Below are 144,179 nucleotides of genomic sequence, written 5' to 3'. Positions count from 1 at the left end.
CTTTTCTCTTGTTGATTTTTCATGTGAATTTTACCTTTTCAGATATTAATCTCTATATTTCTTTTGCTTCTATTTGCCTGATATACGTTTATCTACCCTTTATTGTGTTATCTCTTTCTTTTAGGTACACATCTTGTGTAAAACACACAGAAGGAATTTTTTTGCAAGCCATCCTAAAACTACCTGTCTTTTGAAGAGGAATAATCTTATTTACATTTAATTGTGTAATGTATATGTTTGGTATCATAATTGTTATCATTTTATTTTAAATATATTTTTGTTGCAGCTTTCACAGTTCGGCAAGTGGGAGACAATGATGCCCAGAGGCTTTTTCTCCCCTGTTGCTCGGCAAGTGGGAATGAGGATTACAGAGTTACAGGATTCCTTCAATGCTGCTTCACCAGCCAGAAATCTCTGCAGCCACTGTGACCTCCCCCCAAGGCCTTGCTGGGGCCCACGCAGCTTGCTTCACCCACTCAGCCTAGCAGGCTGAGCTTGGCTTATGCTGTCAGCATGGATCCCGCACCCACCACGGCTCTGCACTCAGCCCACAGCTGGACTGGCAATGCTGCAAGTGACTTCTGTATTGGGCACCAGTGTCTAGACAAGACAAGGGGAGTGTGGTGGTGCCTAAAAACTCAGAGATGCCAGAGACTGTGGAGTCCTAAGTGGTGTTACAGCTTATGCATGGGAAGTTCCAAGGCCTGAGCCCCCAGGAAATGTTACAGCTCTCTCTCTTTCCAACTGCCCACAGCTCAGCAAACAGGGGCATGTTACAGCTTGCCCCTGCTTATTCTTGCTGCCCACAGGTCAGCAAGTTCCATGTTCTTGTCTTGGGACCAAGAGGAATAAGGTACGCACACACCAAAGAATGAGTAGGGCAGAGAAGAATTTTACTGAGTGACAGAAGGAAAGCTGTCAGAAGAGAGGGGACCCAAGAGTGAGTAGCCCTCTGTGTGGCTGAGTCCAGTGTTTTTATGGGCTCTGAATGGGCAAGTGCATGCTGATTCATCTATGAGTGGTCTTGGAAAAAGTACCATTTAATTGGTTAAATGGCATTGAGGAAGTTTTCACTCCAGTCGTGGACTCTATCCAGAACTGGCAGTTCGGTTTTCAGGCTTCAGGCTGTCTTTGGCTTGAAGGTCAGGTTTCACCAGGGACCCATCCTTGTCTGCTTAGGAAGTTGTCTGTCTCCTTTCACTATCATTTTGTGTTATATTTACTCAGCATTTTTCACACAGTTGTCTTTTTTTTTTAATTTTTCAGATTTTGCCCTTTTTTGTATTTTGGAAGATTTATAATTCTTCTCTATTAGTTACTCTTCTGCTAACTGTTGAGAAGCAATCCTCCATGGCGTTTCCAGATGTCTTCTATCAGCTACAGTTCGAAACTGTAAGTTTGGGACATTTATATACAAACAGCCTTGAAAGATTGAGATTGTGGCTTCCTCCAGGGCAGAGTGCATGTTTGTTTCCAGACTAGGATATTAAAGATAATGTCTTCATCCATGTGAAAATTTGGGCAAGTTTTCTACCAGCCCACATTAAAAGATGGAAATTTTCTAAACTCAAGGGTTTTCAGCTGTGACATGAACCAACTATATAAATGTGCTGAATCCACTTGTGTACTGCTCAACATTACCCCCTTGGGACCTGGGAAAGGGAAGTGACAGGAACAAGAAGCTCACCTTGCCTGCTGTGCCATAATAATGCCTACTGTCTCTCACTCAGGAGTCTCGTGCCAGTGTGTATGAAACTGGCAGCCTATTGTCTCAGCTTGCAAGTAAGATAAGATTTCATGTTTTATAGTAAGTTCTTAACATTAATGCTCTTTAAAATTTCCTTTTGTCCACCTTTACATTACGCAGGCTACCTGTTCAGTTTGTCACCTCACAAATATTTTTTTCCTCCCACCTAATTCTTATAGGAAATTGATGACCTTGTTATTTTTTGTCAGTGCATATTTCATTTTATGACAATCTTCTATCATTACCCCATCTTTGTGTTAGTCTAAGATCTATGATTAAATATGCTAAATTTTCACTAGCTCTACTTTTGCCCAAATATGACTAGGTAGGCCTACGTGACACTGGTGAAGAACAAACGGGGGATGCACCTGAAGCCACAAATAGCATGAGGATGATTGTGGGGAGTTACAAAATGTGGCTGTTGGAAAATGTACTACTGAATTCTTTAAGTTAATGAAACAGAAGGAGTGAGTGGAGAGTAGATTATAAACCAATATTCTTTATTTATCCCAGTAAGTACTGGAATATTCTTCCTCCTACTTACTTATATTCCTGAATGACAGCCTCACTCAAGTCATGGAAGTGATATAATACACTTAAGTAGTCAAATGTTTGAAAATTGCATCTTTTCATGTATTTGGATCCAAAATATATTCAAGAATCTAGAGCAATGAATAAGGATAAGATCATAAAGAGAGCTTTTAAATCCTTTATGGTATCAGCTCCATTTATTCCCAATTACTGACATTTTTATCTGAATCTAATAAGATGGAGTCCTTATAATGTTCAACATAAACTAAAAGTTTGGTACCCTGTGATAGCTTTATATTTAAAGAAGCAAAGTCTAAATAAATAAATAAATTGATTTTATTTTTTGAGAAAAATAAAACGTTTCAATTACTAATCCCGACAATACCTGCTTAATATTTTTTCCACTTCTCTCCAATTGTTCTGCATCTTCTTTCAACAAATTAGAGGTAACCATGATATAAGAGAAAGGAAATTGCTTCTTGATGGAATAAGTATGGTTACTGAGAAAGTTAATTGTAGTCACATATAGTCCTTTATAGTAAAACCAATGAAAATTAACAAGAAGACTTGTACATTTGGCCATTCTACACTTTAGCAGAAATAATAAAATATAGACTATGCCCCACGGAAAACAGAAATTGTATTTTCTTTCTACAACCAATAATAAGCACTACAGAATTAGAATGTTTAAAATTCAACCATATTTGCTTCCATTTGAATTATTTTAAGTATGCAAAGAAATCAGTTACTGTGTTTTATATAACTAATTTGTTATTTTCAATATCAAAAAAGTGGGAAACCTTATATTTGTTATTGTCAATATAAAAAAGTGGGAAACCTTAGATTCATTGTTTCTATTTGTTCGTCTGCATGGACTGAAACACTATGACTTGTAGTCACATCTCAGAGTGCCTGCTCTGGGCCCAAGCTTGCTGTTTCCCTCTATTAGAGAAAGAGACATCATTCATCATTATGTGTGGTGGAGCTGAAGTCAAAAGATTTCCAAATAAATCCCGAATGGCAGTCAATTAGTCATTACTTTCACAATTTGTCCATACATCTGCTGTTAAGTGAATGTTTATACACTTACCCTCCCTAAAGGGCTACCAGTAACTTCATGAAACATGGTGACATAGAGCCATGACACAGCCCTGTTCCAAAATATGTCTCCAATGGTAGTTAATCAAAGGATGCCATGAGCTCAACAAAGCTTCTACTACTAATACAATACAGTTGAACGTTTACTGCTATCATTTCTGCTATAAAGCTTGTGAACGTCTTTTATTTAGTAAGAAAAAAAAAAAAAAAGATTAGCAAATTCAACTTGCAGTTAAAAAAAAACCCCCACAGAGCAGCATATTTCATAGTGGCTTTGAGTAGTGTGTCAAATCAGACCCTGAAGCAATAATTTTATTTAAAAATATTGTATTTGTTAATGGAATATTATGTTTACCAAATACTTGATGAAAAGCAGAGTGTTACATAAATATCAGCTATTTGATACCAGAAAGAATTATAATTTGAACCCCAAAAGCACCAGTAAGAGAGTAAAATGTACGTAAATGACTTCATTTAGCTAAAATTGCAATTACTTGCATTCCTCTGGTATGGAATGAGAATGAATACTTGTTTGTGGCCAACGAACACAGCCAATTAATATTATTTCTTTTTTTTTTGGATGTTAATTGTATGAAACCTTATTATATTGTAATATATGTATGCAGTTTTATAAATAATAATTTTTTGCATTGTAGAAACTATTTTAAGCTATTTTATATTACCCTCATAATGTTAAAATAATATACTTCATTACATTAAAAGTGTGACCTCCTATTTTAAAAATATGAAATATAAAATCATATTGATTCAGGTATTTATGAGAATTCTACAGGGGAATAATTACATTAGTACTTTTAAATGCTGAATTCATGATCTTACTTCAAAAGTTGTTATAACTGCTATAATAACCTATACACCACTTCCTATGAAGACGTATTAGTCTGTTCTCATGCTGTTAATAAAGACATACCCATGACGGGGAAATTTATAAGGACAGAGGTTTAATTGACTCACATTTCCACATGGGTGGGGAGGCCTCACAATCATGGTAGAAGGTGAAGGAGGAACAAAGTCATATCTTACATGGCAGCAGGCAAGAGAGCATGTACAGGGGAACTCCCCTTTATAAAACCATCAGATCTCATGAGACTTACTCACTATCACAAGAACAGCATGGGAAAGACCCATCTTCATGATTCAATTACCTTACACCAGGTCCCTCCCATGACATGTGAGAATTATGGGAGCTACAGTTCAAGATGAGATTTCGGTGGGGACACAGCCAAACCGTATCAATGTGTTTGTAGTTGGCAGAAACAACTATGATAGAATAATCATGACATAAGTAACTAATATTTCAGGCAAATTGATTTGCTAGTTTTCATTCTCTTTTTTTTTTTTTTTTTTTTGAGACAGAGTCTCGCTGTCGCCCAGGCTGGAGTGCAGTGGCGCGATCTCGGCTCACTGCAGGCTCCGCCCCCCGGGGTTCACGCCATTCTCCTGCCTCAGCCTCCCGAGTAGCTGGGACTACAGGCGCCCGCCATCTCGCCCGGCTAATTTTTTTCTATTTTTAGTAGAGACGGGGTTTCACTGTGTTAGCCAGGATGGTCTCGATCTCCTGACCTCGTGATCCACCCGCCTCGGCCTCCCAAAGTGCTGGGATTACAGGCATGAGCCACCGCGCCCGGCCGTTTTCATTCTCTTTCTCCTGTTCCTTTACTATTTTTCAGAACTATGTGGAAACATATTAGTTTTTATTTAGATATATGGATTATTTGAATCTTCTATACATTTGCTGAGTTTGAAGCCTTCTTTTCAATAGTTTACAACTATATAGAATCTAATGAAGAATTCACAACATGAAACAAATTAGTGGTTTTATGGCATATGTTATTTGGTACTGACAAGCTTTGGTTTTGTCTGTCATGCTAAACTAAATATTCACACAGTACTTATCATTCTTCTCTCTCCTGAACTCTTAAATTTATAAAAATATGTGAGAATTATTACTTATTAATTTGATCCTGAAATAAAAGGACTTACATCAAAGCAAAGTAGCCTCTGCATAGGGTTGACTTTGTATATGCCTTTAAAATAATCGCATTTTATGAAAAAATGCACATCACAAATCATCAGAGAAATTCAAAGCAAAACCATAAGGTACCATCTCACACCAATCAGAATGGCTGTTATTAAAAAGTCAAATAATAACAGATGCTGGCAAGGGTTTGGAGAAAAGAAAATGCTTATATACTGTTGGTGGGAATGTAAATTAGTTCAGCCACTGCGGAAAGCAGATTGAAGATTCCTCAAATAACTAAAAATAGAGTGACCATTCACTCCAGCACTCCCATTGTCACAGGATCTTTGAGGTGTCTCTTCACCAGCCGGAAACCTCTGTGGCCAGCAGCACCTTTTGACTGAGTATTGCTCGCGCCGCTATGCTCATTTCACCCACTCGGCCCAGCAGCTTATGCTCAGCTTGCGCTATCAGCCTGGATTCCACACCCACCAAGTGCAAGCCAAGTGTGGAGTGGCAAGGAGTGTGTGGGCAAGACAGCGCAGGGTCCAGCCACTGTGCCCAGCCAGACACGCTGGCTGCTGCAGCAGGGCAGGAAGCTCCAGGTGCCTGCAAAGGTGCCGGCTCCTTGCAAGGCTGCAGCTGGAGGGGGCCGAAGCGGTAGCGGGCTGGAATGTCGGCGCTGCCCGGAGTGCGCACACACTCACCCGGGTCACGACAGTGCCTGGGCTCAGCCTCAACTTTGTACTGAAATGGAAGCAGGTGCCTGGAGCTGGGAAAGGCCAGGCAGTGGGAGCAGACACTTCTGAGCCTGCGGTGGACTTCCTGGGTCCCTGAGAGTGCAGGGATGCCCGGGACTGCAGCCACGGCTGGGAGACTGCAGCTGCACCTGGGAGGGCGGGACTCCAGCACCTCCTTGGAAGGGGGCGGGGCTGCCTCCTGTTCCAAACTCCCACTGGCTTGGTTGAGCTCACAGTCCCGGCCATGCCTCTCCCACTGCAGCCAGCGTCATGGCAGCAGCCACTTCAGACAGGCCACCACTGCCATCACCATTCCTGGGTATATACACAAAGGCAAATAAATTGTTCTACCAAAAAGGACACATGAACTCATACGTTCACTGCAGCACCATTCACAATAGCAAAGACGCGGAATCAACCTAGATGTCTATCAACAGTGGATTGGATACAGAAAATATGGTATATATGCACTATGGAATAATCTGCAGCCACAAAAAAGAACAAAATAATGTCCTTTGCAGCCACATGAATGCGGCTGTAGGCCATTATTCTAAGCAAATTAACCCAGAAACAGAAAACCAAATACCACATGTTCTCACTTATAAGTGGGAGCTGAACATTGGGTGAAAATGGACATAAAAGTGGGAACAATAGACACTGAGGACTATAAAGGGTGGGAAGGAAAAGCGGGGGACAAGTGTTAGAAATCTACCTACTGGATATTATGTTCATTACCTGGGTGACAAGTTTCAACGATACCCCAAACCTCAGCATCACACAATGTGCAGGTTTGTTATATACGTAAACTGAAGCACAGAGTTTGTTGTACAGATTATTTCATCACCCAGGTACTAAGCCTAGTAGCCAATAGTTATTTTATCTGATCCTCTCCCTGCTTTCACCCTCTACCCTCAAGTATGCCCCAGTGTCTGTTGTTCTCCTCTTTATGTTCATGAGTTCTCATCATTTAGCTCCAACTAATAAGTGAGAGCATGCAGTATTTGTTTTTCTCTTCCAGCATTAGTTTGCTGAGGATAAAGAACTCCAGCTTCAACTATGTTCCTGAACAAGACATGATCTTATTCTTTTTGTGACTGCATAGTATTCCATGGTGTATATGTATGTACCACATTTTCCTTCTGTCATTGATGGGCATTTAGGTTGATTCCATGTCTTTGCTATCACACAATATACTGTTGTAACAAATCTGCATATGTACCTGCTGAGATCAAAATAAAAGTGAAAAATAAAATAAAATAATCATATGTAATGACCTCAAAATAGATCAATTTATATATACATAATTGTCAGTAGATATAATTTTGGTGAAAACGTTATTTTATGTAATTTATTTCAAATATATTGGAATCAAACCCAGTATAATGTAGTAGTTTAGTAAATATATAGAAATAGTAGAAAAAAATTTTCTGTACTAGTTGTACTTATGTTGTCAAAGAAAGAAATATTCAAATAACATATCTGGAAATAATCACTGTAGAAATTCTTCATATAATGTACTACAGGTTATTATTTTAGTGAAATAATCCTAGAATAATTTCCATGTGTTTATGAGCTTATGAAAAAGATCATATGTTTTCAAAGTTAATATTTTCAATCCCTTTATTTTATTCTTTCTTGTATTTTCATTTTGATCACACAAAAATTCATATGGGTATGTGTATAATTCATAGTATTTCCCAGGTAAGATAGGAATAAATACTGTAAATAGTTTTTTTCTTTTTTGGTGGAAAATGTAAGATATGGAAATCCTAAACATTGTATATAGGTAAAAATCGAAGGGTAAATTAGATATCACATGATTCACATCCCAATATCTCCTTTATATTTCCAGGCTTCCCTTACTTAAAAATGCAGATGAAGAAGCTATAACTATGTGGAAATTTATATTCTTGCTACCTTTTTGTTGTTGTAGTTGAAGTAATACATAGTAAAGTTATTTTCTTGGGAGACTATTCTGGGGTAATATATCTTAATGAATTCTTCCTTAAAACACAGATTATTTTAAAACATTCTTTGCATATATTTTCATCCTTAATAGCTCTCCATGTATTGTGTCATGATATGAGAAATCAGAAAGTTAAAAATATTTTGCAGAATGAGGTACCTTAATACTCATTACTGAAGTTATTTATGTTCCAAGATGAGTATGTTATGAGCAAATTATATAAATTTATTAGTTATGGCTGGGCGCGGTGGCTCACGCTTGTAATCCCAGCACTTTGGGAGTCCGAGGCGGGCGGATCACCAGGTCAGGAGATCGAGACCACGGTGAAACCCCGTCTCTACTAAAAACACAAAAAATTAGCCAGGCATGGGGCGGGCGTCTGTAGTCCCAGCTACTCGGAGAGGCTGAGGCAGGAGAATGGCGTGAACCTGGGAGGCGGAGCTTGCAGTGAGCCGAGATCGTGCCACTGCACTCCAGCCTGGGTGACAGAGCGAGACTCCATCTCAAAAAAAAAAAAAAAAATTTATTAGTTATACTTGTGGTATATAGATATTTCTCAGAAAAATCTAGTTTTGGTAGAAGCTTTTTTAATAGACTAGCAAATATTTCTTTAGATAATTTAGTGAAAATATTAAAATATATTGCTATCTGAATAAAACTTTAAAAATATTAATAATATTTCTGCATCTGTTATGCTTTGTCATGGGAATAAATGTTAATATACAATAATTGGACTTCCATATTTAAATAAAAGAAGAATTATGGCAGGAACTTGCAGATATCCTCTAAAACCTGTTCTCCACTTCTATCATAGAAATTGAAAATCCACCTAGGAAAATTGCCACCTATTAATAGTATAAAGGGAGCAGGTTGATGAACTTTCCTTGCAGCTAGATTTGCCCACATGAATAAGTTCAGCCTAAAAGAATATGAACCTAAGTTCTCACAGAAGCTTTCTTCAATATTTCTTTATATAGACTTGATGCTGCCACTTTTCTATCTTGTTTCTCCTTCACCCAACCTGAAGCATAAACTTTAACTAGAATCAAGAGAATAGAGAGTGAGCTTCTAATCCTGAAAGAGCCTGAATCCTTAAGGAATTTGTGGGTCAGACTCGAATTTTGTCGCTCTATAAAATTACCTACAGGAAATAAATTTCTATCTTAGTTATGCCACTTTTATTTCAGTTTTTATAATAATATTATTTAGTTTTTTCTATTGTTTCTATAGCCAAACAAAAGGTTACTTTCTATAGGAATGAATAAACAGATCATTATACTTTAAAGGATGAGGACAGGTATCTTGTCATTGTGTATCTGTTAGGGAATTATCCAATTACATAAGAACTTAAAACTGAATCCAGCAGCACATCAAAAAGCTTATCCACCATGATCAAGTGGGCTTCATCCCTGGAATGCAAGGCTGGTTCAACACACGCAAATCAATAAATGTAATCCAGCATATAAACAGAACCAAAGACAAAAACCACATGATTATCTCAATAGATGCAGAAAAGGCCTTTGACAAAATTCAACAACCCTTCATGCTAAAAACTCTCAATAAATTAGGTATTGATGGGATGTATCTCAAAATAATAAGAGCTATCTATGACAAACCCACAGCCAATATCATACTGAATGGACAAAAACTGGAAGCATTCCCTTTGAAAGCTGGCACAAGACAGGGATGCCCTCTCTCACCACTCCTATTCAATATAGTGCTGGAAGTTCTGGCCAGGGCAATCAGGCAGGAGAAGGAAATAAAGGGTATTCAATTAGGAAAAGAGGAAGTCAAATTGTCCCTGTTTGCAGATGACATGATTGTATATCTAGAAAACCCCATTGTCTCAGCCCAAAATCTCCTTAAGGTGATTAGCAACTTCAGCAAAGTCTCAGGATACAAAATCAATGTACAAAAATCACAAGCATTCTTGTACACCAATCACAGACAAACATAGAGCAAAATCATGAGTGAATTCCCATTCACAATTGCTTCAAAGAGAATAAAATACCTAGGAATCCAACTTACAAGGGATGTGAAGGACCTCTTCAAGGAGAACTACAAACCACTGCTCAATGAAATAAAAGAGGATACAAACAAATGGAAGAACATTCCATGCTCATGGGTGGAAGAATCAATATTGTGAAAATGGCCATACTGCCCAAGGTAATTTATAGATTCAATGCCATCCCCATCAAGCTACCAATGACTTTCTTCACAGAATTGGAAAAAACTACTTTAAAGTTCATATGGAACCAAAAGAGAGCCCACCTCACCAAGTCAATCCTAAGCCAAAAGAACAAAGCTGGAGGCATCATGCTACCTGACTTCAAACTGTCCTACAAGGCTACAGTAACCAAAACAGCATGGTACTGGTACCACAACAGAGACATAGATCAATGGAACAGAACAGAGCCCTCAGAAAGAATGCCACATATCTACAACTATCTAATCTTTGACAAACCTGACAAAAACAAGAAATGGGGAAAGGATTCCCTATTTAATAAATGATGCTGGGAAAACTGGCTAGCCATATGTAGAAAGCTGAAACTGGATCCCTTCCTTACACCTTATACAAAAATTAATTCAAGATGGATTAAAGACTTAAATGTTAGACCTAAAACCATAAAAACTCTAGAAGAAAACCTAGGCAATACCATTCAGGACATAGGCGTAGGCAAGGACTTCATGTCTAAAACACCAAAAGCAATGGCAACAAAAGCCAAAATTGACAAATGGGATCTAATTAAGCTAAAGAGCTTCTGCACAGCAAAAGAAACTACCGTCAGAGTGAACAGGCAACCTACAGAATGGGAGAAAATTTTTGCAACCTACTCATCTGACAAAGGGCTAATATCCAGAATCTACAATGAACTCAAACAAATTTACAAGAAAAAAACAAACAACCGCATCAAAAAGTGGGCGAAGGACATGAACAGACACTTCTCAAAAGAAGACATTTATGCAGCCAAAAAACATGAAAAAATGCTCATCATCACTGGCCATCAGAGAAATGCAAATCAAAACCACAGCAAGATACCATCTCACACCAGTTAGAATGGCCATCATTAAAAAGTCAGGAAACAACAGGTGCTGGAGAGGATGTGGAGATATAGGAACACTTTTACACTGTTGGTGGGACTGTAAACTAGTTCAACCATTGTGGAAGTCAGTGTGGCAATTCCTCAGGGATCTAGAACTAGAAATACCATTTGACCCAGCCATCCCATTACTGGGTATATACCCAAAGGATTATAAATCATGCTGCTATAAAGACACATGCACACTTATGTTTATTGCGGCACTATTCACAATAGCAAAGACTTGGGACCAACCCAAATGTCCAACAACGATAGACTGGATTAAGAAAATGTGGCACATATACACCATGGAATACTATGCAGCCATAAAAAAGGATGAGTTCATGTCCTTTGTAGGGACATGGATGAAACTGGAAAACATCATTCTCAGTAAACTATCGCAAGGACAAAAAACCAAACACCGCATGTTCTCACTCATAGGTGGGAATTGAACAATGAGAACTCATGGACACAGGAAGGGGAACATCATACTCCGGGACTGTTGTGGGGTGGGGGGAGGAGGGAGGGACAGCATTAGGAGATACACCTAATGCTCAATGACAAGTTAATGGGTACAGCAAACCAACATGGCACATGGATACATATGTAACAAACCTGCACATTGTGCACATGTACCCTAAAACCTAAAGTATAATAATAAAATAAAAAAAAAGAACTTCATGTTAAAGATAAATCTAGCAGAGGCCTATTTTTGCATGGTCCATGAGCTAAGAATAGTGTTTATATTTTAAAGTGTTGTAGAAAACAAAAAAGAAAGAGAATTCATGGCAAAGACTCTATGTAGCTTGTCAAGCCTTGTTTAGTATATGGCCCTTTATAGTAGAACTACACAGAACCCAAATCTATAAAATACTCTGTGGTGACATTCTCTGACAAGAGTTTCCTTTTAAAAAAAACTATCATTATTTTGTCTTCAATGTTCTGATCTTCATAATGACAGAAAGAAACTAATATTGAATATGCAGATGTTAATCATGTAAAGCAAGAAACAAATGAATCACTGGACTCTGAGGTTTAGCTAAAACAGTCACCTGTGATGAGTGAGGTCAGCTATTGACACAGCACTTCATTCAAGGTAGTAACTTTAAAAAGTATGATCAGAGAATTCCAAAGTTCTGTTTAGGAGATCACCATTAACCATAAAGTCTAGATTATTTTCCATGTCTAAATACATCAATCACAACTAATCTAAACTTATGTATATTAGGGCTCTCCAGACAACAGAATCAATAGGATATATATGTGTATATATATATATATATATATATATATATATATATATATATATAGAGAGAGAGAGAGAGAGAGAGAAGATGTAATAGAGGAACTGGCTTACATGGTTATGGAGGACCAGAAGTTCCACAGCACAGAGATCTGCCAGTTGGAAAATCAGGAAAGCCAGTGGTATAGTTCAGTTTAAGCTCCAAAGGCCTGAGACTCTGGGCCAGTAGTATAAGTCCCCTCAGGTCTGAGTCAAAAAGCCAAGAAACCAGGAGCACTGAATGAAGTCAGAAGGTGATATCTCAGCTCAAGTGGACAGAATGAATTACCCCTTCTCTGACTTTTTATTCTATTTGGGCACTCAATAGATTCACTGATGTTTGCCCACATTCATAAGGGCCCATCTTTTCCACTTTGGAACTAGTAAGTTCCAAAGCTAACCTCTTCTAGAAGCACCCTCGCAGGCATACCCAGAAATGTTTTACCAGCTATCTGTATATCCCTTAGCCAAGTCAAATTGACACATAAAATTAGCCATCGCACTAAGAAATGTATAGACAAACATTCAAAATATAAAGAAGGAATTGTTCTTCTAAAGTCAAATAATAAATATAGCATATGTAAAGATTTGGAAAATAGAAAATACATTAGTTCAATATTATCTAACAAAAGGAAATCACAAATATAAAGTGAGAGTGATAGAGCATTAGGGAAAAGCCACTATGATGGGTGGAATTTTAGACTTTCTCAGTATTTTGATGAGATATTTTATTTTTTTATTTAACATTTATTTATAGCATGATATTATTACCTGACTAATGTTACAGGGAAGAAATGAGTAAAAAAATCTAGGTTTTTTAAGAAGTTTGTTGGCTAGTGAGAGAAGAAAAAAACTAAAATAAAATTACAAGCAATAGAAAATGAGAGATTATGTGTTCTATTGGTTTTTCTGGAGAACACTGACAATACATCATAACAGGAAATATGAGAAAAATTATAGGGAACAAATGCATTGATTGTACAAAGGTAAGTGGAGGATGGAGCTATAAGAAAATACTAGGTTCCAAAACATCTTTTACATCAAATGGAGGAGCTTGGACATCATCCTTTAGGCAAAAGGGATTCATGGATGGATTTTAAATAAGTGGATTTGCATGTAACCAGATAAGTCTAGTTCTTCCATGAAGAGCAAAAGATAAGTCTAGTTCTTCTACAAAGATAAGACTTTGAAAAAGGCAACTATTTAAAATACTTTTGAAAGCAGTGCTAACAAGGGGTGGTGAGCACCTGTGGTAAAGCAGTGACAATACAGATAAAAAGGAGGACATTTAAATGAGACATACTTAATAAAAAAAAATTGACAGAATTGGTAAGTTAGAGATACAGCATGTGAAACAGAAAGAATACTTATTCCATTCTAGCACTGGTGAAATGGGAGAGTTCCCCGATTCCCCTCAGGGTGTGTGAAAGGGCTGTGGCTCACCTGTTTGCTCACCTGGCAGCTCAAACCCCTTACAGGAGGAGGAGCTCACAGAGGGGCAGGTGCGGGAACTGGGGCAAGCTCTTTTAGGCTCTGGCTCCACCTCAGCGTCTAATGGGTGAGTGTCTGTGACTCCTGAAGCCCAACTGGGCACGTGTTACAGTGTGCTCCTTTAGCTTTGCTGTCTGCAGACCGCTTGTGTGTTAATCAGCTCAATGAACCATGTGCCTTATCACAAGGGCAAGGGGCGAGTGTGACAGCATTCTGTATCCCGAGCACTTGCCTAGTGTCCTGAAAGAATTGGACCACACACGGGCTCAAAGGATGAGTGCAAGGTTTTACTGAGTGGTGGAAGTGGCTCAGCAAGATGGATGGGAAGCTGGAAGAGGGGATGGAGTGGGAAGGTGGTCTTCCCCTCAAGTCGGTCTGTGCAGCAGCCTGACTCTTCTCCGACTGCCCCTTCTCCGACTGCCCCTGGTCAAACTACACTGGGGGTCTAGACGTCCCTCCTCTTCTCTCCTTCTCTGCCATGCCATTCTGTCCTCGCTAGTCTGCTGGTCTCTTCTAGAACTTGGGATTCAGGGTTTATATGGGTGCCAGAGAGCAGGCGTTGCATGCCCAAAGGCAACTTTCTGGGCACAAGAACAGAAATACCTGTTCTCATTTAGGTCTGTGGGTATCCAAGCTTGAGGGTGGGGCGTTTGCCAGGGAACATTACTCTTCTACTCGGTATTTCCCTGTCTCCTGTCTGTGTCACTGGCACTGGATTGGACAATGTGTTTCCAAATACAAGAAAGGAAAATTTTAAAAAAGAAAATCAGAACTTAATTTCAGATTGTGTGTTTAAAGTGCCATTTGGAAGACAGAGAATAAAACACAAAGAGGGTAAATATTTAAAAGATTATAGAACCAAGATTCAGCAAGTAACTGACTTACACGATTAGAGAGAGGCAAGTTAGAGCTATCCAAGATTGCTTGGGTAGCCACTGGTGCTATCAAGTTAGATAAGGAATACAAATGAAGGAATGGATTTTACAGGAGGTGATAAGTTCAAATGTGAATATTTTTAATTTGAAGTTTCTTTGGAACATTTGTCAAGAAGATAGATATATGTCAGAAAGAAATTTGGACTAGAGAATATGAGTCTTCCAGTCTTATCAGTCATTCTTGGGACCATGAAATTGAACGAAACTTCCTGAGAACAAGAATAGTGGCCTGAAAATGGAATCCTAGAAGCACCACACACACAAAAAAGAGGGTTCAGGAGTAGAAAAGAAGAGAGGGGAGTAACGAGAGTGATTCCTGCTGGCAAGAAAAAGAGTGTGGCACAGAGAATGTGTGGCAACAGGAAGAGACCTCAGAGAAAAAAGTCAAAGTAGGATCTTTACAATAGAAAACCTAGCCCATGTATTTAAGAAGTGATTTTAGACAACTCTTTTGTGAAATTTAGTAGAGATGGAAGAGAAGATAGAAGAGTAGGTAGAAGAGAAGATAGAAGAAAGTTGTAGAGATAATGTAATTAAATAAGTCTTTTTATTTTGTTAACCAAAAAAAATCCTAATGCCCCCCAACCATCTGAATGGACTTCTTCCTTGGCCAGTGCACACTACAATTTAACCTGAAAGACTGGCTCAGGCCATGATGGGAAGTGGGGTGTCAGACATGCCTCATTATACCCTTCAGCATTAACAGCAACACAGACCTTAAATCTGATAAGAAACATTTATAATCTATTCTCTCTGAAGCACGATACCTGGAGGCTTCATCTGCATGATAAAACTTTGGTCTCCATAACACTTATCGTAACTCAGACATTCCTTTCTATTGATAATAACTCTTTCAACCAATTGCCAATCAGAAAAAATTTTAAATCTACATGTAACCTGGAAGCCCTGCTTCGAGTTGTCCAGCCTTTCTGGACCAAACCAATGTATATCTTAAATGTATTTGATTAAAGTCTCATGTCTCCCCAATATGTATAAAACCAAGCTGCAGCCTGAACATCTTGAGCACATATTCTCAGAGTCTACCGAGGGCTGTATCATGGGGCATGGTCACTGATAATTGACTTAGAATAAATCTCATCAAATATTTTAGAGTTTGACTCTTTTCATAGACAATTTATTTTGATTGTTCAGGGTGAAGGCATATGTAAGAGAATATAACTGAAACAGAAAGAAGATTATGGCACAGATGGACTCATTGACCTTGAGAAAAAGAAAGATTATCTTATTTAAAAATGGAGAAAAGACCAGAAAGATGAGTGATAATGTAAAGAAATCTGAAATTAGGTAGAAATTTTTGAGAACCAATGTACTGAATAACTTCAAATTTCTCAATGAATTATTTGTGTTGGCTATTTGTTATAGGTTTTTGGACATTTAATAGTGCTATGAAGAGTGATTAAGATTTGGGATAATTTTCTCATAGATAAATTTGTAAAGCTTATAACATAAAAGTAGATGATATTAACTGGGTCATTCTTGTCATCCAACCAAAACAGAGTGACAGCCAAGGGCAAAATGCACTCAGGGAACAAAACATTGTTCCAGGAATCCAATTCTCTGCAAATGTGACTGCTGAAATTGCCTGCTATAACCTGAAACCAGTATTATCTAACAGTAAATGAAATAACCTGCTACAACTCTAAGACTAGTTTTAACCTGCTTACCAATTAGCACTTCCCAATTAGCACTTACCAGTGTAGTAGCAGTTATTAAGACATTATTTTAGGCAGATAGAGAGGAAAAGGGGTCCTCGGAAAGTTTTCATTGCTTTTAAAGTAGCTCCAGAAATGTTTCTTGTCTAGCAGGAAAGCCCAGGCACTTAGAGCAGGCCGGCAACCTTTGATATGCAAATGTAAGCCATGAGAAACTGGGTCCACTGGCCAGCACGGTGGCTCATGCCTCTAATCCCAACACTTTGGGAGGCTGAGGCAGGAGGATCATGAGGTCATGAGTTTGAGACCAGCCTGACCAACATGGTGAAACCTCTGCTTTATGAAAAATACAAAAATTAGCGATGTGTGGTGGTTCGTGCCTGTAATCCCAGCTACTAGGGAGGCTGGGGCAGGAGAATGGCTTGAACTGGGAGGTGGAGTTTGCAGTGAGCTGAGATGGTGCCACTGCACTCCAGCCTGGGTGACAGAGCAAGACTCTATCTCAAAACAAAAGAAAAAAAGAAACTGGGTCCACCTAAACATGGCAATTCCCACCATTGTCCTCTTGCCCTTGCCCTGACATGTGGCTGGCAACATGGCCACCTTCACATAGCCCCACGTGTGTAGAACATCATGGCACCCTGCATTTGCATATTAAAGGACTAGGGTGGGAGAGCTAGTGTTTTGGGGGCTACATGAATGACATCCCTGGTCAAACCAATCCCCTGAGCCTTATACAAGTCAGACGCCACTTCCTCCAGCCTATTCATATAAGCAGCAACTTTTCCATGGCACACGGGGCCTCCTCTCTTGGCTTTGGAGCCCCCATCCCACTGTCCCTGTACAGGGAGCTTCTTTCTTCTCCCTTCTTTCTTGCCTATTAAACTCTCCGCTTCTTAAAATCACTCCACGTGTGTCCATGTTGTTTTACCCAACTCGCTGGAGACAAGAGCAGTGCTGTTCCCCCACTCATTGGAGCCATATCACCAGCTTCCAAAAACTTTATGGGTGCCAATGAATTTTCTTGCAAAATACTATGTAATACTCCCCCTTTTTATAAAACTTCCAACCTTCTCTTTGTTCTTTGGACATACCAGAGGCCACCTGATCTGTGCACATGCCCTGGATTGCAACTCTTGCTTCCCAAATGAAATGTTTGAAATTTAGAGATTTGTCTCTATATTTTATTTGATTTTGACAATAACTTATTTCAGACAGCCATTAGTCATCAATATTTAGCAACATAATAGGTACATTGTTGCAGCATTGCTGGTTGAGAATTTTCTTTGTGTGCTGTAGTGAAAGAGAGGGCCCTGTGGAAAAGGGAAGCATGAAATTTGAGTATTGGTTCAGAAATAGTTCACCTCTTCTAACATGGTTTTTTTAATTGAAATTCATCTAGGAAATCTTTGGGAAAATAAATTTTCCCTGAACCTTAACACTAGGTCAAGAAATTCGTATGGGACATTCATAATTTTTTTGATATTTTATTTTATTTTTATTTATTTATTTTTGAGACCGTATTTCTCACCTGTCACCCAGGCTGGAGTGCAGTGGTTCACTCTAAGCTCACTACAACCTCCACCTCCGGAGCTCAAGCAATCCCACTGCTCAGCCTCCGGAGTAGCTGAGACTACAGGCATGCAGGATCACGCCCAAGTAATTTTCATTTTTTTTTTTTTTTTTTTTTTTTAGTAGAGATGGGGTTTCACCATGTTGGCCAGGCTGGTCTCGAACTCCTGACCGCAGCTGATACACCCGCCTCGGCCTCCCAAAGTGCTGGGATTACAGACATGAGCCACCACGCCCTGCTGGGACTTTTATAATCTAAATGTGATTGTGGCATATACAGCCGTCTTTTTAGTTTTAGAGTGTTTCTATTACTGAGATAGGGTAGGCCGAGGTATCTTCTAAAACATACTGGGAAACTTGAAGGCTCTGGATCAGACCCAGTTGAAGATAACTCAAATCTCAGAAGTTCTTGCCTGTGACAATGGACATGCATGGATAAGACATAGCTACATTAGTTCTCAGAATGAAGGATGAAGATCAATGCAGGAGTAATAAATATTGTTATGTGGTTGGCATTCTAACAACTTTGCATATTATTGGATACCAACAGAAGTGACTGCCATATGTATAAGGATTTGCATATTTGGAGCAACATTTGAAAAATCACTTACCTGTAAATATCAAAGAATCAGTCATTATCCTGAGTAAATATGTATCTCCCCTAGGAACTTTTAGGTTCACCCCTCCCTTCACCCTCTATAACCTGCATGACCTAAACTTTCTCACTGAAGAGGCCATAGTAATGAACTTCAAGTTATATTGAATTGACTGTGGCAGCCTTGTAGGTGCAAAAGATAACCTTGCAAGAAAAAACATGCTATGATTATAGCAGTCAGTTGATAGTCACTAGTTACAACACCTTTAGAATTGGCCACAGTATTCTAGTCAAAAATATATTCTTCCTGGGCTGCTCTGGCTAATGACAGCTAGGAAATGTGCTAGGTTATTTCTTCCCAAAATGGGGTATCTCTAACAGGTAGTCTTTGCTCTAGGACTCCCTACTGGCATGGATGGGATTTTCTCACAACTGCATCAGAGACTGAAGCTCTTCCTATCTAATGTTTTTTCTTTATCCCTGTCTTTTCACAGGTGTCAAACTTGCATCACATGTTTAAAAACCCTCCCTACGACTACTCCCACTCTCCTTTAACAGATTTTTATTCCCCCAAATCTGTTTTGCTTCCAACTTAGATTGAGTATCTGCTTCCCAGTAAAACATGGATTCTCATTGTATATATAACAAATGTCAACGGTATTCAAAATATAGTCTTTTCTATTTATAAATTATTAAAGAAAAATATAAAGAACATGAGTGAAGTGAAAAAGAAATGTATTAGATTTGTATTGCTGCTATAACAAATTACAAAAGAACTTAATTGCTTAAAAAATACAAATTTATTCTCCTAAAATTCTAAAAATCAAAAGTCCAGAATAAGTTTTATGAGGCTAAAATTGAGGTGTTGACAGGAGTGTTTCCTTCTGGAGGCTCCAGGGAAGAATCCATTTCCTTTTCTTGTTCAGCTTCTAGTGGGCACCTGCATTCTTTGGCTTATAGACCCTGCTTCCATCTTCAACGTACATCACTCCAATTTCTGCTTCTGCCATCACATTGCCTTTTTCTCTTAACTCAATTTTGAAGGCCATTTGTGATTACTGTTAGAGCCAACTTAGATAATCAAGCATAATATACTCATCTAAAGATCCTTTACTTAATCACAACTGCAAAGTTCCTTATGCCATATAAGGTGTATGGGATTAGGATGTAAACATGTTGAGGAAAAGGTGGGGAAGTATTATTCTGCTTACCCCACCAGACATATTATTTTACTAAGAATATCTAGTTTGGGAAACTTCAAGGATCTGGATCAAACCCAAATTGAAGATAATTCAAACCTCAGAGGTTCTTGCCTGTGACAGTGGGCATCCATGGATGAGGTGACAAACTGAAGCACAGTGGCAGTGCTAAGTCTCAAAATGGAGGAAGAAAAGCAATACAGAGGCAGTAGATGTTAATGTTAATATAATGTAACAACTATACATTTGAAAAAGATTGGCTACTGGTATAAGTGACTGTTACTTTTTTTCTGATTATTTTGAAAACATAATGTTTAACTAAAAATTATGTAAATTTCTTTAGAAAGTGAATATAAGGTTCTTTGCCACCTGCCTAATGCCATATGAGCATATGTACAAATAAGTATATTTAAGCTGAAATTCTATGTAAGATCAGCTTATTAGTGGAAATGCCTACAAAATAAAAATAAAGCAAATAGAAGTTCATGATATTGAGAATTCCGGTAACAAGCACTTAAGAAAAAGATGATTTTAGGAACAAACAATTTGAAATTTTTCTTTTTCATCAGATTATATATATATCTCTCTAATAAATTGCTTTTATGTATAGAAAATTATTGAAAGCAGATGGCATTTGGAGTAATAAATATAACCTCATCCTTCCCACCTCACATTCCCATGATGTTACTTTTTTTCCCCCAGACTTGGATTGAAAATATGCTAAAATAGTTAAATATTAGTATCTGGTCTGATTAAACCACCTTCAGAAGAGATTAGAGAGTTATGGGGATCATACGCAGTTGAAGTAAATGATTCTATTTTGTCTCTGTGAAAAAAAAAACTAAAAACAAAAAAAAAACAAGTAAACAAAACTTTAATCTTTCATTTCTAGTGTCTGGGTTTTGAATAGGTCCCCAAACCGAGTTTTTCAAATAAGCTTAGTCAGATGCTTCAAGGATTGGAGCAGATTATTTTTTAATTTTGTTTTGTTTTATTGGTTGACATTTACTAACATATAATGACTATTGAGTTAACAAGTATGTGAACATTGTGTGGAGGCATGAAATCAGCTTGTTCTTTCACAGACTAATCCCTTTTCTCCTGTGCTCAGTAACATAATAGGCCATAGTTCATAGGCATGCAATACGAGCAAGCATTGTGTAGATGGAATCGATAGCATAATCCTATTAAATTCTGCAAAACAGTTTACTTTATGATATAAAGTGGAATTGTGATTGATTTTTAAAGTAAATAGTAGTTCTATATTCAACTCAGACTAGAATAACTTTTAAAGCAGCAACTTACTTTGTGTGGGACCACAGTTTTTCTTCCATTTTTCTTGATTTTATAAATAAATGTTGCCTATGTGGCCTAATTAAAAGACATTGAATTCTGGCTTGAATTTTTACTTAAAATTGTCTTAGCTTTGGCCCAATGTCTAAATACAGAACTGAATGCTTGTTTTTAAGTTTAGCCACTTGTTCTGGAACACTTTGTAAAAAAACAACAGTTTTTAGACAATGGCGATTCTTTTTCATAAAATTTTTATTCCTTAAGTCCAGAATTATTATAAATATTTAAGTAAGTAGTCAGTATTCCACCAGTATACTCCGTTTCAGTATTACTAGTTATTTATACTCACTTTCTTTTCTGATTAATCAATTTCTTATTTTGAATAGTTGGATCCAGCATATTAAGTCCTAAATATTTGTATTATCCCCATACAAATGTATTTACTGCTGATGCTGAGTTTCTAACACTCACTGAATCTTCCCTATATGATTAAAATCTCAAATTGATTTTAAGGCATTAGTTTTAAGGATACAATAATATTCTTAAACATCCTTTATATATTGTGAAAGTCTTTGAAAACACAAAACACAATTTGCTCTGAGCAGAATTGCATGCAGTAAAATAAATTCATTTGTATTAAAACAAATCTAATTGTGTCCATAGAAAAGGAGGCAAAATAGTTTATAATCTTAACATGATCTCTACTGCCTAGCAAGCCATGGAAGATTTTTCAAAGTATACTTCCAACTTAAAGTTGACATCCTCATACTGAAAGAAAAAGTTTATTGAATTCAATTTTCTCAAAGACAGCTCAAATGCCTGTAAAGAAAGAAATAAAAATCTGCACTGGCTCAAAATGATGGGCATATGCTTGCTCTCTTTTGAGAAATAAGAGGGATGATTTAACAGTGCATTAAAAAAAAGTGCTGAAAATAAGAAGGGGGTTTGTGGTTGACCAGGAATTATAAGGAAACATTTGAAAGACAGAGGAAAATGGATTCAAAACCAGAGAGGTTCCCAACCCAAAGCATGTACAGAAATGCCATGTGCAAAAGATGAAAACAGCTCTTAAACTACCCTAAACAAAGAAAGGGATAAGTAGAACCTTAGGACTAAAAGTTCAACCCAACTCCATGTTATATACAAGGCACAACTCTAAAATAAAATGATGTAAGAAGGTGAATGGTCATGGGATCAGCAAATACATAATAATATAAATAACTTTACCAATGAAATTCCATAACATTAAAATATGCAAAACTTTTTCTAATTAAAAAAGAGGAAAAAACTGAAGAAATAACAGTCATAGGATATGAGCATAGTTTTAAGTCCTTACAGAGCAAACATTAACAACAATATAAAGTTTTTGCAAACATAAAGAATAGAATAGAAATTATTTGGGAAATTTAATGATCAGAGTGGATCTACACCGTTTTTATTGGTTGTGATATACTAATAACACCAGAAAAAAAATTAAAATGTTTTTTAGGGAAGATATAATAGCAACCATATTTGTATCACAATAGAATAAAAGTCAAAATAAAATAATTTTCTAAACTACTTAAGAAATAAGTCAAAATCCTTATTCACAAAATTATACATAAGCTTAAACCTTAACACAATTTAAAACTTTAAACATCACTGATATCAAATTAGAAGAAAAATAATTTTTTTAAAGTCAAGAAATTAGAATAAATAAAACAAGTATATTCTATGTTTCAAATTTATTTATTTAATATTTATATATAATTTACAAAATAAATAATGAGGAAAATATATGATAAAATGTAGCCACTTCCAAATTTAATGGAAAAATATGAGTTACATGATAATGTAACAAAATGAATATAAAAATTATTAGTACATTTTTATTTATATAAAAAGAAGTGAGTATTTTGAGAAAATTCAAATAAAAGATAAATAGATGTTTTATAATTTGATACTATAACTAGAACTATTTGACTAGAAGACAAAAGTTATAGATTGTCTATGTTGAAGGCATGGCCTATGTGGTTTACCCTTCCAGGGAGCACATTTATAATGTAACCTATGTGAATGACTGTGCTTTGCCCAACTCTTGAATTCCTTGAGACTCAAGGTGAACACACTTTAGATGAGTGTCATGCGGCTACCCTGGATGCCACAGTGAAAATAACCAGCAGCCAAGTATCCAGCCAGGTTGTATTAAGGAAAGATCACTGTGGACAAACCTAGAGTACATGTCCACTCTTAATGAATTCTGTAAACTAATTCCCCATTTCTATGTTACTGTTGTAGTGGATTTACTACTACAAAATCCAACACATCAAAAACATAGACATGCCTATTAGTGCAAAGATCTTCAAAATTCAGTCCTAAAGTCCAACACTTTCTCCAAAACTATGAAGGAATTGATGAAGGATATTTTTTCTTATTTTAAAAATTTTGAGGCTGGGCACGGTGGCTCAATCCTGTAATCCCAGCACTTTGGGAGGCCTAGGTGGGCAGATCTCGAGGTCAGGAGATATAAACTACCCTGGCTAACACGGTGAAAACCCCGTCTCTACTAAAAATACAAAAAAATTAGCCGGGCATGGTGGTGGGCGCCTGTAGTCCCAGCCACTTGAGAGGCTAAGGCAGGAAAATGGGTGTGAATCCAGGAGGCGGAGTGTGCAGTGAGCCAAGATAGCACCACTGCACTCCAGCCTGGGCGACAGAGAGAGACTCTATCTCAAAAAAAAAAAAAAAAATTTGAGAAAACTTCAGCATCTATATTTTATTTACATTAGATAAACTTTATTTATATCAGATAAACTTTATTTATATCAGATAAGCAGTAAGACTTTTTTTTTTTTCTAGCAAGGAACACCTCAGAACAGCCTCAAGTACCTACTATGGAAGGGTCTTTTGGAAAGTCATGCCATGAAATTTATTCCATATCTGCCAAATGAGGGCATTTGAGTTTTCTATTCAGATGTATGTGTTTACATAGGGCAGCATATAAGAAGCCAACCAGATAGCTGGGGAAGCTAACCTTTTGCCTCTTCCCTTGATTACTTCTCCTCTTTCTCAGCTGCCGTGGTCTCCACCGCACAAGCCCCATGCTGCTCACAGAAGCCAGTAGACAAGGTGACTACACTCTCCAAATATTTTGATAATACACTTGTATCCATGAAGATTTTGATATATTTCTTAAATATACATTTATTTCTGATATATTTACTTACTTGATTACTTGTTCATATTTAGTTTTTAAAATGAACCAGGGCACTGTCCTCTTTTGTAACTGCAAAACATAGTTTTAATAACATGTAATAATATAACTTTTAAAGTTAAAATATCAGTGAAGCCATTTAGTCCTAATCTAATACTTAATGTGACATTTTAAATTGCTTTATATGATTATTCTAAGGCATTAAATCTATTCAAATTTTCACCTTGTTCCTTATGCATATATAAAACACACTGAAAATTAAGGTATTTCAGAAATGCAAGGGTGGATTTATACCAGAAAGTCTATTAACAGATGCCAGCACATTTTAAGGGTTATTCAATAATGGTTGTTGACTTTATCAAATTTGGCAAATATAATTCTTTATAAAACTTTTTTATTTAACAAAATTCTACAGCAAATACTTTATTAAATGTAAAAAGATTAAAATGAATTTCATTAACATCAGGAAGTAAACACAGATTCCTAGCTTCGACCATGATTTTTACTTTAAAAAAAAAAAAAAAACAGGTTCAGGAGTACATGTGCCAACTTTGTTGATACAGGAAAACTCAGGTCATGGGGGTTTGGTATACAGACCATTTTATCACCCAGGTACTAAGCATAATACCTCATAGTTATTTTTCCTGATCTTCTCCCTCTTCCCCCACTTCTCCCTGAAGTAGGCACCAGTGTCTGTTGTTCCCCTCTTTGTGCCCATTGGTTCTTATTATTTAGCTTTACTTATAAGTGAGAACATGCAGTATGTGGTTTTCTGTTCTTGTGTTAGTTTTCTAAGAATATTGACCTCCAGTTCTATGTTCCTGTAAACAACATGATCGCATTCATTTTTTATAGCTGCCTAGTATTCCAGTGTATATGTACCACATTTTCTTTATCCAGTCTTTCACTGATGGGCATTTAGATTGATTCTATGTCTTTACTATTGTGAACAACGCTGCAATTAACCTATGTGTGCATGTGGATTTTTACCTTTTTATTTTAAAAATAATTTCATACTTACATAAAAATAGCAAGATTATTAAAAAGAACTTAATAATGCTTATCTAAATTCACCAATTGTTAACATTTTGCTACATTTGCTTTATTACTTTCTATGTATTCATGTATTTATTACTATTGATTGGTAAATTTAGGAGTAAGTTACCAAATCTCTGAACTAGAAGGATATTCTACTACATGACCGTAGAACAACTAGCAAATTCAGGGAGTTAAATACAGGAAAGTTAATAGAATTTATTATATAATACATAGCCCATTGATTCAATTCAGGATAATGCATTCATTATTTTAATCTGTATGAATTACCCAGCCTTTTTTTGTCGTTTATGATATTGACATTTAACATGGTATTGGAGATCAAAGTTGCTATTCTGTATGATCCACAGTTCGGGTTCAACATTATTATTTAATATAGAAGATACTTAATGCAGTGAGAAAATTAAATCAAACAATATGTATAGATATTTAAAAATAAGATAATTTTGCTCATGATTTAATTATATACTTTAAAATTTTAAAAAAAACACTACTCAAAGTAATAGGAAAATTTGGTGGGATTATTAGATACAAAAGAGTCTTTAAAATCAAAACTTTATAAGAAACATTTAAATTGAAAATAAAAAAATTGAATTCTAAAGTCCAACAAAAATATAAAATGCTTGGGAATAAATTTAACAAAATAGAGAAATAAAAGTATGTATTTCAAATTAAATATATAAAATAATATTTAAATAAATGTAGAAAGCATGCTATTCTTGCATGAGAAGACAATATTATTAATAAATTCAATTGTAATTGCAACAGAATTACTTTAAAATTGATTAAAATAATACTAATGTTAAATGGAAGATTATATATTTAAATATATTAAGGACTATATATTTAAATATATTAAAAAAATGAAGGAGAGAAGAATGGTTTAGGGAAGTTTGTTTTAATAGAATTCAAATTTATAAAAGATTATTATAAATTCAACACATTTCAAAGAATAGTTATGTCGCAGAACCTTCTCCTTGATTCAGCTATAACTGGGCTCTTGTCACACAACCAGGAAAGATTAGGCTTACGGACACATAGAACGGTGAGGAAAACGGAATTTATTGGTTGAAAGGGAAAAGGAAAAATAACTCTCAGCAAAGCAAGAGAGGGTCCTGCTTCCAAGTTTCCCTCCTCATGGATTGAATCCCAGGTCACCATACAGGAACAGGAGAGGCCAGGCTCCTCCTCTCTGCAAATGGCAGGAACTTCCCGAGGCTCCACCCTTTCCTCCCAGTGTGCAGGTGGGCATTATTCAGAAAGAATCAGTTGGGAAAGAGTGGGCTTCATATGAGATCAGCAGTCCGGTTTTTCAGCCTTCAGGCTGTTTTAGGCTTGTAGGCGGGGTTTCTTCCAGGACCCTTGGCTGCCTCCTGTCTCTATCAGTTATATAGATGTTGATATAGAAAATAATGTATTTTTAATGGTGTCAAAATAACTGACTACTACCTAAAAGTTATATCTCTCTTACATCATACTCAAAATATGTTCTGTATGGATTAAAAACTTAAAATGGCAAAAGCACTTTAAAAAATCTAAAAACCTACAAAAATAAGTAAACAAAATAGCTTCTTAATCAAGAATGGAAATGTATACATAATATTCTTTAATAAACGATCATTTGACTTAGAAACAGTGTTGTCAAAAGAGATCTTGAGCCAATAGATAAATGGTAGATACAGGAAATTTCCAGTACACATGGCTAATAATTAAAATACATGTCACACAAAGAACTCTTCCAAGTTAACAAGAAAATAGTATGTAATTCAAATGAAAATGAGTAGAAGATATGAAAATCTAGTTCAGAAATAAACAAATCCAAATGGCCAAAATCAATAACTAAAGAAGCACCTGTCTGGATCTTTATAGAAAGCATCATTCTACGACCGGGTGCAGTGGCTCACACCTGTAATCCCAGCACTTTAGGAGGCCGAGGCAAGCGGATCACGAAGTCAGGAGATCGAGACCATCCTGGCTAACATGGTGAAACCCTGTCTCTACTAAAAATACAAAAAATTAGCCAGGCGTGGTGGCGGGCACCTGTAGTCCCAGCTACTCGGGAGGCTGAGGCAGGAGAATGGCGTGAACCTGGGAGGCAGAACTTGCAGTGAGCCGAGATTGCGCCACTGCACTCCAGCCTGGGCGACAGAGCGAGACTCCATCTCAAAAAAAAAAAAAAAAAAGAAAAGAAAAGAAAAAAGAAAGCATCATTCTAAGTTTCCAGAACTGTATTTCTGTTTTCATACTTGTGCATAGCATTTTTCTTTTGTTCAATTTATGCTGTTTCAGGTTTTTTATTCTTAAAACTGATTTAATTCTAATTTGTTCAAATTTCAGTAATAAATCTAGCATCAGACTCTCTTTGATTCACTGTTAATCAAGTCTGCCTTTTTTCAAGTGTTTGGCCTATGGCTAAGTTAATATTTGTTCAAAATACCACTGAAAAAAGAAACAGCCACAAAAACTGCAGCCAAGATGCATGCCAATGGCAAAAATTGCCAGGAATTGAAAGCATGGTGCAAAAAATAATATCTCACAAATGAATACCTTTCTATCATCTGTGATTTTTACGCTGTTTATATTTACATGTGACCAGCCACCACGCCAAATATTGTATGAATTATCTGTAAAAATATAACTCAATAATAGAATACTCTGCCTGCAACTTACTGTCAAATTATTCATAAAGCAAAATAGTATGATAGTAAGTTTTAAATTTATGTATATGTGTGTATACATAACTCCCCCAGACATATGCATGTGAGAGGAAGAAGGGACAGAGAACAGACATATGTATGGGAGAAGGTGTTAACAATGGGTGAGGCTGACTGAAATATATATAGGAGTTTTTAAGTTCTGTACATTTGAAATTATTTAAAATAAGAATTAAGAAGGAATGTTACTTGCAATATTTTCATTCACATTTCTGTATCTATGGATTATATATATAGATAATTATTGCACATATTCAACAATGTTTGGTAATCCCAAAATTAAAAATAAGGCTACAGTAAAGTTACTGTAAAACATATTGCATTGTATGATCCATAGCAAAATTTAGATCAGTTTCTTTTTTATGACTATTAAATAATCTACATTTTCATTCTTACTACCACATCCAAATGTATCAATGAAAGCACTTTATACCAATGAAACCATTTTTTAACAAGAAATTAAAGCAGAAGCAAAGGCAAATTATAGAGAACAAACACTGGCGACTTAATTCAAGACCTAATAGTTGATTTGTCCTTTACAGTCTTGATCTCCATTTTCCTCTTAGAGGAAAGAGAGTAAAACGAACCACATTTCACAGGCATAGGCATGATGAAGAAGTCTCTGAATATTTGCTTTCAGTAATACATTTCCAAAATTATTATCATAAGTATTTTGCATAGTTATTCCACCTAACAGATCTCTCAGGTATTTATCTGAATGTTTTCCATTGCTGTTTCCTCTGATTCTTTCAAATACATCATCTAAAGAAACACTTTTTTGCAAAGGTGAACTATCACTTCATATTCACTGCCTATTTAGCCTTGATGGAACATTAAAGTTATTTGATATGCTGCAGCTGTAGAAAGATAAACCAGACCACATAGCTTTATTTGGATAAAAATCCTAAATAGTTTTATTATCACTAGATCTTCATAAAGTCACTATAGATATTGAAATAAGGAGCAGATTTTGCTATAAGGTTCTATTTCAGAAGTTACTGGGAAAAAAATGCCATTTCCTTGCCTTCAGAATATGCAGTTTGGTATGATGAAATATTTTAGAGTACTTCAAACTCTTTGTAAATATATTTAAATAACTATTTTTAATTATATTATTTAGTTTTATTAAGTTATTGTTTAGCAATAATTTTACATATGTATGGATAACATTTTGTGTTATTCAAACGCATGTATATTTAGTATTTCAAATGATTTTTACAATGTATTTGCAACATTAGCAAAACAAGTCTTTCTTGCAATACCTAGTAACTTATAATCCAAAGTAAAATTTCAAGAGCAATTATTTCAGAGCAATATTCTGACATATCTGAATAGTACAACTAAGTAGCATATTTGACATAGCAAATTTTTAAATTAAATATTTCACATTAAGTTCCATATTATTTTGAATAATATGAGCAAAATTAAAAATCAAAATATCCCTCATTCTAAGATTTTCACTTCTGTCCAATTTTTCTGAAAATATATAGCACTTTTGAATAGTACTCCACCTTCAATTTATTCATTTTGCATTGTTTGTAAGAGAAAATTAATGAAATAAGATAAATAACCATCAGTGAAAGTCTATTTAAATAAATAATGACATATCTATGCCATGGGATATTTTTTCAAATTTAATAAAATAAGGAAAATTAAAGAAAACTAATAAGAAGTAATTTCCATCATATGTTATTAGGTAAGGCACAGAACTGAGTCTGTAGCATATTATCATTTTGATATTTATGTAAAACAAGAGAAGAGATAAAAATATTTCTTCTCACTACTATTGTTTGTATGCATATAAATATAAATATCAAGTAACAAATATGTAATATATTTACAGTATGTATTGCCTTGTATATTATTACAATATCAATGGAAAAATCATAAACAATTTTAATGTGTTATCTATAAGAACTACAGAAGTAGGAGAAAAGCCCTTTATACTATACTACTTTTTACCTGTTATATCTCAAATAATATATATTACTTATTCAATAAAGACATATATAAACATATGAATTAAAATAAATAACATTTAAAACTGTTGTCTCTATCATGTATTCATATCTGTTTAAATAGAAATAGATTAAGATAATGTTTGATATAGAAATATAGACACATCACAAAATTAATTACTCATACATTAAATTGCCAAATATTACCTATTCAACAGCATAAAAAGTGTTCTCTGCTGTCTACTGAACCCACATTTTTAAAACTCACATATTCAAAGCTAATAGTGAATATACAAATAATGTGATTAAATTTAATTGCAATAATGAATATGTAAATATGAATAGATAAATAAATAATAGGCACAATGTAATTTTTGTTTTAATATTTAACATAAGCACATTTTCAAAGCTGAAACTTAATAAACAGTTATTTAAAATATTTCACTGCATAAAGTTTTATGGTATTATCAGGCACTAATTTTAATAAATTGGGCAAGAGAAATGAAAGCAAATTACTGGTTTATGCTCTCTAAATCCCATGTGAACTTGCAGAAATAAAGAAATACCTCAGAGACATTGCAGGTTCACTTTCAGACCAGTGCAATGAAGTAAGTATTGCAACAAAGCTAGTCACATTAATATTTTGGTTTCCAAATGCATATAAAAGTTGTGTTTACACTATACTGTAATTCATTAAGTGTACAATAGCATATGTCTAAAAATACAATGTACAATGTTTATACCTTAATTTAAAAATACTTTATCACTAAAATACTTTATCTAAAAATCTAAAGCTCAAGGAACTAAATGAGATAAAATATATATTGGCTGGCACTAAGCTAAGCACAAATCATATTTGTTTATCTACATATTTGTATATGCATACTGTAGTAATCTGTTCTCACACTGCTAATAAAGACACACCCAAGACTAGGTAATTTGAAAAGGAAAGAGGTTTAATTGACTCACAATTCCACATGCCTGGAGAGGCCTCACAATCATGGTGGAATGCAAATTAGGAGCAAAATCACATCTTACATAGTGACAGGCAAGAGGGCACGTGCAGGGGATCTCCCCTACATAAAACCATCAGATCTTGTGAGACTTATTCACTATCACGAAACCAGCACGAGAAAAACCCACCCCCATGATTCAGTTACTTCCCACTGAGTCACTCCCACGACACGTGGGGATTATTACAATTTAAGGTGAGATTTGGGTGGGGATGTGTGTTTCTGTGTGTATAGTCATATATGTGACACTTTAAAATGATTAAATGGTGTTAGCGTTAAAATAATTTTGGGAAAATTATATCTTTCCCACTGAAACAGCAGTTCCACAGTCAATTATAATTTCTTCATAAATATAGTACTAAAAAAGAATACTCTTGCAAATATAATACACATGTCATGGAAAAAAGATTAAGAAATTGTACTAATATGAGCAAAACAGCATGAAAGAAAGGCACATTATATTAAAAATCATTTATATAAACTGATGCATTTTGAATGTGAGGAACAATTTTAGTGAATACTAAAAGGGACAAAATATTCTGCAAAAATTAAAGCAAAAGCATCTTTGGAGCAATTCAGATTTGAATATTTAGGAACAGTGAAATGCTATGTTCAGCTGACCTATTAATTCTATTTTCAAATAACTTTCATTTGAAATACCCATGTTCACTTATTTGTACTTAAAAATTATTATCACAGGCATGCACTGACACTAACAGATGCAACGGGCTTCTTATTTCTTATTTTTAGAAGATCTAATTACAACATTGGCTGACAGTTAGCCTCTGCTAATCACAAGTTCATATAATTGAACAAAGCTAATTGAAGGTACCAAACCATGTCAGCATGCTGGCTAATAAAAAGAGGTTGAGACCCCCTTGAAAATTAAGTCAATGGAATTCAAAATGGCACTACGTTATTAATTAAATTCCAGATTATTTTCTTACTAACAAGTATAAAATGAAGCTACATTTGCTTCTCTTTTTTAATCCCATAAAAATGTGTCTCACAATAATGTTTGGGTAGTGGTAGATTTAACTTTTAGACTTCTTATTTACATTTTTTAATAAATAAATTATTTTGATTGTTGTTGATATTCTACCATAAACTGTTTATGATTGATGTATAAAAAACAAGGCAGTGCACATGTTTAAAACCTAAAATTATACCGTATTGACATGTTTTTCCCCATTACATGCAAATATGTTACTTTCTCCATGTATTTCTCAACAAAATATTTTTGAAACTGTTTTGAAGTTGCTATTATACACATCTACTATTTTAAAAATTATTTTGTAATGCATGTTTAACATACTTATGCATAATAATTGGTGAGAGCTATTTTGACTGAATTTAGGCATCTGTATCCAGTATCCTTTCATTTCCAGTTAATAAAGTTTACTGAGGATGACATGTGGATATAATCTCAGAAGAAAGAAATAGGGATGGCTTTGCACTCTATTGTAATGGAAAATCATTTTCCAGTAAGACGCTTATTTTTCCATAGGTTTGTTTAACATGGTCATCATGTATTAGTTAAAAATAGAATCTCTCTCAAATAATAAATCTAATGCATTTTATACTGCCTTACCAATTATCTTGCAAATGTTTTAATCTGTCAGGAAAAAACAATCCCTATAAAGATGGAGTTTAATTTATTTCATGCTTTCTAAAGAGTGAACTGAAAATCATTCACAGTACATATATATATATATATATATACACACAGATATAATGTCAGAAAAATTTTGAACTGTATTTTTCCATTTTGAAGATTTTTATTAAAGATTTTAATTGACTTTTGAGTAAGAATAACAAGATTTTAATAATAATAATTGTGAAAGCCATAGGTCATTTGAAGGTAAAGTCTAGAGTTAGAAATGAGGTGTTTGAGGCTAATTACTCAGGAAGTAAGTCAGAGGGGGTAACATTCCCCACACCTATTGCCATCAGATAAATGAAGCTGTCTTCAGTTTCCCATCTTTCTCTGAGGTAGTCAATCAATGTTAATTGTTTCATTTTATCACCTGCTAAAGAAGTTGTTTTAGGAAAATGTTTCTCAGTTTCTCCAAAAGATTGTCTTTTTAAATTTTTACATACAGCATTTGAAAGGACAGAGAAGGTAGTTTATCCCGTAGAAATCACTGAACTGGAAAAAGTTTTCAAAGCCATCTTCTGCAAACTAGGTTAGAGTTTGAGGCAGATCTCTACCGCATCAAGAAAAATGTGTTGCTGTTAAAGAACTAAGATAGAAACCTAGTTTAAAAGTCACATACAGCTGTGAAGAGATTAAAAGAAATATCAAACACGGTTGGCACAACAATAAATGTAGTATACCTATACACAGTTGGGTGCTAAATCTATTTTATATAACTATAAATTGTTAAGTATGGGAAGTAAATTATAAGTGAGTATGTCAAAGGAAATCACAAGTACTATAATTCTAGTTCACGGAAACTAAGTAAAAAGAATGCTTATTATTTGCTTAAAATATTAAAATAAAAGAGAAAAATGAGTGGCATCAATGATTACTAACTCTAGAATTCTGAATAATTCCAATTAACTTGATGTTATAAGGGTCAAACTTCTTGCTTAAAAAATAAATTTGTGTTTCTTGAGCAAGCTTACAACAAACTCCAAATAACCTCTCATAAGCGTTTTTAAACATCTATAATGCTCCTGGGAAATATGCAAAAACAAATGAATAAAAAAATAAAAACCTGCCCTAGAGTTTCTAACAGAGCTCCTAATGCAGCTCACTGACTAATGTAGAGTGTCACAGGTTAAACTGTGTCCCCACAAAATTCATATGGTGAAGTCTCAACCCCCATGAACTCAAAAAGTGACCTTATTTGTAGATAAGGTCTTTACAGAGATAATCAAGTTTAAGTGAGGTTGTTAGGATGAACCCTAATCCAATATGACTTGTCCTTATTAGATAGGGGAAATTTAGACAGCAACATGCACATACAAGGAAAACACCGTGTGAATGTGAAGGTGGCCATCTACAAGCCAACAAGAGAGTCTTGGAATAAATTCTTCCCTCACAACCTTCAAAAACTCCAAACCTGCCAACTCCTTGATTTCAGACTTGTAGCTTCCAGAACTGTGAGACAATGTATTTCTATTGTGTACGTTACCCAGTTTATGTTTGTTATTGAAGCCCTAGAAAACTAATACAGAGAAAGCATATTAAAATACAAAATAGTAAGATATTTAGTATATCAGATGGTGAAAATTTAATTATAAATTGTATCACATGGCATATTTTGAGCCTCATCTTGTAAATTTCTCTCCATCTTTTGAAGGACAGATCAAATATCAGAGCTCCCATCAAATTCTCCTAAATTTTTTTCCATTCTTTTCCCTCCATTGTTTGTGCTTTTCTAATGGAACTCATTGTTATTGACATTAGTCATTCTTCCATGTCTTTTCTCCCCAGAAATATGTGAATAGCTGAGGGCATATACTATGTGTAATTACATCTTTATATCTTTTATTGACCTTAGTAGAATGTATTACCATAATACGTGTATAATTTATTTATATAATAAATTTGCTCCAATCATACCAGATATCCCTTTTCAGTTAAAACTCAATTTCATCATGGAAAATTGTGCCACTATTTATATAAAGTTGTTTATTACTGTCCTTTTAAAATATATACTTGTTTAAAATGTTGTCTAGTATGCTTTAAAATGCTAATTCGAGATTTTAGTAAAATGCACAAGTCTCAGACTTTCATTTATGGGAGCTATAAATTATGCTCTAAACATATTAATTTACTTCTAATTACTGTGATCACCATGATTTCCATATGGTTAATTTTAAAAGTGGATAACGCAAAATAACTCTTCAAGTATTTTAATCACTATATGCCTGGAAGATACTGTTAGCTATTTAAATGTACCCAGTCCTGTTACTTTTCTTTTCCCTGGAAAAAAAGATCCAAGTTTAGGTTCGGAATCATGCAATACCTCTACAGTCTATAATAGTGAGTATTTATCGGAGCTAACCATTTTCCATTATTTTTTACAGAGATATGCAGATTGATTTAGCAATTCATTAAACAAATATTTATTATACACTTGACTATGTGCTTGGCTTGGGATACAGCAAACATCCCTGGCCTCACTCTGTCCTTGTCCTTACTACATTCTAGTTAGGAAAGAAAGCAATAAACAGAACAAACAAGTATCTTAGTAATTACCATTCATAAATAGGGATATTATCTATTTAAAAAGTTAAGTAGAGAAGTAGGATAGGAAACGTAGGTGAGACCAGCTGTTTTGAAACTGTAGATAGGATGTGAATGGCCAAGAAAGGCCTCTGTGAAGTATAGGAAACGTAGGTGAGACCAGCTGTTTTGAAACTAGATAGGATGTGAATGGCCAAGAAAGGCCTCTGTGAAAGAACTATTTGGGTAAGATCTGAAGAAGTGAGGCAGCAAGCAGTGTGACTATTTAGGAGGCAATGGCTTTAGGAAGAAGGCATTCCTAGACAGTAGGATTTCTTGGCATGTTGGAGGATTAACAAGGAGGCAGAATGAATGAGGGACAGAATGGTAGAAAATGAGGCTCTTTAGGTAATGTTGGGCAGAAGAAAAAGTAATGTTTGTATAATGCTTTATTAGCTGTTTTAAGACTTTTTGTTTTGCTTTGTTTTAATGAATCAAGAATCCTTGGTAGGGCATGGAACAGTGGGCTGATATGGTCTGATTTAGGTTTTTCCCAGGACCACCCTGGCTGCTTTGTTAAAAATAGACTAAAGAGGGCAGGATTGGAAGCAGAGAGAACAGAGATATTGGTGGTTTGAATAGGAATAATAAAAGTAGAGGTAAAGAGAAATGTTAAATTTTGCATATATTTTTAAGTCAATTGCAATGTGATGTGGGAAAGGACAGAATATGAAAAAGAAATCATTGATAACTCTGAATTTTATGCCTGTACAACTGGAAAAATAAAGTTGCAATTTATTGAAATGGGAATATTGTGAAGGTAGATGGCATTGCAGTGAATATCAAATCAAATGAAACATATGAAACGACACAATTATTAGCCATACAAAATGGGATGTCTAACAGAAAACTGGATATGTAAATTTAGATTAACTGGGGAGTTACAATTTAAAGTTACTGGTGTGTGGAAGGATATTTTAAACCATGACGTTAGATAAGATCACCTACTGAATTTGTTCATGGAGAAAATGTAAAAGATGCAAGAGCTGAGTCCTGGATACTCTGAATGCTTAACAATCAGAGAGATGAGGAAGAACCAACATAGGCAAATAAGAAGGTGGTATGATTTGGCTGTGTCCCCATCCAAATCTCAACTTGATAGACCGCTAGCAAGACTAATAAAGAAGAAAAGAGAGAAGAATCAAATAGACGCAATAAAATATGATAAAGGAGATATCACCACCAATCCCAAAGAAATACAAACTACCATCAGAGAATACTACAAACACCTCTATACAAATAAACTAGAAAATCTAGAAGAAATGGATAAATTCCTTGACACATACCCCCTCCCAAGACTAAACCAGGAAAAAGTTGAATCTCCGAATAGACCAATAACAGGCTCTGAAATTGAGGCAATAATCAATAGCTTACCAACCAAAAAAAGTCCAGGACCAGATGGATTCACAGCTGAATCCTACCAGAGGTACAAAGAGGAGGTGGTACCATTCCTTCTGAAACTATTCCAATCGATAGAAAAAGAGGGAATCCTCCCTAACTGATTTTATGAGGCCAGCATCATCCTGATATCAAAGCCTGACACAGACACAGCCAAAAAAGAGAATTTTAGACCAATATCCTTGATGAACATCATGCAAAAATCCTCAATAAAATACTGGCAAACCGAATCCAGCAGCACATCAAAAAGCTTATCCACCATGATCAAGTGGGCTTCATCCCTGGGATGCAAGTCTGGTTCAACATACTCAAATCAATAAATGTAATCCAACATATAAACAGAATCAAAGACAAAAACCACATGATTATCTCAATAGATGCCGAAACAGCCTTTGGCAAAATTCAACAACCCTTCATGCTAAAAACTCTCAATAAATTAGGTATTGATGGGATGTATCTCAGAATAATAAGAGCTATCTATGACAAACCCACAGCCAATATCATACTGAATGGACAAAAACTGGAAGGATTCCCTTTGAAAACTGGCACAAGACAGGGATGCCCTCTCTCACCACTCCTATTCAACATAGTGTTGGAAGTTCTTGCCAGGGCAATAAGGCAGGAGAAATAAATAAAGGGTATTCAATTAGGAAAAGAGGAAGTCAAATTGTCCCTGTTTGCAGATGACATGATTGTATATCTAGAAAACCCCATCATCTCAGCCCAAAATCTCCTCAAGCTGATAAGCAACTTCAGCAAATTCTCAGGATACAAAATCAATGTACAAAAATCACAAGCATTCTTATACACCAATAACAGACAAACAGAGAGCCAAATCATGAGTGAACTCCCATTCACAATTGCTTCAAAGAGAATAAAATACCTAGGAATCCAACTTACAAGGGATGTGAAGGACCTCTTCAAGGAGAACTACAAACCACTGCTCAATGAAATAAAAGAGGATACAAACAAATGGAAGAACATTCCAAGCTCAGCTTGAATTGTATCTCCCAGAATTCCCATGTGTTGTGGGAGAGATCCAGGAGGAGGTAATTGAATCATGGGGCTGGTCTTTCCTGTGCTACTCTTGTGATAGTGAATAAGTCTCATAAGATCTGAGGGATTTATGAGGGGTTTCCACTTTTGTTTCTTCCTCATTTTTCTCTTGCCGCCACCATGTAAGAAGTGCCTTTCACCTCCCACCATGATTCTGTGGCCTCCCAGCCAAGTGGAACTGTAAGTCCAGTTAAACCTCTTTGTCTTCCCAGTCTTGCGTATGTCTTTATCAGCAGCATGAAAGCTGATTAATACAGAAGGAATAGCCTCAATGATAGAAGATAAAGCAAGAGAGTGTGGTGTATTAGAACCCAGAGGAAGAAAATGTTTTCTATGTGAAAGAGTCATCACTACTTTTAAATATTGTTAATACATCCATTAAAGGGAAAAGATCCAAAATCATTGGATTTGTTGTTGTGAAGATCATTGATGTCAGAACAAAAACAGTTCTGGCATCATGGTGGAGTGAAAGCCTGAGTGGAGTGGCTTCAAGAGGAAATGACAGGAGTGAAAATAGAGGCAGTGAATATAAATGAAGACTTCAGGAGATTTACTCAAGGAGACAAATGGAACTGTTAGTGGTGTAAGTGGGTTTACAAAAGAAAAAAATAAGCATTTTTATAAGCTTGAATTTTTTTTATTTGGATTTGTTTTTGTTTTTCTAGATGGGTAAAGTAACTTTTTGTTATTGGGGAAAATCTTGGGGAGAACATATATGGATGACGCAAAAAACAACAGTACCCTCCTGAGGTCATGCCCTGCTGAGTAGGTGAGAAAGTTGAGACTATAAATGGAGGATCTGGCTTTAGCTAGGAGAAGAGATGGCTCATACACAACAAAACATTGAAGATATACTATATTGGCACAGTGGGTGGAAAATACGGTGGAGAAAGCTGTGTTCTTTGTGTTTGGCTTTCCCATTAAGTAAGAAGAGAGATCATCAGCCCAGAGGGAAGATGGAGAGGAGTCGAGTGAAGTTAGAATAAAGATAGGAAGTTATGAACTGGTCATTGATAATAGTGGAGTAATAAGAGCATAGGGAAATACAGTAAAATTTCTGGGCAATTTTAGTTATTTAGATTTTAGTAAGATAATATTTATTTTAAATAAATATTAAAGTGACATTTTTACTGTTGCTTTGAGCTTTATCTAGCCACCTCCCTCTACTAGGTACTGAGAAGAAGTAGCATGAAGCAGGTTCACTGTGCACTGGTTACCAACATGTCTTTGAACATTCAGACAAAATGTAGTCATATACAACAAATTACATGAAACTGATTTATAATATCACTTACATGTAGGCAGCATGAGACAACAGAAGCCTAAGATTCAGGGAAAACTTGTCTCCCAAAGATGTGGAAAATGCTCTGCACAGATGGGGTTTCAAATGAGCATGCCCCACTTGTCACACAGCAGAGAGATTCCAGAGAGCAGCCTGCCCTGGGTCACGCAATTCTCTGAACTACAGGGTTGAAGGACATTGTGTTTCTGGAAGGGATCGGGGAAGGGACTGGAACACAACCTAGGCTGTTCTGGCCAGTTCCTCTTATCTCGGGATGTTGAACTCCCAACACAGTCATTGTTATTTTTGAGAACCACAAGCCAGGAAGCAAGGGAGAACTGGATGGGCCAAAGCCACTTGGAGAACTGTCTTGCGAGTAGGTGAAGAGTCCCTTCGAACAATGGATATGATGGATTCAAGGAAATAAAAAGTATAGAAAGTCAAGAAAGATGATGGTAAATTCAAGGGAGGGCTAATGGCTTTCCTAGAAATTTAAGATGGGTAAATAGAAAAGTGAGAACATACAGGGAGTAATAAACAACGATCCGCTGCCAGATCAGCAGATTGAAGGTGCTGGTGAGATTGAAGTATTATTTTAATCTTTAGCAATCTTTCAAATCTTTTGCTATTAGAATACTACAGCCAAGGAGCTGAAATGATTGGTGGTAATGGCGAGAGTTTGAGATGTTTGACACTGAAATGATGGAAAGGTTGTTGCTGAAAATGACGAATTTGAGTTTAAGATGATGGCAGTGAGTGGACAAATTGAGTATCAAAGAAGACATGATGGGTTTGCTAAAACTCCTTTTATTAGGGAGCAGTTAAAAATAGCCTAACCTAGAAGCACAGTGGCCTCTGAAAATATGATAAATTTTTAAAATTTTGTCATAAAGTTGTTCTTAAATCTCCCTTAGTTATATGTAGAAGCCTTTCTGTTGTCTGCTGTTTTATCTCAGATATAGAAAATTTGTGCTCCTTTTCTATTCTTTCCTAGCTCAATTCAATAATGGATATATCAATTTCACTTGGTTTTTGAAAGACTTAATAATTGATTAGTTCTCTATTTTATATTATTTACTCACTATGTAATTTTCTACTTTATTTTCTTCTAATTATGAAAATTTTGATGAACTGTTTCTAATTTCTTGAGAAGAATATCTGATTTTCAATAAATTTTCACAAGAATTATCTATGTAGGCTTTTAAGATTTCCTGTTTGAAATAAATTTATAGATGTAAGCTATTTTGTCAAAAGGTATGCCTTTGTACATTTTGACATATTGTAAATATATTCTTAAATTGCCCTGCAGAAGTGACGTTGCTTTTTCTATATCTCAAAAATACTGTGTAAATCATTATTGAAAAAATAAAAATATTTGCCAATATGATAAATGTCAATGAAGTTATATTTTTTATTTATTTGTCTCTGAGGTGCAATATTTATTATGTTATGGCAATTTTATATAATTTTATAAATTATTTATTTTTCTTTTTCACTGTTATCCTTTGAGTTGTTCATTAATTTCATTGTTTTGGAAGGCATTTTTATTGATAAAGAATATTCTTCTTCATATACATCACATGTATGTTCTTCCAGTTAGCCATTTACATTTTAATATTATTTATGGTATTTTAATACATCAAATTAAAAAAATTAAGTAATCTAATATTTCAATATTATTCATCTTTTCTGTTTTATACCTTTAAACTTATAGTTAAGAGATTATTTTCCACCTCCCAAAATATATACTAGATAAATAGTAACCTACATATTTGTGATAAAATAGATTTTAGAACATTTGAAGTTTTAATTCATTTATTATGTCAGTTACATAGTTGTATAATCACAATAAATATCCCATATTTTCCTAATGTATGTTCCTTTCACGGTCCATGAATTGAGAGAAAAGTTGAAAAATGTTCATTAATTTAGAAAGAGAGGAGATGAATAAAAACTACCTTTCTAAAAGTAAATATTTATGTGAGTCTTCTTACTTGTTCAGATCTAGCATCAGTACTATATCTAGATGTATAATATATGGATGTAATTTCTTAGTAATCACTATTATTACTAGTATCACTTGTACTAGAAGCACAATGGCCTTTGAAAATATGTTAAATTTTAAAATTTCATCATAAAGTTGTTTTTAAAGTTCTCTTGTTATGTAGTTATTTGTAGAATCCATTCTGTTGTCTGCTTTTTTATCTGTTATTATTATTACTCTCTGAGAATAATAAAAATACATGTAAAACCTAAACACAATCATACATATTATTTATAAGTAGAGAACTATAGATATTTAGTTCAATTTAAGACAGAGAAGTCCAGAAACTAACGAATGCTAAACTAGTTTAGTCAATATTCACTATAAAAAGTATAAAGTCTATGTGATTTTGAGAAAATATTTTCTGGTTTGCTTTTTGCTTTTAATACGTTTAAACAAATTCATTTTTAAAATATTAAAATATGCTTAGATTATTATAGATGTGCTTACTAGCTAAATTATTATGTGTCCTTCACATTGTCTGCTAAATCATTATTAAATTACCCTATGTTTATGAGAAACTTACTATTAAATTATATAAAGAGGAAAAAAACTAAGTATAAAACAAGCAGCTGAGATAACCTCATTTTAAAAGAAAACCTTATTTATTCAGGGCACACTAGACTTGTAAAACTCTGAGTTTTATCAATTGCCTTGTCTTCAATTTGGGGAAATCATATTATAAGAAAATCAGCAACAATTCTTTTCATACAATATTGTACATTGGAAACTATTTCATGAAACTAAAGACCAGTTGTTACACTCAAAATTAAGGAGATACTTTTTTTATAAATTTAGAATTATATCTAGTTGTGCAAATTATTTTGCTGTATTACAAATGCACAAAATTGCAAATAACTTTTGCATAAATTAGCATAATCTTGACATGAAAGAAATGCAGTCATTGGGCCTAAATCTAACAAAAACAAATGTTAAGGCATAGTTGCAAGTGAAAATTAAAAATTACAAGATGAAGGACTTAAAAAGAAAATCTTACCCATATATTCACCAAATTCAAAATTTTATCAGCAATTCATTAGGAAATTCTTCTATAAAATGACTTTTTATCTCTACCACTCCACTGAACATATTCTTATATCATCAATGATACCCTAATTTTCAAATAAAATTAACTGTTACTGGACTTATTTATAACATATCTCAATATTGGTTATGGGAATTTTTTTAAAAAGTTTCCCTTTGCTTCTGGGATATCATTATCCCTAGTTCTTCTCCTATCCTTCTAACAATTATTTTGAGTTGCTTCACAATTTTCTTTCCATTGTCACCTGGAATCACATGGTTAATAAATGAAAGAAGGAGGCTACAACTTAATATTATAAATTCCAAACCCATAATTTTCCTCCTGGTCTAAATTGGCATGATAAACAGCTATTGTTTCTATTTCTCTGTGTCGTAGTTGTCATCACATTAATGCAGGCCATTTATTCATTTATTTAAATAGTGCTCACTGAAGACCTATTATGCAACTGATACTGTTCTAAGTATTACGGATGTATCAGCGAACTATGCAAACAAAAATCCTTGGACTCCTGGAATTTATATTCTAGCAGTTAGAAAGACAATGAATAATAGACATAGTAATAGATAATGTATGTTGCATGGAAGAGATGGTTTCTGTTGTGGGAAAAACACAAACTGGCAAGAAGAGTGATTGGCGAAGGAGTTACAATTCTTAATGATCAGGGGGAGGCCCCCTTGAGATGATTGACTCCTGAAAAAAGACTTACAGGATAAGAGAAAGTTAATGAACATATCTAATGAAAAAAACTTTCCAGGCATTAGAAAGAGCTGATCAAAAGCACTAAGACCAAGAATCCCTGATGCATTTAAGAAATAACATGGAGGTCAGTGTGTCTGAAACAGAATGAGCAAGAATAATTCACAGTTTGGGGGCTAATTATGTAGGATATAGGAGGCCATTGCAAAACTTACAATTTTATTCTAAGTGAAAGAAAAGGTCTTAGAATGATTTTGAGGATGTATAATTAACATTTTAAATGAATCATTCTGGCTACTGTGTTGAGAATACAATCTAGAGGGGCAAGGATGGAGGCAGAGGGACAACAAAGGGGCTCTTCAAGTAATCAAAATGAGATGTTGCTGCTCAGAAGAGGCTGGTAGCAGTGGCATGTGAGCTGTCATCAGATTCTGGGTATACTTTGATTAAAGAATCAAAGTATATGTAAATGTAAGAACTATTATAGGACAATTCCAAATTAATGTTTTTCTGAGAAACAATGAGGGATTTAGAATCAGCTGAGACAGAAAACTGCATCTGGAGGAGGTATTTTAGCTAGAGTATGTGGAGAAGACGCAGAGTTCAGTTTTTGACATGGTATGAGATAGCTACTATATAACCATGAGGAAGCACAGATGAGGCAATTACACATAGGAGTATGAAGTTCAGCATAAATGTCTGGATACATGTGATATCATTCTTTAAGGTCAGATGAAGTCATGTTCTGAGTGTAAACAGAAAAGATAGAGAAGAGAATCAAACTTAAGACTGGGACATGCCCTCTTATTTCTCATTCAAACTATAGAACATCTCCTAACTCTTCATGACTTTAATCCCTATCACAACTAATCTAATCTCTCTACAATTATTATAATTATTTTTATACAACATAAATGTTATTGTACACCCCCAAGAGAGAATAAGAAAAAACAAGTACAAAATCGAACCTTGATGCATAAGATGCTTACGATTCCACGCCATGTTAATCTAATGTCTCACCTTCTTATCCTTCTCTTCCCATACCATTCACCTGTACTTCAGTCATATCACACATATCAGAAATATCTCATATTCCTATTTCTACACATGCTATTCTATCTTAGAATGTCCTTGCTAAGAGTTGATTCAATAATAAACTCTTCATTCATGATTCAAGTGTCACCACTTTTTGGTAGATTTCCCTGACATCAGTAAATAAATTTGTTCTTAAGTTCTCCTATTTTAATAATAATTACATGTAGTATCTTAGTGAATACATGCATGTCTGTGTTCCCCTTGTCCTAATAATTTAAGATAAATTCTATATTGATTCAAATCTGTATCTTGAGCATCCAAAATAGCACACATAATATACTAGACAGACTGAATAAAATAATAGTTAATAAGAAAACATTACATTATTGGAGTATGTATTAGTAATCAAATTAAAATTGCACAGAACCTGGTTATAAATATATTTGCTTATTTTTTGTCACATGATGTAACAGCAAATATCATTAATATCTATGACTAGGAATGTGTACATTTTATTGAATCTATATACAAAGATTTTATTATCTCTTTGGGTAGTGAACCAGCAAAAGTAATCTGGGACTATGCTCATGCTGGAAGAACTACCTTATAACAGATGTAATATATCAGGAATGATTGATATAGTGAACTACATTTTTCTAAATATCAAGAATTAGAAGGAACATAGAGAGACTCAAATGAATAGACTGATTCAATATAAGACAAAAAAAATCAGTCTATGTCAAAGAAAGTCTTTACTACAAAGCTATTTTCATCAGGTCATTTTTAAATGACAAAATAAAATTTATCATTTGAAAAATAATGGCATAAACAATAACTTTATTCTAACTGAGGATATTGTTTTCAAATTGTTCCTGATTAACCATGGTGGGGACTATTTGAAGAGACCAAAACAATCAATTTATTTGACAAGAGCTATGAGTACTATAAAGTATTTGACAATACGTTTTGATATATTCAAAACTGTAGACGGATATAATAGCATTGCAAGGACCTGAGATGAGTTATTTCCTTTTAAAACATTTTTATATGCCATGTTCTAAAAACACATAAAATAATTTACCAAGAAAAAGTGTCAGTGATTTATTAGACCCAGTGACCACCAATGCTTTCAAATATTACTTTTTATTTTTTGGGAAAAGTACTTGAGTTGTTGTTATTGCATCAACTTTACTATATTGCATAAAATCATTGTTAGATGACTTTCAATGAGTGGCAGAATATCAACTAATTGTTTTTTAAAAGTCTCATGAAGGTCTTATCCATTCCTTCCTTTCTTCCCTGCCTTCCTTCCATCATTCATTTCATCACATACATACTGAACATACAATTTAGAATGCTCTTGGGTATGTAAACAAAATAGATGGCACAGTCCCACTTTGGTGAGGTAATAGCATACTTAAATATAAGGAAAAATATAAAAACACATTATAAGACAAAAGTCCTATAGTTAGGTACATAACAAGGATCATAGGACAAACATATTCAATGAGCTACCAATTTCAGTAAATGTGGAGATCAATGTAGGATTAAATAGCAGTAAAGTCTTAATGGAAAATAAGAAATATATATGCTCTTGAATAATTGGTAAGATTTCTATATGAAGAAAGAGTATACCACACTAGGCAAAAGAAATTTGGAAGGTACATGTTTAAGTATAGTCATGCACCACATAACACTTCAGTCAAGAGTGGACTGTATATACCATGGTGGTTTCATCAGATAATAATAATGTTGAAAAATTCCCCTCGCCTAGTGACATAGCTATTATAACATCAAAGCACAACATGCTATCTTTTCTATATTCAGATATGCTTAGATTACAGAAATACCATTGTGTTAAAACTGCCTATGGTATGCCACATACAGTAGCAAATTTGAAACATTTTAGCATATAGGTGAAGGTAAAAAATGCACAGTAAAAGATTTTTTTTTAAAGGGGAAATCAATTAAGGTTTGAAGAAAGGAGAGATAATCATCATCTTTAATTTGAGAATAAAAGATGTTAGACAAGAACAAAGTAAAGGAGCAAGTTTTTTGAGGTATGCATATTTTGAAAAATTGTTCAGGTGTGTATAGTGTTGAAAACAACATTCAAAAATTATCTGTCTTTGAATCTTATGTTGTATGAAAAAAAGGTCTTTCCAAAGAGGTAATTAAAGAAATATTAGGTCAGAAATATCCTTTTTTGGTATAAAGCAGTTTTCCTTTTCTATGCAACTTAATATTTTTATTTAATAGTAATAATAATTATTATTATTATTTGAGATGAGATTTCACTCTATCACTCAGTCTGGAGTGCAGTGGTGTGATCTTGGCCTCCCAGGCTCAAGCAATCCTCCCATCTTAGCCTCCCGGATGGCTGAGACTACAGGTGCACATCGCCACGCCTAGCTATTAATAATTTTTGTATGTTTTCTTTGTAGAGACAGGGTTTTGCCACGTTGCCCAGGCTGGTCTCGAACTCCTGGACTCAAGCGATCCACCCACCTAAGCTTCCCAAAGTGCTGAGATTACAGGCATGAGCCGCCATGTCCAGTCTTATTTTAATTATATCTAAGTCTTTGAAATTGGGTTTTCTAATTTAGCTTATGTCTTTATTTATTTTGAATCTATTTACTTTGTTTGTTCTACTGCCTAAAGTGTCTAGCATTTAAGTTAACCTAAATTTACTGTCCCTAAGATATGCTAAATTGAGTTTCAATCTCTATTATTGCTTTGGTATTACTGCCTTCAGTTGATAAAAATCAATTAGATTCACTTCAAAATGAAGGAAAATTTTATCTTGCAGTATCACATCAGGAAACCAATTTTTGATAAATAGTATTCACCTCACAAGGTTGATCAAGGCAGAATATCTAACTGCTGAGAACAGAATAATATTTGTCAGGAAATTGATGTTCTCAGTAGAAAGCAAACAAACAAGACCCAAGAATTTGTGTACAATAATAAGGTATAACCATATACCTTTGCAATTATTTTAATCTTCTCTGTAGATATCAACTTGGGGTATTATCAATATTCTTGACTTTTTTTACTCTACCCATTGATGATTTGTGCTTATACGTGAGGTATAAATCCCAAAACACATGGTGTTAGGTTCTACTCCTCATCTTTTTCCTCCTACTCTTTCTTTTACAATTTTGTTAGATGATCATTTTAAAACATTCTTGTACTTTCTACTTTTTAACTGTTACTTTCCTTTTTGGGTATTCACTATATTTTATTTTTTAATCTTTGTATTTTAAAATCAATTTTATTACATTTTTAATTTCCAAAGGCATTTCTTGTATTCATTTAATGTTCCTTTTCTGTAGCATGGGTTGTACCTTCTCTTTTTTAAATCACTCTGAAAATAATAATTATTGTTTAATTTTAATATTGTTTTGTTGTCTCCCCTTTATTGCTCTCTTTCTTTAAAATCACTTTCATAGCTTTCTTCAGTTCCATTCAGCTGATCCTCTCACATGTCTGTGGAATCTTTATTTACTATTTGCATTTAAGAATGATGCCTTAAAAAGCAGTTGGAAGTTCTTCCATGTAACAGAGATGCTCAATGACAGATACACAGTTAGAGACTGCATTAGTCAGCTTGGGCTGTCATAACAAAAAACATAGACTGAGAGGATTCAACAATAGAAATTTATTTCCTGACAGTTCTGAAAGCCACAAGTCCAAGATCAAGGTTTCCAGTGAGAGCTCTCTTCCTGGCATGCAGGCAGGCAGCCACCTTCTAACTATGTCCTCAAATGGCCTTTTCTTGGTACATGTACAGTGTGAGAGAGAGTGCTCTTGTGTCCTTACAAGAACACTAATCCTATTGGATCAAGGGTCCACCACTGTGATGTCATTGAACATTAATTACTTCTTTAGAGGCCCCATTTCAAAAACAGCCACATTAGAAAGGGCTTCAATATCTAAATTTTGACAGAACACAATGCATTCTAAAAAAGAAGATCAAGCATAAAGTGAAATTACATTTGGAGATTCCCAAAAGACATGTGTTTTCCACATTTAAAAGTATTTTTAAAATAATAAAATAACAGAAAAAAGCATGATGATAATATTTAAGACAAAGAGAGCAGGATTTGTGAACATCCAGAAGGATGAGAACAAACCAAACCAAACCAAAACAACTTGGTGCTTTCCCAAAACTACAAAACTAGAGTTTAAGAGCTTCAATCATGAAAGATCATCTCACGTCTTGCAGGCCATTATTAAGAATTGTACTGTCACTCAAGGAAAAATAAGAAAGCATTGAAAAGTTCTGGATCAATCAACCCCTTGGGAAGGTGCCATTTGTTTCTTAGCCAAACCCTGACGAATATACGAACTCATGATAGAAATAAAAAATAGTCTCTCTTTCCTTTAAACATCCAATATTAAATGTCAAGAGTGATACTGCAGAAAATATGTCATGGCTTTAATGAAAGAAAAGATCTCCATTGGCTATATTTATAGGACTAATAGGGTCATTATACAGAACTAGGGGACAAAAAAATAACTCACCACCACCACCATCTCTCACCCTGTACCCTTGAAGGTAAAGTCAGTTTCCTATCCTAACCAAAATTTCCAGCAGATTCTGCCTGTTAGGAATGTGGGAACAAAGATATTCATAAAGATGAATAGGATTTTGGAATAAGGAAGGGGCGGTAATGGATAGGGTTACAGGAGGGAACGGCGAAGAGAGAATGGCGAAGAGAGAATGATGTTATATAGCAACAAGTCAGGAGTCAGAATCTGCAAGGAAATTTGGTTAGGATAGGAAATTGACTTTGAAAGAAAACATGTTTTTTTTTTTATTTTATTTTTACTTTGCATTGCTACTTGGTAAATGCTCTCCAGTTTCATAACACTTCGTTAATTTTCCACATGTATAAATGTCTCATGTAAGTATTTTCCACATGTATAAATGTCTCATGTAAGTATTTTAGAAAATAAAAAAATAAAAATCAAGGATTTAGTTGAGTTCCTTGTCTGGGTCGATTCAGTACTAAGAACATTTAATAGCCAGGTGAATGAGATAGGTTTGGGAAAAAGAGTGCATCAGACCCTGAGACTTTGGACCCTGGAGAATGAAATCCCTAAGGAAGTTATGGAACATTTAGGAAAGGCACTGGATTACCCACATGACCTAGGTGAACCAGCCTAAATCTTGAAAGACAGCATGCGCTAGGATGAGATCTGAATTTAAAACAAATGAGTAAAAATTAAGTCCTTCTGTATTCTTGAGTACTTCCTGAACTTCTATTCTTGCATTGTCTCATGGACCTCATGAAAGCACATATATTTAGTTCACCAGTGTATACTCATGAAATGTACTCAGTAAATATTTGTTCAATGCATAATTGAATACCAGTACCAGATTTATTACCCAATAATGTCACTTTCTCCATGGTCTTCTACACAGAGAACAATTTCTTAACAAAATTTGACCTGCCCGCAATCTCCCCCTTTTCAAAATCCAGAGAAGGAGAGGAGAAGCTGCTTATTATTCTCAAGCATTTGCACACCTTCAATACTCTTCACCTCGAATGTTGTTCAAGTGTCCTATCCTAATTCATCCAGATTTATCACCTCCTCCTTTATTCAGACTTCTGTTTCATAAGTAAACAGCTGTCCCGAATCATCTTCTAATCTCTCCTTCTTGTTGTGCTTTCCATTTTCTTATGAAAAATAAGAACATGTCGCCGGACGTGGTGGCTCACACCTGTAATCCCAGCACTTTGGGAGCCCGAGGCAGGTGGATCACCTGAGGTCAGGAGTTTGTGACTAGCCTGGACAACATGGTGAAATCCTGTCTCTGCTAAAAATATAAAATTAGCTTGGCATGGTGGCGGGTGCCTGTAATCCCAGCTACTTGGGGAGGCTGAGTTGCTTGAACCCAGGAGATGGAGGTTGCAGTTAGTCAAGGTCGCGCCACTGCACTCCAGGCGACAAGAGCAAAACGCTGTCTCAAAAAAAGAAAAAGAAAAGAAAAGAAGAACATGCTTGATAGCTTACAAGCTTACAAGCCTCAGTTAAATAAACAATAAACAAAATATCTCTGGATTTTGTTAATCTTTTCAGCTATATCCCTGCTCTGGCTCGTTATGATAAAATATTATGATAGAAAGAAAAAAAACTATATGAAATCAGCTTCTCAATATTTTAGATAGTGCTTATGTTTTATATGTTACTAGCCAATTATGAGTATTAAAACTCAACATATAGTCATTTAACAAAGGGCTTCTATCAGCCTAGTAATAGAAAGCTCAAGAGCATTGCAAATGTTCTAATGAGAGAGATCATGTACTTTGAAAACTTGACTAAATATATATACACTTAGAAGAGGTTTCATGAGAATCTGTTACATAAGCGTGTATGTGTATGACACTGCTGGTCCTTATTTCAGTCCAACTGGCCCATCTTTAACAAAAGACATCTTCACTTAATATTTACAACACTTGTCCAAGATTAGGCATGATATGCACTTCCGTTTTCTCATCTAAATCATGGAAATAACATCTAATTTGTAAAGTTTTCAATAAAGTGATGTATGTAAATCATCTACAGCACTGACATCAATACAAATTATTGTTAATTGGTTGATTCTATTTGTCTGTATTTCTCAATTATATAATTTAAGCCTCTAAGTATGGGATTTTTCTTTTCATAAATTAGATTTTAAAAAAAAACATGTTTTAGATGTACAGACAAGTAAGGAAGTCTGAAACCTAGGGATAGATGATAATTTTCTGGACACTAAAATTTGGGAGGATATATAAGGGCATTTAAATATCTAGCTTTCAAACTGCAGTTAGAGAAGCTCTAATATGTTAATACTGAATTACAATATTAAAGTAAGCATTTTAAGAATACTTAATTGTGTAGAAGAGGTTCATTCTAAGGATACTGATGATTTATAGTTTGAAGGCAATAAGACACTGAGATAGAAATCATTGCATGCCAGGGCCTCATCTGGAATAAAACGTCTCTGGGTATCTCAGCTGTAGCACTTTGTCACTCTTCCCTCTAGTGGCTGTAATGACAATTACATAATTGGTGTAGCTGCAACAACAGTTTAGATGAAGAGGTATTGTTACATGCTAGTTTCCTGGGGCTAAGGTTGTGATATAAACTTATAAGTTTATACGTTATAAGCAGAGCATTGATGCATTTGGACACAAACAACTGCTACAACCAATGTAGAACATTAAGGAGGAAGGTTAGAATTATTTCAAATTAATTGTGATATATATCTCACACACAAAAAAAGAGAGGCTTAAAAACAGAGATGTATTTGTTAGTTACACATCACTTCATTATCCATCTCCCTATCATCTTACCTGGGGTATTTTTTATTGTTTCTTAAAACTAATCTCAAATGAGCCAAGCTAAAAATTATTGCTAATATGCATATTAGGTAAAAATGAGATATGATTCCTTGCTTTCTAGACATTCACATTTTAAAAAAATTATTTTGTTTTCATCAACTATGTATTTTATAATCATAGTAAAACGTATTTACAGGATAATTTATATATAAAAGATCAGGAAATATTTCAATGTAAAAATTAAAAATCTTGTCCTATATTAAACCTAATAATATTGGAAATAATCATATACAAAAATGGGTAAATCGTGTCTGTTCTACATTTTTAAGTGATTCTAACGTACTTCCTTTTAACCTACAGAGAGCTATCGAAAAGTGTCAAAAATTATGAAGTTTAAAATAATTGTAATGACAAGATTTATTCCATATTCAGATAAAATTTAAAGTATTGATTTCTTGAAGTACAAATATGGATTAATGAAATATTCATTTTCTCCAAAAGTAATCATTTTTTACTGATTTTAACAAATACATTTTTGGTAAACAAAAGAGAAAATTCAGAAAAAATATTTGTTATTCTCTCAATACTTTTTCACACATAAATACTACAGACATGTACACACCTACATATGCAACTAGATGACTTCTTCTACATTTCAATTAATATGTAAGTATTTTGTGTTTTTAATATTCTTTGAAATTGTGGTTTATAATTAGCTGCATAAAATCTTACCATATGCAACTACTATGTTTTAACCAGTGTCTTTCTTTTGGACTTTGGATTTTTTCTAATCATTCACAAAAATTCTCCAATAGATTTTGTTATAAGAAATTTGTAAATGGTACCAAAATATGGTCTATTAAAATGATAAATTGAACTTCCAGTTGAAAATCGTTTGGGGAAAGACACAGCTAACAAAATAAAAGGGGCAAGCTAAAGATTGGGAAAAATATTTTCTAATAACATATTTGAGTGTCTAGGATATACAAAGTACTCTTGAAATCTACAGTAAGGCCAGGAATAGTCTACACTCACTCCTGTAATCCCATCACTTTGGGAGGCTGAAGCGAGAATATCCCTTGAGCTCAAGAGTTTGAGACCAGCCTGGGCAGCATAGCCAGAGCGCATCCCTACAAAAAATTTTAAAAATTAGCCAGCTGTGTTGACATGCACCTTTAGTCCTACCTACTCAGGAGACTGAGGCAAAGGACTGCTTGAGCCCAGGAGGTCAAGGCTACAGTGAGCCATATTGTGTGATTGCACTGGCACCTGGGCAACAGAGCCTGACCTTGTCTCAAAAAAGAAAAAAAAATAAAACAATAAGACAACAAGTAACACTACAAAACAAAGAGTAAAAGATGTGAGCAGATATATCACTAAAAGAGATACGAATGTCAAATAAGACTGTGAAAGTATGTCCAACAGCATTAACCACTGGGCAAATGAAAATTAAAACTATGATGAGCGACTTACATACCTATTAGAATGGCTAAAAAAAACAAACAAAAAAACCCAAAAACATAAACAAAAGTATTCCAACAGTTCCAACTGCCAATAAAGACCTGAGGAGTCCGGACACCGTGACTCACACCTGTAATCCCAGCACTTTGGGACACTGAGGCAGGCAGATCACCTTAGGCCCAGTATTGGAGACCATCCTGGCCAACATGGTGAAACTGTCTCTCTCTCTCACAAAAACCCAAAACACAAAAAACAAAAACGTGAGGAACCATATCTTCTATATATTACTGGAGCGACTACAATATGGTGCAGCCGTACTAGAAAACAGTTTGGCAGTTTCTTAAAAATTAATCCTGCCCTTAATTTATGACCTAGCAGTTATGGTCTAGGGCATCAACTGTACAGATGTGAAAATTTACACCTACACAAAAAATGTATATAGCAGCTACGTTCATAGCTGCCAAAAGCTGGAAATGGCTCAAATGTCCTTCAGCGGCTAGTGTTCTATGATAATTTTTTTTTAATTTTTTTAAAATTATAACATATTCACTGCTTCAAAACAGCATCATTCTCAAGTTTTGACAATTATGAATAAAGCTGCCTTAAACATTCATTTGCAGGTTGTTGTGTGGACATAAAGTTTCAACATTTTTTGGTAAATACCAAGCAGCTTGATTACTGGATTATACAGTAAGATTTCCTTCAGCCAGAGAATGGATAAATAAGCTACAATATGTCCAGACAATGCAATATTATTATGTGCTAAAAAGAAAGGAGCTATCAAGCCATGAAAAGATATGGAGGACATTTAAATGCATATTACTAAGTGAAAGAATTCACTCTGAAATTCTGGAAAAGGCAAAAACGTGGAGACAGTGGAAAGAACAGTGGTTGACTGGAGTTAAGAGAGAAAGAGAGATTAACAGGCAGAGCACAGAGGATTTTTCAGGGCAGTGAAAATCATATTTCACATATCATTATTCAAACTCATGGAATGTACACTGAGAATGAACCTTGTAGACCACGGACTTGGAGTGATGATGTGTCCATATAAATTCATCAATTGTAACAAACGTATCACTCTTGTAGGGAATATTGATTATGGGAGAAGCTATGCATATGTGGCAGATGGGGGTATATGAAATACCTCTGTACCTTCCCCTAGATTTTTAAGTGAATCTAAAACTGCTTAAAAAATATTTAATAAAAACTAAAATTTCTAGTAAAGTGCAACTTAAGCTAAAAACAAAACAAACAAAAAACTTCGCATAACATTGTGTTAAAAAAATATGTGCATCTCTCATTGTTATCTACTGCCTTTGGATAATTGCAGTCAGTGTGTCAAAAGGCATTATAATTTTTTAAATAAAAATATATTTGTTGGGAAAAGTATACTTAATCAAAAGTACATGAGATTGCCCGATTCCTATACTTTAGCCAATTCCAAATCTTAAAGTGTTTATTTTTTGCCAAAACCTAGGCAAAAATCAAACCATATTTACTTCTGTCTAAATTTTCATTCATTTGCTTACAACTGAAGGTGATATCTGTTTTTATATTCTGGTTCATTTGTATTATAATTGTCATTTTCTTTCCCTCTGTAACATTTTATTAAGAACATTTCCACCCTACAAGAATTTGATATAATTGATTTGCTTGGCATTGCTTTTGCCTCCAGTGGTCAGGAAATTTTAATTTATTTTCAGCCATTCACTAAATGAAGATGTACAATTAGACTGCAACTTTGAAGACATAACTTCCAGCATGTTATTAGTCGGTTATGTCTCTCTCATCTGCTTAGCTTTGAATAACAACAGTGCTGTGAGTTGTGACTACTGCACAAACTGTGAAATTACACTGTGAAGCAAATTTGATTGTACTGAAAAGACTCTCCACAGGACAAAAGCATAGATCTCTCTTCACACAATTTTGGACTCGTGCTAACGACTCATAGGGTTACAGAGCAGCCGCCAAGAAACGGTGTAAGAAGCCTAACGAATAAAAGGCACATACTGCCTTACCGAGTTATGCTCCAGAGCATTTTAGCACCTCGATCATAGAGTGGCACGTAAAATCAAAATTCTGATTAAATTGGTGTACTTTTTTACTCCTGAGACCTAGGACTAACTTTATTCTGTAAGATGCACAAGTTACTAGAAATTTTCCTTCTGTTCATTAAAGTAGGTTACATATTTGTTTAGGAAAGAACTGAAGTTTTCCTTAAATATCATTTTGAAAATTCTGTATTACCCCCAAACATATCTATAATTTTTATTTTAATAGAACTCTTATTGCATATATGTGTGTGTGGTTGTGTGTGTGTGTGTGTGTGTGTACTCTGAGAGTAAATTACATAAAACATTAAAACTGAAGACAGATACCTTTCTAAAGTCCTCGAGTTTTGATTCTTGGAATGACTATACATCTGATTGGAATGCTAATTTATTAACATATAAGATATAGATAATATGATATAATATCATACAACATATTGCATTTAGATATGCTAGAATTATTGAATTTTTTGAGGTTTTTGAGAAAAGCAGAGGAGCTATTTTAGGGTTTGTGGTAACAATTTAAAATTAAAAATTGTTTTCCAGGAATCACTACTATGAAAATGGGTTTTCATAGTTTCAGGCTTTAGTTTCAGCAAAAGTTCGCATATTTTCCATACTACTGTTTGCAACATTTGATATTTTTGTTTATTAAGGCAATAGGTATTGTTATCATAAATAAAGCCAAGCTGGGCACGGAGGTGCACACCTGTAGTCTCAGCTACTCATGAGGCCTGAAAGTGGCTTGAGCCTAGGGGTTCAAGTCCAGCCTGGGTGACATAATGAGACCCTCTTTTTCGCTCTCTTATTTTTTAAGGTAGGACAAAAATTATATATGTGAACTCTCCTGTGACTGGTGTTTCTTTTAAGAAAAATACAACCTTATAGAGGTAATTTAAAAGAGTGATTTATAAGTATGCCCATCATTAATTAGTTATAACTCTCTTAAAATAATTTTTGGAAGATTAATAATTTGTTCCCCAGATGACAGAGATAAACTAATACCAAAAGTTTTCCTAATTGTTTGAGTTTGGTAATTACATCCTCTGGAATAAAATGAACTGTAGAAAGAGATGAAGTTTGCCTGCCCTTTGCCAGGGTCTTCCCATGTCTACCCTCTCCTCAATCATGTTCAAGACTTCCACCTCAGATTTTATGCTGAGCAGATCCCCAAGTCTATGGTTCTCCTGGTGCTTTCTCTAACACCAGCACAGTCAAAAACCTATTCAGTCCTTATCACCATGCTTTCACCCTGCAGTGGAGATTTTTAGCCTTCTGATATACCCACAAATTGTGTTAATAGTGGATTCAAGGGCAAATTCATGAAACATCCAATATTTTAAATTTGCTTTTGTGAAGTCAACAATTCTACCTCTGTTGCTGTAAAAGTTGATATTCTCTCTATAAGTATCTATAAAGCAAGTTCCATGCCACAGGTTGGACGCCAATTTCCAATGTGAGTGACCCTTCATAGTACATGAAGCTCTACAATAACACACAAGTGATTGCTTATGCTTGATAAAATTATCAACAGTAACTTAAAATAGCGTTATTATTGAATTTCGAGGACTTAAAAGTTCAGTAAAGAAAATTATTAAACCTAAGTTTTTAGTTAATATACAAAATAGAGAAAGGAAAAAGTTAATAAATTATATAAATGTTAAAATGGATAAGCTCATTAAAAACCCATTACTTCTATTGCAATATCAGTAGAAGCTTAATAGGTTGTGATTATGGGCCAATTTTCCAGCTGAGGCTTCTTGTTCTTGCAAAATGTAAACAGGAAGAGAAAGCAGTTTGACATCAAAATTGTGGTACAACCAGATTTCATTCCGATTAAAAAATAAGCTAAGTCTAAGCACATTTTTTATTAACCTGTAGTATTTTATATTAAAATATATGTAAGATTTTATGTGTACAATTTGTGTGTGTGCACATATGTGGCCACATATTTTTATAAAAGATGTTTTGCTACTTTGATTATGATCTCCATGTAGAAGAAATTCTTAAAATATGGATTCTTTCTCCCACTATTTTTCAACCATTGCTACTTTATCAGATTTTGGAAGTGCTTATTAAATTGCTTCCTGGACACAAATTCTCCATTAAGCATTGCTTAGAACAACAAAACAAAAAAAAACAAAAAACAAAACATTTTCATTGCTTATAACTGTATGGCACACTCAGCTGCGGTCATTTTTTAGACATTTATAATTGAACCAAATTTATGGAATCTGATTCACTGAGCTCTTAAAACACTCTGTCTCCCTAGCTTTTGATTCTTTTTTAAACACAATATAGCAACTCAAGAGGATCACTTTTTAAATATTCCCCCAATATGGTATCATCACTCAACATCCTTACTTTTAAAAAGAGTAGCACTTTAATGATAACAGATTGTCAGTGCCCTATTATTTTTATCAGCCATCTTGACTCACCACTTAAAATTTAATAAAATCCACGGATGATATTGAATATATTTTAAGTGCACCAAATATAACATTTATGTCAAAGCTTCACCATTTTAAATATCTTCCTTTTGTCTGATAAATGATATCAAAACTGATTGTCACTTTCTAAGTCTTTTGGATTTTTTTTTTTGTAACCTTGAATAAAATGTCACAATATGTTTAAACTGCTCCTATCATCACTATTATCAAAACAACGGATTATGGAGAGGATGTGATAACTTGGTACATCTCTATTGTTTAGAAAATTCTTATGAATATATTTGCAGAATTTTTGAAGTCCAGCATAAAATCAGACTTTTATTTGGTAAAGAGTACATGGCATTTTCTGAGCATCAGTTAATACAGAAGATGAAACAAGCCAAGCAAGAGATTAATACAATTTAAATACTTTAAATGCATTAACAATCATTAACAGAAAAGAACTCTTCTAAGCCGATCTGCGTATCCTCAAGATTTGAAAATATTCTAAGGCTGAACAAAGTCTGTTGTATAAGAGTAGAAAATACTACAGATATTCCACTGTCGTAATATTGTTTATCCAGTTTATATAGACATGTGTTACAAAAGTACACATAAAATGGGCAAGTAAAAATATATAATTTTGAGAAGTCAGCCTGACATTACATACGCTAAAAATAAGCCAAAGGAGAAAAATACTGATATGTACCTCTCATTCTGACCCTGAACATAGCATATGCTACTCCAAAGAAACAAGAAATTAATGGTTACTATGGCTGTATTATTTATTTATTTATGAAACATACTGCCAGTCAATATAATAGGTAAAATTGCTCAAGATGTTTTATCTTGAATTGCAAATCCTGGGGTATTTTATGGTCGATGTTAGAAAATAGAGCTGCACTTGTTTACCTAGAGATTTCTGGAATCTATGGAAAAATGAGATTCTTATTAAAATGAACAACTTTCATATTTTTAAAAAGGATTTAACTATATTCTACAACTAAATACATAGCTAAGGCAAAACAACATAAAATATTTAAAATATTAAATGGAAAACAGTATGTTTACCATGAATATATTTACAAATAGAAATCAGGTTTTGGTCATTTTGCTGTGGCAAAATAGCATTCAAGGAAAAGCTCTACAGAAATCGAAAGGGGATTTTATATTAATAAAAGATACAGCCAACCATTATTTCAACCAAGATGACATAATAATCAGCTATGCATTTTAAAATAAAGTATTAAAGTATTTTAACATTTTTAGAAATAAAAGATTTTTTATTTTTTAAATTTTAAATTAAAAAATGTTAAATATTAAAAATGTGTAATTGTATTTAAGAAATTAACAGTCTTTTGTATGGACCAATCAAGTAAACCGAAAATAAGGACATATAAGGTATGAATTAGCTCATTAGGATTATTTTGTTTTTCTATGTATAATAAAAACAAGCATAACTTTGTATACATATGAATTATATATATTTATATATATAAAATGTTTAATCACCTACAGAATATTCACATCATTAGACAAAAAAATTGTGTATTTTAAGAGGTAGAAATCATTCCAGTTATACTATATTACAAATATTAATATTTTCAACCTATCAAAAGAAATGATGAAAATAAATCCATAAACTAGGAAATTATTTATAATGTCTTCCAAAACAAATTATTAAATTAAATAGAAATCAAAACTGATGGCTACAGGAGACATTTTTCAGAGTGTAGGAAGCAACATGGTGTTTATTCCTTGTGTTTGAACTTTACATATATTCTTACTCAGTGTATAAACATGGGTAATTTACTTAACATTATATAAAGTAGTTCACTGAAAGTAATTATCATAATGTTTGTATGAAAAAAACCTTAGAAATATACAATTATTAACACATTTATCAGAGAAAAACATATAACCTTAAGAATATTAATTTAAAAATAAGGAAGACTGGAAATAAACATTCAACTCAAGTACATTTAAAAAATATGTTAAAAAATTGAATTATTAATGAATATATAAACCAAATTAATGAAAAAACATGACCAAATAACCCACTGATTTGAAGAATGACATTCACATCTCTTTTTGTGGAAACATTAATAAAATTAACAACTAAGAAACTCTTAAATCTAAGAACAAAATTCACTAAGAATATGTTAGATGTGAATATACAAAAATGCTTTATCTTTTTTATATGTCAACAGCAACACAACCAAGAGTATGATGGGGAATAAAAGAATACATTCACGAAAGCAATGACTGCTATAAAATATTTAGAATTAATTCCAACATGTAACTTGTGAAATCACATCTAAGAATGTGAAACTTTATAAAGAATACATATCAAGAACTGATGATATGGAGATGCACACTAAATTCCAGAACATGAATTATAAATACTTTAAATATTTAATTCTAGACTAAATTTATTTATACACTCAAAGCAAACTCAAAAGAATTTTTAATAGAGATGGTTAAAATGAGTTTAAATATCATAAAAAATGAATACTTTCAACAGCATCCTTCCAAAATTAAACATAAACTTGAAGAGAAAGATAACTTGTTCTGCTTAATGTGAAACAGGGAATTATTCTATATAGTAATAAGAATTACAACAAAAATATTTGTCTTGGAATAGTCATATAAATCATAGCAAAACTGAGCAATTTTTTAGATATTTAACTTCAGGGGATATTTTAGATCAGTGGAAAATAAACTTCTGTTCAATAAATGACTGTTCTATTTAATTTGGAGAAACAAATTTAAACTCACAAAGTGCACGAAAGTAAATATCAGAATTTTTATTTTATATAAATAAAACAAAAATTATACAGAATTTAAGAGTAATTATATGAGAAATTTTATAATCTTTGTGTGAAAAAGATTTTTTTCTAATTAAAACACTATATCAGGCTGGGTGGGATGGCTCACGCCTGTAATCCCAGCACTTTGGGAGGCCAAGGTGGGCGGAACACAAGGTCAGGAGATCGAGACCATCCTGGCTAACAAGGTGAAACCCCATCTCTACTAAAAATAAAAAAGTATCCGGGCATGGTGACAGGCGCCTGTGGTCCCAGCTACTCGAGAGGCTGAGGCAGGAGAATGGCGTGAACCCAGGAGGTGGAGCTTGCATGAGCAGAGATGGGGCCACTGCTCTGCAGCCTGGGTGACAGAGCAAGACTTGGCCTCAAAAAAAAAAAAAAAAAAAAAACACTATATCAAAATTCACAAATGGAAACAAATTAATGTATTTGATTAAATTAACAATTCAAATCTTTATCAAAAGACAGATCAAGTTAAATAAAAAATAAGTTAAAAGTGAAATAAAAATTTAAGGTTTGAAAAAATATTTAAAACATGAATAACAGCAAAAAAAACTAAGAAGTATCCCATATAAATTCTTTAGCACATCAATAATGTAAACATCTATACACACACATGCTCATAAAGCAGCAGAAAAAATCTGGAAGTATAAATATCAAAATGTTAACTAATAACTTCTGTAAGAGAAGTGATTTATAAAAGATAATAAAATTAAGGGCTTTTAATTATTAGCTTTCTGGTCTTTACGTTTTTTTTTTTTTTAACTTAGAAGACTGTGACTATATTAATTTATTTTGTACAAAATTTAGAAGAAAATTAATATTTACCATTAGAAATTGGAATGTGTAATATGTGCATTGACCTGGAAGAAAAACATAAAACAGGAAGCCACTCTTTAGCATATCAAAGTAAAATAACCAAACACCTAAGATAAAGCCAATGCCTGGAAAAAAGTTATGAAAACAGACAAATTACAGTGATGTCAGAAATATGGCAGAGCAGGAGATTCTGTTCTTAGTTTCACTCCCTGCCCTCCCTCACCACACACACAGAAAAAGACAAAAGAAAAAAAAACTATGATTAGATAGCCATCCATAAACAAAAATAGCTCTGAGAGAACTCAGGAGTCTAGTTACACAGTAGAGAAGAGAAGAAGCATGACCACACGGAAAGGGCATATAATATATATAATGGTATATATTATATAATGGTATATATATACACACACTATATATATATGATCTATCAAGGAATGTTATTCAACCTTAAAAAGAAGGAGATGCTGTTATTTGTAACAACAAAGAAGAATCGGGGCAATTTATACTAAGTGAAATAAACGTGACACAGAAAGACAAATACTGCATGATCTCATATGTGGAACCTAAAATAGTTTAACTCATAGATGCAAAGAGTAGAAGGATAACTTGCCAGGGGCTGTGGGAGAGGATAGGGTGGGTAAGAGGGAAATGAGGAAATATTGGTCAAAGGATACAAACTTGCAGTATAAGTTGAATAAATTCTGGAGATCTGATGGCTAGGGTTAATAATGATGTGATGTATACAGTTGCCCCTCCATATTCATAGGTCCCACATTTACAGATTCAACCAACTGCGGATCCAAAACATTTGAAACAAGAATAAAAATAACAATGCAACAAAAATTAGTACAAATAAAAATACAATGTAATAATTATATTTACATAGCATTAACATTTCATTAGGTATTATAAGTATTCTAGAGATGTTTAAAGTATACAAGCAGCTATGCGTATGTAATATGCAAATACTACACCTTTTTATATAAGGGTATTGAACATATGTGCATTTTGGTATCTGTCAAGGGTCCTGGAACAAATCCCAATGTTCAATACCAAGGGAGGATTGTATTTGAAATTTGCTAAGAGAGTAAATCTTATATATTGTCACCACACATGTATACACAAAAAGGTAACTATGTGTGGTGATGGGTATGTTAATTACCCTATTGTTCTAATTATTTCACATTGTATATCAAAACATCACATTGTACATCATATATATATATATATACACACACACACATATATATAAAACTTTTATTTTTCAATTATACCTTAATAGAGCTGGAAAAAAAATCTATATCACTTTCCCATTGTCGGATGAATACCTATTACTTCATCTTTTTCTATTTAAACATTCTATTTTCAAAGATAAAATCAAAAGCAGAGCTGCATCGAAGCACTCTCTGTGCCAAGTTTCTTTGGGGTTATAGTTGGACATCTTCCTAGCTAATGGCCATCTAGAGAGCCCTAAGGAAAGCTTCAGAAATACATAAGGAAATGTATTGTGGTGGAGAGGACTAAAAAGAATAGAAAGAGATCATATAAAATATTTCCTAGCAATTTATTTCTTGAAGTTATATTTAATCAGTGACATTATGTTATACATACACTAAAAGTATTTGTTAAAACATTAAATGCACATATGTATTTTCAAATTTCTACTTAAATGTGGAGATATAAAAATAATGCTTTGATATATGACCTCTTTTTAATATTTGCTAAAAACTCTTTGCAAGAAGTATCAGGTGTGTAGATCAGAGAAGTGATAATTAGCAAGGTTTCTACTCTACTTAATCTTACACTTCAGCTGCATAAAATGAGGCATTAGCTTTCTAAATTTATCCAAATGAACATCAGACTAAGTTATAAAATGCAGAAAGAAAATGCCATGAGAAAGTTGGTGAATTATGTCAAATTTCACTGCTGAAATACACATAAAGATTATATGCTATTTCAATTTTATTTTATTAATCTCTTTCGTTTAATGGTTAGTTTGGAAGGAGGAGCATCTGGATGTAATGAATTTACATGTATTGATTTCTCTTCTTCCAAATATATTGTTCATATAACACAAAATGAATCTTTTTTTTTTTTTTTTTTTTTTTTTTGAGACGGAGTCTCGCTATGTCGCCCAGGCTGGAGTGCAGTGGCGCAATCTCGGCTCACTGCAAGCTCCGCCTCCCGGGTTCACGCCATTCTCCTGCCTCAGCCTCTCCGAGTAGCTGGGACTACAGGCGCTCGCCACCACGCCCGGCTAATTTTTTTGTATTTGTAGTAGAGACGGGGTTTCACCGTGGTCTCGATCTCCTGACCTCGTGATCCGCCCGCCTCGGCCTCCCAAAGTGCTGGGATTACAAGCGTGAGCCACCGCGCCCGGCCCAATGAATCATTTTTTATTTCTTGGAAAGAGTGCTGCTGAATATGCAAACAATGACACATCTTTGAAGTAACAGATTACAGGAGATTACTGAATTTTAAAAGCAAGGCTAATATAGACCCTATACTATGTACAACAAAGGGCCAAAGACGATTGAGTCAATTTCATCCTGTGGAAGGTATCCTCTTATCTGTAGAATTTCAACCTTACAAATTCTTGCTACAAAGAAAGATCCCAGTAAAGAGATGATACATTTCTAGAGTTCTAACCTAGAGATAACAGCTCTGGGTTGGAAATTTGGCTTAAATTTTATACATAATATTACACAGCTTTCTCCCTTATGATATGTTCTAAAATAAATTCCATCTACCTATACATTTATTTGTTTATTCACCACATATTTTAAGCAGCTATTAAAGGATATGGATGAAACAGGTATGGTACTTGTCATCAAATATCTTGGTTTAAAGGGCAGAATCATCATAGAATTGTTAACAAATATAAATCAAATCATTAATAAAAATAACTGTTGTTATTTAGAATTAACATATACTGGTATTTTGCCAAGCATTTTGCACACACAATTTAAATATGTGTACTACTCTCTTAGATGTGAGTGAAGAAAAACCAGCACAAAATCATAGCTGAGATCACCAAACATGTAACAAACATAAGAACTCAAATTTCTGCTTACTCCAACGCCTGTGCTTAACCATCATGTTAAGTTCCTGTGCCAAAATAAGATAGCCCTCACCTAAAAGACATAATGGCAACATTTTTCTTACCTTCTCTCTGAACTGAGAGCAGTTATGACCTGCACTATTCATCAAGATCAGCATTCTTGCCTGGGATCCCTCGCAGCACTGGTGACCTTTAGTAAGTCAAGTACATTTCAGTCACCTCATTTTTCTCAAAATGAAGTTATGTCTCTCTTCATTTCCCTCTTTGCATGATTAGAATTTATAAAGTAAATAATTTTTAAATGCCACGTATCTGTTGCCAGTTATAATAATAAATTGCTTGCAGACTACATCCCCTACATCCCCCTACCATCCCTATTTTATTATTTTTATTATTATTATTATTATTTTATTTTTGAGATGGAGTCTCACTCTGTCACCCAGGCTGGAGTGCAGTGGTGTGATCTCTGCTAACTGCAACCTCCTCTTCCCAGGTTCAAGCAATTCTCATGCCTCAGCCTCTCAAGTAGCTGGGATTATAGGCGAATGCCACCATGCCTGGCTAATTTTTGTATTTTTGGTAGAGACGGGGTTTTGCCATGTTAGCCAGGCTGGTTTCGAACTCCTGACCTCAGGTGATCAATCCACCCACCTCAGCCTCCCAAATTGCTGTGATTACAGGCATGAGCCACCGCACCGGCCCCTTATGTTAACTATTTTATTATTTAATTATAAAGCAATAGTCAGCCTTCCCATTGCTTTCCAAGGTGTTATTAAACACCATTTTTCCACACAATGCATCTGTAATATACACTTTACTCAAGAAAGTATTCATATATTGCTCTATTTTACTATATAATTGGTGCATTATACTGTATTGACTCTTTCTGCCCTTAAATCATTATTGATCAGCATTAGTGTGTCTGTTCTACTTCCATATGATACTATATATGACATTTAAATAACGTTTTGTTAATATATAATGAAGTAGAAGGTGGTAAAAATCAGTTATCATATTTTTTTCTTTTTATTTTCTTGGATATGAATTGCATTTTATTTCAGCGTCTCACTTTCTTCCTCTACTGCAGACATTATGCCGACTTTTAAGTTCATCCTGTATATAAAAATTTATTTTTTGAATGGGGGCAGAAGTAAAAGAAGGAGAGAAGAGACTAAATGGGATTTTTTTTTTTTTTTTTACCATTTCAGAAAAGGCACAAATGCTTCATATTTCACTCCTAGTTTTCATATCATAATAGCTATGCTTTCTTACATGTACGTAATACAAAAATTATTCTGATCTGCAGAGAGAAATCTTGTGTACATGACAGAAATGATCCTCTTTTTTTTTTTCAGGGAAAAAATTTGAGTTTCAAGGAGATTCTGGTATCGACTAGAGCTCACATCTTATATGATCTTGGACTCATGTCTTTTAAGGGCAAATTGACCAAATGTCTACTCTTAACTCTCCCCAATTCTACATTTCTGCATCCTTTTTAAAAAAAGTTTTAGTTTTATTTCCAAATTTTACATAAGCTTCTCCTATTTTTAATCAAAGTAAAAACAAAACAAAAATGATTGCTTAGTTTTTGGAATCAGAAAATCTTAGATTCATATCCAAACTTTTTACCTAACATAATTTGGCAAATTCTAGACGTTTATGCAACTCAGTTTTTTCAGTTGTTATAATAATGAAACAAAATAATGTATATAGACCAATCTCACACATTCTCAAAGATATTACTAAAAATTATATTTTAATACAATAATCAATCTTGGTTTTGTTTAGTTAGATTTTTGCTAACTTTAGACTTGGATAATATAAGTTACTTTTCATTACATTTGTTTATGTTTTTTGTTCTTTGTTTTTTTTTTTTTGAGATGGAGTTTCACTTTTGTTGCCCAGGCTGGAGTGCAATGGCACGATTTCGGCTCACTGCCACGTCTGCCTCCCGTGTTCAAGTGATTCTCTTGCCTCAGCCTCCCAAGTAGTTGGGATTACAGGCATGCACCACCATACCCAGCTAATGTGTGTGTGTGTGTGTGTGTGTGTTGTAGAGACGGGGTTTCAACATGTTGGTCAGGCTGGTCTCAAACTCCTGACTTCAGGTGTTCCACCCACCTCAGCCTCCCAAAGTGCTGGGGTTACAGGCGTGAGCCACCATGCCTAGCCTTCATTACATTTTAAATAAAGAGACTAAAAGGAACATTCTCTGTTATTCCTATCAAATATAGGAATCTACCTTACTATATTTAGCACCTTTATTAAAGTCAGTTGGCCACTTTTAAGGCTACCAATTACATTTAATAGCTATCAAACGTTTATACAAAACTCCCGATCAATCATTATAATATCAGTCACATATATTTAATCCAGCACTCTAGATTTCATACTTGAGAATATTGCTCACTAGGAAAAAGTGACTCTAAGCTTTCAATTTTTGAAATTATGTTAGTTTTCTCCAGAATATTTATGCTGTGAATAAACCTTGGCTCTTTATAGACATTTAGGTTTTTTTTTGATGAAAATAATAAAAGGAAAAGAACACAGTTTAGTTATATATTTGCCAAAACATACAACAATGTAAGTAAAAGTTCTAGCTAATTCAAATGAACTTGATGATCTTTATTTGTAAATATTCTCCTACTTTATTAGAGTACTACTCTAATAAATCGGTTTTTCCAGCTCCAAGCAGAACCATCACTTTTGAATACGTATATATGTCAACATGCTACAAAAACTCAATGTGCCTACTTCAAAAAGTTGATTCTTTATCCCAAAGAGAAGTGAAGAAGTTATTTTCATGTAAACTGTACACTCATGGATTTTAATAAATACAAAAGTACTTAGGATAATTGCTTGAAAATTTAGTCTTACAATAGTAAATTAAAATCAAAACAAAATTATTCTCAATTGATCTTCTTCTATCATTCAAAGTAAGAAATATGTAAATAACATTAAAATTTAGCATTTCTAATCCAAGACTAAAAGAAAACAAGTAGGAAATAGGAAGGAAGATATATTTATTATGTGCAATTATTTACAGTGTATGCACCTGGAAAAACTACATTTATCTGTGTTAATTTTAGGAGAGGTTTATGTCAACTCCCCTGGGATAGAGTTACACATCAAGTGCAATATCAAGCTAAGGCCAAGTATTTCAATCACTATAGCCGAAGTAAGTACTATTTCCTAAACTAATATATGCTCCACAATGCCTCATAACACAATAACTTTTAGCTATAAAAGTTTGTAGTTCAATATTCTCTATTATAACAGGAATAGAACCAACCATAGGTTTCCCATTAGTCGCATGTACAAAGAGACTTAGAAGGTAAAAGGTCATAAAAGATCATCTTGAAAATATGATATAATCTCTGAGAACCCACATTTTCAATCATCCTGCTGGATAAACAAAACTACTGATAGTTTTATCAAAGATTGCCATGATTCCAAATCACCTCCCTGCCAATTTATATTGACATTTTCACTCCTGAAGTACTAATTTCTGAAACAGACAGAAAATAGATATGCCAATAGACAGATAATCAAATGTCTTCCTGATTATCTAAAGTGTGATGCTCATAAGCTGTGGGTTAGTAAAACTACTAGCCTTTGAAAAATTCTCAAATTTATTCGCACATTTTTTAGAACAAGTTTGGGAGAGCTTTTCTCCACTCCTACAAGCTAGGATATGGTCATGGAAGAATAATGGTGGTAGGAGGAGCTCTAGGGGGCCATAGGAAAGTGAGGTAAGGGGGTAAGTAGATATAGTTAAGGGGTTCTCTCATATAATCATGATTGCTGCTCACATCTCTATTGTCTCTGTGCTTTGTATCTGCTGGCATATTCAATTGCTTTTTGTTACTGTGTGCGAGTGTATTCATCCTATCAACAACTTTCAGTGGACTGCTGACTTGACTTCCATCTGTCCACAAGCTGCTTCCTATACTATTAGCACAACTTCTTCGAGCTTTTAGATATGTTGTTTTTTCCCCTCACTACTCTGGTTATCTGGATGATAATCATCTCTTCTCTGTTTTAGAGGGAGTCTCCACAGCATGCTTTAGGTCCATAGTGACTTAGTTCCTTTTTACACACACCATATAGACATTTCCTAGAAGTGTTAATTAATGGAGGATGAAGGGGAGAGGAAAAAAAAAAAAACCTGTTGGGTGAGTTGAGCCAGAGACACGTAGATACTGCTTCATCTTATCCCTATTATCACCCTCTGAGATTTATGCTGTACTGCACAATCTGACCCACTCTGTCAGATGTCTTCACTTGTGGCAAATTTCTCCTAATAAATTATTTATCTCTCCTACTCCTCCTCCCATCAAATATATGCCGGTATATTGGAATCCCAAACATAAGCCAAAATCAATTTCTCTTCTGCAAGATTAGTGGTTTACTATATCAAGGGATATTAATGAGAACTTTGTTTAGTGGTCCTGAAGATTCCAAATAGTTCAAGAATCTCATCAAATATAACAGAATGCTTTTCTCGCCCAACTATATAGGGGATTTCCATGCACAATTGCACAATTAGACACAATGCCTAAATGTGCAAGCCAGCGTAATAGGGTTTAAATCAATCAAACAAATATTTACTTGTCACATATGATGACAGAGACACTTTCTTAGGCACTAGTGATATTATAGTAAAAGACAGACAAGGTCTCCACCCTCAAAAAGTTTATGTTTAAAAAGTCACATCTCTAGCCAAGAAAAAGTATCTTTCAGAAAATGTCTCATTAGTTAACTTTATTGGTGGTATGACTGGTGAGATTATTAATCTATTGATTTTCTATTTAAATAGCCATTAATCTATTGCTACCTATTTTTTTTAAAAAAAAAATGAAGTTGTTACTATGAAGGAAAAATCAGGAAAATATTTACCGAGTCAGAAATGCAGAGGGAATATAATTGTATATACATATATATAATTATTTGGTTCTTTGAAACCTTATGGAAATGAACGCATTCACCAGAAAATGTGAAAGAAATGCCAGATTTGTCATTAATATGATATTTATTTTTAGAAAAATAAATTGGTGAAACCATCTTCAATTCTTAATGTTTTTATAAAATATTAATCCAAAACAGTATTAAGAGAGTTTAGTGTTGTTTTTTCTTTATATTTGTTTTCCCTCCCCTACTGAATCTCTTAACAAAAGCTATAAAAATTTCTGATAATTTGATAATGAAAAATAGCAGGAGGTAACGATTCCTCTCAAGCTCCAAATTCAAATATGCAGTTACAGTCAATTCATATCAAATTTAGTCAACTCAATTTAGGATTTTCTCAGTCAAATGGATGATTTCAATGAACTTGAATACAGGTTGCTGTTGTTTATTCCCTAATCTCCTGCCTTGTTCACACTGTTAACACTCATTTTTCCCATTTGTTTCTTTGTTAAGGCTGAACAGGAAATGGAAGCATCCCATTTGCCCCTTAAAGGTGTGCAACATCTGACTCTTTCTGTTCCTCTCAAAAAAATAAAAAATAAAAAATAAAAAACCAATTAGGGAAAGTTATGTTAGGAAGCATACATACAGATTTGAGTCTAAATAAGTGACCTTGAACAAGTCACTTAATCTCTCTAAGTCTTCTCATCCGTAGAGCAATGATAATAATAGAAAGTATTTTATAATATTAAGTATTATCACTTCAAACAGTATCTGGTACACAGAATGCATTTGTTACATTTATGCTTGATATATTATTAAAGAGTATCATTAGGAAATGTAAAATGTATTTATATAATATTCACAGTTATTACATTGATGAATGAATATCACACTTTTTTTCATGAGGAGGAATCTGATGCCTAAATGTATTAAAATTCATTACCAGCATCATACAAAGGATGTCAAAAGTCAAGATTTGAACCCATATTTTCTGAGACATCAAAGCATAAGCCACTCATCTCGCTTATTGTTACTACTACTGAATATGGTCCCTCAACAATAATTTGCAGATAAACAACCTCTGTTAACCTGCCATTTATTTACATGTAAATATATTTTGTTCCCAAATATTTAAAACGTTTTTAAATAGAATGATAAAAGCGGCAATCTCCATGTAATGATACAAACCCCTAAAAATAAAAAGATAATTCTATTTTATAAGGACTGTGATTCACTGATTTAATAGGTGATTCAGTTTGTTATAAATATTCTAGGTGATTTATTTGTCTTTTTTTTAGGAGGGAAGATAACCACCTTCTTACAATGGTGTAAGGGAAATTTTCCTTATTTGTTCAATCTCCACTCTGTGACTAAAAAGGGGGCTTGCCATAGATGTAAGGTAATACATGAAGAAATATTTTTTCTTTCTCCTATAAATATCATGTTTCTCTTTCTCCCTCCCCCAACACACATGTGCACACACACGTATATATCTATGCTCATTTATATGCAAATATATGCACATACCCACACACATATACATATACATATACATACATGTGTAAGTGTATGCATATGCACCTGGGTAAATATAATACCTGAAAACTGAAAATTTCCAAAAAAGGGAAAAACTTTTTATTTTTTGTATTGCACTACTTTTATAGTACACTTGCAGGTCTCTACTATGGCCATCCTATCCTTTGTTCATACACAAAAATTTTAAATACAAAAATATATATCTTTCCAATAGAATGTTCTTGAAGGAGGGCTGTACTTGAAACTGAGTTACAATCCTGTCCCTACTATGCATTAGTTTTTGTATTGCTTACCATCATTAGGTTATTTTTGTGCCTTATTTGTAAAGTAAATATAATGACATCAGTAAGTACCTTGTAGCATTTTGTGCGAATTCAATTAGTATGCATAAAATTATTAGAACAAGAATGGACACATGATATTTGTTTCAAGTATACTTTACACTTTCCCTAGATTTAATTTGTTACAGCTGTTATATGACTTCTATGTGTGCAAGTTCACTATCATCATTTCCACATCTTTGTGTTTTTTTTTTTTCTACCTACATCGTAGGAGAATTTCTCTTTTGATTACCTGGAATTACTTTTATTCCTTTTTAACTCTGTCATGAATATCAATTTCATTTATTTATTTATTTATTTTTGCCTTTGTCAGGCAGTGGGTATCAATTTTAATGCATGTGCAATCCTTTCTTCTTCCTCCCATGATTCACTTTTTATTTCAGTGTATTGTCATTTGTCTAATTTGGGTCCCATTTATTCTCATCTTCTTTTCCCTTGTATCTTTCTTATCATTATTTCATATAACTTTACCTTCCCTTATGATGCTGCAAGAAAGTGTTTCCTCATACCTATGATGGTTGTCTTTGACCAGGAAAGAAATTTTCTGATCAAATGATTGCTAACAGACAATAGGCATGGATTTTTCCTTGGGCTGTCTCATTTCTACATAGGAGCTGGAAAACTAAAGAAACTAAACAAAACTAAACATCTTTTCATGTTGGGGGTGGAGGACCAGTTCATTCACACCTTCTAGTCCACTTCCCGTGCCCTAGAAGTTATAGAGGAATTTTACCTATCTTGGATGGTTTAAGATTTGCTCCTGCTCCCACAATTTCTATTATTATTTATAAAATGAATAAAGTAAAATTTACAATATCCAACATGTCATTTACCAAAACATTTTTTTCTTTTCCACCTTTAGTTTTATTTATGAAGACTTCAACAAATGCTCCTTCCATCAGACTGTAAAGATAATTACTTCAAATCGCCAAAGTATTATCTGTCAATTTCAAAAGGTAATATCTCTGATGAAAAGAGATGATAGCTAGAAATTTTAATTGACCAAAACCCTGATGTCTGAGACAATGAGTAAGTTTCTAAGAATCTTTCAATTTTCCTAAGGTTAGAAGGTTTTGTGCTGTTTCATAGGCAGCACGATAAGCCTAAACCACTAAACAATGTTCTCACTGTAGCAAAATAGGCTTTGTATTATATGGCCATTCCCCTCTTATGTGAGAAACAGATGATTAGTTTCCTTGTTATAAATTACAAGATTATATTTTTATTAATTTTTATTCTAGATATTTCAGTAAGAAACTGAATAAACTCTATTAGCAACCCTATCCCATGTTGATATATCTCTCAGAAGTACTTCAGAGTTCTGTGGCTACTGGATCATATAATAGACTCATGCAAATATTTTTCTTCGCAATTATTTTGTTTTGAATAAGTAACATTTCTGACAATGTGTTTTCCCCATCTGGAAATGAATTATTTAAATATGCTAATAATAAATGAAAATGGTAAAATATTTCATAAAAGTTATTTGGTTTAGTATTTAACTTACTAGAAAAATGAAAACATTTGCTCCTTAAAATTTATTCACTTTTTCATTTTGTAAACTTCCAAAATAAGTTTTGAGATTTGAATTTCTCTTGCTTTTTTTTTTTTTGAGTCATAATAATCCTTCAGAAATGTGAAAAATCTCATGGTCCGCAAAGATTTCAATTTTACAAAGTGATAAAGGCATGAAAAGTTGAAATAATGAAACATATGACTTGCAGTGAGAAAAAGACTTTTTTTTAACCACATTTTTTTTAAGATCACAACGACTATATTAAGGTGGAAAAACTCCTCAAGGACAAAAGAGAAGACTGATTCAATGCTCCAAAGCCATATATTTTTAATAAGTTTTATATAAATCCTAAGAAACTGTTTTATACATTAATAAAAGTGTTTTCTTTAATAGAAACAATGCACTAGGGCTTTAGATGGTCTTTTTCTTGGAAGGCAGCTCTGCATTCTTAAATAACTTCCCTTTCAGTCAAAGATAGCCATGGGATATACTCACAAATGAACACATTATATGTACCATGTGAAAGCCAAACTTAGCGTTTTGTTCATTGAAAATCATGAAACTGTCATTAAGTTACCTTAAAAGCTTTTCTAGAAACATAGTCCTCCGTTGACTTACTAAAAAACAAGTGATATAAAGAACCATATTTATATGGTTCACCAAAAGTGAACCACAAATTTATATAAAATCATCTTCATAACCTCCTAAATTTTCCATTGAGGACTACAACACTCCCAAAATATTTTGGAAATTTCACGTAAAAATTTTTATCTAAACTACATGTTACAAAGCTAAACTACAATACAGTAGCCACATTATTTCCAGAATAAACTGTTTTCTTTTTATTCCTCATGATCTAAGCATTATGGTTGTAAAACTACACCTGCGTAATATAAAATTTATTTTCAGGCACAGCTCTACATGGCGGTTTTAAGAAAATCATCTGTTCTCCCATATGGATCCCAGCTTTCTCTTGATATATGCTGTCAAGAATCGGTAGGACCAGCCTCTATCTCCCTGTTCTATCATAACTCCTAGCTATAAAAAGGCCACTAATAATCAGAAACATAATAAAAACTTAAGTCTAGGAATTATATTTCAATGCTTATAGTTTCCCCAAATCATCACAAATACTTATCACAAAATTCTGTCTGTGAAAAATAAATGTTGTGATGAGAATAAGGTAACATGGTTCCCTTATTTATTTCTCTACTATTGTTGGCTTCTTTCCTGAATAAAACAAGTCTAATGAGAAAATAATCACTAATATTTACCCACAGACACACACTCACAAATAATATGTGGTACCACTTGCAAAACAAATCAAGAGCTGATCTTCTTGGTCCTATAATCACTTGAATGATCATGTTAATTAGACTAATATAGCACAGTAAACACAAATTGTCCTGAAGTAAGGTTGTAAGGCACACTTATGTTTGCGGTTAAGGGTGTTCACAGTAGTATCAATATTTAATTGTTCTTTTCGGTTATTTGCCCAATTCCTTCTCACTACTTTCAGATACAGAGTAGGTCATTTGGTAAGATGGTGAACAAACACATTCGTGAGAAATTTCCCCCCAAAAGTGATTCACCAGGAGGTAAGAAGTTTCTAGATGTCAGGCAGCAGCAGCTCAGAGAAGTATCTCAGGGCCCAATTCTATAAAAAGGGTGTGAGTTGGATGCCCCTTACATCCCAGCAATGTGATGCTTTGAGGAATAGTTGCGGCCATACATACTGAAAATGTATGATGAGCATGTAGGTATGTTAAGAATGCTTTCCACTCCAAGAGAAAGCCTTCACACCCTGCAATGGCCATTCCTGAATTTGGAAAGGAAAAGGTATTAATGCAGGGTGAAAAACTGTTTGTGGGTAGTGTGCCTGAGCTTCAACAGAGATGATAGGAGACCAAAGAGTCCAGCATATGCAGGAGTGTTGACCTATGAACCATCTGTATCAGAATTGCCACTTGAACCAGATTTCTGGGGGAACATCCAGGGAATTTTTAACAAGAATTCCAAATAAACCTTGTGTATAATGAATTTTAAGACCAAGTGAGTGGATTAGCTTTCACTGCTTGGTATACTTGAGCCCAGTGGGTTTGGGCAAACAGGGGAAAGGGAGCCTCAAAAGAAGCATACTTCCCGCATATAAGACTGATGAATATCTACTCACTTGTTGCTTGGAAAGTAAAACTTGATGCTCCATGTATATGTTCAAGTGTGTGGAGCAAACCTAAGTAATTTGTATCCATTTATCATCATGAACATCTTCATCACTGCTCCACAGCACTACCATTTAAAACACTATTCAATCTTGTTTGACTTGAGAGTTGATACATATAGAGATATATGTCTACTCTCTCTCTTTATATATATATATATATATATAAATATACACACACACACGCACATATTTAGAGAGAATTGGAGATAATCGGATATAATTGGGTTCTGTTTCTACATTGTATGTACATAATGTATATGTTATATAATATGTATATACGTATTTATGCAAATGTATACATGCTTATATCTATTGCATATTCAATAGTCATAAGATGATATTTTATCAATATATACATCTTTAATATGTGTATATATAACACATATGTATATATAATACATAATATATAATGAGACATGTCACCATATATATGAGACACATGTATACACACACATTATCTATATACAATGAGAAACAGAGCTCCAATTATACAGATTCAATCCCTATCTCAAGGTGCAATCCAAATTTCAACTCCTCCATGAAGCTATCAGCTAGAAGGAAATTCTCCCTCTTTTGAACTCTAGTAATGCATTATCTAAATCTTTCATGCAGTTTTATAAGCTGTTACCAGAATTTATCCACCACAATGCACTCTTAAAGCAAGCAAGACCCACCTGAAAATAAGCAATATACGGAAGCTGGACAAAGGTTTGGACAAAAATGAAACCCATTCCTGTCTCATTAACAAATTATATTAACTAATTACGAGTGAAATAACCAAAGGACAAGCAGACGTAATTGCCTAAGTGAGAAGTTTCAGGCATTGGAACCAAGGACTTAGAAGAGACAAACTGGAGATGATAATGCAGATCCAGTGTTCATAACATTTCTTTCCCAGTCTCAGAAAGGGTGGGCCAGAACTAGCATAGTTTTAAGATAAACTTGTCTCAACTGTGTTGAATGGTGGACAAGGACAAGTTATTATTATTCACTGGAATCTGGGACCAGGATTTCCATATGCTTGAGGTGCAAGGGAGAAGTCTCAGAGAGATAAGCTATCATAAGTCAGTTTATCAAGCTATAACTTTTTGGCCATTAAATTGTATAAAATTATCACACTCTTAATTTGAGAAACATGGTATTGAAAGCTTCTTTGTAAACAATTATTGCTAATTGAGAATCCTTCAAAACTAAATCTCGCTTTAAGACTTAAAATCAAGAGAACTGAGATGACAATTTGATAGCTAGAATTTGATAAGACAAAAACTTATCACTTTTATCTTTTCATTACATTAAAATTATGATTTCCTTCTGATTAAACCCCCTTCATACTGTCCTCAAGGTATTTAGTACTACGCATTTCACAACAAATATACTCAAAAAATATTTTTAAATTAATGATTAAAAACAATGTTTTATGAAATAAATCTCTTCCAAAATTCCTCTAATTATACTGTAACCAAGTCACAGACAAGGAAAGACATATACTACTATTCCTAATCCTGTCTTATTCAGTCAGAATAAATATATAATTTTTAAGTCTTATTTTAGAAAATATCATCTTCTGATGAATATGCAGTAGATATAAACAATATATAATATATGTATATGGATATTGATATCCCTTCTATTACAGAACCATGGCATTTTCAATTTAACATATTATAGTTTTTTGATCATTTTATTAGCTTTCTATAAAAGTTATTGCCTGTTTTATTATGAAAATGTAGTAAAAATATCTTTGATAAGATATGGATGGGTAGTAACTTCTTTGAAGAGTTGTATTTCCTTCTATATAACTTAATTTTTAAAAAATTAGTTATCCAACATCAATTTAAAAAGCAGATAATATTTAACGTATAGAGGAGCGTATGTTCAAAAGCCCTTATGTGAGTCAATTATTTAGAACTTAGGAAACTTAAAATTACAGAAATGATTATTATATACTAGTGTCTACTCTCAAAATGTTATTAATGTGAAAAATATACCAATAATATAAATTCAACTATACCTCCCTGAATGAATTTATAAACCTATCCCCATGGGAATGGATAAGGGAGGAATTTGATGATCCTATCTTAAATGTTATCTTCCCACCCAATTCCCATCTCAGGTGGCAGTATTCCTGGCAGCATCAATATACAGAAATTCATCTTTTGTGTTAAATACTTCTGGTAGCCAATGGTTTATTAACTCTTATTTTCATAGCAAAAAAATAAATGGTTTTCTGTATATCTATACACACCTGCAAAAGAAATCTTTGCTTCAGTCTCTGATACATGTTTTGCAAAAAGTACTTAACAATGATTTTCAATTATTTACAAAACCCTATGAGGACAGAAACAATGGTAGCTGTAACATAGCTCTTAACATATTGCCTAGCAGGTAATACATAATAAGTGTATGTTGAATGTATACATGCTCGATTCAATTAATAAGTAAATGAATGAAAAATGTAGGGGAATAATTAAAATCATTTTGATAGAAAGTTAACTGTTATTAAATCAGAAATTTATTTACTAGTTTCCTTAAGTCAATACATTTGTTAATTGCCTGTTATGAGTGAATAAAATGAACCACAGAGAGAAAGCTGCACCTCTTAGCAAACAAAAAATTAAAAAGTCATATTTCTCTAAAAGAATGTTACATGTTGAGTGTCATTTCCTTTGAAGTATTTGCTCCCTTCTTGACTCATATACATTGCATGTATTTCATTGACTTTCAAGCTTATTAGTGCTTTAACTACGTTGTAAAATGGAAGGAAAGAGTCCCATGTGTTTTCTAACTGGCTACACTTTGCATACCCATCTTATAAAAGCATACTGATAGTGTTTCATTTTAGATTGAATACTGCCACAATGGACACAGCAGCATTGTTTCTGAATCAGCAGTAACAGGAACAGTATTGCCATTAGTGTGACAAGGGCTAAAGCAATTAGTTTTAAACTTGATGTAACAGCTGTTCCATCCATTTACTAGATCATGTTGATACATTTCTACATCCTTTATGTGTTTGCAATGGCAGATGCCTGTGTGTTAGCCCTAGTGTTCTTGTCTGGCACCCTGACTTGTAACCATGCATGCGAAGGATGCATTATAGCCTTAAGGGACTGATTATCTCTATGGTCACATCCCTCCATGGTACTGTATAATTGTTTCAACTGCAAGTAAATTCCTGAAATGCTTAGTATGCACACAGGATGAGGGTCTGCTGGACCTTCCAAACTGCTAGTGATTACACAATGGGGAAAGGAGGCCCCTTTAGAGGCATTAGGTTGTAATGCGTTCTTTATGTGCTTACCCATGAAAACACAGATGGAGTTGCCCAAACTAACATGTGAAATGACAGCTACTGGGAAAGTTTATGCTGACTATATAGTGAAGAAGAGTTATCTTCAATAATTAGTACTGTATATTAAAATACAAAGGAATAATTGTATATACCATAAATGCAATATGGTCTGGCTAGATAAAAATAGACACTGCTTTGATATTCTTGCTGTTTGAAATTTAGATGTTAGTCTTTTATTTACTTTTTAATTACTTAGTATGTGTGATATGTATAGTTCAGACCTCCACCATCTGTTGATGGCATTAAACATCATGAATTAATTTTTCCTTCCTACAAATGTCTTTCTTTGAATTTAAAATATTATTGCTGTATTTGAATTCTTGACAATAGGAAGAAAAATAAGCAAACTTACTCAAATTAAAATATTTCCTTCGGTTAATCTAATCTTACTTAAACTTGACCAGATGTTTTTAAAGTTATATATAATTATTTCTGAACAAAAACATAGTACTTTTCATTACTAGACAGAACGTGAACCTGATTGTCTTCTAATTAACCTGATTTCCTACCTTTGGGAAAGCTGAGCCATACTTACCTGGTTTCACAATAAAGTTGGGATTGACTTAGAGTATCAATGTATGAAAGAATAGCACTTTGTTAAAGATCTGAAAAAAATAAAGTATTGAATGGATACAACTACATTGGTGCTTATATTTGGAGTTAATAACTCGGCCAAATTAACAGGGCAGATAAATTATTAAGAGTTGTAAAATTCTGTTATGCTCGTGAAATTAAAGATTATTGTTTTAAATTTAATCACCTGGGTATCAGTGTGTATCATATATTTTAAATCAACATCCATGGGCTATAAATATTTTATTAAATATTTTAAGAATACAGGAATATTTAAGTGTAATAGCATCTTTTGACTGAATAAATGTTTCCACTTAATGAGAAAATGCATTGGCACCATTTCTGGAAACTGCCTACTTTTCTTTTCAATTCTCCTGCTGTTCCTACACTTCAATATTTTCTTTATAGGCACTAATTTGTATGCCAGCGTGGTACTGGATTGACAGGTAAATTACCCTTTAAAAACATTAGAATATTCACCAGATAAACTATTATACTAAAATAAATCACAGAGCTCAGTTTGTCTGACCTTAGTCATGAAAAATATTATTTGTAATTCTACAGTGGAAATGAGCATAAATTATAACATCATTTAAAAGAGAGATTTCCCCTCCCCTATGAAACAATACATAAGAAAGCCAAACTCTGAAAAAGAAAATAACTAAGCTCTGATTCTCCCCTTTTGAAATCAGTATACACAACCTCAAATTAACTGCAAAATCTTTGTATATGACCCAGGAAATAAAATATACACCAATTGTTACCTTTGATCTTCCAAAAAGCTCTATTTGTGGATTTGGCTGTGGTGTTTGCCAAATATAATTTGGGGTTTGTACTAGATTTTCTTTCCCTTGTAACATGTTTTATTGTACTTCCAAAAGAGATTCACAACCCTGCCTTCTTAAAGCAAGTATTAGACTGGCAATTAGAAAGTAATACATTAGATTATAGAGGTGCTTCAATTTGGTCACAAATAAAAAACCTGAAAGATTCTTTCGAAGTTTCTATTTAATTTCTGGAGAATTTACGTTCTTTGAATTATTGAAGAAAAGTTGTGATAATTCTTTATAGTCCTACATAGTTATATTTCTATAAAGTTATACTTACATTTATATTTACATAAATGTATTTATATAAATTTCAATAATACTATTTATAAAAATTCTGCTAATTAGATTTTTTAATACTTGCTAGGTGCCTTTACATATATTAAGTTACAACAAAATGAAGTGATAAGTAAAATATCATTCTCACTTTATTATACAGAAATCTACAACTCAACTGAGGTACAAAAGCAAGGTAATTTAAATTTTGGACTTTTTGTATTCTACAAATAATTATTTATATATATTGGCTGAAATGTAGTACTGTGTCTACTAATGATAAATCCTATACTAGGTAAGCCATTTACAATTAAAAAGTGAGAGATATCCATTCTAAAACCTTTAATTTAAAATGTACACATATCTATATTAGTTTATTTAATACTTTTACTTAATCACTTGATAATCATTTATCATCTTTCACATCTCTCTTCCTAAATGTAATTTAGTATAAAGAAATAAGATTGATATTAATACAGTAAAAACACATCATACTTACCTATGAATTCCCTCAAGTGTATTTCCAAATTATGTGAGTAAACATGAATACAGAACCATATATTCATATATATTATGCTCATAATACCATTTTGCTTTAAGTAGAAGTAAATTGAGTATATGTCAGACACAATGATCCTGACCCTGTTTCTAACAAGAAAACTGGACTCAATCATTTCATCTCCCATAGAATTGTATTTTCACCTCTATTAAATATGGACAATAATTAATTCAATTTTTTATTACAGCAATCTTATCAAAACACTGTCTTTTTTAAATATCAACTGTTGTTTACATGTTAACTTTTTATACTTACAAAAAATTCTCTAATTAGTTTTACTCAAAAATTATTCCTCTACATTTTATTTGGAAAGCTAATCTTTGTAGAAAATGTAGAACTAGAGTATAAAATCATTTAAATATTAAAAGTATAATACAGTGTTTCATTTTACAATTCTTAAAGATGCACATTAATACTAATCTGTATAGCAATTAACTTTCATAAGGACATGGTTTTTATTCACAGGACACTGATAAATTGTGTCCAGGTAATATTCATGTGAAAATATTCACGGACTAGTGCTAATTAATTGTTTTAGAACATTGCTTATGCTTTTGGGATGTGACCATGTTAATATACACAACCAGCCCCAACTCCTGTGACAAAAGGGTAATCTCTGGAAAGTACCTCAGGAGTTCATTTGGGACCTCTGAAATAGTATATCCCAGGAAAAAAAAAATAAACTAGAAATATAGCAGCCCTCACAAGGACTGAAACCCAGTTTTAAGCACCTTAATTTCTTATTTTATTAAGGTGATGTATCTCTAGAACAGCAGCCTCCCTAGGTACAAAAGTAATTTCTTTCTGGAGATAAGTCAAAACATCCAAAAGCTCTAATAATTTTGATAATTTGTCATACACAGAATCACATAATACAAAAATTGTCAAATAAAAAATAAGAAAAATAGAAAACAGTCAATATAAACCGACCTAGAAGAAATATAGATATCAAACAGAGGTTTTAAATTGGCTATACCTAATATGTTTAAGAATATAAATGACAACATAGAGAACTCTGGAAAATACCAATAATATTTTTTTAACAATCAAGTAGAAGTTTTAAAAATGAGTACATATAATGAATAAAATTTGGAATTCATTGCATGACATCACCATTAGATTATCCAGCTAAATTAGTGGATAACAGATAGTTAAAAAATGTTCAGAAAGAAAAACAGAGACATAAAAGGACAGACAATATACCAAGAAGTATGCAATGAAAACAGTGCTGCTTGGTAAAACATTCCAATATACACTTAATCAGAGTCCTGAACATATAAACGTTAGAAAATTACAAAGTAATATTTGATATAACAACAGTAAAAAATAGTAAAAGTAAAAAATTGAAGACAGTCATCAAATCACAAAGTCAAAAAATTGCAAAATACAAATGATAAATACAGAAAAAAACCACATCTGGACATATCACAGTGAAACAAAGAGAAAAATAAATAAATAAATAAAACCTACAGGCAGAAGATAATAACATTGTATATTCAAGGTACCTATGGAGTACAACTGTCACCTAAAATTCTATACACATCCAAAATTTGCTTCAAAGCAGAAAGCAGATCTTGTCTTGCCACTGCCTGGGAGACAGATACAGCTTCTGTTCATTTCAATATCTGAGCAGATAAGACAGCACCAGAGTAATTAAAGCAGCAAGTGTCACAACCAAACTTGCCTCTACAACCAAACTTGCCTCTACAACCAAACTTGCCTCTAGGCATTGTTTCTGTTCAGTACACTGACAGAGGGAGGGGCCAAGATGGGCTACTAAAACCCTCTGTGTGCACCTCTGTCATGAAGAGGAAACAAAAGAGCTAGTGAACACTTACTTGGCAAGCCGATCATCTGAGAAACCACATCGAGATCCATCGAGGCAGCAGTGGGACAGAGAGAGCAGAGAGGAGCCAGGCTGGGCACTGGCCTGTCTGGGCTGGCCAGGAGACCCTCTCCAACATAGGAAAGGGTGAATGAGTGAGATCTTCTCTACAGGTACAAATGCAAGACTGAGAATGAGAGAAACCCCCAGCCACACCCCTCACCCCACCCACTGAGCTTCTAGGCTGAGGCAGAGAGCCACTCAGATGTTCTGCGGAGGCAATTCTCAAGTCTAAGGGGACCTCTATATGCCTTGGGTCCCAGAGTAGACAAGCACCAGCGCCACAGCCCTAGGAGAGGCTGCAGTCAAGGTGCCTGAGAGAAGTAAGATTCTTCTACTCAACTTCACCAGACAGGGCTTGGCACCAGCTTCCAACCCAGTGGAGCCTCTTCTGCCTGACCTCAGCCTGCAGCTGCAGCCTCCTGATGTCCTGGGAAGCATCCAGATGGCAGGGTGGGCCACCTCACCCACCCAGCCATTGGTAGCCAGGTGGGCAGAGCCTGCTAGAGTTTCTGGCTCAGTGGTCTGACTTCTGTGTGAACTCAGCAGGTGGGCGCAGCCTCCTCTTGTCCTGGAAAATACCTGGATGAAAGGATGGGCAACCCCACCCACTCTCACCATTAATAGTCAGGTGGGCAAGGCCTGCTAGAGCTTCCAGCCCAGCGATCCCTCTTCTATGTGGACTCTGCCAGCAGGCACAGCCTCTTGTCCCAGGAAAAATGTGGGCAGCAGGGTGGGTGACACCACCCACCTCTGACTCCTATTAGTCAGGCAGGTAATGCCTGCTAGAACTTCCTTCCCAGTGTTCCTGCTTCTGCTTGAATTTGCTGAGGGCTGTGGGGTCCTGCTGTCCCATAAGCACCCAGACAGGATTGGAAACACCACCATCCCTTGCCTCTTGTAGCCAGATGAGTCACTCTCACTAAAGCTTCCAACCCAGTGGTCTCACTTCTGTCTGAACTCTGTGGACTGGTGCAAACCTGTGTTCCCGAAGGAAGCACCTGGACAACAGATTAGGGCTGACCTCGTAAGGATACAGCCTGTCTGCCAATTGTGACCCCTGCCAGAGGGAGCCCCATGGACTAGAATACCCAACAAAGAAACATGGGCACAGAAACGGCAATCGGAGGGGGCCCTTTGAAGACCCAGGAATGGACTAACACTGAGGCCAGTTTACAGAACTCACCTTATACCACAATGAAACCCCAAGGGCATCAAAGAAGACAAAAACCAAAAAACAAAACAAAACATACAAATTTTGGCACAGCAAATTCAAAGACTGAAGGAATACCAAGTCACACAGATGATGAAAAACCCTGTACAAGAACTCGAGCAATTCAAAAAAGCCAGAGTGCCTTTTTACCTGCAAATGACTGCACCACTTCCCCAGTAATTGTTCTTAACCAGGCTGAAATGTTTGAAATGTTCTAAATAGAATTCAGAATATGAATAAGAAGAAACATCATTGACATTCAGGAGAATGTTCAAACCCAATGCAAGGAATCTAAGGAATAAAATAGAACAATACAGGAGATAGAAGACAAAATGGACATTTTAAGAAAGAAACAAACTGAACTGATAAAGCTGAAATACTTACTTCAAGGATTTTATAATACAATTGCAAGTATTGACAGCAGAATCGACCAAGCTGAGGAAAGAATCTCAGAGCTCCAAGACCAGTTCGCCAAAATAATTGAGTCAGTCAAAAATAAAGAAAACAACAACAACAAAGAATAAAACTCTGAGAAATATGGGATTACATAAAGGAACAAAATCTGTGAATCAGTGGTGTCCCTGAAAGAGAGAGAGAGAAAGCAAGTAAGTTCGAAAACATATTTATAGGTATTATCCATGAAAATTTCCCCAACTTTGCTAAAGAGGGCAACATTCAAATCTAGGAAATGCAGAGAACCCCTGAGAGATGATCATCTCCAAGACGTCGTACCACGTAAACCAACCCCAAAGCTAGAAGAAGACAAGAAATAATCAAAGTCATAGCTGAACTGAATGAAATTGAGATGCGAAATAACATACAAAAATCAATGGATCCTGAAGTTCGTTCTTTGAAAGGATAAAGAAGATCGATAGACCACTAGCTAGACTAATAAAGAAAAAAAGAAAATGCAAATAAGCAATATCAAAAAGGACAAAGGAGACATCACCAATGATGCCACAGAAATACACAAAATCCGCAGAGACTACTGTGAACACCTCCATGCACACAAACGAGAAAAGTCAGAAAAAAATCAGTAAATTCCTGGAAACATACAACCTCCCAAGATTGAACCATAAAGAAACTGAAACCCTGAACAGACCAACAACAAGTTCTAAAATTGAATTAGTAATAAAAAGCCTATCAACCAGAAAAAGCCCAGGACCTGATGGATTTACAGCCAAGTTCTGTCATATACATCAAGAAGAGCTGGTGCCATTTCAACTGAAACTATTCCAAAAAAATTGAGGAGGAAAGACTGCTCCCTAACTCATTGTATGAGGCCAGTATTATCCTGATACTAAAACCTGGCAGAGACACAATAACAAAAACAACAAAAAACTTCCAGCCAATATCCTTGATGAAAATAGATGCAAAACTACTCAACAAAACACTAGCAAACCAAATCCAGCAGCACATCAAAAAACTAATTCACCAGGAACAAATCAGCTTTATCCTTGGGATGCAAGACAGGTTCAACATAGGCAGATCAATAAATGTGATTCACCACATACACAGAACTAAAAATAAAAAAAATAAAAAAGACCCTGCATAATCATGTCAATAGGTGTAGAAAAGGCTTTTGATAAAATTCAACATCCCTTCATGTTAAAAACACTCAAAAATCTAGGCACTGAAGAAACACAACTCAAAATAATAAGAGCCACCTATGACAAACCCACAGCCAACATCAGGCTGAATGGGCAAAAGCTGGAAGCATTCCCCTTGAAAAGAAGAACAAGACAAGGGTGCCCACTCATACCACTCCTAATCAACATAGTACTGGAAGTCCTAGCCAGAGCAATTAGGTAAGAGAAAGAAATAAAAGGCATTCAAATAGAAAGAGGGGAAGTGAAACTATCTCTGTTTGGAAACAGTATACTATATCTGGAAAACGCCATAGTCTCTGACCAAAAGAGCCACAAAAAGAATAAAATACCTACGAATACAGCTAACAAGGGAGCTAAAATAGCTCCACAATGTGAATTACAAAATACTGCTCAGGTCAGGTATGGTGGCTCACGCCTGTAATCCCAGCACTTTGGGAGGCTGAGGCAGGCAGATCATGAGGTCAGGAGATCAAGACTATCCTGGCTAACAAGATGAAACCCCATCTTTACTAAAAATACAAAAGAAATTACCTGGGCATAGTGGCATGCACTTGTAGTCCCAGCTACTGGGGAGGCTGAGGCAGGAGAATCGCTTGAACCCAGGAGGCGGAGGTTGCAGTGGGCTGAGATCGCACCACTGCACTCTAGCCTGGCGACAGAACGAGACTCCGTCCCCCCACAAAAAAAGTAAATAAAATACAATAAAATAGAAATACCCCTCAAAGATATCAAAGATGACACAAAGAAATGGAACATTTCATGTTCATGGATAGAAAGAATTAAGATGGTTAAAATGACCATACTACCAAGAGTAATTTCTAGATTCAATGTTATTCCTATCAAACTACCAATGACATTCTTCACAGAATTATAAAAACAATTTTAAAGTTCATATGGAACCAAAAAAGAGCTCTAATAGCCAAGGCAATCTAAAGCAAAAAGAGCAAAGCTGGAGGCATTATGCAACCTGACTTCAAACTGTACTTACAAGGCTGCAATAACCAAACAGCATGGTACTGGCATGAAAATAGTCACATAGAACAAAGGAACAGAACAGAGGGCCCAGAAATAAAGCTGCACACCTACAACCATAAGATCTTTGACAGAGTCAACAAAAAATATCAATAGAGAAAGGACTCCCTATTCATGAATGGTGCTGGGATAGCTGGATAGCCATATATAGAAGATTGAAGCTAAAACCCTTCTTTATACCATATACAAAAATGAGCTCAAAATGGATTAAAGACTAAAATGTAAGACCTAAAATTATAGAAACTATGGAAGCGTACCTAGGAAATACCATTCTGGACATAGGCCCTGGCAAAATTTCATGATGAAGACACCAAAAGCAATTGCAACAAAAACAAAAATTGACAAATGAGACCTTGTTACACTAAAGAGTTTCTGCACAGCAAGATAAACTATCAACGGAGTAAACGGACAGCCTACAGAATGGGAGAAAATATTTGCAAACTATACATGTGACAAAGGTCTAATATGCAACTCTATAAGGAACTTAAGCAAAAAACAAAAAACCTTACTAAAAAATGAGCAAAGGACATGAAGACACACTTTTCAAAAGAAGACATATATGTGGCCAACAAGCATATGAAAAAAAATGCTCAATGTCACTAATAACTAGAGAAATGCAAATCAATACCCTAATGAGATAATTGTCTCACACCAGTCAGGATGATTATTATTCTAAAGTCAAAAAAATAGCAGATGCTGGCGAGGTTGCAGAGAAAAGGGAATGCTTATACACTGCTTATGGGGAGGTAAATTAGTTCAGCCATCTTGGAAAGCAGTGTGGTGATTTCTCAAAGAACTTAAATCAGAATTATCATTACAACCAGCAATACCATTATTAGCTATATACCCAAAGGAATATAAATTACCTTACCATAAAGACACATACACACATAGGTTCATCACAACACTATTCACAACAGCAAATTCATGAAATTAACCTAAATGCCCATCAACAGTAGACTGGATAAAGAAAATGCAGTACATTTATCCCATGGAATGCTATGCAGTCATAACAAGAATGAGAGCATATCATTTGCAACAACATGCATGGAGCTGGAGACTATAATCCTAAGCAAACTAATACAAGAACAGAAAACCAAATACTGCATGTTCTCATTCATAAGTGAGAGCTAAACATTGAGTATACATGGAAACAAAGAAGGCAACAAAAGTCACCAGGACCAGCGTGAGGGTAGAAGGTAGGAGGAGGGAGAGGATCAAAAAACTATCTATTTGGTACTATGCTTATTTCCTGGGTGACAAAATAATCTGTATACCAAATCCCCATAACACACAATTTAACTATATAGCAAACCTGCACATGTACCCCTGAACCTAAAATAAAAGGTTAAAAAAAAAAAAAAAAAGCAAAAGAAAGTGGCAAATAACTTAAGATGCTTCAAAAATTTTTCCCATTCTTTGGGTCATAGCATTCATATCATTTGTCAAATGTGTGATAGAATGTTTATATTAGCAAACATTCTTTATAATTCCATGGTAATCTTATATTAAGGAACCACAGCAATTGAAAACATCAGTTATTTTCTTGCTGTATTAATGCTAAAGGGACCTATGGAAACAAAGTAAACTAAAATAAGAGCTTTAGGTTCATGCTTTGCTTCAGAGATACATTTAAAAAATTCATGGTTCAGCAAAATGCTTCTGTACTTTTGGAATCCAAATTTTCTGGATATTTTAATCTTTTAGAAATTTAATATTTGAGAAATCCAATTTATTTGTAAATATAATGGCCCTAAATGATGGCTACTTTCTAGTGTATTTGGGAAGAATATATAAAATTGTAAACAAAGGTTTTTAGCATCATGATTGGCATAAGAACTCAATAAATGTTAATTCTCTTTTTCTCCAGTTTACTGAGAATAAATCCAATGCACAAAGAGTTATAGAAAACAATGAAAAGTGAGTTTAAAATAATTGTAATATCTTCTCAAATTTGTCTTGGCTTATATTTTAAGAAATAAATTATTAAAGGCACAAAAAAGCAAAATAAATAGATTTTCAGACAAACGAAGGATGTTTTAGTATATGTATTAAATTTTAAGAAGATAAAGATGCATGTTTTAAATTACAGATTAGCCCCCTGGAAAATAGTAAAGTAATGCATAATAATGAGCTTCTGAGAAAAAAATAAGTTAATAAAAAAATACTGGATTAATCCAAAAAAGTAATAGAGAAAAATTTATATGAAATAGAAGAAAAATAGAAAAACAACAATATAGTGCATTTAAATGCAAACACGCACACACACACACACACACATATTAATAATTAAATTTAATGAAAACAATGTAAATAGAATATTTAAATGATAAAAGTGTGGCAGACGAGATAAAATAATAAAATCCAACTATATATGTGTAGGAGACATAACTAAATATACGCATAAAATATTTGAAAGTAAAATTTTCAAAAATATACATTATTTCAACCCTAACCAAACAAACCAAAACATCTTGGCGCATATTTACTAACATATATTAAGTATATATTATAATATGTTATTATATATTATATTCATATAAAATAAGTTATTGCATAGCAAAATTATTAGTTACAATAAGGTTCATTTAATAATCATAGAAATGTCACTCTACCATGAAGATATAAAAAATTCCAAATAAGTAAGCAGTCACTTCATTGTTATTCTTTCCCATATGACAAAACCACCTCAACAGTTACTGGCTTTAAATAATAATTTCTTGGCTGGGCACGGTGGCTCATGCCTATAATCCCAGCACTTTGGGAGGCTGAGGCAGGTGAATCACAAGGTCAGGAGATCGAGACCACGGTGAAACCCCGTCTCTACTAAAAAAAATACAAAAAAATTAGCCGGGCGTGGTGGCGGGCGCCTGTAGTCCCAGCTACTCGGAGAGGCTGAGACAGGAGAATGGCGTGAACCCGGGAGGCGGAGCTTGCAGTGAGCCGAGACTGCGCCACTGCACTCCAGCCTGGGTGACAGAGCGAGACTCCGTCTCCAAAAAAAAAAAAAAAAAAAAAAAAAAAATACAAAAAATTAGCCGGGCATGGTGGCGGACACCTGTAGTCCCAGCTACTCGGGAGGCTGAGGCAGGAGAATGGCGTGAACCTGGGAGGCAGATCTTGCAGTGAGCCGAGATCACGCCACTGCACTCCAGCCTGGGCGACAGAGCGAGATTCCATCTCAAAATAATAATAATAATAATAATAATTTATTATTTTTCATGATTCTGAAGGTTGACTTAGATCAGCTAAGTGGTTTGCACTGAGGGTCTCCTATATATGATCTGCAATCAGATGGCAGCTAGTGATGAAGACATCTGAAAGTTCAACTGAACTGAATGTCTCAGGTGGCTTATTTGCAAGACTGGCAATTATTCTGGCTACTTCGTTGAAGTGTATTTAAGTTTGTACCACTGGAGGATTTGCATATGGCCTTACTAAGGTCTTGGTCTTCTTACAGGATAGTGGCTGGGTGAATGTTCCAAGATTTTGAGGTACATGCTGAAAAGCTTCTAAAGATTAGTCTTGGAAATCCCAGAGCATCACTTTCTTGGCATTCTACTGGTCAAGCAAGTCACTAAACCAAGATCAGAGTAAAGGAGAGATGGACTAGAGTCCTCCTCTTGATATGAGAAAAATCTGATGTGTAGAGGGAAGGAAGAGATTGATTGTGATGTCTTTGGATACTCTCCCTGCATAGAACGTAACAACATAGCTTCAAACTATATTTATAAAAACTCATCAAAATATAATGAAAAACAGACAATCATAATCACATTATAATCCATGATGAAAACAAAATATTTTTTTCCTTTCAAGATGAAACAAGCAACCATTCTATCCAGGATTTTACTGAAAATATCAACTAATGAAGTAAGATAAGAACAAAAAATAAAATAAGCAAGAATTAGAAGTGATGAAATAAAATATCCATGATTTATATAAGACAATTTTATGTACATAGAAACTCTAAACGATTCTAAAATAGACTATTACAATAATGTGGTGTGTATAGCTCATTCACTTGATACAAAAAAAATCTGAATTTTATCACTATATTTTGTTATAAGTAAAAATTAAGTGTAAAAATTCTACCATTTACAATAGCATCAAAAAAATTAGATACTCTAATAAATGAAACAAGAATGAACTCTATGCAGATACAATGTGTAACACATAAAATATTGAAAGAAATTTAAATCAATCTAAATAAACAAGGTATATTCCATGTTCATGAATTGAATAACTCATACTGTTAGGACATTAGTCTTCCCAGTTATTTGTAGATTTAATGAGCTTCCAATCAAGTCATTAGTAGGTTTTATTATAGAGATCAACCGGATCACGTTATAATTCATGTGGAAGTGCATACACATTTTGCTCAATGTTGGCCAAAATAATTTTAGAAATCAAAATTAAAACTGAGATTTTAAACTATTGACTATCATTTTATTATAAAATATATTAATTAAAATAATTAATAATTATATATAAAGCTATGTAGACCAATATAACTGAAAACAGTGTTCAAGAACAGATGAATATGGAAACTTGATTTTATGAGAAAACTAGCATTATTGAGAAGTAGAAAAAGAATAGTCTTTTTAAAAATTGGCCAGTATCACTATAGAAAAAAATTAGTTTTCATCTCTGAAGGAAGGCATACAATGAAATTTATAGAGGTAGATTATAAACCTAAAATTTAAAGTTAAAAAAAGAAAGCTTTGAAGAAAAAACGCAGGAAAATATATTTATTACCTGAATTTTAAAAATGCTCCTTAATCCTGATACATAAAGAACTAACTATAAGATAAAATACGTAAAAATTGAACTACTAAAAATTCCTGTACAAAAAAGGCACCATTCATGGCTGGGTGCAGTGGCTCACGCCTGTAATCCCAGCTTTTTTGGAGGCCGAGGTGGGAGGATCACAAGGTCAAGAGATGCAGACCATCCTGGCCAACATGGTGAAACCCTGTCTCTACTGAAAATACAAAAAAAAATTAGCCAGATGTGGTGGCACATGACTGTACTCAGGAGGCTGAGGCAGGAAAATCGCTTCAACCAGGCAGGTAGACGTTGCAGTGAGCTGAGATCCTGCCATTGCACTCCAGTCTGGTGACAGAGCAAGACTCCATCTCAAAAAAAAAAAAAAAAAGTCACCATTCAAATAACATAAAGGTAAATTATATAATAGAAGAAGTTATTTGAAATACATTTTTAAAAATTGTATCACAATATATTTATCAAAATCCCATAAATCAAAAATAAAATACACAATCAAATAACAAGATAATGGACAAAAGACTTAAACAAGTATTTCACAAAACATAATAGCTAAATAACCAATAAATATTAGAAAATTGTTCAGTGTACATGAGAACAATGCAACTTAAAACCACACATGTTTACATATAAACACACACACGAATAGAAAAACTAATGAAAACAACACCACAAAAACAAAAGCCTGCAAATCCTGTGGAAGATGTGGAGCAAAGGGAACTCATGTACTGCTGGTAACAGTGTGACTGGGCCTAAGCATTTTGGAAAATAGTACCTACTGAGGCAGAACGCACTTAAAAACCATACATATATGTATCTAAGATTGTTCGAAGCAGAACAATGCTAATCATGCAAAATGAGAAATAACCCAAATATCCATCTGCACTAGGATTGATAAATTGCAGTATATTCCCACCATAATTACTATGAAGAATTAAAATCAATGAACTAGTTTCATATAAAACATGGAAAAATATGGGCAAAACAAATTTAGATAGAGACACACAGTAGTACATACTATAGGGTTCCACTTAAATAATGTTCAGAAATACGCTAAACTTAAAAGTCAGGACAGTGTTAACCTTCCCTAAGTATGGGAGTGATTGATGGGGAGGGCAAATCAGGGGCTTCTGTGTGAAATAATAGAGGGGTATTGTTTTAAGTCAGTAAGTATTATGGTGTTTGTTACACAACAAAATAGAACTGATTCACCACATATTATGTTATGCTCTGACTCTTAGAATGGAACTGTCTTTAAGTCTATCCCTGGCTAAATACAAAGATCCCATCTGCAAGTCTGAAAGAACCACCATTATAAAATGTGTTCAGAATATTGAATGCCAGGGATTTTATTTTCTTAACATAAATGTTCACTTCATACTTGAGCAGTCTTTTTTTTTTTTTTGAGACAGAGTCTTGCTCTGCCACCCAGGCGGGAGTGCAGTGGCGCGATCTTGGCTCACTGTAACCTCCACCTCCCAGGTTCAGGTGATTCTCCTGCCTCAGCCTCCTGAATAGCTGGGATTACAGGCGCCTGCCACCAAGCCTAGCTAATTTTTGTATTTTTAGTAGAGTCGGGGTTTCACCATGTTAGCCAGGCTGGTGTCGAACTCCTGACCTCAGGCAATCCACCCGACTCGGCCTCCCAAAGTGCTGGGATTACAGATGTGAGCCACTGCGCCTGGCCCAGTCTTAATTAATGCAAATATTATCCTTCTGTTGAAAAGTAGACTCCGTAAGTTTTACTTATTTTTCCTAATTCTGCATTCCAGCAGCACACGTGAAAAGACAGGTTTGTCCTAATAGGACACTCCCACGTATGTGAGAAACAAAATGTTAAATTTATTTTAAGTATTTATATCTCTATGTCTTCTGCATTCACATATAAAATTAAAGTTTAGCATTTCTGCTAATTTCATCAGCTAAAATTTTCCAGAAAGAAGAAATTTTAGTGAATCCCTGCTAAGAAATGTCAGACCAAAAGGATTAGTACTGCCCTAGGTTTGAAAGGTCAGTGGGTTTGTTAAAGAGGGAGGGAGAACGATTTCCTGAAGCAGTCTTCACCATCAAAAATGCCCTATCTGGTTCTCAGAAACCTAAATCTCCAGACTGCTCACAAGGCAATATTTATAAATCTTTTATGACAGGGTCAAGGCTAGGGTATTGCAATACAAGCTATCATCACTGGAAATAACATATAGGCCTTGCTGAAAGCTATCGTGGTTAGCCCAGCATACATTGTTGTTACAGGAAGTCAGGGACCCAAAATGGAGAGATCGGCTGGAGCTGTGGCAGGGGAACATAAATTGTGAAGATTTCATTTTAATATGGACACATATCAGTTCCCAAAATTAATAATTTTATAATTTCTTATGCCTGTCTTTACTGCAATCTCTGAACATGAATTGTGAAGATTTCATGGACATTTATCAGTTTACAAATAATACTCATAATTTCTTATGCCTGTCTTTAATCTCTTAATCCTGTTATCTTTGTAGCTGAGAAGGTATATCACCTCAGGACCACTATTGTACAAATTGATTGTAAAACATGTATGTTTGAACAATATGAAATCAGTGCATCTTGACAACGAACAGAATAACAGCGACTTCAGGGAATAAGGGAAGACAACCATAAGGTCTGACTTCCTGTGGGGTTGGGCAAAAAGAGCCATATTTTTCTTCTTGCAGAGAGCCTATAAACAGACATGCAAGTAGGAGAGATATCACTAAATTCTTTTCCTAGGAAGGAATATTGATAATTAGTATTCTGGGAGAAGAATTGCATTCCTGTGGGGAAGTCTATAAACAACCACTCTGGGGGTGCCTGTCTTATGCAGTTGAGATAAGGACTGAAATACGCCCTGGTCTCCTGCAGTACCCTCAGGCTCACTAGGGTGGGGAAAAAGCCCACCCTGGTGAATTTGAGGTCAGACCGGTTCTCTACGCTGGAATCTTGTTTTCCATTGTTTAAGATATTTATAGAGACAATATGTGCACAGCTGAACATAGACCCTCATCGGTAATTCTAATTTTGCCCTTTGCCTTGTGATCTTTATTGGCCTCAGAAGCATGTGATCTTTGTGACCTACTCCCTGTTGGTATACCCCCTCCCCCTTTGAAATCCTTAATAAAAACTTGCTGGTTTTGCAGCTCAGGTGGGTATCAGGGACCCACCAATATGTGATGTCACCCCTGGCAGCCCAGCTGTAAAATTCCTCTCTTTGTACTCTTTCTCTTTATTTCTCAGACAGGCCCACACTTAGGGAAAATAGAAAGAACCTACTGTTTAAATATTGGGGGCGGGTTCCCCGGATACATTGTAACAAAGCAGTATCACCTCCACTAGTATTTTCAAACACCTACATAAGAGCCTTGAGGATTATTATAATTGAATTCCACCTTCTTAAGAAATACCCTGGCCAAGCGCAGTGGCTCACGCCTGTAATCCCAGCACTTTGGGAGGCCAAGGCGGGCGGATCACAAGATCAGGACATCAAGACCATCCTAGATAATAAGGTGAAACCCCATCTCTACTAAAAATACAAAAAATTAGCCAGGCGTGGTGGCGGGCACCTGTAGTCCCAGCTACTCGAGAGGCTGAGGCAGGACAATGGCGTGAACCCAGGAGGCAGAGCTTGCAGTGAGCAGAGATTGTGCCACTACACCCCAGCCTGGGCGACAGAGCAAGACTCCATCTAAAAAATAAATAGATAAATACCCTATAATTAACTGTATAATGACTCATTGGAGTATATTCAAATAGTCCTCAGAGAAATTAAAAACCTGATCATATTTTTAATATTTTTATCAAAAAATGCCTAAATTAATGATTAAAGATCATATACACAATCAATTTTCAAAGAAAATACTTTTATATTGTTGCTTGAATAGTTTTTATAAAATCATGCAGCCTTGATCCCATATACATAAAGTAAATAAAGTGTATATTTTAAAAGCACTGGGAAAAACACGTCTCAGAACAATTTCCACTTCTGATATTAAGCAAATTTGACAACATGAAAATTGTTCTGATTCAAAATGCCAAAAACCCTGAATTGAAAATAACAAAGCTTTTTTTAAAAAAGCATAGCTGTACTCATAAGTTGGTTAAAAAAAAAAAAAATCCTCTGAGCCCCAAAACGGAGAGGATACTGGAAGACAGAGTGATAAAGTGCAACTGAACTACAGATGTCTTGGGAGTATTTTCTGATCTCAGAACCAAAAGGCTTGCAGTTTAACTACTTTTCCAAGAACTGGAGACAATACCTTGAGTCTACAAAAATGTGAGGTTAAAACTGAGACCTACACAAAACAAAGATGTTAGCCACAAGGGTACCAGGAAAAATACGTCCAAGTGGTATCACTAGAACTCTTCTGTTTGTACTGGCTCTGGGTGGGAAAAATATCGGTCATGAAAACTTGAAAACTTTGCCCTGACTTTATGCAGCTTTAGAATTTGAGTTTAAAGTAAGAATAGATTATGGGAAGGCCCAAACTAAGCAATTACTTTAAATTTCAGTAAGATATTGGCATCTCAATTCATCTGAAAATGCAGCTTTTCTCTGAAGAGCAGGCTTCACAGGATTTCTACAGATAACATCTTGCCAACAAGGCTCATAATCCTAAATCATCAAACACACAGGGAAGCAGCCATGAGTGAGAATCAGTAGAAACAATCCACAGCAGAATTAATCTGCTCAAATAATTTGGGTTTTTACTATTCACACATAGAATACAAATACATATATATATTAATGTTTAAATGAAATGAAAGGTTAATTTATCTCCATCATTTAAGAACAAACAAGATATTATCAAACAAGTTTAAGTATATTTGATACAGAATTAAGTGCAATTTCTAGATTTTACAAATATAATCATTAATGATAAGAATCCAGTGTGAAGTTAAGCAGTCAAATAAATATGGATAATGAGAAATTAATGATACTGGATGCAGATGAAGAAATAACTCAAGTTTGCTGCATTCTTTTTACAAAAAGCAGAAATAAGAAGTGAAAAAACAATAGTAGATGATAAATTGAAAGGGTCCCAAATCTCCCTTATTAGACTTCAAAAGAAGAAAAAAGGGAAAATGAATAGGCTATATTTAAAAATGTAATGACTGAGAATTATCCCAGAACTGATAAAAACAAGGCACATCCCAAACAAAACATATTAATTTTTTTTTTACTAAAGAAGATTGTATTTTTTACAGATGACTGAAACAATATGCATTCAAATTCTTTGCTATAATGTAACCATACCACTCTTCCACTAAGAAAGAAATCAAATTCTCTTCTCCTTGAATCTGGGGATGCCTTAACATTTGTTTGTAACCAACAGAATGTAGAGGAGATGATGCTACTTGACTTCTGCAGCTTTGTCCGAAAAGGCCATTGCTTCTTCCTCTCTTTAAATGCTCGCTCCTGGAAGCTCCCCCTCAGAAATCTCCCTCTTGGAACTCAGACACATGCTCAGACACCTACCCTAAGCCACATGGAGAAGCCACAGGTAGGTGCTGTGCTTAGCTGATGAAGCAGCCAATGTGCCAGACAAATATGTGAACAGGCTCCATGAAGATTCCAATCCTCCAAGTTCAAGTCTTCCCTGCTGAGGCGCTAGACATTTCTGAGCAGAGACAAGCTATCCCTGCTGTGCCCTTTCTGATTTCATAACCTATCTATTTCCTGAAAACATAATGAAATGGTTGTTTTATGCCACTATATATAGGACACTAACTGGAGTATTTACCCTTACCTAAATACGTGGCAATTTCACTGAAGAATAACAAAGGAAATTAGATGATCTTACAAATCTATCTGATAATTTGCTATTCAAATAGTTATTTTAAAAACTATATCATGAATATGCAGAAAACAACAAAAAAGCACAAACCTGATAGAAAAAAATGTACAAAACTAGCAAAGGTCTTGAAAAGAAACTTAAAATCCATATGGTCAATAAGCATTAAATACTCAATTACATTAGTCATTGGGGAATGTAAATGAAAACTGTATGTAATACAACTCACCATACCACAAAGGCTAAAGTGAAAAACACCAAGTGTTAGTGATATATAAAGTAACTGGAACCCACACTGTTGGTTAAAGTATAAATTTGTACAACTCTTTCAGGAAATGTTTTTGAAGTGCTTACTAATGTGGAATATGCCCAAATTGTAAGCCAGAGAATTCAACTTTTAGCCATAATAGCAATAAAATTATGTACGTGCATTAACCAAACAAAAATAAAACGTGCTAGAATATTCATAACTGTTATTGTGAACCTAAATGTCATCAAAAGCAAAATGGATAAATATACTTTAATATAGTCAGTGTAATACTATATAGTAGTGAGAATGAACAAACCAGCACAAATAGATGTACATAAATATTACAAACACAATGTTTAGTAAAAGAAGACAAACATGAAAGAGGATGTATAGTGTAAAACGTATAGTATACGATTTGCCTGCAAATCGAAAAGCAGGCAAAAAGTAATATAACTTTATTACAAGACTGAGTTCTATGTACCTTTTAGAGGAAAGGGGTTAATAATGCTAAAGCAGTCCAAGAGCAGAGGTTCTGAGGCTGAGGGTGTTGGTAATGCCCTGTTTCTTTGTGGATGGGGGTTGATTATTTTGTGGCTCAGAAATGATACTTCAAAATGAAAGCCACAAAATTCACCTCAGAAGCAAAAGTTTATCTCTGACCTTCACTTGCCCTCCTGTCTCTGGCTCCTTATTGTCCCCTGAGGCTAGCCACAGAAACTATCATCCCACTTCCCCAAGGCAGTTATAGAAAGTGGAATGAAAATGTGGTACATATATACCATGGGATACTATGTAGCCATTAAAAGGAAGGAGATCATATCCTTTGGAGGACATGAGTGGAGCTGGAAACCATTATCCTCAGCAAACTAACACAGGAACAGAAAACCAAACACCACATGTTCTCACTACAAGTGGGGGCTGAACAATGAGAACACATGGACACAGGGAAGGGTACAACAAACACAGGGGCCTTTGTGGGTGGGGCGGGGAGAGGGAGAGCATTAGGAAAAATAGCTATGCATGCTAGACTTAATACCTAGGTGATGGATTGATAGGTGCAGCAAACCACCATGACACACATTTGCCTATGGAACAGAGCTGCACATCCTGCACATGTACCTCAGAACTTAAAATAGAAATTAAAAATAAAAAAAGGCTAGAATCCCTCTTCCCCAAAGCCAGTCATAAAACTTAAAAATAAGAGTGTAACTTACCCCCACCTTCCTGCGTAAAGCTGGCCATAAAGAAATTATCTGACCTATTGAGAGGTGACAGCATGCTGGCAGTCCTCACAGCCCTGGCTTGCTCTCGGCATTTCCTCTGCCTGGGCTCCCTCTTTGGCGGCACGTGACGAGCCCTTCAGCCCACTGCTGCACTGTGGGAGCCCCTTTTTGGGCTGGCCAAGGCCGGAGCCCACTCCCTCAGCTTGCAGGGAGGTGTGGAGGGAGAGGCGCCAGCCGGAAGCGGGGCTGCGCGCCGCGCTTGCGGCCAGCTGGAGTTCCGGGTGGGCGTGGGCTTGGCGGGCCCCGCCCTCGGAGCGGCCGGCCCGCCCTGCCGGCCCCGGGCAATGAGGGACTTAGCACCCAGGCCAGCGGCTGCGGAGGGTGTACTGGGTCCTCCAGCAGTGCCCACCCACCGGCACTGCGCTCGATGGACCTTAGCTGCCTTCCCACCAGGCAGGGCTCGGGACCTGCAGCCCGCCATGCCTGAGCCTCCCACCCCCTCCTTGGGCTCCTGTGCGGCCCGAGCCTCCCCGACGAGCGCCACCCCCTGCTCCATGGCGCCCAGTCCCATCAACCACCCAAGGGCTGAGGAGTGTGAGGGCGCGGCGTGGGACTGGCGGGCAGCTCCACCTGCAGCCCCGGTGCGGGATCCACTGGGTGAAGCCAGCTGGGCTCCTGAGTCTGGTGGAAATGTGGAGAACCTTTATGTCTAGCTCAGGGATTGTAAATACACCAATCAGCACCCTGTGTCTAGCTCGAGGTTTGTGGATGCATCAATCGACACTCTGTGTCTGGCTGCTCTGGTGGGGCCTTGGAGAACCTTTGTGTCCATACTCTGTATCTAACTGATCTGATGGGGACGTGGAGGACTTTTACATCTAGCTCAGGGATGGTAAAAGCACCAATCAGCCCCTGTCAAAACAGACCACTGGGCTCTACCAATCAGCAGGACGTGGGTGGGGCCAGATAAGAGAACAAAAGCAGGCTGCCTGAGCCAGCAGTGGCAACCCGCTTGGGTCACCTTAACACACTGTGGAAGCTTTGTTCTTTCGCTCTTTGCAATAAATCTTGCTACTGTTCACTTTTTGGGTCCATGCTGCCTTTGAGCTGTAACACTCACGGCGAAGGTCTGCAGCTTCACTCCTGAAGCCAGCGAGACCACGAGCCCACCGGGAGGAATGAACAACTCAGCACCGCCTTAAGAGCTACAACACTCACCGCGAAGGTCTGCAGCTTCACTCCTGAGCCAGCGAGACCTCGAACCCACCAGAAGGAAGAAACTCCGATCACATCCAAACATTAGAAGGAACGAACAACTCTGGACGTGCCACCTTAAGAGCTGTAACACTCACCGCGAGGGTCCGCGGCTTCATTCTTGAAGTCAGTGAGACCAAGAACCCACTAATTCCACACACACTATCTTGTTTTGATTGTAGGTCATAAGACTCTCATTCCAGAGAGGGCCCTGCCCCATACCAAGAAGGAAGGAATGCTGCACAGAGAGGCAAAGAAGAATCTAAACAGACAACCTAAACCCTTGCTGAGCTTCTCCATTCAGTCTTCTAGCATTCGATCATACCATTTGGGTCCAATATTATTTCTACACAGCTGTCCATACTTTGTCAACCCTAAGCAAAAAATGGACAGTTTCCCGTATATCTTTGGGTCTTCATTCTGAAGGCTCCCGTGTCATGTAAAACTACAACCAGATAAATTTGTTTGCCTTTTCTCCTACTAATCTGCCTTTTGTTGGCTGATTTTCAGCAAACTTTCAGAATGTAATGGGGAAGTTTTCCCTTGGCCCCTACCATTACTTCAGTTTCATTTGTGGAGATTCATAGTTGTAAATTGTAGTATGTGTATGTTTTTGTATATTTAATATATTTCAATTTAAAGTTTTTAAAAATAAGAACAATTATGGAGAGAAAAGGTGGATATCCTACAAAAGAATGAAAATAGCAGGAAGCCCTAGTAAAATTACATATTTTCAAAGAATTAGAAGAAAATAGATGCCCATCAAGAATTTTATGGCCAACTATTCAATAATGAGAGTGAAAAAAATACAAAGAACCAACATGGAGAACACATATCCAAAATAGGAATTCCTAAAGTTTTCCAACTCTGAAGGAATTTTTGAAATACACAAATACACAAATTTATTTGTGTATTTCAGATACCAAAAGTACTGCATCAGATGTACAGTATTTTTGGCATCTGAAATACACAAATAGATACGAAAAATATGAATCAGTATAGCGTAGTAGTAGAAAGACATATGGGTATTTAAGACAATTGTTAGCATTTCAAAATGCAATCAGGGTTAAGAAGGGTTAGGATTAGCAAAATCCCATATTTAAATTCTAAGAATGAAGAAATGGTAACGTTTAAATCCAGGTTGTCAGCTACTAATATTTTTTATATTCCCAGGTGTTTATTTCTTCATCTCAATTAGATTGCAAATTTCTTAAAACCGAAGTCTTTTTTGTTTTGGGTTTTTGTTCTTTTTGACTTCTTGGGCAGTAGCATAGTGGTTATTTCACCTTCAAAAGTGATTCTGATATTGAGATGTAATTGTTTGTTAGATGGTGCATTTAATTTAGTTGTATTATTTCTGGCCATTTTTTTACTTGAAAATTTAGAAATTCTCTAAACAAATATATAATTTAAAAATATTAATGCAAGAATAATGGTTTCATGTACTTGTTCAAAGTTTTCACTCCAATGAAATAGGCTTGTTTGACCACTCAAAAATTGTAAGTACAGAACATTTTATGAATCAATTCACAACTTGTGGCCTATACAGTGTTTCTCTTTTCTTAACAATCAAGTTTATTATGAGGTAGCCACCTCATAATGTAGTGATTGAAAGTTTGTACACCAGCACCAACAGTGTGTTTAAATATTGGCTGTGCTAGATATCTTGAATCAGTCCCAGAATCACACTTTGCCTGAAATTTCTCACTTATAAAAAATAGTAATAATGTGATAATATATGAATAAATTTATATAACAGAAAATGTCTAGATTTTAGTAAGTAATCAATGAATGTTAGCAATTAATAGCATGAAAAATTCTTTGATAGAAAATCATCTATGTCTTTAAAAAATTCCTGTGTTTGAATTTGCTTTTAATTTTATTTAAATTTTTTTCAGATTTAATTTAAAGTTTACAGGTTAATTTACATTTATCTTTCAAGAGACCTATTTTGCCATTTGAAGTTATAAATTATTCTGCTTCAAAAAATCAAAAACATGTTAACATAAAAGATAAAATATTAATAACTAATTGTACTAATGATGGTTAATTTTGCAATTAAGTTCAGATTGTTTCTTTTTAGAAATTGTATAGAATTAAATTCTCCCATTTGTGAAGTTTTTTTCACATAGTTCAAGTAATGAAAAATGTATGCATGAAGGTTTTTAAAATATCATTCTATAGTTTCCTTTTTAATCTAGATTTTTTTACCTTTTTCAAACTAGGCTAACAAACTGACCTTCAGAAATAATGCAGAAAAAAGTTATTTTAGATGAAAGATAACGCCCCAAAACTTGCCCACTTCTGACCATTAAAAGATTTTGATCACTTCTCTACTCATGTTTGATGATGAAGGTGAAAAAACACTAATTAGAATTTTTTTAAACTTGCTTAATCTTTTTCTTGTCTATATCTCAGGGAATGTGTTTGATCCGAAGAAGTGATTTAGAATAAATTTCAATGAGTACAAGAGGAATTTTAAAAAGGTAATGAATTTAACATCTGATGAATTCGAAATTTTATGTAGTTTTGTATAATATCAATTTGGCAATCTCAAACCAAGAAATATATTAAGGTAATGTGTATATATTAAGTATCTTAGCAATTTTAGTATCATTTATATACACATTTTATTAATACAAAAAGTTATTGAGTTTAATAGTGAAAACTATACAGAACATTTAAAACATCTTAAGTGACAAATTATTTAAAAACATTTTCATTGTAGCATTTTCAGTTCTACAATGTTTAAACGAAAGCTATAAAAATTTACAAGACATTGCATAATTAAAGTAAATAGGAAACTTCAATTTTTGTAAGCCTTATTTTATGTGTATTATAATACAAATTTCTTGTAGCTTCCACAGGTGGATAGGAAATCTTTTAAATAGTAAAATCTCAGATGAATTATTCCATATTGCTGTAAGTTAAAATGCAGTAGAAACTTTTTCAGATAGTACTCAAATTGTAAACATCTTGTTTGTTAAAAAAGCCAGAACATTCTACATACTCTTACCATCCCAACTAGATAGAACACAAATTAGATAGAACAGACTGCTTAGATGCATAAAACAAAAGGTAAAATCTTCTTAACTAATGACAAAGACCAGCAACTGGCTTTTCCTATGATAAAAAGTAAAGTTTAGAGAAAATATATTTTACAGAGTTTAATTGAGCAAAGAACAATTTGCAGATTAGGCAGCCTACAGAACCAAAATAGGTTCAGAGTAACTTCAGGGCTGCCACATGGTCAGGTAAAATTTAAGACAGAAAAAGAAGTGATACACAGAAAGTGAAAGTGAGGTACAGAAAACAGGAAAATTGGTTACAGCTCAGCATTTGCCTTATCTGAATACAGTTTGAGCAGTCAGCTGGCTGTGATTGGCTAACACTTAGCCACAGTGATTGAGATTCAGCTATTTCTTACAAGAGTAGGCTACAGTCTGTTTACACATCCAATTAGGCTACAGGTCACTATGTAGCAAGAAACCCTTAGGCCAAACTTAAAATATGTACAAAGGCAGCTTTAGGGCAAACTTAATTAATCATCTACCATGAAAAGAGTAGAAAAACATTGAGAAAAGAAAATAGATCAGAGCAGTATGAGCTGTTTGGTATGTAAAATTTATCAGGCCGAGAAAGACATGAGTACCTGACTTCAGTTGTCTACCCTCTCCTCACAATTATGCCCAATAGCATTGTTTAAAAGCATTTTTTTTTCCTTTTTTTCTTCCCCAGTAGTTTCTTGACTAGCTGCCTCATTCATTATCTTCATGTTCCTGGAATTTGTAATACACAACAATGTATAGCCACTGAATAGCTTATGTTATTTTAACGTGAAATTTTGGTAACAACTTAGAAACTGCCTCTTCTTTTTTATTTTAAAAACCCACTTGTAACTGTTGTTAATCAACATATATATTCTGGCCACAGTGAATCTATTCTCTGGTGTTGCAGTCCTCAAACTTGGACCAAATATTCTCTATTTATATTAATTCTGGCTCAGCTTCTTCCTTTATGTTGACAACATGAATTAATACAGATATTTGTAAGAGTGGAGAGTGAGAATCTATAGAAATACTTTGAAGGTCTATATAAAAGTATGAATTATAAACAAATGAAAATTAGAAACTAGCTGCAACTTGTCTCTCAGAGGTGCCCAAGAGCATTTGTCACTGAATACTGAGCAAATCAACGTAGAGCAATGAAGAGACACACAAAGAATAACGATGGGCTTGATTTCTCCCTGTTCTATTGCCATTTTTATAAAGGTGTGTAAAATCTGATACATCTTTTTTTGGGCTTATCCATGATTTTTCTGATTTAGTCAATAATCGTTATAGCAAACCCAATAAGTTCTTATTTGTGTTGGATCGTGTTCTAAAGGACTTCCTTTTAATATTCACAACGAGCTAGATACTGTTGGGACTCAGAAAGGAAGACTGGCACTTCAACATGCTGAGAGGCCTTAGAAGCTTTCTTAGAATCCGGGTACCTCTAATTTTGTCTGGTGTCCCCCAACTCCCAAGTGCAGGGAGGGGTTTTCTTTTCGATTTTTACATCTTACCAACAAATCTCTCCGTAAGAAACACAATTGTTTCTCTGTGAAATCTTATGATCTATGTCAGAAAAGAAGACTGGAATGCAAATGCATCTGGAGAGACTTTTTCACAAAATAATGTTTGCCACTTGGAAGTATTCAATAAAGAGAATAACTTACAGGTGAATTCTGTCCATTTATTCCCTTTAATAATTATTGGTTGCTCCTCAAGAGAATGCTCTCCTGTAAAATGTATACTTTTTCTCCTATTAATCTGCTTTTCTCCAGTTGATTTTCAGTGGACCTTCAGAGGGTGATTGTCAGGCCTCTGAGCCCAAGCTCTGAGCCCATCCCCTGTGACCTGCACGTACACATCCAGATGGTCAGTTCCTGCCTTAGCTGATGACATTCCACCACAAAAGAAGTGAAAATGGCCTGTTCCTGCCTTAACTGATGACATTATCTTGTGAAATTCCTTCTCCTGGTTCATCCTGGCTCAAAAGCTCCCCTACTGAGCACTTTGTGACCCCCCACTCCTGCCTGCCAGAGAACCCCCCTTTTTCCTTTACCTACCCAAATCCTATAAAACGGCCCCACCCCTATCGCCCTTTGCTGACTCTCTTTTTGGACTCAGCCCGCCTGCACCCAGGTGACTAAAAGCTTTATTGCTCACACAAAGCCTGTTTGGTGGTCTCTTCACATGGACGAACATGAAATTTGGTGCCCTGACTCGGATCACTGGATTCAGAGTCCAGAGTGCTGACCATGATCCCCTATCTCTGCCCCCGATCACTTATTTCCACGCCCGGACCCCTTATCTCTGCGCCTTATCCCTTATTTCCGCACCCCGACCTGTTATCTCTGTGCCCCCATCCCTTATTTCCGCACCCTGACCTCTTATCTCTGCACACCAATCCCTTATTTCCACGCCCTGACCTCTTATCTCCTCACCCCGACCCCTTTTGCGCTTTTCTGGAGGGTGAGAACCCCCGAACCCCTTCCCTCTGTGTCTCTACTCTCTCTTTTCTCTGGGCTTGCATCCTTCACTATGGGCAAGCTTCTGCCCTCCATTCCCCCTTCTCCCTTAGCCTGTGTTCTTAAAAACCTAAAACCTCTTCAACTCACACCTGACCTAAAACCTAAATGCGTTATTTTCTTCTGCAATGCCGCTTAACCCCAGTATAAACTCAACAGTGTTCCCAATAGCCAGAAAATGGCACTTTCAATTTTTCCATCCTACACGAGCTAAATAATTCTTGTCGTAAAATGGGCAAGTAGTCTTTTACACATCGATCCCTCCCCTGGTCTGTGTTCCCAGTGCAACTCATCCCAAATCTTCCTTCTTTCCCTCCTGCCTGACCCTTCAGTCCCAACCAAAAGTGTCGCTGAGTCTTTCTAATCTTCCTTTTCTACAGACCCATCTGACCTCTCCCCTCCTCCCCAGGCTGAGCTAGGTCCCAATTCTTCCTTAGCCTCCGCTCCTCCACGCTATAATCCTTTTATCACCTCCCCTCCTCACACCTGGTCCAGTTTACAGTTTCGTTCCCTGACTAGCCATCCCCCACCTGCCCAGCAATTTCCTCTTAAAAAGTTGGCTGGTGCTAAAGGCATAGTCAAGGTTAATGCTCCTTTTTCTTTATCCAAATCAGATAGCGTTTAGGCTCTTTTTCATCAACTATAAAAACCCAGCCCAGTTCATGGCTCATTTGACAGGAACCCTGAGATGCTTTACAGCCCTAGACCCTAAAAGGTCAAAAGGCCATCTTATTCTCAATATACATTTTATTACCCAATCTGCTCCCGACATTAAATAAAACTCCAAAAATTAAATTCCAGCCCTCAAACCCCACAACAGGACTTAATTAACCTCACCTTCAAGATGTACAATACTAGAGTAGAGGCAACCAAGTAGCAACATATTTCTGAGTTGCAATTCCCTGCCTCCACTGTGAGACAAACCCCAGCCACATCTCCAGCACACAAGAACTTCCAAACGCCTAAACCGCAGTGGCCAGGTGTTCCTCCAGGCCCGCCTCCCCCAGGAGCTTGCTATAAGTGCCAGAAATCTGGCCACCAGGCCAAGGAATGCCCGCAGCCCAGGATTCCTCCTAAGTCATGTCCCATCTGTGCAGGACCCCACTGGAAATAAGACTGTTCAACTCACCTGGCAGCCACTCCCAGAGCCCCTAGAACTCTGGCCCAAGGCTCTATGACTGACTCCTTCCCAGATCTTCTCCGCTTAGCAGCTGAAGACTGACACTGCCCGATCCCCTCGGAAGCCCCGTAGACCATCATGGACGCCAAGCTTTAGGTAACTCTCACAGTAGAGGGTAAGTCCGTCCCCTTCTTAATCAATACGGAGGCTACCCACTCCACATGACCTTCTTTTCAAGGGCCTGTTTCCCTTGCCTCCATAACTGTTATGGGTATTGACAACCAGGCTTCTAAACCTCTTAAAACTCCCCAAATCTGGTGCCAACTTAGACAATACTCTTTTAAGCACTCCTTTTTAGTTATTCCCACCTGCCCAGTTCCTTTCTTAGGATGAGACACTTTAACTAAATTATCTGCTTCCCTGACTATTCCTGGACTACAGCCACATCTCATTGCCACCCTTTTTCCCAATCCAAAGCCTCCTTTGCGTCCTCCTCTTGTATCCCCCCACCTTAACCCACAAGTATAGGATACCTCTACTCCCTCTTTGGCGACCGATCATGCACCCCTTACCATCTCATTAAAACCTAATCACCCTTACCCTGCTCAATGCCAGTATCCCATCCCACAGCATGCTTTAAAAGGATAAAACCTGTTATAACTTGCCTGTTACAGCATGGCCTTTTAAAGCCTATAAACTCTCCTTACAATTCCACCATTTTACCTGTCCTAGAACCAGACAAGCCTTACAGGTTAGTTCAGGATCTGCACCTTATCAACCAAATTGTTTTGCCTATTCACCCCGTGGTGCCAAACCCATATACCCTCCTATCCTCAATACCTCCCTCAGCAACCCATTATTCTGTTCTGGATCTCAAACATGCTTTCTTTACTATTCCTTTGCACCCTTCATCCCAGCCTCTCTTCGCTTTCACTTAGACTGACCCTGACACCCATCAGGCTCAGCAAATTACTGGGCTGTACTGCCACAAGCCTTCACAGATAGCCCCCATTACTTCAGTCAAGCCCAAATTTCATCCTCACCTGTTACCTATCTTGGCGTAATTCTCATAAAAACACACGTGCTCTCCCTGCTGATCATGTCCAACTGATCTCCCAAACCTCAATCCCTTCTACAAAACAACTCCTTTCCTTCCTAGACATGGTTAGATACTTTCAACTTTAGATATCTGGTTTTGCCATCCTAACAAAACCATTATATAAACTCACAGAAGTTGACCCCATAGATCCTAAATCCTTTCCCCACTCCTCTTTCCATTCCTTGAAGACAGCTTTAGAGACTGCCCCCACCCTAGCTCTCCCTCATCAGGGAAGATGAGTTTCTTTTTTTTCCTTCTTCTAGGATAGTAGAGAGCGGTCTACAGCCTGAGACCCATCACCAGGTAAGAAACTGGTTTGGGACTCTGTCTTGCAGGTTGCTTTTAAATGACTAAATTTAGCATTTAACAACCAGCTAGTGTTGATTTCTGCTTACACTTAGAGCTCTCAGAAATCGTATAATTTGTGTGTTCATTGTTAGTTTTGCTTAACTGTTTTGTTGTTTGTTTCTGTCTTGGTCAAATCCAAAGGGGAACCCTAAATTATAGGGAACAAGGCCTCTGAAGTGGGAGGAAAACAGCTAGCAAAATACAAAAAAAAAGAAAAGATTTTAATTTTAACTGCTTAAGGGGCTTTATTTACATAATAAGGGCACCTTTATGCCAGGCAGACTGAACTGAAAGAGCAACGGCTGTACTTCTGAAATAGCAGCATTTTGTCCTAGCTGAAATATGGTAATAAGATTTTCAAAAAAAATTTTTTAAGGAGCTCAGTGATTAAAATTCAACTTAATTAAAAGTCTAACATCCAAGATGTATGAGTGTCTGTGTGCGAGTTTGTATTTGAAAGGCCTTCATGTTTGTGTTTCTTTATTTGTTTTTCTCTCCTAATATCTTTTTTTTTTTGAGCAAAAGTTTTTTTTTCTTAGTTGACTGAATTCTGTTTTCACCTGATTTTTTTTTTTTTTTTTTTTCTAAAATAGTTATTGCAACAGAGGCTACTCTTTGGTTTTTAAGAAAGAGTGTGGCTGCGCATGGTGGCTCATGCCTGTCATCCCAACACTTTGGGACACCGAGGTGGGCAGATCACGAGGTCAGGAGTTCAAGACCAGCCTGGACAACATGGTGAAACCTCATCTCTACTAAAAATACAAAAATTAGCTGGGCATGTTGGTGTGTGCCTGTAATCCCAGCTACTCGGGAGGCTGAGGCAGGAGAATTGTTTGAACCGGGACACAAGAGGTGAGGTTGCAGTGAGCCGAGGTCATGCCACAGCACTCCAGCTTGGGCTGCAGAGCAAGACTCCATCACAAAAAAAAAAAAAAAAAAAAAAAAAAGTGTAGTTTAATTTTATGTATAATTTGGCTCAAAGAAAAATAAAAACATCTCCCTCTAGCACCACCAGATTTTCTTCTCTCTGTACCTTATGATGCAAATTTTGCTATTTGATTTTCACCTGAGTTGTTTCCTTTAATGTGCAAATTTAAGGCTATTTAGCTGACAACTGCCTAGGGCTGTGAAAGAGGTTATCAAGAATCTGAAAGTCTAAGATAGAAAAAAAAAATAGGGCGGGCGTTTCTTTATAAACCTATAAAATATACTTCTATGGTCATGCCTAATATACATTTACATGTATTTATATGTTCTGTACAAAATGTTTCACTACTAAAAATATATAAAAGAGCTCTAATTAAGTGCTTAAAGAAAATAAAAGCGCTTAAATCAGCTACTAAAAAAGAAACGACTAGTCAAATGCTTTTTCAAGTTTATGTAACTTAAGTAAAATCTTTAATAAATAAGCTAGCTTTAAAATTATTGTTAAGTAATATTAAAAGTGTCTTAAGGAATTACCAGCATATATTTGTGTTGCGTTTATTAATCAAGCAAATTTTATACTCTTCTCTGCCAAATACTATAAGGTGTCAAAATTTGGCATAGGAGATACAAAACTATAAACCCAGCCCAAATCAGAATGATCTTTGTTTGTATAATTTTTAATAAATTAGACATTTATATGGGTTTAATGAAAATAGCTGCATCTTGAATTTAGTAAGATTACCTTAACTTCTAATCCTGCGGTTTTAGGCAGTTTGGTCCACAGCAAATAAGGAGGTTTATTTTGGGAAAGGACTCTTACTATCTTTTTTTCAAAGCTAAACTTTAAGTTCCTCTCAAAGTTACTTTGGCCTATGCCCACGAATGAACAAGGACAGTTTGGATGTTAAGACCAAGATGGAGTCAGTTAGGTGCAATCTTTTTTCACCGCCTCAATTATAATTTTCCAATGGTAGTTTCATAACTTTAAATCATGACTATCAGAGTTTTCATAAATAATCTAGGTAAACAAAATAAAATAAGTAAATGTAATGGAATAAATACTTGTAGTCAAACTGGTCTTAATTTAGAATATACGGTTATGTTAAATTAAATGATGGATATTTCATTATTTGGGTATTTTCCAATAAATATATACTGTAGGAAAACATTCTTGCTAAAAGAATGTGTCTTTTTTTTTTTTTTTTTTTTTTGAGACAGAGTCTCGCTCTGTCGCCCGGGCTGGAGTGCAGTGGTCGCCCGGGCTGGAGTGCAGTGGCGCAATCTCGGCTCACTGCAAGCTCCGCCTCCCGGGTTCACGCCATTCTCCTGCCTCAGCCTCTGAGTAGCTGGGACTACAGGCGCCTGCCACCGCGCCCGGCTAATTGAATGTGTCCTTTTTTAAAAAAAGGTGAACAAGTTTTGTTTAATTCAAAGTCTATTTAAAGGTTATGTATAAAACAAGGTAAAAGGAACCAGGAGTAAAAAAAATTTGTAAAGAAAGTTATAAAAATAAAGACTTTTTTTTTGAGGTAAAAAAGCTTAAAGATAAATAATTTTATTTAAGAAATAATCTTCTATGGTAATTTTAGTCCTAAAATAAAATAACTGGTTGTTTGAAAAGGAGGGATGTTCAGGAAAACCAAAAAGTCTGAACATGTGATGAACAGTCAGCATAAGTCACAATAAGAAGATTTATATGTATTTTTGGCTGGGTGCAGTGGCTCAAGCCTGTAATACCAGCACTTTGGGAGGCCGAGGCGGGCGGATCACGAGGTCAGGAGATCGAGACCATCCTGGCTAACACGGTGAAACCCCGTCTCTACTAAAAAAAAAATACAAAAAATTAGCCAGGCGTGTTGGCGGGCGCCTGTAGTCCCAGCTACTCGGAGAGGCTGAGGCAGGAGAATGGCATGAACCCAGGAGGTGGAGGCTGCGGTGAGCCGAGATCGCGCCACTGCACTCCAGCCTGGGGGGCAGAGAAAGACTCTGTCTCAAAAAAAAAAAAAGATTTATATATATTTTTTAAATTATGTAATTGTCATATTATTATTAAGTTTTGGTTTGCTTAACAAAAGTGAGATACAATTTTTTTTAATTAAGGCTATTACATCCATGTATCTTCCTGTATGTGCTTTTAAAGTCCTTGTAACACTGAGTTACAGGGCTTTAACTCCTAAGTCTAAAAAGGACACCATGTCCTGCTAAATCTTAAACACTGACAGCAATTAAACCCTCATCTTCAGGCCCTGTAGAAGATGCCAATCAAAATAAACTGCATTCCTGGACACAGGGCAAAAGAATTAAAGCTATTAAATTCCTCAAGGCCCGGTGACTATCACAGAAGAGGTGGACACGTGAGATTACAAGGGCCGATTTTGAAAAATAAAATATATTCAGTTTCTCTATAAATTAATCATTAGTGTCAAAGGCACACTGATGCAAAACCAGTATATGGCCCCCTGTGTCAGATTAACAAGGTTTTCTTGAAGCATTAACCAACTCCTTAATAAAGGTTATAAAAGGCTTATGGAAGTTATATTTTATAATCAAGATTACATTTTATAGATTGTTTACAAAATTTTGAAAAAGAAAAGTAATTGGCTTCTTGCTGTTTTTATTAGGGTTTCCTGTTTAGAAAATTAAGTCTCCTCTCTCTAAGAATGAAGGTCTTCATCTTTTTTTTTTTTTTTTAAATCCTCCAGTTATCACTTTGGTTAAATAAATGACTTTACAATGACCTGTAATCCTGTTTTGTAATACCAAGTGTTTTAAACCTTTTGTATTTGATGAACTTCCCAAAACTAAATTATAAATTATGTCTTTTTCTAATCTAATTAAACCTTTAAGACATTAGATTTCCTAAAGTCCAAAAATCACATATGTTGGCTTATTTGGTATAAAAATTTTACAGGAAGCATTTGTCAAACATGAAATGGTGGTTGGTTTTCTTTGGGCTGTATTTGTATTTATATGTTATTGGTATATGTTCCAAAATTATGAGAAACTCCTATAATTCTGATATAACAGTGTACATTATCAGTAATAATCATAATTGTTATGTTAAAATTATTGTGTGCCACAGAGGAAACAAATTTCCTTGTCAATTGTGTCTTTGAACTATGGCTGCCTTAAAACGTTTTTTCATCCATGGACAATTGTTGCCTTATTTTGGGCCTCTTTAAAAGGTGTTTTATAATCAGCTATAAAACTCCACAGGTGCTCTGAAATGCAGGTTTCTGATAACTTTGGGGATAGTGACATCAGAATAGAGGAAAAACTTTCAGGATTCATGGAGAGCTAAAATGCTCATGAGTCTCAAGCAGAACAGGAATTAACTTCATGGACGGAAACAATCTTTTTGACTTTTGCTTAAAATGTTTGCTGATCCTTTGTTTTGTTTTTCAGAATCTTAAAACTTTTCTTTTGAGCTATTGACAGCTTTTAACAATTTAGTATACTTCTTATGAATAAAATTTGGAGCATATTTGTTTCTACCTTTGGAATTTGGAAACTATTTGTGACTATTGTTAACTTACGGCAATACAGTTATTTGCATAAGTGTAATTAGATTGTTTTCATTTGTAACAGGACACAATTGGAGAAATTATTTTACCAAGGCTTTGACTGGAATGGTGTGCTTTCCTTTAAGGAATAAACTTGACTTATGGAGCCAATAAAGCCCTTTTGAAAAACCGGCCTCATGTTTTATGTACACAGTCCACGTGCAGGGGTTCTGACCTGTGGTAAGTAAAGAATGTTACTTTCTGACAGGCACAGAAGCCCCCAGGTTCATCTTGGAACCTCAAGAGGAGAGGAAATTCACCCAACTCATAGGTATTTGATGGCACAAAGTCATGGCTGGGCTTGGCTTTAAAAGTCTTGTCTGAGATTCATTCGATGGAACAAAGTTCCATCAAAGCCAATTTCAAAGCCTATGTAAAAAATAGTTGTGCTTGCTGTGCTGTATACAAATAATTAGGCCAAGTACAGTAAGCGAACCAGTCCTACTATGATCTGTCTTTCGTAAAATGAGAAACTTGAGAGAGAAAAAAAATTATGTTTTAAAATGATTTTATGCCTATTGTTAGATTCTAGTCTTTTCTAATGTTTTATTTTTTAGTGTTTATTATTTTCTACAGTTTGGACCGAATTCTAATTTTTCTAGGCTACAACTCTTCAAAATAATGTTTTTAATTTTTTCTCCTTTTTTTCCATTTTTCCTAATTTGAAGTCACTGAAAACTGAGCTGTGCCTTCTTGAAACCCTGCAAACTGAAGCCAGATGACTTAAACTTAGAAGAAAATAAGAGTAACCCATTTACATACATAAACCTCTTTCATACCTGCCTACTAATGTATGGACTTCAGAGTAATGTGGCCTGTATCAATTTTTCCAGGATTATTTGTTGTTGTTTTTTCTCCCTTTCTCCCCTCTATTTTCTCTTTACAGGACATGAGACTTCACAATCTGCTAAACATGAGCTTTTGGGACCTACTCATCTAAAAATAAACCATCCTAGCCATGAGAGATCAGATGAAACCTGAGGCCAGAGACTTATTTTTTTGTAAAATGCTTTCTACAAAAGATTTTAAAAAAGAAAAGGGGGGAAATGTGAAAGGAAAATATCTTGGGCCCCTTCAAGCTGGAAACCACTCAGGGCAAATCTCCCTTGCATTCTATTCAATGTAATCCCTCTGCTCACAGAGATAGATGCATATTCTGATTGAGCTTGCTTTAAGTTGTTTCTGTTTTTCTGGACAGAAATAGTGGACTCCTTACATATATTGATTGATATTTCATGTCTCCCTAAAATATACAAAACCAAACTGTGCCCCGACTACCTTGGGCACATGTCGTCAGGATTTCCTGAGGCTCTCATGGGCGCGTCCTCAACTTTGTCAAAATAAACTTTTAAATTAACTGAGATCTGTCTCTGATTTTCTGGGTTCTCAAGATTATTCCCTAGCTGTTAGAACTGTGGCCTTCTTTTTCATTGTTTCCAGAATTATATATTGGTGTTTAACAATAGCTGATTGTTAATCTCTTGTGAATTTATTTTGGTTGTTCAGCTATTGTTTTGGATTTTTTTAAGTTATTTAAAATTTTCCAATTATACTAAAGATCTATCAGCAGCTTTTTAATAGGAATGTCCAAAAGTTGGAGTTCGAGAGAAGTGGAGGTAAGAAGGAATTTTGATCAATGTGCAAGTGTTATTTAAAAAAAGCTGAACAGAAACTTAAGCCACCTTAAATGTTACACCAATTTATTCATGACAGTACACTATATATAGGCCTGATTTTGCACTTATATCTGCATGAGAAAAAAATGAAAATTTAAGTTGCTATAGTCTCATGAAAGCATCTTTTGAAACTTAACACTTGATAGTCGTTAAAAGAAAAGAAATATGGTCTTTAGCAGGGAAAGAAAGAACTCATTAGCTATCAGTATTTTGTTTCACTTGATGTTACCATTTAAAATAAGTTAACAAGTTAGTATTCTAATTATAATATGACTGTCACAAAAATGAATTACTTTACCAAGGCAGTCAAATTTCTATGGAAATTGTACTGGATGTGAATAAAAGGCCTATGCTTAGAGTCTTATCTTCCATTTTAGAGTTCTGTGGCCTTGGGCAAGATACTTTAAGCTCTCTGATCTTTAGTTTCTTCACTTTTAAAGTGAAGATACTAAAATAGCTTATATTTCATAAGGATAAACTAGGTAAAATTACCAAGGCTAAAACATATTGATATTTGTTAAGCCAAAATTCTTTAAAGAATCCTTTGACTAAATTAAAACTGAAAAGCTTAAAACAATTAGATTAATAAAGTCCAGCCATTAAAAGGTGAGAGCAGAACTGCCTGCTATAATTACTATTTAATTAGTATTACTATTAAATTACATTCGTATTAAATATCTTATAATTTATATTTATATATATATTAGAAATATATTTATCAAGAAAACTATACCATTAATTATTATATGATAGCTGATCTGATATTTAAATGCAAGTTAAGGGTGTGATAACAGTATCCACACTATTGTCATAGCAGCCATTTGCCCTCTATCTAAATGAGAAAAAGTATTGGTGAACATTTAAAAAATCTGGATATTTTTCTGAATTAAAAATATTTTTCAGGTGGAGCCAAATGTCTAAGTTATTCACTATCATCATTTACACAATGTAATAGAAGCCTTACTCGAACACAAATAGTTCCCTTTTTCACACTAACATGTACATTCTATTGTCTGCCAAATCTAGATATGAAAAGTGAAGAGAAGCTAAAATATTAATCCCATCTGACTAAAAAGGCTTAATGTAAAACTAGTAAAAATATAAGAATGTCTTTTTGTTCCTTGTACAGTATTATCTATACCAGCCAATAAATTATAGTGCATATCAAATTAAACTCTAAATATGAACAAATTAAAGTATATATGTTTGTGATGAATTACTTTTGTTTTCACAATTTACCACTTTAATATTAAAATGCAAGACTTGTAAACCTTTATTTTTGTTTATGTACAAGATGCTAAAAAATATATAAAGTTATGGATTTCAGTACTTAACCTGTGCATCGCTAGTCCCAAAGGGCCGTAAGTATATGAAATATAGCAGCTGGGAACAGGTTGAAGGTGTCTATTTTTCAAATACTTTATGTTAAAATGTATTTGTTATGGAGACTCATTATAATGCTATCTGCAGGGCCTAGACTTAAGAAAACTGCCTTCTAAGGAAGGTATACTTCATTATGAGTCTCTTTGTAACTTAATATGTAAATTCTCTTGATTATGACCCAATGATATCATTTAATATTAAATTACATGTCAAAAGTTTCTGATTTGTAAATGTATTTAAACGTGCATATATTAACACAAATTGAAGCATAACATTGACTTAAATTATTTATTACTGAGTTCTTTCATGATCAAATATTCAGTATTTTATATTATACACAACAGATAATATTCAATACTCTAGATGGACTAGGTTAAAAGTAAATATGAAATCTAATATTTCATTATTTGCCATTAAAATATTGCTGGAACCATGTTTGTATTCTCAAGAGAAGCCATATCAAGTGTTGGCAACTTATATTTTCTCTCTTTCCTGTTCCATAGTAATTTTAGTACTGCTTCCATAGTTGATTCAGTAGTCAACGTGAACTTATCAAAAAAAATGTTTTTTCACCAAATTAATTTAACTTTTGGTTTGGGTAGCATTTCCAGTTTATAATTGGGAGGAAGTTTTGGATGTAGCAGATGTTGGTTATTAGAAATAAAACACATACAGGCTAACAATTTATCAACATTCTTTAGAGATTCTGGTACTGCACAGAATCTTTGATTCATTCCCTTTTGTGGTCTTTTCTTTTCTTTTCTTTTTTTTTTTTTTTTTTTTTTGAGACAGAGTCTTGCTCTGTGGCCCAGGCTGGAGTGCAGTGGTGCGATCTTGGCTCACTGCAACCTCTGCCTCCCGGGTTCCAACGATTCTCCTGCTTCAGGCTCCCAAGTAGCTGGGATTACAGGCGTGTGCCACCACACCTGGCTATTTTTTTACTTTTAGTAGAGACAGGGTTTCACCATGTTGGCCAAGCTGGTCTCCAACTTCTGACCTTGTGATTCACTCACCTTGGCCTCCCAAAGTGCTGGGATTACAGGTGTGAGCAACCGCGCCCAGCCCAGCCTTTTCAACTACAATAATCTATGACCAGATCCTGTTTTCAGGGCTATTTGTTAATTTCATTCTGTGCTACGAAAAGACCTTCAGTGGTTATGTTACTTGATCAATGGTATGACTTCAGTGTGGCTGATTAGCTTTGTGGTTCCTGTTTTCCCTCTCATGTTCTGGTGTGTTTTGTTTTCCATTACTTAAACATTAATAACAGACATTGAATTTTGATATATATATAATATGTATAATATATATTATATATAGTCAGTTTATTTTGGCTTAATTTGAGAGTTAAGTTCAAAATAATATATATTATTAATATATAATAATAATAAATAATATATATAATATATATTTTATATATATGTAAACATAGGTTGAAATCTTTATGAAGAACACTATTGACCTCTTCTATCCTGTCTTGGCCTAGGCCTTGGACGTTAGGTATTCTATGTATGTCTATGCAGACAACACATGGGATGTTTACTTATCTCTATGCTCTATACAATGTTACTCTTCTAAATCTTATTAAATGTTTACTGTCAAATTCTCATATACACTTCATTTACGTACTATTTTACCTTCAGTGCTCCTTATGACAGAGAAAGGCCCTGTAACTTAAGTATATGTTTTGGATTCACTGGTGTTTTCAGTTTTAATTCCTAATAAAATTATTAATTTCTATTAATTTTACCTCTAAAATTTCTTCCTTTGCTCTTTTATTTTCTCAATGTCTGTTACTACTGTTCTGTTCTGACCACTGTAACACCTACAAACTGGTGAGACAACAAAATCCTTTAAACTGGCATCCCTGGACCTAATAACCCATATCAGCCACTCAATCCATCGTTTATCCATCCTTTACCCAGTAGCCAAAGTAATTATCAAGTAATTATCAAAGTAATTATCAGCAAGTCTGACCCTATCAGACTCTTGTTTAAACCCTTAAATTGTTCTAAGTCAAAATTTCTTGACATGATTTACAAGTTTTTTGTGATCAAGAGTCAGTGTAGCACTCTAAGTACATTTCTGAATTATTTTTATTACCATTAAGGTGCATGTTAATGATGTTTTAGCACATCTCATTATGTTAGAGAAGGATATTGTCTTCTCTGGAAATATTTTTCCACTATACTCACCTTTTTTTTCTTGTTATCACTAATTATTCCTCAGTTTTCTTTACCTGGGGTCACCTTTTCTGACATCCAGTACACACAGTTTGGAAGCTTTCATGTATGAATTTGTGCAATCTTAAAACCAAGTTCTTATCCTATAAGAGAAGAGGGCTCGTTTTACAATTTCTTATTTACTTGTCTCCTTCTAGCAGAGTCCTAAACAGAGAGGGAACACACAATAAACATTTGTGGGAGGCAAGAAGGAACAGGAAAAAGGGAAAAAGGGAGGAAAGGAGAAAGGAAAAAAAATGGCTAAAACAATATGAAAAGTAAAGTAATATTTTGATCAAAGAAGAAATATGTTGCGTAGTTACTCATCTATGCTTCATTTGTAAGAATTAAACCGTCCCTAATAACAATAATACTACCTTTATTATAATGAACATTATCATCTACCCCAATGTATTACATTAGGAATGATCACCAATGACAATTTTCCATATTGAAAATCAGACAGGCTTTTACTTTTCTTTCTTTCTATTGTTAGTTCTTAAAATGATTATGTGTTAAACGACACAATTCATTGGAAGGAGAAAAACATATCGCAAGTGACAAAATTACAATTATAATAGAAAGCAGTCTATTTGATATCTTTTTCATAGTAACACTACAACTTTTTAACATTTTAAAACTTTGCCGTTTTGAGTGCTATAATCAGCTATTAAATTGAACAGAATTGACAAAATGTTAAAACATGTAATATGATTGCTCATTTGTTCAATACTTCTACTAATTCAATGAGATTCATATGTAAGTTAGTAATCTACTCTGCTGCATGATTCATTATAACAGAACACTACTTAATTTGAAAGTCTCAGAAAGAGATGATAGTCTGTATAAACAAGTAAGTTAAATTATCTTGCTAATATAAAATTTAGAAGTTAGATCAAGAATATAAGAATCAAATTATTGGAAAGTTACAGTTAGAAAATATTAAGATGGGGTATTACATAAAAGGAGAGAGAGAGAAAGTTTTCAGCAATATTATTATTTCAATTTGTTTTTAAATTGCAGGTCCTAGGTCAGATATTTAAGGTGAAAAATTATTTATTCACATAATAGATATTGAATTTATTTTTTTTTTTGAGACAGAGTCTCATTCTATCACCAGGGCTGGAGTGCAGTGGTGCAATCTCAGCTTACTGCAACCTCCACCTCCTAGGTTCAAGTGATTCTCCTGCCTCAGCCTCCCAAGTAGCTGGGACTACAGGTGCCCGCCACTACGCTCAGCTAATTTTTTGTATTTTTAGTAGAGACAGGGTTTCACCATATTGGCCAGGCTGCTCTCGAACTCCTGACCTTGTGATTCACACACCTAGGCCTCCCAAAGTGTTGGGATTACAGGCATGAGCCACCACGCCCAGCCTGAAATTTTGTGAAGGTAAAAAATATTTGAGATCAGTGCTCAGTAATTCTTTGTGACTAAAGTATAAATTTGATTTGAAAATAAAAAGAGCATATAAATCTTACAAAATAACATGCTAGTGAAACTGTTATTTAAACATCATAGGTCAGGGGTGGTGGCTCATGCCTGTAATCTCAGCGTGTTGAGAGTCCAAAACAGGTGGACTGCTTGAACCTAGGAGTTCAAGACCAGCCTAGGCAGCATACTAAGTCCTTGTCTCTACAAAAAAACACAAAAACAAAACAAAACAAAAAAATTAGTGGAATGTGATGGTTGGAACCTGTGGTTCTAGCTTGTCTGGTGGCTAAGGCAAATCCTTAAGCCTGGAGGTTAACATTGCAGTGAGCCATGATCACACCACTGCACCCCAGCCTGGGCGACAAAGTGAGACCCCGTCTCAAAAAAAATAAAAAATAAAAAAAAAAGAGGAAAGAGAGAAAAAAAAATTATTATGAGCACTGTGGAAATATTGATATAAATTCCAGAAAATTGAGATGTAATTGTGAAAACTTACTCAATTACAAATTAGATAAACCTAACTAGAAAAATTCTTAGGGGAAAAAGGAAATTTCACTGAACCATCTCTCTTCCCTATCCCCATTCTCTTTCCCTCCATCCTTTCTCACTCCATCCATCACTCTGATCATCTTTCTTTCTCTTTCTCATTTCTTTGTCCCTCACCCATCTCGTTTTTCCTTTCACTGCACTCCTGTGTCTGTCATTTCTGTATGATCTTTCTTTTATATGTAGACCAGATCAGCTTCTTTAAAACAATAATGGCCAGGACTACCAAAAGCTCTAGTTCCTCGTATCTTCACTATTAAAAAGGAAGCACAGGTCACTAGACTAGGAATGGGTGTTGATTTGCCCACTTTGAGTCAGATGTCTGTGTCTGGCCTAAGCATAGCTTAGATTAAGTTCTTATTTCCAAGACAGAGGATTCTAAGAAGGTAAAAGCTCCCATTTGAACCAAATGGTTGGGAGAATTTTCCAGATACGACAGATGCTGCTTTTATCAGAAAAACTATATATGGCCTTTCTTCAGGTTTTCAGAACGATATAAAAACTGAAAGAGCGAAGGAGAGACCTGAGGTAAAATGTATACTTCAGGGACTATTTAAACATTAGGTAGTTAGAACTTGAATTAGAGCAGTAATAGTGGACAATAGCAATCAATCCATGGAATAACACAGAAAAACCTATGACATTTTTCTGAAGCATTTTTTTGGTTTTGTTTTGTTTTTTGAGATGGAGTCTCGCCCTGTCACCCAGGCTGGAGTGCAGTGGCGCAATCTCGGCTCACTGCAATCTCTGCCTCCTGGTTCAAGCGATTCTCCTGCCTCAGCCTCCTGAGTAGCTGGGACTACAGGCGCATGCCAACAAGCCCGGCTAATTTTTTGTATTTTTAGTAGAGACAGGGTTTCACCGTGTTAGCCAGGATGGTCTTGATCTGATCTCGTGATCTGCCCACCTCAGCCTCCCAAAGTGCTGTGCTGGATTACAGGCGTGAGCTACCACGCCTGGCCTCTGAAGCATATTTTCTAAAGTTGCATAACAATGTCAATGTATCAAGGAATAAACCAAGGTTTTTTATCTGTGAAGTGATCTAAAATTAACTAGAATTAGTCAATACATCCATTTAAAGCTTTTTATGAAAGCTACATCCTTCTCTCTCTACTTTCTGAGCTCTCTTTGCCTGACAGCAAACTTTTATACTTTGGCAAATTTGTTTTCTGGCATTCATCAAGAAGCTGTACACAATCAAACAGCAGAGGACCATGTCTATTCCTGTTCTAGGCGAGGTGAAAGCAAATAAAAAGGCTTGCAAATGGCATAAAGCCTCACAAACCCATTTCTGTTTGGGATCCAGCCTAGAGTGGAGTAATGGATATTTCGGCTCTTGGTTTGCCTGCTTCCACCTCAAAAGTTTGTTTACTCTTCGTGATTCATGATAATATCAATATTCTCCTAGTGCCTAAATTTTGTAACCACGAATGTATTTCGTTTTTCATTTCCATTCAATTACCCAGTACTAGCAGTACTTAAAACATTTTGGGTTCTGTAAATTTCTAGACATTGTACTTACATTTTCTCATTTAATTTTTCTTAATCTTTACAATAGTTCTGTCAGTTACTTTTATTCTCGTGTTTGAATAGAAAAAAATAAAATAGGGAACAAAGATTAAAGAAATTACAAAGGGTCAAATAAGTAGTAAATACGTGTGGGTTTCAGTCACAGGTATGGCTAATGCTATTACCCATGTTCTTTCCACTTCACCTACTGAAGCATTCAATTTCTTAAATACATTGCTAGTGTCTGCTGCTATTCCTTTAATTCAATTTCTATTACCTTATCTTTAGCTACTCCATTAAGTATGTATTGTACCTCAGGTCTCTCCCTTCTTCAGTACATTCCTCAGATCCCAGTCTTAAATTGTTTCTATTTTACCTCTTACATATTTTAATGTCTAATTTAAGTTTTTGAAGTATCCTCTAGTACCATACAATAAATATTTTAAAGAGAATATATATCCTAATTTATTTAAAAATGCCATCTTGTTTTGAATTTGTTGTTGTTGTTTGTTTTGAGACAGGGTCTCACTCTATCGCCTAGCCTGGATGGAGTGCAGCAGTGTGATCTGCAACCTCCGCTTCCCTGGCTCCAGCGATTCTCCCACCTCAGCCTCCTGAGTAGCTGTGACTACATGCGTGCACCACCACACCCGGCTAAATTTTTTTTCTATATTTTTGTAAAGACAGAGTTTCACCTTGTTGCCCTGGCTGGTCTTGAACTCCTGGGCTTAAGCAATCTGCCCATCTTGGTGTGCCAAGTCCTGGGATTATAGGCTTGAGCCACTGTGCTTGGCCTTATTTTTTTTTTCATATCCATGACTATTTGTCTTTTGTCCATCCTTATACTTTCTACTGGGATTTTAGATTATTTCTTTGCAAAATTATGTGTGTTTGTTCAGAATTTGTAATTTCAACAGTAAGTAAATCATTAGAAACTTGAGTTACAGCACAATGAAAAAGTAACACTGAGGCACTTTGTCTTAGCCACATGAAGCTGAATTTGTAATTAACATTTTTATCACAAATTAAAACTCATTTTCTCCTACTTGTTTGTAATCTTATTTAACTGTAAGTAATTTTATAATGGGATTGAAATATTATCAATCATTTTAATTTCATAGTTAGATTTTTACTATATACAAACTTTCTTCAGTGATTTTTTTTAATTGCAAGGAATGAGATAAATTAATGTAATCATGGGAAGGAAAAGGCTATAATGGCAGAGGGGAGGTTTGTACCAGATGTAAAGAGAAAGTAAAATAGAGTGATTCCATTCCTAGAAGTAAAGGGAGAAAAATGGAGGTGATAGTTGAAGGAAATTGACATAATCAGACAAATGTGTTCTAGCCCTTATCCTCCATGACAAAATCTTAGCAATTGCAACATAACATAATTTGAATGGAAATTCTAGAGATTGTGCTGTGATCCACTATAGAATTCTGTGAGGTGATGACGAAAGAGAAATTCTTAAGTCAGATGAACTAAAGCAAACTAAAAATGGCAGTATGACATAGCAGGCTGAGAGAGGATCAGAGATGAGATAATCCTCAAATTTCCAGCATGCTTCAAGGCTAAGTTGAGATCCACAGGACCTTCATGCAAGGGAAGAGATGACCTTGTCACAGAGGATAATAAATTGATAACCTGAGCCAGGCTTCAGGTGGAGTACCTGACTAAAACTGAGGAAGTCTGTAAAGTCTATATAATTCACACTGGGTTTGGCAGAAAGAAGCACTAGGCATTCACCCAACAAAATAATGGAAACTTTTATCAGTGGTCATTTGATAGGTTTAAGTGCAAGCAATTTAGAAACTACTCAAGCCAACAGTCTTGTAATGGAGTCCAATTCAATCAAGGACCAAGAAAAAACCTCTGTGTTATGTTGTGGATTCTCCTCCTCCATAACCAGGAGTCACAGCAACTTCTTCTCACACTCAAAGGCCTGTTTGAGACACAAAAAGGGATAAGGAGGTGGCTATAAGGAGATTGGCTGAAATGGAGGAAAGCTGTCTGAAACAATAACTGATCAAGATACGTTAATTAGTGAGTTTAAGAGTCCCTTTGCTCTAATAACCAGGAGAGAGAGGGATTCCCGAGAGTAGGTTTAGAGAATGTAGAAAAAGTGAAAAGTCATTTATTTCCTTTCAATGTAAGTAAAGAGTAGTACATTTTTAATCCTGGTGCACTTTAAATCATATTTGCAGATGGTAAGTATTTGAAGTACTTTTTTTGCAAAGCTTTTAATCCCAAATTAGAGGGAAAAATGTGAATGTTGGCAGGGAATAGTATACATCTTCCTCAATATCTATTTTTTTCTACTTCTTTAGAAATAAAATATAAGTGTTTTAGCTAATCACATAGTCATTCAAAATGAATACTACAATCCCCAGAAGCCCTTTTACCACTAGAAGTGACAAAGTTCTGGACAGTTAAGTATATAAATTGTTAAGTGCCGTCTGCTCTAAAAAAATCTTTATAAAATATCTTTTAAATTTTTTTGAAGATTAGAAAATATCTTTAACTTGCAGTTACTAGGAAACATAGATATAATCAGTTATCACCTGGCTCTAATAGACTCTTTATTTTTCTAAGTAATTTGATTAATAATGTACTAGAGTAATAATAAAGGGATAATCAAAACCAATTTTATTAGAAATTTTAATTAAAAAATAAACTTTTTGTATCAGGTAAACTTTGAAACACAAATATCATAAAAACTAAAAGGAGACTCATTCTTCTTTATACCAAAAAAGAATGGCCTAAATTATTTTAGAAATATATTGTGTGATAAAGTCTACCATATCACCAACTGGGTGAGAATATTATGCATCTTTTCATTTACTATATTTCACAAATTGATTCTCGAGTTTAAGAAAATTAGCTAAGATATAATACTGATAGTCATTGTTTGACATTCTACATATACGATAAATTTCACCATCATTGTTATATTCTAGAGCAGTGTTGTGTAATACAATTACATGAACCATATATGTAACTTTAGAATTTCTTACAGCTATATTGAAAATGTTAAAGTAGGTAAAATTAATTTTAATCACATATTCTATTTAATCCAATATATCAAAAATGTATTAATACTGGACATTTCAACATGAAATCAATATAAATCATGAGATAGCTTACAATCTTTTTTGTTTTGTTTTCAAACTGAGTTTTCAAAATACAGTGTGTAGTTTATGCTTATATTACATATTAATTTGAGCACATTTCTGGTGCTCAATACCTAGATGTGGCTACTATTAGTGGCTACTGTATTGGATAGTGTAGCTGTATTTATATGTCTCTTTGCATTTATTTTTTAATGATTGTAAAAATTCTAACCTTACTAATATTTTTCTCTTATGATACGTGGAAAATTTTAAAACCTGTGAAATCACAATTCTACTCAATGAAAGCTAAAGGCAGACTTTAAGGATAGGCTTTCTTCATACCTTCTTGAAATAATTATCTAATACTTGGAGCATTTCAATAAGAAATATGAAGAATTATAATGTTATTATAGCATTTTTTGATAGCTCCATGGTCTTTTGTATACTTTGAAATGTTTTATGATTAGTGCAGTAACTCTTAAGATGATAGCAAAAAGTGTAAAGACATTGCAAAAATAAGATAAGAACCTGTAAGTTATCTGAGATTTATAACATATAACAGAAATCTGAGACTTATAACATTTAACATGGACTATTAAATATTAGAATATTAGAATATTGACCTGGAAGAAACTTTTACTAAACCAGAAGCTACCTTCTGTCTTTTTAACATGAGAGATGTTATTTGGGGGTTGCTCTCCATGCAGCCCTCTTACAGAATTGTGTACCAATGAGGATCATGCCCATTTTTTTTTTTTGTAGATGGACTCTTACTCTGTGGCCCAGGCTGGAGTGCAACGGTGCAATCTCAGCTCACTGCGACCTCCACCTCCCAGGTTCAAGCAATTCTCCTGCCTCGGCCTCCTGAGTAGCTGGGATTACAGGTGCCCGCCACCATGCCTGGCTAAATTTTTTGTATTTTTAGTAGAGACAGGGTTTCACCATGTTGGCCAGGCTGGTCTTGATCTCCTGACCTCAGGTGATCCACCTGCCTCATCATCCCAAAGAGCTGGGATTACAGACGTGAGCCACTGTGCTCAGCCAAGATCATGCCCATCTTTTAATGCCATTTCCACCATTCCCACACACAGAGAGACTTTCATATAGAACAATCATAAAGTCAATACTAAGTAACACTGCCAAGAAAACCCCACACTAATGTACTTTATTTATTAAAAACATACTTTACTTATCTTTATTTTCTTCATTTTTCCTATCTCTGCTTGTTTAATAAATGACCAGACAATTCAAATGTTACTCAAGGTTTCTTTCAGTTTTAAGACTACATTGGTGTTAAAATGATGAGAACTAGTGAGTTATAATTACCATGTAAAGTGAAATTTACTGTAAAAATAATGGCAAATTGTTGAATAGGTGAAAACTCTGCCAGTATGTTTATTACCATCTCCAAAATAGTGCTAGTTCCTTAAATAGAACTATAGTTGTTACAATATATTTTTATCCTTTGGTTTTTTTTATGCTTTCTTAAGTCTGGGCATTGTATTATCCGTATTTGTTTCATGGTTGAATATGAATAAAACATGAGAAACTAGGTTATACGTCCAGGTAATATAAAACTGGCTTGACCTCTCTGTAAATATCATCAAATCTAGCAGGAAAACACATTTTCTTTATTTCCAAACTAGAAGGTAGTTTCTTTAGAACTAAATTACATGCATTTGAAAATATGGATATAGGAAACTACAAAGAATAAAAAGAGCATGTAGGTCGGGGTAATGATCCTTTGCTTATCACAAGCTGACCAAAATCTATAAATGTTAAAATACTTTTTAGGATATTTTCTCTGCACAAATTTCAAGTATTTGAAAAACTGGCACAGAAATGCTATTCTTCACTACTGTTTTCTAAACACAGCCCAATTTTCCTTTTGGTGTTAATACTTGAAGAAAATATGTAAACATCAGGCTTACGACTGCAGAGGCTTAGAGGAAGATAATTAGAAAGATTAAATCTAAAAAATAAAAAAGATTTTGTAGATGAAACAAAAGCGAAATGAGCTTTTTTTAAAAAAAGAAAAAATAACCATAAGCAACATGTGTTTTTCTTTAACTAAACTTACTTTTTTGTCTTAGCAACTTTTAGAATGCAATGGGATTACAGGTAAAATTTACAACTGGGTTAAGATTTTCAAGTTTTCATATTTTGACTATATCTAATACCTGAACAATACTTGCAACTAGGATTGCTTTTACTTTAAAAATAAATCTACCTTTATAGCGACTCTACAGTTTGAATTAATTTATTGGAAATTAAAAGCATGGCAACAAACACAGGGAAGACAATAACTGCATTCTGAGTTCTGCTCTGACCTTTATCTTTCAAAACAGTAACTCTCCAAAATTGCTGAAAGGTTAACTAATCTCTTAAAAGGTCACCTGTCTTTAAACTAGCTGCAGTATATAAATGCTTTTCTGCTGTCCTGGAGCAATTCATCAATAACTCATTAAAATAGCACTGTTTATTTCTTGAAGTTTTTACTTTCTTGAAACGCTATTTCCTCTTGGTCAATATAACATTTAATGTTATGTCATAATTTACAGAAATATAATTATATAAAACTATGTAGTGCTGTTCAGTTAATTAAAACTATTTTTGAGTATGTAGTCTATGCCAGGCATAGTTCCAGTTGCTAGAAAAGAAAGCTAAGAAATACAGGGTCATAGACCAGAAAAAATGTTTGTTGTAAAATGTGTTTATGTATAGTGAGTATGGTGTATGTCAGCATGTAATATTTAATCCAATACAATGGCCAATAAACCCTTTGAAAGATAATGAACTTATTCCAATATTGTTGAAATTAATTCCAACATTTTCAAAACTTTTTTTCTAACTCATTTGAGAGCCGACAGCATTTAAAAAAAATACCCTAAAGGTTAAATATAAATTAATGCAAAAATCTGTCCTTGAATGTACAATTGGATTCTTTTCATGTGATCAAATACCATTAAAAGTTTAACGGGTTGAACAAGGTGACTATGATAGGTAAAAAGGGGTGCCTACTTGCAGACAAGAACAGAATTCTAAAGTAATAACACAGAATTGCTTCTATATTCTGCAACTGGTTTGAGACTATTTTTTTTGTTGTTACTCTGAAGGAAATAAATATTAGTTGTATAATCTTTGATTATTGTTTAAAATAAATCTCACTAAAGCCCACCAAAATGTCTTAATCATTACCCCACTCATTAATTGAGGCCCAGTATTTCATTCTACTCAGAATAACAATTATATACTTTATGAAGGCAGGCCTTTCTTTCAAAGAAATAACAATCTGTCCACCATTTGGATGAACAATTGCAGTTTTTAATAAAAGTACAAACAGTTTATAAATCCGTTTTGCTTAAAAGAGTTATCATTTTGCATCATTTTGGATATTTATTAAATTTATGTTTTTAAAACTGGCTTTTTGACATATAGTATCCAAGTTTAAGCAAGCATAAAAGAGTATGAAACAGAAAATGCATCAATAAATACCAGAGTATTTATCATATGTAGTAGAACCAAGAATTGTTTTATGAATCTTGTGTTTTAATTTTGTTTCTTTATATGTTTTTATATATAATAAGTTGCAATGCATTTCTTACAAGAGTTTCTTTCAAAAGACTTGAAAGACACTAAATTAGAACATAAAGTGTGACAGCCTGAAAACATCAATAAACAATAATGTCTGATTTTCACAAATACACATTAATTTCACATCTCTTATTTTTCTTCCTGAAAGCTTCAGCATTCATTGAATGGAGATATAAATACTCATGTCTATTTGAATAAGGAACACAGAGTTTGACTGTAGTTACAGGAAAAAAATAGAAAAACAAATGGATATTATTTAAAGCCACTTAGCTATATTGACATTCAAAATATAAAAGTCCATTTGTTATAACACACAACTTACGTATATCCATGAGATAAACTTAAATAATACAGTTTACTTGGAAAATCATTTGCAATTGTAGCTATGTTAGCTTTCTAATAAATTTATTTTAAATGAAATTATATATATCATAATCTAGGCCTTTAAAAATATTATATTCATTCAGTTTCTAATTCAATGAGGGAAATGGAGGTGACAGTTTCTGACATTGATGTTATTGTTGCATTTTAACTATCCAAATGAAATCCTGTAAAGCTTACTGATTCCTTATTTTTGAATTTGCATTCTTGTGTAGGGTTGAGTCTTAGTATACTCCTGTGTTTCTACTGAAAATTAAATAGGTACTACTCTGTTCCTATCTTAGTATACATTTGTCAAGAAGTCAGAATTTATTCATTTACACTGACATCTACCATACACTCAATTGTTGTCCAATAGAGTAAGTATGCACTTGTGCATATGAAGCATGTTATAAGCATAAAAAAACTGTGTAAAATATAGTCATATAGTTTGAAGGATTATAATATTATAAACATCCCTCTACCCACCTTAGAGATTAGAAAGTGAGTATTTTCAGAATTGTCCACCCTCACGGGCAACAAATGAAAGGTAATAACTTACGTGAATGATGGGTTCATTAGCCCCTTACTTTCTTTACAGATATGAGTCATTTATGATTCCTACGTATCAGACATCTCATTATGGACATTTTAAATTTTATATAAACAGAAACATACTGTATAAATTCTAGGCATGAGTCACTCACACTGATTTATATAATAGATGGTGTGATTCCCTGTCCAGATACTCTGTTTCACTGCTGTATTCTTTTCTCTATTGCTCTGAGTTCAGGCTATTAACAACTCAACAGTCCCTCTTATCCTCGCCCATTATTTTGGAAGAATTTTTTGTTTCACAGTAAAATCAGTACCTGGAAGAATGTGTGTCCCTACCCTTCAGGTGCCCCATGCCTAGTGACTGCTTAAAAGGAGGCAAAAGTGTCTGGTTCACTTACCTCAATAGGAGAAAACATTATTATGTGATGTGCGCTTAAGAGCCATACCCCTGTGAAACAAGCCAGGCTTAAACTTTGTCTCAGATTGCAAATTTGTTCACCCTTTTATCCTTATTTCTGCTGCTAAATTTCTTCCTTTAAATTTGAAATTATTTCTGGAAATGCATTCCATCAAAAAGTAAATTGGACATTAGACAATGAAGGACAGTAATTCCTGAAAGAAGGGAAACACACAAGGGAAGTTCTACAATTGTCCATGAGATTATATTTTCCAGACCTTTGCAAAACAGAAATCCAGGAGAAGACTGGCAGTCTTCCTGAGTTAAGGAGATGAAGCTGGGAGTCCAATAGATTGAGTGGCTAGAGTCCACAGGGAAGGAAGGATATCAGAGAAGACAGAGCTGTAATGAGGAATGTGTGGATCTGAAGAAGGTAGCTCTTTGAAGTCTATAGCTGAGAACTCCAGCATGTACCCATGAGGACAATGCCCAATATGGGGTAAGGAACCACTCCCCCAAAATCAATGGAAACAATATCTGTGTATCACACAGGGCTGAGAAAGCTTCTGTTCTCACTAGCTACCTGAAGGCATAGCAATAGAAACTACCAAAAATGAAAAACAGAAAAGAAAAACAACAAAAACAAATGAATTTATATTAGTGAGGTGTAGAATCTATTCAAGTGACCTAATATGCATACAATTGTATGAGAAAGAGGGTGGAAGGAAAAATGATTGAAGAAGCTATGGCCAAAGGTTTTCAAAATTTGATTAAGACTATGCAGCCACAGATCCAAGAAACTCAACACATTTCAAATATAAAAAACACAAAAATAGGCATATCAAAATCAAATTGGTTAAAAACAGCTGTAAAAAGCAAATCTTAAATCAGTCAGAGCGAAGAGCACATTATGTTCAGAGAAAATGTAAAAATAACATTAGACTTTTTTGGAAGAAGCAAGGCATCCTAGAACAAGATGGAATTGCATATTTCAAAAACAAAAGGGCAGAAAAGACATCAAACATATAAAAAATGAAAAAAAGATATCAGCAAAGATGAGAACTTCAAGAAATGTTAATAAAAGTTCTTCCAGTAGGACATAAATAATACTATAGTTCTGTCACATTTTGTGAGTGAGATGCTGTCATTGTCTGTCCATTGCTCTTTTTAAAGATGTTGTATAGTGCAGAAGTTCGGAAGATTGAGTAGATGTTTCTGTCTAGAGTCAAGAGCAGGTTTCCTCAGCCTTGAAAGATAAGGATAATGTCTCCTTCTAGAGCAAATGGCAAGTGTGCTTGATGCCCAATATAACAGAAAGTGTGCCCTATGGAAGAAAGCGAAGTCATGCTTACTGCCTATTGTAAAAGACTCACATTCTCTAAGGTAAGACTTCCTTTCCTCTAATGCAACACAGGTAGTTTCTTGCCTTTTTTATGTTGCCCTGTGGGAATGAGGGCTTCAGGAATTAATATAAAATGATGATACTCTTGCTACTGCTATTGCTTCTGGTAATGAACTATCTTTTGTCTGACACAAGAACACAATAACTTCTGTCAATAACAATGAAACTCTGTCAGACTAGTTGCTTAGCATGAAAATAAGGTAAAATTAAACTCTTCACTCTTCTTGATGCTTGAACATATGCATTGGTCATTTCTTATTTCCTTGATACAGATTGGAATGCACATACTTAAGAGCTGGTCAAGTACTCACCCTGGTTTCTTTACCTGTAGTGGAAGAGATATTGTAATAAAAATGACTAATTGGAATTCCTTAAACTGAGCATCTTACACTTTGGCTGTAATAGTAAACTTCTGCCTTCCAAATACATTTCATATAAGATTATATCTCAACATTTTCACTTCCAATATGTGGACTCTGAGCTCTCCTCACAAGCCTAGATTTCTGTAATAGACTCCTAAAACTGATGCTCCTGATTCCACTCTTACAATCAATTAAGAAACAATTCTGGTTAAAAAAAAAAAAAGAGCCACTGTAGTCATTCTAAGTAGGAAACATTTTAATACAAGGCTTATATTTGATTGCAAATTATTTAAAAAGCTGAAGGAGCAAGTATTAGCTTGTGCCTCTGAGGCACACTCCCAGAATAATAAGCAGTCCTCAGAAATGTACCTGCTATCACTGCAGTCATGACTGTACCTATGACTTTCAGGGTCTGGAATTATCGCTGCCCACAGAAGCCTCTGATATCAGCGAGCTGGAGAATAGGCACAGTTCTGACTTGAGGCTATGGTATCCGTTCAAGAGGTTACCTGTGGTGATATTGTTTGTTGAAACTCAGGAGACCTCAGGTTTAGAATCTTTTTCAAAAGATCCCAAACTGTCAAATATTGGTTAAAATCCAGGAGCTACAAGAGGTAGTGTTCCTTTGACTTCCTTCCATGCAAAGTGTCTAAATGACAGAACTTTCTTTGCATCTAGAATCTTAATCGAAAAGGAGGCTGGAAAAATAGACTTGGCTTTCCAACGCTAGAAAATAGAAGATGTAATGATGCTTTGAGAAAAGAAATTCACATTTCTACTACAACACCTCTATAAGGCTTTTCCCATACAGCTAGTTTAGTGATATCATTTTGTTACATAAAACATAAAGCCTTACCATTGTATATAGAATAAACCATACAATTCCTATTATGGCTCAAAGTTTACTCCATAATCTAATTCCTTTCTTACCCCATCTCCTGCTTTTCCCCTTCTCTTCATTACACTTCATCCACACTGATCGTCTTTCTTTTCTGCCAACACTAGGATTTTTCTCTTTAGACTTGGAGAAATTGTCCCTGGAATTCTTCACTAGACTTTTGTATGGTGAATGAATTATATCATGTTTTAGCTCCAGTGACAATCCCTATTAGATTTCCTTTGACACTCCAATATTAAGCAATAACAAAAATTTCACATGTCGATTCATAACTTTTCTCAGTTCTAGTACTTTTTCTTCCATAACATTTTTATTGTAATTTTAGTTATAATTGTTTTAACTTTTTATTAACAATGCCTATTAATGGTTAGGTTGAAGTCTTATTTATGTCTATTATATAAACGTATCCTTCATTATTTTGAAACTTGTTTTTCTCTTGAATTTTTTGGTCTACTTTCTATTTTTAAAAAATTTAAATTAGAGGTATTTATATATTCTTTTGTTTTTCCTTTATTTTCATATTATTCTGTCTTTGGGAATATTTTATTTCTGTCTCACAGAGAATGCCATTTAGAATTTCTAATCATTCTTTGCTTTTTTTTAGTACTGGTAACAACTCATTTTTTGAATTATTTTTACTTTCAGTTAAATGTGATTATTACTTTTCAACAGGCCTAGTCTTATTATTTGTTTTCTGTTTTTACTCATTATCACAGACACATACGTCCATCTGTTTGCAAAACACAGAGCCTTACTGTTGTATATAGAATAAATCCCAAAATTCTTTATGGTTTAAAGCTTACTCCATAATCTAATTCCTTTCTTACCCTATCTCCTACTTTTCCCCTTCTCTTCATTATGCTTTATCCACACTGACCTTCTTTCTTTTCTCACAACAGATGGATACATCTATTTTGTTTTCATTATTCAGTGATTTCTAAATGTCCTTTTTGGACATTTAATTGTGAAAGTGACAAGGTCATATAAATCTTGAAACCTAGTTTCTAGTTCCTGTTCATCTGTACTATAGAGGTATACTTTTCAACCTCTTTTTGAACTGGAAGCCCCTTTCAAATCAATATATAATCACATGAAAACTGTAAGGTATTATTTAAAAGAATCTTCAGTATAAAATGTATTTTAGTTCAACTTTTATTAAAAAGTGCATTATAAAGTTAGTTTAGATATAGTATTTAATAATATTGATAATATATGACTAATGTTTGTGATTGTATATTTAATAGGAACACATTCTTATTAATTTAATTTATTATAAATATATGGATTTATTGCCAAAACTCTCTGTGTTTTAAATGAAGTGTTTAGCCCATTTACATTTAGGGTTAGTTTTGATATGTGAGATTTTGACCCTGTCATCATGTTGTTAACTAGCTGTTATGGAAACTTGATTATGTAGCTCCTTTATAGTGCCTGCGGGCTATATGCTTAAGTGTGTTTTTGGGGATAGTAGGTGTCATTCTTTTGATTTCATGTTTAGCACTCACTTAAGAACCTCTTGTATGGCTGGACTACTTGAAACAAATTTCCTCAGTCTTTGAGTATCTGAGAAGGATTTTTATCTCTCCTTCACTTATGAAGCTTAGTTTGGTGGGACATAAAATTCTTGGTTGGCATTTGTTTTCTTTAAAGATGCTGAAAATAGGTCCTCTATCTCTTCTGGCTTGTAGGGTTTCTTCTGAGAGGTCTTCTGCTAGCCTAATGGGAGTCCCTCTGTAAGCAACTTGACTCATCTTTTTTAGCTGACTTTAATTTTTTTCTTTTTCCTTAACCTTGATGAATCTGATGACTATGTGCCTTGGGGATTGTTGTCTTGTATAGTATCTCGCCAGGATTCTCTATATCTCTATATTTCTTAAATTTGAATGTCAACCTCTCTAGCAATATTAAGGTAATCTTTGTGAACGATATCCTTAAATATATTTTCCAAGTTGTTTATTCTCTTTCTCTCTCGGGAATGCCAATGAATCATGGATTTTGTCTCTTTATATAATCCTATATTTCTCAGAAGTTTGGTTCATTTTTATTAATTATTTTTTCTTTTGTCTGACTGAGCTGATTTGTAGAACCAGTCTTTCAGCTCTGAGATTCTTTCCTCAGCTTGATCAATTCCAGTGTTAATACTTCCAATTGTATTATGAAATTCTTGTAGTGAATTTTTTAGTTCTAGAAATTCAGTTTGATTCTTTATTTAAATGGTTATTTCATCTTTTTGTTCTTGTATCATTTTACCAGGTTCCTTATATTGGGTCACAACTTCCTCCTAGATCTTCATGGGCTTCTTTGCCATACAGATTCTGAATTCTATGTCTGTCACTTCAGACATTTCAGACTGATTGAGAACCATTGCCAGAGAGCTAGTGAACTTGTTTGAAAGTAGGAGACAATCTGGCTTTTTAAATTTCCTGAGTTGTTGCACTGATTCTTTCTCATCTGGGAGGGTTGATGTTCTTTTAACTGTGGTATAACTTGTGTATAGTCAATTGCCTTCATTTCTAGATATTTTCACAGGGCCAGGGCTCTGGACAGGGTCTTTATGGCTGAATTCTTGCCCTTGATTTCACAGGGAAGTATATTAGAAAAATACTTTTGGTATTGTAGTTTAGGCTGCAATTCAGTAAATGGTGCAGTTGTGTTCTGCAGTTCAAGGGACAGAGAAGTGATCCCTCTTACCTGGCCCACTCCTGGGCTTTGAGGCAACCCCATCTTATCACTGGCCCTGCACCCACATTTCTTTTGTTAGTGGTTCCAGGCTGTGGGGTTCCCTAGGCAGAGGCCACAGCAGGGAGATAGGTACACACCCTTTCCAGGACTGCCCTGCAGAGGAAGGCACATCCCACTGCCACTCCAGCCCACAAACCCACACATCTCACCTGTATTATTGCTGTGAGAGTGTAGGCTTCTCTCCCGCTCAAGTGCTGGCCATAGATCTCAGATTGGCCCTCCTAAGTTACATGTTGCAGCCCTGGGGGCCCAGGATCAGCTGGCAGCTTTGTCCTTTGGACCCTCTGAGTCAGGTTCTGGGTGTGACTGGGTATCTGAAGTACTCCCAGGCTGCCAGGAACATAATCAGGTGGATCAAAGCACCCAGGCTAGGCAGCGGAGGCTGCACTGTGCACATGGTCTTGCAAGGAGGTCATACAGGTGCCATGGGAGGGCCCGCAAAACAGATGTGCCCTAGTCCCATGGGTAAGTCGGTGCCACATTCTCTTTGCCCAATGGTCAGCTGGGCCTAGAAATTATTGGATGGAGATGGGGAGCCTTGGGTAATGGAAGCCTATGGCCACACTCCATCAGAGCTACACCATGCACAAAGACCCTTGGTTCCACACCAGCTGAAACCCTGTCTCAGTCTACTCTGTGGGCAGATCCCTCTTTCAGCTCAAATGTCCATGGGAGACATAGGATCACCTTCAGCCAGGATTCCAGAGGTTTTCAGAGAAGGTGGGCAGTCCCACACTCCCTTTACTCACCCATTTCCCAGGAGCCATTTAGAATACCCCACGTAGGGTTCCCAGCCTCCTCCTTCCTCAGCCTCAGTGTCTGCTTCACATCTCCATCCACTATTGGTGTCTTGTCTCTGAAGATCTGTTCAAATTACATTTGTTTACTCAAAACCTTGGTCTGTCTCCATGAAAGTGAAGTTTCCCAGCCATGTCTGGTCAGCCATCTTATCCCCACCACCAAAAAAAAATACCTAAACCCACTTTAGATATAATGACACACACTAGATTAACCAAAAATTCTGACAACACCAGTGTTTGCAAAGATGTGAAATAATCCCCTTATGGTGCTGGTGGAAAATGTTGTCAGTGTCTACTCAAGCTGGGTTTCTGTCATACAGTATATTATTGTCATAAAGAGAGCACAAGGAATTGCAATTCCAAATTGACTAATTATCAATTGCCAGCATCTCTGTTAAGGAGAATTCAAAACCTGTCAGACTTGGAGCATTCGGGGCTGTGATACTTGGGGATATATTCCAATATTAAGAAATTCGGCCTTAACAAGAAGTGTAAGGAAAGTAATATGGATCAAAGCCTAACCTACCGTGTTCCACAAAGGTTAGACATTTTGTGGAAATTGCCTATTCTACAAGGGGCATCATTTCAATTGCAAGCTATGTAAATGGAAGGCTCCAGACCTATGAAGTACACTCTCCGATGATTTTACGTGATGGTCCTTTCCATGAGCAGATAACTAAACAAACTGAGGACTGGATATAAAGAATCACATGTAAAAATTCACTTGGGTTCACCTAAAACTAACAGTTGAAAGAAAATAGAGAAGATGTCTGTAAGTATACCTTTGTAAAATATTTTCAGCAGATAATAACAATAACTAATAAGAGCTTGACCATAAGTACTGGTCAATGTTACGAGTGAAAGATCAACTGTTTTTGTGCACACTGCTAGATTTAATTATTAAAATAATCATCTAAGTGGCAATCATAATGTAAAATGAAAGATATTGCTTTCAAATAGATTATATATTTAAGCATTTATAAAAGAAAATAAAATAGGAAGCAGCCAACTTACAAATGAAAGAACGTTAACATTTCTATCTAACTTTATGTTAGGTAAAATAAAGCAATGAAGTATTTTGTTGGTATACAGCAATTATGAACAATTGGTGCCAATCACAGTAAATTGGATAGAAAGTGGTAATAACTACAGTATTAATAGATAAGTTTTCCCCCCTGTAGTATGATATGTCAAAATGTTGACCATACAATAGATTATATTAAAAAAGAAGTGCATTTTCCCTCATAGTATTTGTGAAACAGTCTGTTAACACATTTTCCCACTAAAGTATTTTGTAAATAAATAAAAGATTTTTCAAAATGAAATTATATTAAAGCCATGCTTCATTATGAAATCTGGTATATACATATAAATTAGCTTCATAAAGTATTCCATTGGTTCTGAAACTAGATTCACTGCCTAGTAAAAATATAGATAATACAGAGAGCACATTTATTCTTAAAAGTTACCACCACATGCAATCTATCAGAACACTGTAGCAGTAATGTGTTATGTGACCCCCGTTAATGTCTCATCATGTAGAAGCTTATTTTTGAGGAGCATCTATTCTCTTTCATAATCCACCTATAGGGCACAGAAAACTTTACTCTTATACTAACCACTACTAGTTAAAACTCCCAAGCTTAAGGTAAATGCTCATCATCAGTATAACAAATTTTTGAAAAGAAAGGAATTGATTGTCAACTTTGTGGCCATATCTTAATGGGAGACAAAGTAGGGAATAATTTCAAAAACTGGAAAGTTATCTATTAACTCTCAAGTCTGCATTTGTTTCTTACTCCTAGTATTAATTATTCTGGCAGAAAAAAGCCATATGAAATACATTTGGAGAAAGTTATAAATCAAATATTGAATTAAGTAAAAAGGATTTATATCACTTTTTGAAAGAAAAGACACTGATAGTGACCTATTATGAAAGACATTAAACAGTCTTTTCTATAAGCCCCGCAAAAATCGAACGGAATATGGAATCATCTTCCATTATCTCCTCCATATATTTCTTGGCTACTCAACTTCTATGCAGGGGAAAAAGAAAGAATTTCCCAAAGATATAATCTTTGTAAATTGATTTATTTAATTTGTCTAATATTTATTTGAAGAAAAGTTATTAATTACCCTCTGTTTGAATAAGAATACAGTTGATGGCAAAGAATAGAACGCCATCACAAATTAATTAATGATAAAATGATAATTTATTTCACCTGAATTCTAAAATGCAAATAAATAATGACATCAGATTTCTTTCTCTTTCATTGGCTCAGTTTTGCTTACCTTCCATTTTTGTCTCATTCTTATTTCTTTCTCTGCAGATAGCCTGTGTTTACTTGCTTGGAAAGAAGAAATTCCAGCAGCTTCAGACTTAATGTCCTTGTTAGGTAAAATCCAAAAAGAGAAGGTAAATACTACCTACTTACAGTTCAGAAAATTCTGGGCAATGGGGCACTTTGGACTATACGCCTATACTCCAGGTATGGTTCAATGAGCAATAATCACACCAGGACCACAAGTAGTAGTTATCTACTAAGCCAACACTTTCCTAAATTTATGTTGTACTCTCTCAACTGGTTGGCTAGCCTTCCTTGTTGTGTTCCAAACACCTAAAACCATGCCTTGTACATAGTAATGCCTGGTCTAAAATTATATGATTGTATACATCAGTGGTTCTTAAAGTATATTCCAGAATCTCTCAGGCTTTTTAGACACCTTCACAGGGTCCACAATATCAGAACTATTTTCATAAAAATACAAAGTTCAAAAAGTTGATTGACATGGCTTCAGAGTTTGCATTGCCAGTAACTTTTGGAAGCAACCATTTAAGTTTTAGTATAGTATCAGGAAAAATATCTACAAGTATCTAAGAAAAGTATTAAAATATCCTTCCCTTTTTCAACTATATGTCAACTATCTACTTTATATTCTTTAATCCTAAAATTACATAGCAAGAGATTAAGAATGAATGCATTTATAAGAATCCAGTTCTCTTATAATAGCTAGATATTAAAAAGATTTGCAAAGATATAAAACAAGGCCACTCTTGTCTTTTTTAATTAATTAATTAATTAATTTACACAAGATCTCACTCTGTCACCCAGGCTGTAGTTCAGTGACACAATCACAGCTCACTACAGCCTCGTCCTCCTGGGCTTAAGCAATCTCCCACCTCAGCCTCCTGAGTGGCTGAGACTACAGATATGTGCCACTTCGATTGGCTATTGATTTTTTTTAATTTTTTGTAGAGATGGAGTCTCACTACATTGCTTTTGAACTCCTGGGCTCAAGCAGTTCGCTCACCTTAGCCTCCCAGGATGCTGGGATTGCATGTGTGAATCTGCAATCTATTGCAGATTGTGCTTCTATTCTATTGTGGCTTCTATTTCTTGTTTTGAAAAATATGGTTGTTAGTTATAAAGGTATATTATTTATATTAATATGCCATGGTTTTAATTTTTTAAACTTTTCATAAGTTTCTACAGATATATTTACAATTTTGTTTGTTACTTTTAATACAGAAAATATCAGTACATAAAACCCATATAAACAAAAGGTCATTGGTGTCCTCGATAAATTTTTAGAGTGTTCAAGAGCTTTTGACCAAAAAGTTTGTGAACCACTGCTATATGCACATAAATATATAAATATATATGATATAGTAAACCAAATACAATTCTGCATGGGCAATTGAACTGATTTTACTAAGAGGCTAAATTGTTGTCAGCATGAGCTGGGCACTTTCCAACAAAGAGTCCTTCCAGATCAGAGCATCAAGAGTACCAAAACGGCCGGGTGCGGTGGCTGACACCTGTAATCCCAGCACTTTGGGAGGACAAGGCGAGTGGATCACAAGGTCAGGAGATGGAGACCATCCTGGCTAACATGGTGAAACCCCGTCTCTACTGAAAATACAAAAAATTAGTCGGGCATGGTGGCGGGGTCCTGTAGTCCCAGCTGCTCGGGAGGCTGAGGCAGGAGAATGGCGTGAACCCGGGAGGTGAGGTTGCAGTGAGCCGAGATGCACCACTGCCCTCCAGCCTGGGTGACAGAGCAAGACTCCATCTCAAAAAAAAACAACAACAACAAGAGTACCAAAACAATATTGTGTATTTTAAAGTCTGTACATCAAGTTTCTTCATGAGACTGAAAGTGAAATATTTTCCACAATTTTAAATTTCACTAGAGCATTTTCTTCTGTACATTTTCTTCTGTACACTTCTTCTTCTGAGACTGAAAGAATGGCAATTATGAAAAGTCTAATGGAAATATGAAGTGGAATGTTTCCACTTTAAAATTTCCACTTTAAAATTTCCAAAATTTTAAATTTCATGAGAGCACTTTCTTCTGTACACTGAAGACCGAGCATGAATAAGACACTCAGAATGTCTGCTCTCATAGAGTTTATGTACTTTTGGCTGCATACAGAGACCATGCAGGTAAACAAAATAGACAAGATACTTCCAGATTCTTATTAGCATTTTTAGAAAAGAATAAAAGAACTAAATAAGCTAGTAAGAGACTTGCAAAAAGTCCACAAGAATTTAAGTGAGGTATGGGAATGTCTCCATGAGGTGAATTTTGAACTGAGATTTGAATGACAAAAAGAAACCACACAGCAATAGATGTTTGGGAAAAAAATTTAAGACTTTGGTTTTGGACATAATATGTTTGAGTGTCATATGACATCCAAGTAAAAGTTTTGAGTAAGCATTTTTATAGAAAAGTCTGTAGTTATCGGGAAACATAGAAGGCCATATTATCTCTGCTGTGAATCTGCAATCTAACAGAGCCCAACCAACTACACATTAAATGAATACTTGTTGAGTAAATAAATTAATGAAGCATCTACTTCCCTGACTGTTAATTTTTACTCCTCATGTAGTCTTCCACTTAATTAGTTCATTATTAATTACCTTCCAATCTTGCTCTATATGAGGAATAATGACATAAACAGGAAATCTGAGCCTTCACTTACTGAAATCTTGTTAAATAGATTCTTAAATTGAAATGTTTCTTATAATGGAGATAACATTAATACTTACCTACTATATGAAAAAATCACTGGAATAACTAAGAAATTTAAGTTTCTGCTACTATATTTGCCTATTGTAAGTGTTTACCATGACAGGCTCTGCCTAAGATGAACATATGTATTCATGTATGTGTTCATTCATTCATTTATCCATTCATTTTTGATAAACACTTTTGAGTCTTTACTCTGCTGCAGCAATTTCTTAAGTATTAAAGATATTCACACATAAGGACAATGTCTGTCTCTGCTTTATAGGCCAGAGCTGGAGACTGTCTGTGCCTTATAGGCCAGGATGGTAACCAGTACTTTGGATTCAAGAGAATGGCAATTATGAAAAGTCTAATGGAAATATGAAGTGGAGTGTTCTATCAACTTCCTGGGGAAGTTAGGAAATATTTTGTAATATTTACATGAAACTTGGAACAGAGGGTGAGAAAGGCCAGTCCAAGCAAGGACAACAGCATGTCATCTAATTGACATATTATAAAAACATTGTGGTAATATTTTTACATGTATTTATTTATTTATTTATTTATTTATTTATTTATTTATTTATTTTTGAGACGGAGTCTTGCTCTGTTGTCCAGGCTGGAGTGCAGTGGCACGATCTCGGCTCACTGCAAGCTCCGCCTCCTGGGTTCATGCCATTCTCCTGTCTCAGCCTCCTGAGTAGCTGGGACTACAGGCGCCTGCCACCTCGCCCGGCTAATTTTTTTGTATTTTTAGTAGAGATGGTGTTTCACCATGTTAGCCAGGATGGTCTCGATCTCCTGACCTCGTGATCCACCCTCCTTGGACTCCCAAAGTGTTGGGATTACAGGAGTGAGCCACTGCACCCGACTGGTAATATTTTTAAAGAGAAACTGAAAAGGTTGGTGGAAGGGAAAGAGAAGAAAGCAGGAAAATAGGGACAGAGAACAGAATTGGAAAGTTATTTGAAAAATTCAAGGGAACTCCCTGAACTGAGGCAGTGAAAGCTGGGATGAAGAGCGGCTTCCAAGTTTCAGTCTTTGAACTTTGGGAACAGATAATGTCATTCATCTGGAGGTGCCTAGGGTAAAATGGAAGATTAGAATACCCAAATGGAAGTATCAGATGGGCATATCTGGAAGGAGGTTGAAATTTAGTCTTTAAAGCATTGTTATATAAGTGATAATTTAAGAAATGACCATGAATATGATCACCCAGCAAAAGTAAAAAGACGATTGGAGAGGTAGAACCTAATAAAAACGTGTTTAGGTAAAGGAAAAAAAGCATATGTAAAAACCTGAGTAGACAGAGATACAAATATGGAAGAAAGGGGATGCAATGTCTTGAAAACCAAAAGAAGACAGTACTTTGAGGAGAAATTAAATAGTGCCAGATGACACCACTGTGAGTTTGAAAGTATAATATTTTAAATCAATTTTGATGTAGTGATGCAAGATGGAAAAGAAATAATAATGTCCTACTGTCATTTAGACCAATGTCTAGAATTTTGCTGGGAGATTTTGTGGAGTTTTGAACAGCGTAATTCAAGAAAATGCTCTTTGGAGAAGGTTTAAAAGATAATTAAAATGCTACAAGATTTGGCACAGCAACAGAAGATTAAAGAAAGTACAGATCTTCAGTCTGTGGAAAGGATAATTTAATGTAGTTCCTTGAGTAGTTCTCACTTATATGGAGAACTCTTAAATGCAGATTGTCATCTGGAACAAACCTGTGGAAGTCAAGAAGTTGAGACCAGAATATTTCACTGGGAAATGCACTATTCTAGTTTAGAAGAGTAGAACTAGTTTGTGATAAATAAAGAGAAATGTATGTGCGAATTTGTTTGGGGTGGGAAGCATTAGGGAGGAGTTATATAGCCACACATTATGGTACCTAAGGAAACACTAATGTTTAATTCAAGAAAATAATGTCATATTGAAGTATTTGGGGAAGTTTTATTTTCAGAAAAAAATAAATATACATGATTGTGTTTGTAGACTACATGAAGGTAGCATTTTATGGAGATTAAATAGCTTTTTCTTCCAGTTAATAAATGAGTAATACTATATCACTTTAATATTCCCTCTAAGTTTCAACTGTAGATGCAGCTTTATATTTCTATAATGAGTATGGCAAGCACAGTAAAGCCTTGCTTTTCATCTCCAGTGGCTTCTGAACCTGGAAGATATCGTAAGCATTAGAGTCATTATTTAATGTTTATTAGATACTCTGGGATCATATGAAGGTTGAAGCTATAATTTAGTAACAAAAATAAGTATAAACTTGCTCTATTTTTGTTGCAATCCAAGAAAATAATGTAAATCTGTGTTATCCTTATAATTCTGGTTTACGACGTATTTTTATTGATCTTAATAGTATGAAAATAGCAAAACATTGTCTGCTTAGCTATACATAAAACTAGACTTTAAATAATAGAATAGTATATTTAGAAATATATGACTGACCTTTCATAACTAATGGTTTGTGATTTATTATTTTACTTCCTTCCATAAAAGTGGACTTTAAGAGAGTGACAGATACTTAAAAAAATTGAGGGTCTTCTTCCTGTCCAAATTTATGATAGACTTTATTATGCTTCCAAGAAGGAAAAGTATAGCTTCAAGGATGGTGATCTTGAGTATAAATTTAGCCATTATTGATTATGTTGTACTCTAGCTGAAGTTGCTAATCCTTCAGTTGATAGCAAATGAAAGTAGAGTAGGCTGATTATTTCACTTTGAATTTTAAAAGGTACACAGTCAAGTTTAAACTTAGCCATCTAAAAATAAAATAATGGAAAAAGGTGTTGTCAGCTAACTAAACAAAAATAGATATGTTTTCATTACTTCAAAAATAATGAAAATATATTTTAGTAAAGGAGAAATCAACACTCCATTTCCCAACATTATTTTGGAAACAGATCTTAGAATGACAATGTAAGAAGACCAGATGGAAAACACGAAATAAAAATTAGATTTTTGAAATAATTTAGTATATGGTATAATAGAATCTGGAAACTAAATCTGTGCTTTACAAATATAATTAATTACACAAAATTTACCAAAGATCTTTTTCATTTGGGCTTACATAAAAAAATTAAAGTGTATATGTGTGCATACATATATGCACTTATATAATGTCTACATATTCAAACTTGTGTAATATAAAACATATATACATTCATGTACAATGTATGCATATTTTTGTGAGTGTGTATGTGTGTATAAATATGCATATGTTTTAAACATATCTTGGTCTCAGTGAAGTGAAACAGAAAATTGGAAACCATTCAGTTGTTTTATAAATTGTGTAAAAAATAAATTACAAAACCTTTTTTGAATGTCATAACACATAGTATGGTACTAAATTTAACCAACTGTAGCATATTAGAAATTATTTTCACAAACAGCTTGCTGTTATGACCATAATAGAAATGATTGCTAATAGTTTCCTCATTGGAACTTGTACTTTGTGTTTAAAGAGAACTTCAAAGGCAATTGCAAAGAAAATAATAGTAACAATCATTTCTTTTCAGTTCAATAGGAGAGAAATGACACACAATCTAAATTAATGTTAATGTATTATATATGTAATTTCACATTTTGGTTAAATAGTCCATTTATCCAAACTTCAGGGCCCAATTTTAAAAATCAGTGTCTGTAATTTTTTAAATCAAATACCGTTGAACAAAGTTACTTGTACATTTTTTACAGCTGTGCAACATCAAATATGATCAGAACTTCATAGTTAAAAATACATAGAAAATTTATTAAATTATTTTGATCACTGAGATCAATATTTCAATGTAATTTTTTCATATGGCTTCTTTTGAAAAAATAAAAGGGTGGACCATGGAATTGAAGCAATTGACTGTCAAAGGCTTTTATGGTTTCAAATAATATGATTAACCTTAGAGAAATCTATGCTGAAGAAGATGACTATCAGTCATGAGATAGTTTCGACCTATTAATATATATTCTTGTGAATAGTTTAAACTATCTATAAAAAAGGAAATCACGGAGCACTTTAATATATTTATATAAAGTGTTACAAGTAATTCATTCATTAAAAGCTATTAAACTTACTATTACCCTAGACTATAAAAGGTGCTTAGAATAAAGACATGCATAGAATGCGGTTCTTTAACTTGAGAATTGGAGTATCTCATGCAGTGGGTAGACATTGTAATCTAGCTTCTGTATCTCTGCATCGATCATCTGTATACCCATCTTTCTTACTTCTAACAGCCCACAATAGCCTACCCTTATTCCTCAGGTGCCACAAAGACTTTCCCACCTCAGTTGTTTGTGCTTGAGTTTCCCTCTGCCTGGACTGCTTGACATGAGTCCGTCTCAGTCTCCAGATCTTTGACATCCAGTGCTGTTTGCCTATACTTCCCTGTATAATACTCAGTATGCCTTTCTTTCCTTAAAATGTAGTTTAGGAGACAGAGATCATATTTGTTTTAAGCC

The 144,179-nt window shown here is 34.7% G+C and overlaps 1 long non-coding RNA gene across 1 annotated transcript; it reads right to left on the bottom strand.

Moving 5' to 3' along the window:
- Positions 1 to 57,533: 57,533 nt before the first annotated feature.
- On the bottom strand, positions 57,534 to 98,026 carry LOC129480314 (uncharacterized). Its single transcript, XR_008656988.2, has 5 exons — positions 97,808 to 98,026; positions 64,004 to 64,089; positions 61,517 to 61,629; positions 60,848 to 60,882; positions 57,534 to 58,120 (listed from the first exon to the last, which is right to left on the bottom strand). It is a non-coding gene; the product is annotated as an uncharacterized lncRNA (long non-coding RNA).
- Between the last annotated feature and the right edge of the window lie 46,153 nt (positions 98,027 to 144,179).

This window comes from Symphalangus syndactylus, chromosome 4 (genome assembly GCF_028878055.3).
Source record: "Symphalangus syndactylus isolate Jambi chromosome 4, NHGRI_mSymSyn1-v2.1_pri, whole genome shotgun sequence".
NCBI classification, from domain to species: domain Eukaryota; kingdom Metazoa; phylum Chordata; class Mammalia; order Primates; family Hylobatidae; genus Symphalangus; species Symphalangus syndactylus.
Note: the sequence above shows the minus strand (reverse complement) of the source record. Positions and strands in the feature narration are given on the sequence as shown.